Source organism: Equus asinus, chromosome 14 (genome assembly GCF_041296235.1).
Source record: "Equus asinus isolate D_3611 breed Donkey chromosome 14, EquAss-T2T_v2, whole genome shotgun sequence".
Classification (NCBI taxonomy): Eukaryota; Metazoa; Chordata; class Mammalia; order Perissodactyla; family Equidae; genus Equus; species Equus asinus.
The window spans coordinates 27,343,186-27,487,364 of NC_091803.1; the positions used below are offsets into that span (position 1 = coordinate 27,343,186).

General features: G+C 42.4%; 1 pseudogene; it reads left to right on the top strand.

Annotated features, from left to right (window-relative positions):
- Positions 1-47,220: 47,220 nt before the first annotated feature.
- LOC106823068 (ER degradation-enhancing alpha-mannosidase-like protein 1 pseudogene) lies at positions 47,221-111,168 on the top strand (annotated as a pseudogene).
- The last annotated feature ends 33,011 nt before the right edge of the window (positions 111,169-144,179 follow it).

The following is a 144,179-nucleotide window of genomic DNA, read 5'->3' on the forward strand; positions in this document are numbered from 1 at the left end:
CATTTAAACTTTCTGTCTCTCATTTTCCTCATCCTTAAAATGGGGGAAATAATAGTTGTGATATTCAGAGTCATTGTAAGGATTACATGGCAGGGTGTGTGGCACTTTATCAAGCATAGGGTATGGCAGGTAGTTATAAATCAGTAAACATTAGAGATGACAATAATTATTAGTTATAAAATATAATACAATATTATAATTATATAATTATATAATATAATGATATATAGTAATATATATCTGCCCTTGAAAATTCATAGTCTATTCCAAGAGAAAGAGTTGCCATTCTTAAACGTTTTATACTCTAGAAAATTTGTGTGTAAGAGTTGGAGAGTGACAAAGATGCACAGAAAGATGGTTCTCAATAGGTTTCTTGAGGGCAATGAACTTGACTGTCTTGTTTGCTGCTGCACCCTCAGTTCCTAAGCATGTCTTTCATGAAGGAGGTGCAACATAAATATTACATATTTAATCAGTCAACTGACTTACGAATCAATGGATGAAAATGCCAGACCAGATCTGATCTATGTTTAAGAACCATGGATCCATCATACCTGTGCCGGTGTTCAGAAAAGGGAGAGAAAATCTTTGAGCCATTTTGCAGTCTGGATCTTAAAGGGCTATAAGATTGCATAGATGGAAAGTAAGGTGGTGGGCATGTCTGGCATAAGTGACCAGCAAGACATTAAACAGTTTGGGATGCATTTAGAGGACAGAGACACATCAGTCTGGCTGAGACAGAGTATGTCATTTAGGTTAATAGTAGAATGAGACTGCAGACAAGGCATGGAGCTCAGTTCTGAAGGGCTAGGAAGGAGTTTTGACTTTATCCAGTCATCATTGAAACATTTCTACTGGTTGTGACATAACTAAATAAACCTGGAAACTAGCTAGATTGGAAGGGGCATGACTGGGGCCTCAGATATTCAACAGAGACATTTGTAATAATCCAAGTGAGAGGCAATGACTCTTTGGACATGAAAGCGTTGGCAAATGGTTGAGAGAACACACCGCAGCTTTTGAGAAACATCTAGAAGAACACTCATTGGGCTGCGGTACATACCAATGTCCAATCCAGGGCCATCTCATATGTTTGTGACCTACAGACCTATTAAAGTTATGATTTTTCAGCAACAAGACCGGATATACTTGACAAAACAAATGCTAAGTGAACATCACCTGATTTCGCTCTGGAAGAGAGATTTTCTCTGGGTTTTTATAAAGCTGCAGCATGACAGGTACCAACATGTTCTGGAGGAAAAAAAAAGAGCTCCAATTCCTTTTTTATTGCAGATGTCTGCTTCAAAGGAGCAGTTTTCCCCCAACTTTCTTTCTGCCTCTTTTTCCCAGAATCAATCACAGGTTATTTTGGTATCTCTGTATCTTTATCTTGCAATCACTGCCCCAAATATAGATGCAAATATTGTTTTCTTCATCAAAAGCACCTCCTACGCTCACACAGTGACTTAGCAGCTCCCTGCCTCCCCAGTGCTTGTGGCAAGCCTCCCATATTCTTTCATAGGGTGGTCTTCTCTTGACCCAGTTCCCTGCATAGACGAGGCTGGGCAAGAAGGCTGCTGTCCCTGGTGCTGAAAAGAGATCAGCCCTGCTCTTCCTACCCACCCTCCTAGGAAGTGACACAAAATATACAGAAGGAGGAATAGCCCTGACCCACTTAGATATTCCCCAATATTCCCTGGAAAGCCCTGTATTCCCCAGAACGTTCACTCTGATCTACTGAGGGGGCACTCATCTGCCCCATAGGTTCAGGCTTGAGTCAGACCTGATCTGAGCTTTAGCTAAATATTAGAGTGAAATGGTGCAGCAAATCAGAACAAGGAAGCTATAGGAAACCATAGACTTCAACACAAGGCTCTCCTTAACCCTCATTTGGACATCAAATGCAGAACTGGAACTTTCATTCCATGTTTTTCCACGTTTCTCTCCCTTGAACGTTGCTTCCCTTCGTCTCTTCCTTCATTTATTCAACAGGCACTGTTCCTTGCTGGGTCACTGTTAATGTGAAGAGGGTAAATACATCAGGCACAATCCCTTCATCTGGGAGATCATACTGTAGCATTACTGTATGGGAGACAGATACATACACTGACAATAATTTCATGGCCACATAGCAGGACGTGTGTGTATGTAAAATTTTGAATAAAGCTATGCTCAATAAAAAGCTGAGTATAAGCTGAGGCAGCTAGTAACTTTGCTAGAGGCGGTAATCAGAGAAGTCTTCCTGGAGCCTTAACATTGGAGTTGGGCTTTGAAGGAAGAGTAGGAGATCAACATGTAGGCCAGGCTGGGAAGAAGCAACAAAATATGAAAGAGACAGACAGAGAGGCATAAAGGCATATAGGTCATCTAGGAAGTAGCGAGTACTCCTAGGTCGCTAGACTGAGCAAGAGTCCACCAAGTTGATGATAATAGCAAGGAGATTCTGGTAACTGAATAAGCATTGTAAGAGTGGAGACTACAGAGGGGATCTGGGATCAGATCGTGGAGGGTTATGTCCACAGGCTAAGCTCCTGGGAGCCCATGGAAAGCCTTTGTTCAGTGGACATGTGTATACCAACCATTTTGGTACATTGTGTTCACCGGTACAAGAGCTTGTTCCAATAGTTATGGAGAACCTGGAGGTCAAAGAAGGGCATATGAAGATGTTTCACCAAGTTTTGGAAGATAAACAGCAATCTTCTATGCATTTTATTATATATAAATTATTTATTATTCCTCAATAAAATTTATTTCAAAACTAAGTAACATTTCCCTTAGGAATGAGTTTATGCATTCTTTCCATTTTTTGGAAACATTAGAATTTTCTCTACTGTGAGCTCTCTATTCATATCCTTGGCCCCCCCCCTTTTATTTTGGTGAGGAAGATTGGCCCTGAGCTAATATCTGTTGCCAATCTCCCTCTTTTTGCTTGAGGAGGATGGTTGCTGAGCTAACATTCATGCCAATCTTCCTCTATGTTGTGTGTGACCGCTGCCACAGAATGGTTTGATGAGCGGTGTGTAAGTCTATGCCTGGGATCTGAATCTGCGAACGCTGGGCCGCCAAAGCAGAGCACACAAACCTAACCACTGTGCCACCAGGCAGCCCCCTTAGCCCATTTTCTTGCCTATGGAAATGTAGGTCCTTTTTTCTTATTGATATATAGAGGCTCTTGATAGATTTACAACTTTTTTGTGTTGTGTGCTATATTTTTGTTGCTGTTGTTTCCTAGATTTGTCATTAATCTTTTACTTAACATAGTGATTTTTAAAACAATTTTAGATCATGTCATGCTTCTGATTCAAAATAGCCAATGGCTCTCCTTTTCCCACAGGGAAATTATGGAAAACAGTACATCATAACAGTTATGAGCTTAAGTTTGATATTAGAGATCTGAGTTCAAACCTCAGTACTCCCACTTTCTAGTACTTTCTCCTTAGGAAGTTTTTATGACTTTTTAAGAACTCCCTTTTATCATTTGTGTATTGAGGATAACACTTCATGGGTGCTCTTTCGAAATAATGTAGATTGATTCGTAAGAAATTTTTATGTTGGTATTTCAAAACAATGAAATATTGGCAATTACACATGATGTAATGTGTGTTGGGCCATATATATATGTATATGTGTATGTGAGTATATATATATACACTTTCTCTCTTCTTAATTTCTGAACGACAGCTTTGCATTTATTATGCCTTCTTAAATTTCTTTCAGTAATGTTTTGTAATTTTCAGTGTATAAGTCTTTCACCTTATTGGTTAAATTTATTCCTGGGTATTTTATTCTTCCTGATGCTATTGTAACTGGAATTGTTTTCTTTTTTTGAGGAAGATTAGCCCTGAGCTAACTACTGCCAATCCTCCTCTTTTTGCTGAGGAAGACTGGCCCTGAGCTAACATCCATGCCTATCTTCCTCTACTTTATATGTGGGACGCCTACCACAGCATGGCTTGCCAAGCAGTGCCATGTCCACACCTGGGATCCGAACCGGCGAACCCCGGGACGCTGAAAAGAGGAACGTGCGCGCTTAACCGCTGCGCTACGGGGCCGGCCCCTGGAATAGTTTTCTTACTTTCCTTTTTGGATTGCTTGTTGCTGAGGTACAGAAACACGCGTGTTTTTTGTGCATTGATATTGTACCCTGCAGCTTTGGTAAATGCACTTATTACTTCTAGTAGCTGTGTCCACGCGTATGTATTCTTTGGATTTTTCTACACATGGGATCACGTCATCTGTGAATAGAGATAGTTTGACTTCTTTCTTTCTAATTTCGATGCTTTTTATTTCTTCTTCTTGCTTATTTTCTCTAGCTAGAACTTCCAGTACACTTTGTAATAACAGTGGTGAAAGCAGACATCCTGGTCTTTTTCCTGATCTTAGGAGGTAAGCTTATTGTCTTTCACCATTGAGTATGATGTAGTTTATTTCCTTTTAACACTCAATAATATTCTATTGCCTGATTTTTAAAGTTAAAATATTTGCTTTGCCTGGAATATATTTGTTAGAAGGAATGAAGTAGGGATCTAGGTTATTTCTGTATGGCTTCTAATTCTCTCAATAAGATTCATCAAATAATTCATCTTCTTTCTTACGAATAAGCATTTCCTTTATCATTTGTTAAATCTCCCTCTGTATTCGCTTCAGCTTTTACATTCTCTATTTTCCTCCTGATCTGTTTTTATTTCTGTGCTGGAACCACACTAGTTTAATTATTGTAGCTCTACAATATTTCTGTATATCTGATAACATTAATCCTCATCAAAACTCTTATATTTTTCTTATTTTTCTTTGATATTTTTATCTTTTGGTAAGCTTTAATGCAGTTTCTTTGGTTCAAAAACAAGCCTGTTGGTACATTTTAACAAAATCCTATTGAATGTACAGATTAATTCAGAGAGAATTAACAATTTATGATTTTAGTCTTATATCCAAGAAAAGAATATGTCTTTCATTTTTTTATGTAATATTTGGTGTCCTCTACTATCTTTTAAAGATTCCTTTCATGTATGTCATGTGCACAATTTTTAAAAATGTATTTCTAGGCAAATTGAATCATTTCCCACAGGAAAGCTTTCATCTTTATTTGATTTTGTGGTTTGGAATATCCCCACAAGCACCCAGTAAATCCGGTGTTATTATCCTAATCCTGGACAGAGCATCTCAGAGCCGACACTCACACCCAAGTCTGTCTGGCACCAACAGCTGTGTTCTTAGTCACAACGTTATGTCACATGGTGGAGGGGGATGGATAGGGTTACATATAACAGGTCAGTCTTTCCCAAAGAAGATTGGAATGTACACCCACTGTCTGTGCATAGAACTGGAGCTTTGAAATTTAACTAATAAAAATTAAAATACAAGTAGCCATTCTGACTCCATTTGTTTAAGAGCCGTCTTCAAAACAAGCCAGTCAAGCCCCTCTCCTTTCCAAACTCCACTCCCCTCAGTGACTCATGTATCTATTTCAGTGCTGAAAGCCTAGGAGAAGAAAACACAGCCTACTTGTACTGGTGAAGGAAGTGTTGATGGAGATGATCTTTGAGTCGAGGCTCCAGGATGCCAGACGGCAGAGCGGTATAGCCTGGGACATACTGTGTTCTAAGGCTTTTAGTAAAGTTAGATTTTGCTCGTCAAATGATACTATTTGTACTATCAGGACAATGAGTTCAGTATGAAGGAGGTGGGGAGCTATGAAGTAAAAATGGTAAAATTTCTTGGATGGTCAATTTTACTGGAAATACGTGAAAAAACTTTTTTCATATTAATAGCCATGTATTTATGGGGCCTGAGTTCTGAAATTTTTGCAACAACAACACAGCAAAGAAACTTTGCCTGCATAGTGAATCTGGTGAGTTACTGCTCTTTAATGCAGTGGTACTTTAAAGAAAATATGATAAAAAAAGAAATTTCTCCATGTGGTAGGACACTTCAGGCTATGGTTTCTTATTGTTTGAGGACATAAGTTTAGTCTCTAAGCATTTAGGGAATTTTCAATGTATGAAGCCCCTACTGAGGAATAACTAATGTTAATACCTTGGTACATTTCCTCTTCTATCTATTATTAATGTTTGTGTGTGTGTGTTTCTGTATTAAGATCATTCTGCAGCTCACTTTAATTTTTTGTATAACAATACACCTCATATTATCAAACATTTTTCAAGATATTATTATAGAGGGGGCCAGCCCCGTGGGGTAGTGGTTAAGTTTGGCACATTCCACTTCAGCAGCCCAGGTTTGTGGGTTTGGATCCCAGGCGTGAACGTATACCACTCATTAGCCATGCTGTGGCAGCAACCCACATATAAAGTAGAGGAAGATTGGCACAGGTGTTAGCTCAGTGCTAATCTTCCTCAGCAAAAAAAAAAAAAAATATATATATATATATACACACACTTGTACGTATGTATGTAGCATTCCATATTATTGTCATGATTTCAAAAGAACGAATGAACTCAGTGAGAACATCAACAGTGAATTGGAGAATATAAGAAAAGAACCAATTAGAAATGAAGAATACAATACTGGAAATGAAATTTCACTAGAGGGACTCAATAGCAGAGTAGAGGACGCAGAAGAACGAATCAGCCAGCTAGATGAAAGACTAGAGGAAATCTCCCAAGCTGAACAGATAAAAGAAAAGGCAATTAAAACAAATAAGAACCGTCTAAGGGACCTCTGGAATAACATCAAGCATACTAACATTCATATTATAGGTGTCCCAGAAGAAGAGAGAGACAAAGGGGCAGAGAATCTATTTGAAGAAATAATAGCTGAAAACTTACCTAACCTAAGAAAGGAAACAGACATCCAGGTACAGGAAGCACAGAGAGCACCAAACAAGCTAAACCCAAAGAGGCCCACACCACAACATATTATAATTAAAATTTCAAGGATTAAATATAGAGAGAGAATCCTAAAACTCACAGAGAAAGGCAACAAGTTACACACAAAGGACACCCCATAAGGCTATCAGCTGACTTTTTAGCAGAAACCTTACACACTAGAAGGGAGTGGCAGAATATATTTAAAGTAGTGAAAGGAAAAAACCTACAGCCAAGAAAACTCTACCCAGCAAGGTTATCATTCCGAATGGAAGGAGAGATAAAGAGTTTCCCAGACAAGCAAAAGTTAAAGGAATTTGCCACCAAGAAACCAGTTTTACAAAAAATACTAAAGGGACTTATTTAAGCAGGAAAGAGAAGACCACAAATAAGAATAAGAGAATTATTTTTTAAAAAACCAATAAAATCACTGGTAAAGGGAAAAATACAGTAGAGGTAGCAGATAAACTACCTATGAAGATAATATGAAGGTCAAAAGACAAAAATACTAAAATTACCTGTTGCCATAAGAGGGTAATGGATACACACACACACAAAAAGAGGTTAGATATGGTATCAAAAATTTAAAATGTGGGAAGAGGGGAGTAAAAGAGTACAATTTTTAGATATAGGTCAAACTAAAGAGACCATCAACTTAATATAGATTGCTATATACATAGGTTATTATATATGAACCTCATGGTAATCACAAACCAGAAACCTATAATAAATACACAAAAAATTAATAGACAGTAACCCAAACATAATATTAAAGAAAACCATCAAACCACAAGGAAAGAGAGCAAGAGAAGAAGAAAGGAATAGAGAAGAACTACTCAAACATCCAGAAAAAAAAGTAATAAAATAGCAGTAAGTACACACTTATCAATAGCTACTTTAAATGTCAATGGATTGAATGCTCCAATCAAAAGACATAGCGTGGCTGATTGGATAAAAAAACAAGAGCCATATATATGCTGCATATAGGAAACACACTCTAGACCTAAAGACACTCACAAACTGAAAGTGAAAGGATCAAAAAAGGTACTCCACGAAAATGGCAAAGAAAAGAAAGCAGGGGTAACAATACTTATATCAGATGAAATAGATTTTAAAACAAAAACTGGGGGCTGGCCTGGTGGCGCAGCGGTGAAGTTCACACGTTCTGCTTTGGCAGCCCAGGGTTCATCTGTTCAGATCCCGGGTGTGGACATGGCACCACTTGGCAAGCCATGCTGTAACAGGCGTCTCACATATAAAGTAGAGGAAGATGGGCCTGGATGTTAGCTCAGGGCCAGTCTTCCTCAGCAAAAAGAGGAGGATTGGCAGTAGTTGGCTCAGGGCTGATCTTCCTCAAAAAAAAAAAAACTGCAACAAGAAACAAAGAAAAGCACTACATAGTGATAAAGGGAACAATCCAACAAGAGGATATAACACATGTAAATATCTATGCACCCAACATAGGAGCGCCTAAATATAATAAAGCAATTATTAACAGATTTAAAAGGAGAAATAAAGAGTAACACAATAGTAGTAGGGGACTTCAACACTCCACTTACATCAATGGATAGATCATCCAAACAAAAGATCAATAAGGAAAGATCAGCCTTAAATGACCAGATGGACTTAGTAGATACACACAGAACATCCCATCCAAAAACTGTAGACTATGCATTTTTTCAAATGCACATGGAACATTCTCCAGGATTGATCACATATTAGGCCACAAAACAAGTCTCAATAAATTGAAGAAGACTGAAATAATACCAAGCATCTTTTCTGACCACAAAGGTATGAAACTGGAGATCAACTACAGGAAGAAAATCAGAAAAGCCACAAATATGTGGAGATTAAGCAAAATGCTACTGAACAACGATTGGGTCAATGAAGAAATCAGAGGAGAAATTTAAAAAATACCTGGATACAAATGAAAATGAAAATACGACATATCAAAATTTGTGCAATACAGCAAAAGTAGTTCTAAGAGGGAAGCTAATGGTAATAGAGACAAACTGGAAAAATCTCAAATAAACAATCTAACAGTGCACCTAAAGGAACTGGAAAGAGAACAAACAAAGCCTAAAATCAGTAGAAGGAAGGAAATAATAAAAATCAGAGCAGAAATAAATAAAATAGAGACTAAAAGAAAACAAAAAGGAAAAATATAAATGAAACCAAGAGCTGGTTCTTTGAAAAGATAAACAAAATCAACAAGCCTTTACCTAGACTCACCAAGAAAAAGAAGAGAGAAGGCTCAAGTAAATAAAATCAGAAATGAAAGAGGAGAAATGACAATGGACGCCTCAGAAATAAAAAAGATTATAAGAGAATGCTACAAAAAGCTACATGCCAACAAATTGGGCAACCTAGAAGAAATGGATAAATTCTTAGAATCATATAACCTTCCAAAACAGAATCAAGCAGAAATAGAGAATTTGAATAGACCAATCATCCATAAAGAGATCAAAATAGTAATCAAAAACCTCCAAAAAATGAAAGTCCAGGACCAGACAGCTTCCTTGGTGAAGTCTATCAAACATTCAAAGAGGACTTAATACCTATCCTTCTCAAACTCTTCCAAAACATTGAAGAGGAGGGGAAGGTTCCTAACTCATTCTACAAAGCCAGTATTACCCCAATCTCAAATCCTGACCGGGACAACACAAAAAAAGAAAATTACAGGTCAATATCACTGATTACTATCAATGCAAAAATACTCAACAAAATACTAGCAAATAAAATACAACAATACATTAAAAAGATCATACACCATGATCAAGTGGGATTTATTCCAGGGATGCAGGAATGGTTCAACATCTGTAAATCAATGTGATACTTCACATTAACAAAATGAAGAATAAAAATCACATGATCATCTCAATAGATGCAGAGAAAGCATTTGACAAGATACGGCATCCATTTATGATAAAATCTCTGAATAAAATGGGTTTAGAAGGAAAGTACCTCAACATAATAATGGCCACATATGACAAACCCACAGCTAACATCATTCTCAATGGAGAAAAACTGAAAGCTATCCCTCTAAGGGATACCTCTAAGGGAAACCAGACAAGGATGCCCACTTTCACCACTCTTATTTAACATAGTATTGGAAGTCCTAGCCAGAGCAATCATGCAAGGAAAAGAAATAAAAGGGATCCAAGTTGGAAATGAAGAGGTGAAATTGTCACTATTTGCAGATGACTTGCTTTTATTTATAGAAAACCCTAAAGAATCTACCAAAAAACTTTTAGAAAAAATAAATGAATATGGTGAAGTTTCAGGATACAAAATCAACATACAAAAATCAGCTGTGTTTTTATACACTAACAATGAAGTAGCAGAAAGAGAAATTAAGAATATAATCTCATTTACAATTGCAACAAAAAGAATAAAATACCCAGGAATAAACTTAACCAAAGAGGTGAAAGATCTGTACACCGAAAACTATAAAACATTGTTCAAAGAAATTGAAGAAGACACAAAGAAATGGAAAGATATTCGGTGCTCTTGGATTGGAAGAATTAACATAGCTAAAATTTCTACACTTCCTCAAGTAATCTACAGATTCAACGCAATCCCTATCAAAGTTCCAACAACATTTTTCACAGAAATAGAACAAAGCATCCTAAAATTTATGTGGAACAACAAAAGACCCCAAATAGCCAAAGGAACCCTGAGAAAAAAAGAACAACGCTGGAGTTATACTTCCTGATTTCAAAATCTACTACAAAGCTATGGTAACCAAAACAGCATGGTACTGGCACAAAAACAGACACACAGATCAAGTGAACAGAATCAAGAGCCCAGAAATAAACACACACATCTATGGACAGCTAATTTTCAACAAGGGAGCCAAGAACATACAGTGGAGAAAGGAAAGTCTCTTCCATATTGGTGTTGGGAAAACTGGACAGCCACATGCAAAAGAATGAAAGTAGACCATTATCTTACATCATACACAAAAATCAACTCAAAATGGATTAAAGACTTGAATGTAAGACATGAAACTTCTAGAAGAAAACATAGGCAGTACAGTCTTTGACACTGGTCTTTGCAGCATGTTTTCAAGTACCATGTCTGACTGGGCAAGGGAAACAATGTAAAAAATAAACAAATGGGACTACATCAAACTAGAAAGCTTCTGTACAGCAAGGGAAACCACCAACAAAATGAAAAGTCAGTCTAATAATTGGGAGAAGATATTTGCAAACCATATATCTGTAAGGGATTAATATCTAAAATATATAAAGAACTCGTACATCTCAACAACAAAAACTAACAATCCAATTAAAAAATGGACAAAATATCTGAACACACATTTCTCCAAACAAGATATACAGATGGCCAACAGGCACATGAAAGGATTTTCAACATCATTCACTATCAGGGAAATGCAAATCAAAACTACAATGAGCTATCATCTCACTCCCGTGAGAACTGCTATAATTAACAAGACAGGAAACAACAAGTGTTGGAGAGGATGTGGAGAGAGGGGAACCCTCATACACTGCTGGTGGGAATGCAAACTGGCGCAGCCACTATGGAAAACAGTATGTAAATTCCTCAAAAAATTAAGAATAGAACTACCCTACAATCCAGCTATTCCACTGCTGGATATTTATCCAAAGAACATGAAAACATGAATGCGTAAAAATACACGCACCCCTATGTTCACAATAGCCAAGACTTGGAAGCAACCTAAGTCCCCATCAAGGGACGAATAATAAAGAAGATAAGGTATTTATATACAATGGAATACTACTCAGCCATAAGAAACGATGAAATCTGGGCATTTGTGACAATGTGGATGGACCTTGAGGGTATTATGCTAAGTGAAATAAGTCATGGGGAAAAGGTCAAATACCACATGCTCTCACATGAGTAGAAGATAAAAACAACAACAAACAATCACATAGAGACAGAGATTGGATTGGTGGTTACCAGAGGGGAAGGGGGGAGGTAGGAGGGTGAAAGGGGTGATTAGGCTCACATGTGTGGGGATGGATTATAATTAGTCTTTGGCTGGTGAACATGATGTAATCTACACAGGAATTGAAATATAACGTTGTACACCTGAAATTTATATAATGTTATAAACCAATGTTACCGCAATATAAAAAACAACAATAATAATAATAATGCTAACAAGTAACACTTATAAAGCACAAACCACATGCCAGGCATTATCCTAAACACTTTCCATGTTGACTGATTTAATCATGACAACAATCCTGTGAGATATATTCTATCGTCATCACTTAATAGGTAGTGAAATGAAAACACAAAGAGTTTTAGTGACTTGGCCAAGGTTGCACAGCAAGTAAAATGGCAGAACCAAGGCTCACATCCAAGTGGTCTGGCTCCAGAGTTTGTGCTCTAACGGCTGCACCAAACTCTCTGATGAGACCATAAAATCAGATACAAATGGCTAATAAGGAAGACAGAAAGGAGGAGAGAAAGAAGCTGAATGATAGGAGCGACGGTGGAAGCTACAAAGATGTACTGGCACTGTGCTGGTCACTTTCACACATCCTATTCAAGCCTCCAAATAACAATGAGTGGTAGAAATACTTATCCCAATTTATAGATGGAGAAATTGAAGCTCAAAAGGTTTGATTTACTTGCCTGAAGAGACTGAGCTCACTTTGGACAGAGCCTGCATTCTCTCTAGGAGAGCCCCCGCAAGAGCTACAAAAGGAGCCCTCATGGTTCACACTTGGTTTTCATTTGGGTGCATCTTTAAGTCGCTTCAAGCCTTTTGCATGCACAGCCACGTAGCATCTCCCAGGCTTGCACTCTAAGGAGACATTTATCAAAAATGGCTCTCTGGCCACCCAGCCTATCTGTTGAAGACCAAACATGCTGAAGAATTGCTTACCACCTGATTTTATTGACTGTAACCCCAAATCATCTTTCTTTAAACAGGCTGTTTTCAAAGGGTGAGTGGAGAGATGTGACATTCTATTGCACAACAGCCAAGACAAATCGTCAAAGAGCTTGGCAGCCTGGAAGAAAACCCTTCCTGAAGTTACAGATGTGGAATTAACCTTTACATCCATCCTACAAAGCGGGAAGACACACGCAAGTGAGATGTAACTGGGGAAATGAAAAGAAGATTCTTACCCAATGTTCAGACAGAAAGCAGAAAATGCCAGAGGAATCTATTACAGTCTTGGGCGGGCATCTTGAAATGTTACAATAGCCACAGGCTTGGCTTCATCTAGCACCTTTCATTGCTGAGCTCTTTACAACATATAAATATGCTGAGCTCTCTTCACTTAGTGCTGTGAAGTTGCCACCTCTGAGAGAAAATGTAATGGTCATTTAGCACCAGCTCCGCTACCTCCAGCATCTAAAATTCCCTCTTGTAAAATACCCTCAGACAAGATGCCTTCTTCAGGAAGCCACATGACTCCTCCATAATCGGTCAAACCTTTGACCATGCTACATTCGTCTTGCATGATCTGATGTCTGCTCGCTGCTCTGACGTCATCCTTTACCACCTGCCCCTTTTATCTCTACACTTCAGCCACCTTGTCCAGTCCTCCATGTCCCCAAAACCTTTTCTGCCTCAGGACTTTGGATCATTTCTCCCTTCTACTTTTCACAAGAATGCCCTTCTCTCATCCTTCAGATCTCAAAATATCACCAAGCCCCTAGAGACCTACTCTGTCTATCTACGTCATGTAAATTGGAGTCCTTGCCCCTCTCAATTCCAGTTACCCTCCAGCACCTCGCTTGCTTGGTGTCTTCATAGAACTTACTGAAATGCACCCTCTTCATTTGTTTTCTTGCTTATTGTCTGCCTCCCCCATCAGACCAGAAGCTCCATAGGAGCAAGGGTCTTGTCTCTCTGGCTTCTTGTATCCTAACACCTGGCAGAGTGTTTCATTTGTAGGAGACACTCAACACAACAACACATATTTCAATGAATGAATGACTCTGTAAATGCATTAAAAATATTAAGTAGTCCCAACAGTTAGGTGAGCTCTCCATCCTCTTGCCATGGCTTAAGCCCATTGGCTCTGTTTCAGTTCCCAGTAGAAGTGGAAAATATCCACTGAAAAGAGTGTAGGCCACAGGAAAGATCACTAGAACTGGAAGGAAAAGAAAAGATTCTAAGTCTTATCTCTGTCACTTAACTGCTGAGGATTTTAGAGAAATTCAAACTCTCAGAGTATCAGTTTCCTAACTTTTTTATAAGGGAGTTAATGGGGGCTTCTGGACAAAGGCAGCAGGCTCAAGCTGAATCGAACATCCAAATTTCCCCAATACTCATGAAATTAATAAAAATAGTAAAAGCCACCAAAAACTGGTAGCAGCAAGCATACAGTGAAAGGAGTTCAACTTAATGTTAAAAACCTTGAAAAATGAGAATGAGAAAAAGAAACGGAATATTCTGTGACTGTAGCAGAGCTCCTAACCCAGCCTGCATTCACCATAACAGTACTGGGGCTTCGGGGAAGGGGGTGAGGCAATAAAATGCTTATCAATACTTAGTTTAAGGAGATATGGCTTGAGGAGCTGCCCATTAAAATTTATAGAGCTTTCAATCTTGGCTACTTATAAGAAAATTCTTTTTGCTGAGACAGGTGGAACCATTAAGGTCTATCTTTTTTTTTTTTTTTTGAGCCCTCTAGACCTAATTAGGCATAATATCCAAAGTGTGAATTAATCTTCTCAAGTCATTGAAATAACACCTTCAACGAAGGGAAGAAAACCTATATCTCAGGCATTTAAGAAGAGAGAGACAGAGAGGGAGAGGAAGAGAGAAACAGAGAAAGAGAGAGAGGGAGAAAGAAAGATGGAGAGAGAGAGAATCAGCCTTGATGATGTAACAATTTCTACAGCTAAGCTTCCTCCTCGCCCCCACCTCATATTCTTTTCGTGTATGTGTGTGTGTGTGTATGCAACAGTGCACGTAAGCAATAGACAGACTCAAGCTCCTGCTCATCAGAAAGAGAAGCAGTTTTCAGATAATGACCAAAAAGGGCAAAATAAACTCACTAATTTTTTTTTACCTCAAACAAAAGCTGTGGAAAGAGCACTCATGGTTAGTACAGACAAGAAGCTTATAAAAGCTTTGAAATACTGAAAATCTACTAATGCAATTAAAAGACAAGAAATAGAGAAACATGCAACATAGATCACAAAAGACAGATGAAGAAAGCTGTTGGAAAAAAGACAATAGCTCACAGAATTGCATGAGGAGTACTTTAAGCAATAGAAAACAATACCAGTTAGAACAAGATTTTAATCATACGAAAGCTCAAAGTTGAGATAATAAAACAACAGAATGGGATGAAAGGGGATATTGCAGATTTTGAGAAACAAATTGAGAACTCAAACAACATCATTATAAAATTAACTAATTAAATAGAAATTCCAAGAATAAAATAGGCACAGCTACAAGTAAAATAATTGTACAGAAAAATGGCTTCAGATAACCACATTAAAGAAGGGGGAAATATACAAAAGGTTAAAAGGTTAAAAAGAAAATCGTAAGTATGTTTTTTCTTATTTTGCCACCACGTGGGGAAAGTCTATTTCAGTATAAGACCAACAGATAATAAACAGGGGCCAAGAGATAAAGACAGATTCCAGACAACATCACTTAATCACCTGGTTCAACTGTGCCTGAAGCTAGAAATTCCCCCTTTGGACTTTCTAGTTACCTGAGCAATAAATCCTCCACTTCTTTGCATAACACAGTTTTAGTTATATTTTTTCACTTGCACCTAAAAGCAACCTTCTTAATAAAATATTTAGAGCTGAATGGTCTAAAGCGGCATTGCAAGCTTTCAGCATCTTATTTCCTTACCCGCAGCAGGGAGAAAATAATTACATCTACCCCTAAGGCTGTTGTAGGCATACATGTACAGTAGCTAGCACAATGTCTGGTACCTATTGAGTGGTGTTCATGCAAGCTGTTATTATTGAGATCAGTGTGATGTCTACTATGCTAATCTACCTAAAGTGGAGAGATAAATTGTTTCCATATTATTTTGTCTTGAAAGATTTTATTGACTAACTCTTATATGGCACTTAATATATGACAGGTATTTTTTAAAGCATTTTTGCATACATTAATTCATTTAACCCTTACAAAACTATGGATTAGGTATGTTATTATTCCCATTTATTCTCATTTTACAGAGGCACAAAGAGCTTAAGTAATCTTCCCAAGGTTACGCAGTTAGTTAGTGATGGAGGGGGATGGCTCCAGAAGCCATGCTCTTTGCCAGAACTTCATGCTGTCACAAAGACAGAGCTGTAAGAGCTTGTTGCAGTAGGAAAGAATTGTCAAAGGTTTCTGAGCTAAGAAATGACATTATAGGAGTGAGGTATGAATTCCAGGTAGCATAATTCAAAAACTTCAAAAAGAGGTGCTATTGTAGCAGTATCTGTCAAGCATGTCTGTGAATGAGTATCTCCTGTCCACCCTCTCAAAGGGAATAAAGCAAAGACACCCTGTGAGTTCACATTTCAGCACCTCGGAGAGAACTTTAGTCATGAGCCGAGCTCTGTCTGAAGACTTCCAAGCAATCCTGCCTCTAGCATCTAAAATAATCCTTTAACAAAGATAATTAAAATGTTCACAGAGCAAATATGCCTTTATTGAGAAAATTTCTGAAATTCATGAAATGTGACTCTTTTCTCTTGTGATATATAGTCAATCATCTTAACAATATAACAAGTTACCATTATGCATCTCAAATGAAGAAGGAAGAATAAAAATTCAAGGAAGGGCTGTTAGTGGTTTGAATGAAGGCAGCTGCCTCTCTAAGCTGTGGGGGTGAAGAAGGTGCTGATATAAACCTGACAGCAAAAAGGTGGGGGTGGAAGGCAGAGGGCGGGTGCCAAGGAGCTATCTAAGTAAGGAAACAGGGTGAAAAAAGAAGAGGACAGAGTCAAAGGAACAAGAAAAAGGAAGAACATCTTCTGTATGTTAACAGCCTACTCTGTCCAGGTAATGTTAGCAGTCTTAAATGTATTTGTCTAAACCTTAAAACGGTCATGATGATACAGTTATTTTTCCTTACTTTACAGATGTAGGGATAGGAAGAAAGAAAGGGTAAGATGTGGAGAGAAGGAATGTGTAAAACAAGGTGGTGGGGGAGAAAGAAACGGAAGAGAAAAGAGAAGCAAAGGATCAACATACGCATGGAGAGGTTAAAAAAGAGGGGGGGGAGATATTATCTCTTAGAGAGGTAAGAAAAATAAAGAGAAAAATAGAAAAACACAAATCTAAACCCTAGTGATCTTAAAGATCAGATAAGCCGAGCTCTCTTTTCCAAGACAGCTTCCATGGAAAGAGAGAGATTGTTTCAGTTCTTGTCTGTGCAGACAACACAAGAAGAAGAGACACCACACCAGTTGGAAGGGGACAAAGATTTGGAAGATGCTACCAGGAAAAATCTATCAGTGGGTCTGCTACTATGGCCTGGATGCTTGGTGACTAGGGAACCAGTTTTCTGGAGTGACCTCCTCTTTTGAAGGAGACTATCAAGGCAATCTTGAGGACCAATTATCCCACCCAACTCTCACAACAAACAACCTTAGGGGATAGATACTGTTGTTAACACCATCACAAAGCTAATAAGCAGCTGAGGCGGGGTTCAAATATGGTGTATTCAACTATAAATCTAAAGTTGTAAACACTACTGTTTTTATTGTTGAATGAATAGAAAGAAAATTATCATAATTTACTCATCCTTTGAGGATCACTGGATAAAAACGTTCACTCTTCCTCTTTATTTTCCCTACTCAAACTCTGGATGAATAGTTCACAGGGCTGGTCTGGAGGCATGCCTTGCTGAAAAGTTTATGCGAGTTTATTACAAAGATATCACTCACTGCTTGCAACCACTGTGTAGATATGTTTTGTTTGGATCACATAGCGTTTCTTTTTAAAAATTGAATTAGTTACAAATGTTAAACTATTGGGAGATTTCACATAAAAACCCAAATAAGCCCTCTTCACATGGTGGACCCTGGAAGCTATAGGAGACCCTTAAACAGAATCCTTCTCTTTTATAATAGGACCAAAGTCTGACAGACATTGGCTCTCAACCCATCAGTGCTTCCTTGTGGGTTAAATGCTTTGACTTAAAGTTTCTGAATCACCTGTATATAAACATTAACCATTTATTTGCAATGTCTCAAATTTACATTTTCCTCAAGCTATTATTTGTCCTTTGATTTTATGCAGTGCCTTTTTCCTTCATTTATTTTTTCAATAGTGGTTTTTGAATGTTCTGTATCATTTAAGAAGTTTTCTTTCAACCTGAGGTTTTAATGATCTTTTTCTTAAATGTGTATTCATATTTTTTGTGAATTATTTTCATTTTTACATCTCTCATCCAGCTGGAGTTTATTTCTATACATTGTGTACTGTAGGGGATAAGCTTTGCATCTTCCCAGACAGAGGCCTGTTATGCCAGAACCTCTTATTAAGTGAGCCTTTATTTTCTCATGTGAATTAAAATATCATCTATATCAGATATTAAATTTATGTATATATCAGGATCTATTCTGTATTTTCTATTGCTTCCTACTACAATATCATTCATTATGCTTTCTACTACAATATCAGTTATTATGCTTTCTACTACAATATCAGTTATTATCATGCTGGCTTGATTAGAGCATCTTTAGAGTATGTTTTTATACAGGTGGTAGGGTAATTCTCTCTCCACCATTCTTCCTTTTCAAAAACTCCAAATTTGTTCTTTAACTTATTTTGTCCCACTCCCCTAAAAAGTAATCCAAAAAATAAGCAAAAAGGAAAAAATTTAAAAATAAAACATGAGAATTCAAAGAGAAAATTTGGTAAACTGGTTTTTTTTTTAATTTGGAAAGAGTGAATATTTTATGATACAAAGTCATCCCATTCAGGAGCATGCTAATGTTTTTCCATTAATTCAGATCATGTTTTATGCTCTTCAATAAAATTTTATAGTTTTATTCAGATAAGTACCATGCTTGCTAAATTTATTCATAGATATTTTATAGTTTTTACGACTATTGTGAATGGGCCTCCCCTCCTCCTGCTTTCATTTCTAACTGGATATTTTTAGTATTGAATGATCTTTGATTTGTTCCTTCTGTCACTCACACTCCGTTAGAAAGTCCTCCCCATGGTTATTGCCATAGAGAATGTAGAGGATTGAAAGCTTCCAGTGTTTCCTTTATTCTGACAAAATCCAGAGCTTCAAAAACTATGCATTCTAGCTGGGATATCCTGGGAACCAGATTTTAAAACTGATGGACTACAAGTTTCTTGGGAATGGGTGAATGATCAATTTATGGGGAGAAGTTGAGCTAAACCAACTTCTCTGTGACAGCTGAGCTTGTCTTTCTTGGAAGGGCATGGTAAATCTCTTGGGTAGGAGTCACACCTAGGAGTATATAATGGAGTGGTCAGAGCAAGTTCCAAATGATGAGCTCAGGATGAGCTGGGCACTCACGACGAGGACATAAAAAATGGGACCAAGAACACCATGCAAGGGGCCAGTGAGGAGGATGGGACTAAGGCAAGTAATAAAAATACTCAAGTGATCAAGAGAATAATTGAGCAGAACAAGGAAGAGACCAGTGGAGAACCCAGACAGACAGACTGGTTCAAAGTACTGTTATAAAGGTGGAGGATACAAGTCCAATTGTATTTCTACGTAGTAGCAGTGAACAATTAGAAATTTTTTTAAAAATGAAATATATAGGGATAATTTTGATGAAAGATGTTTACTACCTGTACATTAAAAATCATTAAAAAATCGACAAGAGAAATTTTAAAAGACCTGAAAAGTGAAAAAGTGAAGAGATATATTGTGTTCGTGGATCAGAAAACTCAATGTTGTTAGATCCCTATTCTCCTTGAATCTCGATAAAAATGTCAGCAGGCTATTTTCTTGTAGTGAATGACAAGCTGATTCTAAAATTTATATGGAAATGTGAAATATGTAGAACAGCCAAAACAACTTTGAGGAACAGAGTTGGAGAACTTATACTATCTGATTTTAGGACTTATTATGAAGCTAGAGAAACCAAGATGGTGTGGCATTGGCATAAAGACAGATGAATAGAGATCAGTGGAACAGAATAGAGTCCAGAAGTCCAGGAATAGACCCACACATATATGGTCAACTGGTTTTCCACAAAAAGGCAATTCACTGAGGGAGAGAATAATCTTTTCAGTAATAATCAATTATCCATATATAAAAGAAAGAACCTCAACACTTGTCTCACACCCAGATTTTAATTCAAATGGATTATGCATCTAAATGTAAGAGCAAAAATATAAAAATTCTAGAAAAAAACACAGGAGAAAATCTTAGTGTCCTTAAGTTTGACAAATATTTCCTAAACAGAATACACAAAAAACCCCAGTAGTTTTAAAAGAAACTATATCAATAAATTAGATTTTATTTAAATTAAAAATTTTTGTTCTTCAAAAGACTTACAGAAGTCAAAAGCCAAATTGCAAACTGGGAGAAAATATTTTCAAAATATGTATTTGACAAAAATCTTGCATCTAGAATATAGAAGGAACTCTTACAATGATACTAAAAAAAATTAATAATCTAGTAAAACAACGGGCATGAGATTTGACATACACTTCATCCAAGAAGACATATGGATAGCAAATAAGCACACCAAATATGCTCATCATTAGTCATTATGGAAATTAAAATAAAACTATAATGATATACAACCACTGGAATGGCTAAAATTGAAAAGACTGTCTATACCGACTATTGGCAACAATATGGAGCAAGAAGAATTCTAGTGCACTGATGGTGGGAACATAAAGTGATATGAAGTACAACCACTTTGCAGAATAGTTTGTCAATTCATTTAAAAGGTAAACATTCACTTATCATATGACCAGATATTCCATCCCTAGGAATTTCCCCAAGAAAAATGAAGGCAAATGATACAAAAAGACTTTCGCATGAATATTCATAGCAGCTTTATTAATAATAGACCTAGATGGGAAACAATCCAAATGCCACCCTCAAGAGATGAGTGGATAAAATACTGTGGTATATCCATACGATGGAATACTATTCAGCAATAAAAAGGCAGGAACAACTAAAACACACAACAATGTGGATGAAAATTAATTATTCTGAGTTAAAGGAGCCAGAGCAAAAGATAGAGTACACACTCTATGATTCTGTTTATGTAAAATTATGGAAAGTGCAAATTAATCTATAGTGACAGAGCAGACTGCTTGGGAATGGACTGGAGGGATTATGAAATGGCTCAAGGAAAGTCTTGGGCATGATGTTTGTGTTCATCAACTTGATTTTGGTGATGGTTTCACTGGTATATGCATCTATAAAAACTCATTGAGCCAGCCCTGACGGCCTAGTGGTTAAAGTTCAGCACACTCTGCTTCAGCAGGCTGGGTTTTGTTCCTGGGCACAGAACCACACCACTCCTCTGTCAGCAGCCATGCTGTGGTGGCAGCTCACATAGAATAACTAGAAGGACTTACAACTACAATATACAACTATATAGTGGGGCTTTGGGAAGGAAAAAAGAAAGGAAAAAGAGAGGAAGATTGGCAATAAATGTTAGCTCAGGGTGAATCTTTTCCAGCAAAAACAAAACAAAGCAAAATCATCAAATTGTACACTTTACATAATACAGCTATAATATGTCAATTATGCCTTAATAAAGCTGTAAAAAAGTACAAAGTTTCAAACAGTGCCACTCTGTTCACCTATTGCCTGTGCCTTCCTCTCAAGCAGGCTCTTCTCATGAGCTGGAAGGTTTGATCCAGGAATTCCAAGTTTCCATGCTACCTGTTTAATAACAACCCCAGTGGAGAATGTCTTTCTCAGTAGCTCCAACAAAAGCCTGCATGGCATTGGGCCACTTGGTCACACATCCATCTCTGAAACATGTTCTGTGACTCAAGTAGTCCAAGATTGTGTCATGGGTGCACATCTGGAACAAGAGAGTGGGGTCAACATGATACTAACTATAAGGACTGAAGGTTGGAGGGTTCACAAAGGAAAACTGGGATACTGTTATGAGAAATATGGCGCGAATAGCTTCAAAACACATTCAGTCAAGAGGTGTCTACTGACATTGCTCATCACAGGATTCCATGCAGATTTGATGATAAAACAGCACCAAGCCCCACTGTGGAGTAACTTCTGCTACCCTACCTGTTCATAGAAGGACTGGCTCAGGAGCTAGTGATGGTTTCAGCCTGTAGATGTGGCTTTTGAGAGGAACCACTCCTAGATAAGAGTACATGCACAGTTGGTAACTGACGTTGAAACCACCAACTTCAAAATGACTTTAATTCCTCCAATGTTGAAGGTCCTGAAACAACTGAAGCTAGTGAGAGAGGTGAAAGTACTTGGGCTCTACAATAAATATTCTGCACATGTGGCATCTGCCTAGGGCCATAACAGCCCCAAGATGAGTAAATTAGAGCACCAAATACTAATAAAACATGGAGCCAAATTCAAAAAGAGTGAAGTACCAAATGTTGGTGAGACCATGAGCAAGTGGAACTCTGTACATTTCTGGTGGGGGTATTAAATGGTGCGACCGCTCTGGGCAGACAGAGTTGATCAGCAGATTGTGGTCAAGCCATTGCACTACAAAGCTAGTCAGCAGTAAAAAGGAAGCAACCACAGAGACACAAAATTATAAACATGATTGTAGCCCAACATTCACTAATCGCAGAAAAATTATGTTGAGGAAAAGAAGGAAAATACACACTCAAAAAACACATTTTACGATTCTATTTCTATAGCTTTCAAGAGGAGAGAAAACTAATCTATGATGACAAAAGTCAGAAAGCGATTGCTTCTTGGGGAGGGAACACTGACGGGAAAGGGGCATGAGGGAAATGTCTAGGCTGTGGGAATGTTCTGTGTGTTGTTTCAGTGGCGGTTCTCTGGGTGACATCACACTGAACACTTGGAATCTGTGCATTGTATTGCATATAAATCATACCTCAATAAAAATTGTAAAACATGTGAATAGTGATAACAAAGTAATTTTTATTACTATAGTAGCTAATATTTATTTACTTCTTACCTGAATTATCTCCATTGAATCATTGTCTCAACTCTGAAAAGTAAATATTCATATTATCCTATTTTTCAGTTGAGGAAATTGAGGCTCAGAGAGTATGGGGCCATGTCCAAGGTCACACACTAGTAAGTGGCAGAGCTGGGATCCAAAACCTGACTTTAGAGTCTCAGATCTTAGCTACCTCTTCATACCATCAAGCACATTGGATTTCAGTCAGAGGCGCAGTGCCTTTGGGGTGCCTCCAGGGTGAAAGAGGCTGCAGTGAGTGAACGCTGAGATCCCAGAGCCTATGGCCCTGGTGAGCTCAGATGGAGAGGGATGACAGATGAAAGCTTCACTTGGCACTAGCATGGTAGCCTCTCATCCATGGAACTGATCTGCTCCTGGGCGATTTTGTTAGGCCGGAACATGCAGTTTAAAAGACAGGGTGAATTCTCTAGGACTTCTGAGGGACTGGGTTTTTTTGGGTTTTTTTGTCCTATGGCATCTCTTGAAAGCTCCTCTTCATCTTTCAAGACACGTGCTTGTCTAGGGTAAGTTAGAGGGAGACCATGTCTAGAATATCAGCCCCTTGAATGTAGGGATCTTTCCTGTCTTCTTCATTGCTATCCCTCCAAGGTCTAGAATAGACTTCAATAACTATTAAATAAACCCATCCACACCTTCTTCCGTAATTTCATCAACCCCACGCCCACTGACAACTGTCTGCCTTGTTGAACCTTATCACAAAGTTAGACCTGGAATGTACTATTGCTCGTGGCCTTGTTAAACCTTCCAGAAGGCATCTCTCAGACTCCAGGTATTTGCTAGGACAAAGGCCTTTCTTCTGCAGAATATGGAGAGTGGATCGCTGTGGCCCCTGCACAAGCCAGTTGGACCAGGACCCCCAATCTCTCCTCACCTCGTCCTATGCCTGCTCCTGGAAGCTCACTGAACCAGCGTTTGACAGGATTAAGATTTGATTTGACACTCCACCGGGGCACCATGCAGGAAGTCAATTGTGCCAAGCAGTCAAGTAGCACTTATTGGTTTCAGAGGGGATGGGAAACAATTTAAGCAACCTCTGCTCTCTTCAGCACAGACACACACCATTGCCTGCTGACTGAGGAGCAGCTGCTGATGGTGAGCAGAGACAGGAGCTCTCTATGAAACCCCATCCTCATCTGTCTCCAGAACATCAAGGAAAACCGGTGTGCACAGATCAGTCAAAATCCTTTCTTTGGACCATCCTTCTCATTCAAGTCCTCACTGCTTTCCTCAGGGAAGGCAGGGCAAGGCTAGGCGATGTCAGGAGGCCTTGAGTCTGGCAAGGATGAAAGGCAGTGATACTATAAGAGTTTTTTCTTTAAAGGTATGGCTTAGGCTGCAGGGAAAGCTGAAGAACTCTGGACAGGCAAAGGGAGCGAAGAGGTGACCCACGAATTGTAACTGAGACCGAGTGGGTGGATGGCCTCATTACGGGCAGGGAGAGGCACTGGCACGAACTTATTTTCCAAAGTTCAAAGGGCAGAAGACAACAAAAAACAAAGAAACAAAAACAGTTGCATGCAGGTCGGAGTAATATCCAGGATGTTACACTTAACCGTATTTGACTTGACTGAACTGAGAGATGCTCAGACACACCCATTATTTCCGTGTCAGTGAGCGTGTTTCCAGAGGAGATTAGCATTCGAACCAGTAGACTGAGTAAAGAAGAGCACCCTTCCCAATGTGGGTGGGCATGATCGAATCCATTGGGGGCCCGAATGGAGCGAAAAGGTGGAGGAAGTGTGAATTTGCTCTTTTTTGTCTTGAGCTGGGACATCACCTTCTCCTGCCCTTGGACATTGGTGCTCCTGGTTTTGGGGCCTTTGGACTTAGAGCAAATGATACCTCCAGCTTTCCTGGTTCTTCAGCTTGCAGACGGCAGGTCAGGGCACTTCTTGACCACTGTACTCACATGAACCAATTCTTATAACAAATCTCCCAATTTATGTATCTCCTTTTTGTTTTGTTTCTCTGGACAACCCTGACTAAAGCAGGGGATCTGGACTTCCAAGGTTTCTGGGTAACAGAGATTTTCGGAATCAAGTAGAAATGCAGATTCTGGCTTGTAGAAACTGCGATAACAAACAGAACACCTAAAATCTTGAGTCAGTCCAAGTTGGGATATGGTGATTGCAGGAAATAAGAGATGTAAGGACAGCCATCAGAAGTCCCTTGATTTTAGGGTTAGAATTTAGGTTCGTTATGAATCTGGCCTAGTCCCTATCTTCAGGAAGTTCATAGTCTAATGGAATGGACACACAGATCTGCCAACAACAGCGAGTTGTGGAACGTGCAGTGCTTAAGAAGCACAGAAGTGGGTCAAGTGGAGGTCAGTTGAGTTTCCTTGAGGATGTGAGCAGGCATTATCATAGCAAAGGTGTGTGTGTGTGTGTGTGTGTGGTGTTTGCAAACATCCTAGGAAAGGATGACAATTGGAACAAGAGCGTGGAAGCAATGCACGTGAAGATCCAGGTGAGAAACTATAACAGCCCCTGGAGGTAGAGTTTAGGGCAGTGGTTTCAAACCTGGCAGCAAATTGGGATCTCCAAGAAGGCTGTAAAAAATACTGATGCTCAGGTGCCACCCCTAGAGATACCGATTTAATTGGCTTTGGGTAGAATTTTAGAATCTGAATATTTGTAAAGCCCATCAGGTGACTCTAAGGTGCAATCTGAGTTGAGAGCTACCGGTTGAGAATAGCTGGTAGACATAAGTGGATTTCTTTTTTTGGCCACTCAGCATACACCCTCACTTCTTGAGTGACAGTCCTTAATTCTAGTTTGAGGAATTACTTCTCGCCATCTGTGAGTAATACTGACTAAGTGGCCACATGTGGTTATGAAGGTTGTGCACTGCAAAAGTGTGCCTGGTCAAGGCTGAATTGGGGGCTGAAATTAAGCCCTGGTTCTGTTCACCACCATGCACAATGGTGGAGGGCTCTACCTATCTCAAAGGAGGGCGTTTCCCCTAAACTTGTGCCAAGATGCCATATGGGCTGGCAGCCACCCAGGTTGTCAATCAAGATGCCCTGCTCTCCTGTAGCCAAGAATGAGGTACATGACCAAATGTACGCCAACAGGAATCTATCTCTCCTTGACTTTGCATCACGGATGGAAAACTTGTGGCAATTGATTCGTGGCAGCGACCTGAAGCAGTCAATCCCAGCAATTTCTGCTACAAGAACCTCCCCAAACTCTGTGGGCCCTGCCCTTGTCAAACCTTTTCTCCCACCTTCCCATTGATTTAGCACTTTGGAGAAAACTGGTGGGGTCTTAGGGGACAACATGGGACAGCAGGAGAGGTGCTGGTTTGGATAGGATGGCCAGAGCAAGCCTCTTGGTGGAGTTCTGATGGAAGCATGCTCCAAGCAGTGGGAATAGCAGGAGAAAAGGCCCTGAGGTTGGAATAAATATGGCAAGATGGAAGAACAGCAATAAGATTAGTGAGACTGGAGCAGGGTGAATGAGGAGGACATTGTTAGGAGACCACAGACAGCATTTGGTGCATTGTAATGGAGGAAATCTTGCTCCGGAGCCAGTCTGGAGTCCCTCTCAAATTCACTGCCTTCAAGCTGTGTGCCATTGGTCAAGTTATTTGACCTCTCTGTTCCACAGTGTCCCCATGTGTTAATGGCACTAAGGAAAGAACCTACCCCGCAAGATCGTTGTGACATGTTAACACACGTCAAGTGCTTAGAACAGTTCCTGGTATATAAGTGCTCAATAAAGGTTACTTATTGTTGCAAATCATGGTGAAGATCTGACTTTTCTTCTCAAAGAAATGGGCAGGCCTTCGAAAGTTTTAAGCAGGGGAGAGACCTGGACCGATTCCCAGTGAGAACAAACATTCTGGCTGTTATACTGAGAACAGCCTGAATCGGGCAAGTGGAAGAGCAGAGATCCAGGCAAGTGACAGTGGTGGCTTGGAGTTGGGTGACAGCAGTCTCTTGTTCCTACTCTGCTTCAGTTAGTCAGAACCACTTCTTGCTGCTTCCAAACAAATATCCCTAACTGTTAAAGAATGAGGCTCAAGGTGGTGGGAGACGAGGCAGGAGAGACAGGCGATGGTCAGATCACACAGGGCCTTAAATGGGATTCTAAGGGAGCTGACTTTTTGTGGGAAGGCAGGGGGAATCTTTGGAGGGCCGAAGAATGAAAAAATCAGATTCGCGTTTTCCAAGGGTCCCACCGGTGCTATGTGGAAGATGACAGGAAAGGAGACATTTAGAGATCAGAGATCCAGAAATGAGCATCACTAAGCAGGAGGCTGGAGGGAGAATGCTGTGATGGTGACGCTAAGGTCTTGGGAATAATGACTAAGACCACTTCTTGCCCCTCTCAGTGGCGGGTTGGGACTTCTAGTAGGAACTTCAGGTTCCAGGGTTACAATGGGCCGAGTCTGCTAGAACATGGAGAAATCCTGTGACAGACTGACTGGTTTGAAGACAGTGCTGGGAGAATTCTCTAAGGCAAAGGCGGCAGGACTTAATCAAAGCTACTGGACATAACCTCAGCCTCCAGCCTCCGGGCCAGAGGCCGTAACAAGGCAGCAGATGGGCCCAAAATGACACAGGCAGGCTGTGTTTGACCCTCTCACTATTTAAAAAGGCAAATTAGTTGCTATGCACATTTCATATTAAAATTGGAATTTTCTATGCAAAAAATCTGGCTGACCAGGGCGGGGACGCACTCCCATGGGTGGTAATGAATTGGAGACAGGAAATGGTGGTGCTTGATCTCCAGTTTGCCAGATCCCCCATCTAGCCCATCTACGGATTTACCCTATGACCCAGTCCCTGTAAGCCTTTGAGTTTGCGACCCCTGCAAAGATGCGCTCCGCTTCTTTAGTCCTCTGGGCTGAAGAGAACAATTGAAGCTGTGAGGAAACTCAGTGCCACCTGTACATGAAAAGGCCTGCGGTGCGTTACCTGTTCACCCCGCCAAATGTGCCCAGCCCCCATTGACACCCCATGCTTTGCACCCGACAGTGTGCTGGCAGTTGTCCCAGGGCGCATGCCCACTGTCAGCCTCACTCCCTCCCTTCACTCTACGCACCACTTGTGCCTGGCTTCCAGGCCCTCAGAGTAATTGGGTCTGAGCAAGCATTCCCTCCATAAATATTAATTTGGATATGCTTGGAATACTCTGCTTCTTTTAGATGAATTGTTAACTAGCTTTCTAATCTGGAGCTTCTTGATGAGCAAAGGCAGCTCTCTCTGCCGGCTGCTTCCTTTATTGGGAGTACGGGAAAAGGGAACTCGCTAGAAGTTGCAAGTTTTCATTTAGGAGAAGCAGGCAATGTACGGTCAGGCTCCCTGAAGCTGCAAGCACTCAGAGGCTTCTGAACCATTTCGAGAGGACCACCCTTGGCAGGAAATCAGTACTGGTTAGGAGACGGGCTTTAGCAACTGACAGATCATAATTAGAACCTCAGCTCTGCCACTATGAGGCTGAATTGGGGAAAGCTACTTCACCTCTCTGGGGCTCGATTTTCTCATCTGTAAAATGGGGATGATAATGTGGGTCTACTGTGGCTATAATGGGGATTCAGTTAGGTAGTGTCTGTGTTAGATAGTGAATAACTGCTTCTCAGGAAAAAAGAAATATTATTAATGAAAAAGAGAGGATTTTAGAGCAACTTCAGAGAAATCAATGCCTTTAGACACTTCTGGCCACCTGTACCAACTTCACGGCTGCAGTTGAAGGGTTCCTAGTTAGAGCGTAGAAGTGGTCCCACCCCACGGTTGGCATGTCTAAGTCATGATTGTGCCTTGAGGTAGCGAATCCACCCACCCACTATTCATTCAATGAGCAATTACTGAGTTCCTACTATGTGCCTTGTATGTTGACAGCCCTGAGGATGCAGGGGAAAGTGAGCAGTGAATGGGGCCTGACAACGGGAAAGCGTTTGTTGCTCGGAGCCGGAGGGTCTGATGGTTAACAGCACAGACCTTGGACCAGAGAGACTATTGGCTTTACCACTATGTGGCTGTGTGACCTTGAGCTCACAAACGCCCCAGCTCACCGAAGTTTCACTTTCTTCATCTATAGCTTGAGAACAACATCTCCCACCAGAATTGAAGATACTTGTTTCTGTTTTTCTTGCCTACCAGAACTTACTTTTTTAAGGTTCCAATTCAATAAGCCAATGAATGTGAACTTGCTTTGCATGCTGCAAAGTACAAATGAATGTGCAGTGTTCCCTTTGGGAAGGGAAATTCACCAGGTCTGGCTTTCTCAGCGTTTACACCAGGCTCACATCATTGTCGCAGGCAGCCCTCTTGGATTGACCAGCTGGCCGGGAATCAGTCCTCTCTGCGCCAGCTGCCAGTCACTCTCATTTCCTGGGGGATTGGGGAGGCAAGGAAGGTGGTTCAGACCACCAAGCTTCCTTTGTAAGTAATCATGTCTGTGTGTTTTCCCTAAAGGAATGTAGAGCCCAGGAATCCTCCAGAAACCCAGAAGACCCTCCCCGTCTACGCAGTGTGGACTTTCTCTTCTCAATGGAATTCCAGGCCTGGCCGCAGCACTGCCTTCCTGCACAAAATGGCAGTGGCTTGTTAACCCTTCTGGAGAAACTTCTAGACTAGTACGTCCCTGGCAGTATAGCATAGTGTTTAGCTGCAGAGGCTCTGAAGCCAGGCTGCTGGGTCAATACCTGCTCTGCTTTGTCCTTGGCTGTGTGATCTGTGGCTGTTACTTAACCCTTCTGGACATTATTACTTTGCACAATGGAGATACGGATGGTACCTAAGAAACAGGTGTGTTGAAAAGTCAGGTGAGCTAAGGCAGTTAGCATGGTGCCTGACACACAGCAAGAGCTCCATTAATCCTGGGTATTGCTCCTTGAGGTCCTCATTCCCGGAGCTCCATGATGCCAACAGCTCAGAACGGGCCATTGCTAAGCATGAGATTAAAGGCGATAATATAAAGTGACTGGTGATAGAAGGACCTCAATTAATGGTTTTTATTTCTATCTTTAACTATTTATCACTACTATTATTATTTATAGTGGAGTGAAAACAAAGCTGGCACCAAATATGGATGGGGTAGCCTCTGGTTCTCACCCATAGGGCTCTGAGTACTGGTGAGACTGTGCACCAGACAGCTCGGGGAGGAAATGCTGAAGAGAAAACCAGCCAGGCCCAGAGGGTTGTCATCATTTCCATTTGTTTATTGTTCCAGGAGCAGTTTCCGCATGAGCTGAAAACTGTTTCTGTTGAGGACAGCTGCCCCTTCCTTGACCTGGGCTCAGATGGACGTTGCAGAGGCATCTCACACAAGCAGAGCAAGCCGGCAGATGCAATACAATGTTGGGGTGTGACTATCCTTAAGGCATTTGGGGAAAACCCAGGCAGGAGCAGCCCCTCAGGCTATGACCTTGCCCTCTGGCTGAGCTGCTCCACTGTCTCCTCCTGCTGAGGTTAAACATGCTTCTTCCTCTACTTACTCAGGGCAACCTGGGCTGGCTGTGCCAAAAGAGTCTCCAAGGTGGGTTTTCAGCCCAAAGGAAGCAGCAAGATGTTTATTCCTCTCTATGAAGAGTTGACCAGAGAATAATGTGTTAGGCACCACCCCATCGCACTAGCCTTTGAGCACCAGGAAGACAGAACCCATGTCTGTTTATTTGTCCTCTGCATCCACAATGCTTAGCACAAGGCAGGTGCTGGGAAGTATTGGATGGATGGATGGATGGATGGACCACTGAGATTCTGTACATCTCCTAGTTGCAGCATCCCCGCAGCTGTGTCGCCCAATGTCCACAGACAATTATAGCCTAACTCCCAGACTTTTCTCCTAAAGGCAGAGGTTTTACAGCCCAGTCATTCCTTGGTGCTTCCACCAGATGCGCTCAGTCCCATCTGTCTCCACCCCATTGGTTGACTCCATCCCAGGCTCCTCAGAGCTGACTGGACCTTAGAATCCCAGCACAAACTCTCTGACATCCGTGCCCTCCTCTACTTATATTCTGAACACAGATGTGTGGGTCAGGGTGATTCAATCCGGTTGTTGCAACAACCCCTGTATCTCACAGACTTAGCACAGTGGTGTATTTCCTGTTCATGTCACAACCCAATCAGCTATTGAGCCAGCAGTCTTACACACCATAATTTAGCAATCTGGTTTCCTTCCACCTTCAGGTTCTGCCTTCCACATAGGGGTTTGCGTCCTAAGCTGGATTCTTATGCTCGAAATAAAGAGAATGAACCAAGGATCTCCTGAGAGATTAGGGGCCAGGCCTGGAAATGGTATACATCTCACTCGCTCATATTCCTCTGGCCAGAACCAGCACATCCCCTCAGCTTAATAGCAAAAAAGCCAGTGACCAGTTTTTCCTCAGGCTTTTTATATGGTGGAGGCCACGCCATGTTCTTACATGTTGCCCTCACCAGAGTCTGTAGCTCTGTCCTCTGAACGCCAGACTAGAGTCTGAGGTTCTGCTCCCCAAGGGCCATGGGCCTGGCTTCCTTATTACTGTGCCTGCCCATCTGCTGAGAGGCCTGGGTGTTTCCTTCACCATAGACCTCAGTGTCCGCCATTTACTTATAAATGACAAACGATGACCAGGATCCTTGGGTAACACTCCTTGCCCACCGGGATATCAAGCACGCCAATTTGTGAAGCCATCCACCCAGTTGCTCAAGCCAGAAACCCAAGAGTAATACTTGATTCATCTCTTTACTTCTTGTCCCACATCAAATCTATCAGTACGGTCTATCGGATGTTTAGACCAACCTCTAAAACATGTCCTTACTAAACCATTTGTGTTAAGTTTGTCGTTTAGATATAATTTACACACAAAATTATGTACAAATCTTAAAAATCAAGTTCCATTCATTTTTACATATGAATGCACCTGTGCTACCATCTATAAGATACATATTTCCAGCATCCCAGAAGGTTCCTCCATGTCTCATTCCAGTGAATATCCCTCTAAAGGTAACCACTATTCTGACCTCTGTCATCTTTCCTTGCCTTGCATCTTGACGGACCCATACACTGTATACTCTTTTGCAATTGGCTTCTTTTGTTCGATAGGATCTATGTGAGTTTCATGCATGTTTTTGGGTAATTCAGTAGTTTGTTTACTTATCTAGTCTCTTGTGGATGGACATTTGGTATCCAGTTTGGGGCTTCCGTGAATACAGCTGTTAGAAATTCTTTTACGCTTTTTGGTGAACATGAGCACTCATTTCTGTTGGGTGTATTCCCAGGAGTTGACTTCCTGGGTCTCAGGAAAGAGGTTTCCTGAGCTTTAGAAGGTCCTGTCATCAATTTTAAAACTGTTTATACCAATTCATACTCCCAGCAGCAGTGTATGAGAGTCCCATTGTTCCACCTCTTTGCCATCACTCAGTATCATTAGTCTAAAACTTTAGCCGTTCTGGGGGTTGTAGAGACAACCATATCTTATCATCTCCACTACTACCGTCCTGCTCCAGGGCACCATTGTCTGTTGCCTGGACACCTGCAGCAGGCTCCTAACTGGTCCCTTTGCTTTTTCTCTGGCCAAACACCCTTCAATCCATTTTCCACTCAGTATCCAGATTCTATCACTTCCTTACTACACCCTTCAATGGCTCCTGGTTGCACTTAGAAGTAAATCTATGCTCCTATGGTGACCTTCAAGCTTCCACATCTCTCTTCTCATCATTTAGATTTCAGCCCAAATAATGTCTCTCCAGTGGGCTTTTCCTAATCAAACAACGTCCCCTGCAAATCACCACCTATCAAATCCATTGCTGTACTTTCTACGCATCTCTTATCACTACCTACATCATCCAGTTCATTGGCTCACCTCTTAACTATCTTTTCCCACTTACCTGAAGCTCCTTGAGAGTGGGACCTGGTGTGCCAACTGTTCCCTGCTGTGCCCCAGCATGCAGCCCAGTGCCCAGCGTGTCGTAAACCATCCATAGGTGTTTGTTGAGTTCACTTGCCTTCATCTAGGGATGGGGTCTTGTGAGGCCCCCAGTGCATGTTCTTTCAGCTTTTTCTGTTGCCATCAAGCACTATTTCTCAAGTAAAGCCCAGACTGTGGTAAGTGATATTAAAAGCATGAGAACTGGATGCTCGATTTTTCAGCCAGATTGGTCTAATTGGAATTCAACTCCACAAGGAGATTCTGACCAAGAGCAGACCAAATCCACAACTTGGCAGCTCAGCTACCCTCACTCGAGGCTTTTTACCCGCGCTTCCTTGAAACACACACTGACTCCTCAGTCTAAACATCTCCCCCTCCCTGAACATGCTCTCCCCGGCTCCCCTCCACAGCTCTTATAAAACCTGCCTTCCAGGGAACTCCTGGAGAGTAGAGATTTACTCTCCCCTTCCAGACTCACTTGTGAGGGCAAGAAAGGTATTGCTATTATTTTCTCCATTTTCCACTTGGTCAACCTGGGGCACGATCTAATGGAATCTCTCTCCCCTCCCCCCGAACCCCTCCTCTGCAGGATAACCTGGAGGCCTTCCCACCTCGCCAGAGACCTGAGACAGACCACCAAGAGCCCATCTACCTCTCTGAGACCACATTTGAAAGAAAGCGGAAACAGAAGAGCTGCTTTTAGCGGTTTGGGAAAAAAATGAAGTCTTTTCCTAAGCAATTTCTAGTCATGTAGAGGACTGACATACCATCAAACAGGCAGGACAATCACAGCTTGCGGGGATTAAAGCCACTCTAGGATAGAGAGATGCTCCGGGCAGATAGCGGGGGCCAAGAGCTGCAGACATCCTCTGTGCTGGGCAGTGGCTCCTTTCTCTGACTCAATTTCTCTTTCTCTGTCTGTCTCTTTCTCTCTCCCTTCTCCTGACCCTGACCACCACAGCCCATATGGACCTAAACTCCAAAATGTTGCAAATAATGTCTCTATCCCTCCTTCCCTGAAATGCATAGGCAGCCCTGAAATGAGAATCCTCAGAGGTACCTCTCAAAATGTTTCTCTCACTTACACACACACACAAATAAAAACACAAATAAACACAAATGCACACAACCACCGTGCACACTTACAGAAAAAAAAACAGGCAAGCATACCCACCCACATACACACATAGTCATATACCCCCTCTGCCCACATGGAGCAACTCTCATGTGTCATTCATTCACTCCCTTTCTGTCCCTGATTCTCTTCATTGCTTAATACAGACCCAGACCTGTGAAATGACCAAACTTGGAATCTTCTTTCTGAATACCTTGGTTTCCCTCTGTCTCTAGATGTAGATATGCCTGTGTTCACACAAGGACCTATCTGGTCATCTTCCTGCTCACAGAACCTTCGTCACACACCTGTGGAATGGCAGCCCCTGCGTTCCTGCCCCACTTTGCTCCAGAGTGGAGCTTCAGTGCATTGTTTCCGCAGTGTAGCGGATCCCTTGGTGGACAATGCACAGTGGCGACTTCCATCAGCCTATTTTGAAGATGTCATCATAATTGATGGCAGTAACAGATGGCCCTGGCTTCTCTGCTTATTGGGAAAGGGTCAACAACAGCATGACAACAGCCGCATGGAGTAGAGCAAGGACTCCTGCAACTGAGGTCAGCAGAGTGGGGTTCTAGTTCTGCTCCCAGGCTCCCCTGCCTGTATTTCCACTGGCCAGCCGTTTTCCCCTGAGGACCCAAGTCTCTTCGTCTGCAACTTGAGGGTGGCACAGGATTCTTTCTTCATATACAACAATGGCCTATTGCCTATCATTTTTCACTTGCTGTGTTGACAGAGAAAATCTTAGTCAATGAGCTTCTTACAGAAAATCAATATCTCTCTGAGTTCAAGCAGCAGGAAATCAAGAACAAAGGGCACACACTGTGTATGCCCTGTCATTCAATTACGCATCCATTCATCCATCCATCCATCCGTCCAACCATTCATCCATCCACCTCCTTCTACCTCCGCTTCCATCATCCTAGTCAAAGACAACATCATCTCCATCCTGTACCACTGCAATGTCTTTCCAGCTGGTCCCCTGCCTCCCTTCGTTCTCACCTTTCCTACAATCTATTCTCCACCAACCAGTTCAAGTGAGCTTTTAAAAATATAAACTGATTCATGTCACTCCTTGTCTGAAACCCTCCAATAACATCTCCTTGACCTTAGGATAAAATCCAAACTCTTTACCCAACTCGAGGTTCTGAGGCATCTGTCGTTCCCCTCCCTATCCGGCTGTCCTTAGACAACAATCCCTCTGTCCCACTATACTTCAGCTACTTGAGTCTTCTTTCAGGTCCTTTAACACATCAAGACCTCTCTCACCCAAATGTTTCCATTGTCACCTAGATTTCTGTTTCTTACAAGCAACATGGTCTTGTTGGACTCTACAATGACAATACTTGACTAATTAAGTCAGAGTTGATCACAGTCCCTGGGATGGCCTAGTGGGCCATGTCACAGCTGGGCAACATTCTTAATTCTGATCATACACAAATCCTTACTATTTTCTGCTCCCATTGAACCAAATTAATGAACTTCTATCTGACATCATTAATTTAGATTATGACACTATTTGATTCAAAGTCAAGTTACACTAAATATTTTTGGGCTCAGAGCTCAGTAGATGAGATCTATCTATAGGATATGACATTGGTAGACTTTCCAAACGTGAACAATAATGTGCTCTGTAACTAGTCTCCAAGGAGGACAGCAGGATCTTCTATACAAAAGGCAACTAACTGGCTTTTCTTCTAAGAGTGATAGATTTGACCTTGACCGGGCCACCGGCAGGAGCTTGAACTCCATGTCCTCGAAATACATCTCCTCCACTTGTTGATGTCAGAATTCCATTGCAATTTCTCAGCTGCATGCTGGGCTTTTCATATCACTGCCTTGGATGTAACAAGCATTCTCAACTCCTCCTAATCTTATTAAACTGCTGTTCCTGCAAAGTAACTGGGTGATTTTCAATCCACGCATGTTGGGATTTAGTGCAGCCCCCAAGCAGCTGAGCTGATGTCAACTTCTGAACCCTGAGCAGCCATATGCACCCAACCTCCTCTGCCACCACCTTTGATGGCTGAGGGCTGGGGGACACCCTGCCTCTCTGGCTCTTGGGAATGAGGCAAACAAGGTCAGAGGTGGCTGAAGGGAGGCAGAGGGGAAAGATTGTCTCCTGGTCCTCTCCATCATGTGGAAAAAGAAGAAGGCTGGAAATTAGGAGCCCTGTGTCCTGCCTGCAGCTCTGCCCCTCCCTTCCTGGGTGATATTAGCCAAGTCACTGTCTGTATTTGGGCCTCAATGTGGGCCCCAGTTTCCTCATTTATGAGAAGAGAAGTTACACGGATAGTTGTGAGTCTACTGCACTCAAACGGGGATCAAGTTCTCTAGGTTATGACCTGCCGATTGTCCGAACCAGAGGCTGTGACAAGTCTGACAGACTGGCTGAATAGTTGATTTCTCCATATATATATATACACGAAATTTTAGAAGTATAACTCAGAGAGGAACACAATTGGTCTCTCTAAAATATTGTCTGCAGGATATTAGGATCTAAAAAAATTTTTAAAAACATTTATTGGGGCCGGCCCAGTGGCCGAGTGGTTAAGTTCGTGCATTCCGCTTCCGCAGCCCAGGGTTTCATTGGTTTGGATCCTGGGCGCGGACATGGCACCGCTCATCAGGCCACGCTGAGGCGGCGTCCCACATGTCACAACTAGAAAGACCCACAACTAAAATATACAACTATGTATTGGGGGGATTTAGGGAGAAAAAGCAGGAAAAATAAAAGAAGATTGGCAACAGTTGTTAGCTCAGGTGCCAATCTTTAAAAAAAAAAAATGGTTTATTTCCTTCTTCCCTCTGTCTTTTCCTCCCTCCCCTCTCCTTCTATCTCCTTCCTGTCCTCTTTCCTTCCTCCTTCCTTCTTTTTCTTTGTCTTCTTTTTCTGTCTTCTTTTTTTCCTTCCTTCCTCATTTTCTTCTTTTCTCTTCCTGTTATTTGATAACTATGAGCCAGACTAATTTTTCTCCTGGAGTCCACTTGCCTTAGACACCTCAGTGTTTCCGGGAGGTTGGAGAATATCAGTATCCATTAGGGTTCTCCAGAGAAAGAGAATGTGTGTGTGTGTGTGTGTGTGTGTATGTATATGTAAAGGAAGTGGCTCACAGGACTGTGGGGCTGCCACTCTGAAGTGTGTAGGGCAGGCCAGCAGGCTGGAGCTCAGGCAGGAGCTAATAGTGCTCTCTTGAGGCAGAATTTCTTCTCTGGGAAATCGAGATGTTTGCTCTTAAAACCTTAAAATGCAGTCCACCTATATGATTGAAGATAATCTCCTTTACCTTAAGTCAATTGACTGTAGGAGTTAAGCACATTTGTAAAATAACTTCACAGCAATACCTAGATTAGTGTTTGATTAAATAACTGGGTACTGTAGGCTAGCCAAGTTGACACACAAAACTAACCATCACAGCATCTAACCACTGGGCGTGTCTAAGACCTCCAGGCCTTTTCATCAAAATCCCATAGGTTCACCCTGACGTGGCACTTCATTCCCCTTTCTCTCCAGGACAGGGGACTGGAAGGCAGTGGCTGCAGTTGCAGCACTCAGCCTCCAGCTCGGGGAAACTCAGGGAGCCTTTGGGGGGCCAGCAATGTAATGGCGCTGTAAAGGCAGGCCTGGAGAGTTGAGGGAGGCTGAGCATGGACACACAGCCCTGTCCCCCATGTTGGGCTCCGGGGCCAGCAGGGCAGGAACTGCTGCAAAGGGGGTCTTTTCTTCCTAAGCCAAATTCATGTTGAAACTCTGATCTCCCCAGCAAGAAGGCAAAGAAGAAATGGCTGGTGCTCATGATTTGAGATAAAGATGACACAAGAGGACGGGGATGGTATGGGTTTCATCAAGAGGGTACTTCATCATCATAAGCATAATCAGAGAAAATGGATAGCCTTGGGTTTGGGGAGGCTGAGAACTCAGTAGAGAGAGTTTGAAATGAGGACTGGTTGGGAAGAAGCCTCTAGAACCATGAAGCAGCCCATCTCTACTTCACAGTAATGGCGGTAGTGATTGAAGCATAGTGGTCACAGGAGCAGTAACAGCGAACACTTGTTCATCTCATACTATGTGCTAGCACTGTTTAAGCACTTTATGTGTATAACTCGTTTGATCTTTGCAGTAATATTATGAAGTACTTGCTATTATCTTTCACATTTTATATATGGGGAAACTGAAGCACAGAGAAGTTAAGTAACTTGCTCAAGGTCACAAAGTTAGCAAGTGTCAGAGCTAGGATTCAAACCCAGGAAGTCTGACTGCAGACTCTGTGCCTATAACCACCACACTATACCGCCAGAGGGCAGGGTCCAAGAGATGAGGCAAATTCGGAGACCATATTCAACAACAATTTTTTACTGAGCAGTAATTAGGCTCCTGGTGTTTCTATAGGCACTAGCAATGTAATGGTGAAGAGAATGGGGCAAGGGCGTCCAGTCACAATGGGTGGAACATGGCAATCACAGGACCTGGTAGGTACTTCCAGTTTATTGGTTATTAGCCATATACAGATCCAAGTATATCTGGATATCCTGGCAGTACATATACAGATCTAAGTAAATCTTAGTCCCTAAAATAAGAAGGTGGGGGAAGAAAAGGAGTCATTTTCTTTTGTCAAATTTGAGAAATACAGGATAATGTGCTCAAGGTCCATCTATGTTGTCGTAAATGCCTACCATTTGCAACATGGATGGACCTTGAGGGTATTGGTGCTAAGTGAGGTAAGTCAAACAGAGAGAGAGAAGTACTGTATGATATCACTTATATGTAGAATCTAAAAATGTCAAACCTGTAAAAAAACAGGGTAAAGCGATGGTTACCAGGGAATGGGGGGTGGGGGGTAAGATTGGTGGGGTTTAAGGGTACAAACTTGTAAAGAGTGGTAAGTAAGCCATAGAGATCTAATTCACAGTGTAATGAATCTAGTCAATAATACTGTACTATAATGATGTGCTAAATATTGCTTCAATGACAATCATGTTACAATATATAAATGTATCAAAGTACACGCCACACACCTTAAATTTACAAATTGCAACATGTCAAATTGATCAAATAAAAAGGTAAAAAAAAAAATATTACCAAAGGAAAAAAAAAAAGGAAATATGGGAGACTCAGTCATTTGTAGATCATTGTTTTGATATTGACATTCACAACGACAATGTCGTAACTTAGTCATCTGAAGAATGAACTCTGGAGCCAAAATTCCGGGTTCAGTCCAGGCTCCGATGTTCATTAGCTGTGTGACATCGAGCAGGCTGTTAAACTTTGTGTGCCTCAGTTCTGTCGTCTGCAAAACAAGGATAATAATAGGAAACCTCCCTCCTGGGATTATGAGTATTTAATGTGTCAATATTTGAAAATACTTAGAATTGGACCTGGTCGACTGTAAATGCTGTTTGAGCGCTAGGAAAATAAATTCTATCTTTTATTTCAGTATGTTGAAAACCGAGTGGATCATCTCTTTATAAATATTTCTTTTTTGTCTTCCCTACTTCACCAATGACATCACATTTGCTCCAGTCTTTTGGTTCACACGGAGCCCGTGACAAGCGTCTCCCAGCACTGCCCTGATGGGGCTTTGATGAGACAGAGCTGTGGAAATCTAGTTCTTAGGTGACACCCTCAAATTCCCCAAGGCTCACCTCTGAAATGAATCAACTCCTTTCCACGACTTGCAGGTTGAAAACATCTAACGGCTCCTTAACAACAATTCTTCAGTTTAGCATTTTACATGTGTTATGGTCTAGCTATCTAGTCAACCCTCCGTCCCACACCTCTTTGAGAGGTTCCCAAAGTTCTAACCTTCCTGAGCTACATAATTCCTCCTTTTCCTGTCTCCAGACCTTTGCTTACATTATCATTTATATCTAGGGTGCATCCTCTTTTCTCTCTCTATCTGACCAAATGTACCCCTTCCATCAAGGGCCAACGCATGGTCACCTCCAATATGACACCTTCCCTGATTTGCCACCCTTCATGGTGGTTTGCTCCCTCCTCTCAGCCTCCCAGGTGAGATATTTGCACCACATCCAGTGAAGCTCACATCTGCCTTCGACTCTGATTATCAGGAAGACAGTGGGTCACAGGGTTAATGGCAGAGATTCTGGAGTCGGAACATTCTGGCTCTGTCCTCATTTTTCCACTTACTAGGGTCGAAACCAAGGACGAGATTCAGTTTCAGGCCTCAGCTTTTCTTATCTACACAACCGCAATGGTAGTGCCTGTCCCTTAGGACCTCCAACTGGTCCCCTGTTTCTACTGCTGTCCCCGCAGCGCATTCCCCACACTGCAGCCACAGTAACTCTTTGAAAACTTAAATCAGTTAATGCTACTTCTCCGCTTTGAAGCCTCCAAAAAAATTCCATTGTCCTCAAAATTAAGTCCAAAGTCCTTCCGTTGGCCTATAAGGCTTCTTGATCTTGATCTCATTTCCCACCATCCTCCCTCTCTCACTCTGCTTCAGCCCGCTGGCCTCTTGGCTGTGTCCTGTGGACAATCCAAACATGCCTCAGGGCCTTTTCACTTGCTGTGTCCTCAACCTGGAAGGTTCTTCCTCCAGATTTCCCTGTGACTCACTCTTTTATTTTGCTCACTGGAGTCGCTTTCTCAGAGCTGCTCACCATAACATGGCACTACTGTCCCTCTCCACTTTGCATTTTAAGTTGTTACCTCCAGGAATATCCTATAAGTCTTTGTTTATTTATTTCCTGTAAATCTCTCTCCTCAGCACCACCATAGGGTATATTAACTTCATGAAGGTAGAAGACCATTGTGTTTTTCACTATTTTATTCCAGGCACCAGAAACAAAAAGTTCTTGGCACATACTTGGCACTGAGTAATAATGATTAAATGAATGAGGGAGGCTTAGCATCGTGCCAGGCTCCAGGTGGGCACCCAGTGTGCACGAGGCACTATTATTGCACTCTTCTTGCTGGAGCTCACATCTGTCTTCCCCGCTGGTTTGTGACCTCTTCAAGGGCAGAGGCTGGGCCTTCTTCATCTCTGCGTCCCCCACAGAACCAAGCACAGAGCGGGAGCCAACCCGCGCGTGTTAACGTCAAAGACCTCTGCAGACATCGGAGGGCAAAACAAAAAAAAACGGAGCAAAAGCAGCCCCTTGGCTGGCTGTGCGGGCACTTGATGGATTGGGGACATTTCAGCACCCTGTTATCTCTGGCAGCGAGGACACAGAGCCCTGACAGAATGGAGAAAGAAGAGCTCCAAGAACTGCCGTGGGGCCCAGGCCGTGCCCGTGGGGCTGTCCGCCTCCAGGAGGAGCACACGGAGGAGCGTCCCTGGGCCCTGCCCTGCCTCCTCCTCCTGGCCTTTCACTGCTTCCTCAGGAGCTCTGTCTAGCAAAGCTCAGCCCCCGCTCCAAGACCTCAGCCCCCAGCGGAGCAGAGACACAAACTCCTTCCTACATAAGCATCAGTCACTCTCCAGGAGTGAGCTGTGACAAGACCCCATCTGAGCAGTGCCCGGGGAATCCGGCACCTGGGGAGCCATGTGTATTTTCTCCCAACTCTTTGTCATGCTGTGAATGTTATTAAAATGCCCTATTTATCAGAGTGAAAAAAAAAAAATCCCAGCTTAAGCCAAACAATATACAGGCTTTAAAATACAGGCTGTGAATTTAATTTCCACAGAAGCAGTGGTGAGCAAGTAAAGGGAGGTAATTTATGATTCTCCTGAGGGAAAGCCGAAGGCAAGCCAGACACTCAGAGGTGGTTCTTTTCTCTCCTCCTGCCCCGCTCACACCCCCGCCTCCCCAGGCCTCTGGCTGGGCCCTGTTGTCCTGGAAGCAGTGCCTTCCCTGGGTACAGCGGAAGCGCAGAGCCCAGCTGGTGGTGCTGTTGATGGGAGCCATGGGTGAGCGTGCCAGCTGCAAACATCTGGAACGCCCCCAGGTGTGTTTACCTAAAGAGAGAGGGAGCATCACGTATTAGGGAAGTGAAGGATGGTGGTTTAAAGAGGAAGTAAAAAGATAGGTAATATTTGTCCCCTAAACTTGGTATCCATGCAAGTGAACTGAGCAAAACTCAGCTTGATAATAGTGGCTCGCCTCTAGGATTGTTTACGATGGACCACGTGTCAGGCTCTGTCCCAAGGGCTTCTCTTATGTTACTTTATTTCATCCTCACAACCACCCTGAGGCAGGTACTCCTCTTATTCTCCTTTTATAGATAAGAAAACTGAGGCTCAGAGAGGTTAAGAACTTACTCAAGGCCACAGCCTGTGGGTGGCAGGCGGACTGGAATGCAGACTGTCTGCTCAGCCAGACCCCGTGTTGGAGGGGAGTACTGGATCCTGCCACCACTGTAAACCTCACCTCGAACTGTAGTTTCTTCTAATGTTCAGAATAACAATAACTAATATTTATTGGCACTTAGCACATGCTGCACTGAGCACTTCTCAGGTTTTGCCTCGTTTATTTCTGACAACAACCTCAGGAGGTAAGTTCTGTCATTATCCCCACATTTCAGATACGAATGCTGAGGATCAGGAATGTGCAGGGAGGTGCCCAGCACTGCGCCACAGATAAGGGGTACAACCAGAAGGCAAAGCCGGGCAGCCTGGCTCCAGAGGCCACCCTAACATAACAGCCTGTGCCCTCACGGTCACTTCAGGTGCAAGAAGAGACTTATGCGAAAGCCTGAGCTTGCTCCTTAACGTGACACCAGAGTTTCTCCAGGAGTGACGTATGTAATGCATTAGGTGGCACGTGGGAGGACCATCTTAATTTTCCCAAGTGTGTATTACTTTTACTGTGTAATCAGGGAAAAGACGTAGGCTCAGTCAGTCACATACTAGCTGCGTGAACATGTGCAGATCACTTATTTTCTCCAAGCTGCAGCCTCTTCAGTTTCACCTGTGAAATGGGAAAATAAGGCCTACCCTGTACAGGTGTCTGAGCAAGCGCCTGAGGCATAGGAGGCCCTCCGAGTATGGGAAGGGAGAGAGGACCGAGGGAGGAAGGAAGGAAGGAAGAAAGATGGGAAGAAAGGAAGGGACAGAGGGAAGGACAGAGGAGGGAAAGGAGGATGGAGGAAGGAAGGAGAGTCGGAGAGGACAGGAGGAGGGGAAGCAAAGATGGACCACAAACTGATGTGTATCGTGGGCATTTAAAAATATCTCTAAAGCCTTAACAACACTTCAACTGGCACTTTCTCTGTACCAGGCCATGTTCGAAGTGTGTGCCTGTCTTCCAGTCCTTGTGATGACCTTATGATGTAGCTAACATTCCCTCCACCTTGCAGATGAAGAAACCGAGGCACAGAGGGGTGAGAGGTCTGCCGAGGATTGCTCCGATAGCAGCTGCCACAGCCGACGCTTGAGCCCAAGCCGTCCATGCCACTAGCCTGGAGCTGCTGCAGTGAGGGGAGAGAGGGAGGGGAACGGGTGGCCTTCGCCCACACAGAGCTCTTTCTGTTCCCTCGTGGTGGCTGGGCTGGCCCGCCCACCCCTCAGTGGGCACTTTGTAGGCCCCCTCAATCAATTTCGCCCTGTGAGGATCTCCCTTACCTGTGAGCCTGGCATTAGGAAAAGAGGAGGATGAGACAAGTGCGTATCGATATCTCCTATGTCCTGTGCTGTGTTGTGGCCTTACCCTCTTCCATGCAGATGGTCCCCAAGTGCAGCCCACATACCACTGAGGTAGCACACGGAGAAATCATTCAGTTTTTGAAGTTATCTACTATTTTTGTTGGCTGAGGACGATTGGCCCTGAACTAACATCTGTTGCCAATCTTCCTCTTTTTGCTTGAGGAAGATTGGCCCTGAGCTAACATCTGTGCCAATATTACTCTAGTTTGTATGTGGGTCACCACCACAGCATGGCTGACAAGTTGTGTCAGTCCATGCCCAGGAACCAAACTCAGGCTGCTGAAGCAGAGTGCACCAAGCTTATTCACTAGGCCACAGGGCTGGCCCCAAGTTATCTACTATTTTAATGTATGTTAGAAAGAGACAATGTTATTGAGATTTACAGGATGCTCTTAATAAGATCATGGGTAAATAATATGCAGGTTAAAAACAGAAGTAGGTCAATTTAAAGGGTAAAAATTAAGCAAACTGTAACCCTGGAGGTACAATTAGGTGAAAACAAAACAAGGATAATAGAAGTTTAGGAAATAGCATTGTTTCATCTAATTCTCTCTATAACCCTACGTATGAATCAGTTATTCCCATTTTAAAGATGAGGAATGACAAGGTTTAGATCAATCAAGCTTGCCCAAGGTCTCAAAACTTGAAGTCAGCAAAGTGGAGCTTTGAATGCAGGTGCCTGAGCAATGCAGGGTTTTCCTCCCACTGTTTCAAGGGTTTGCTCCTCCTCCTACACTTGACCTTGAGATCCAGAGCAGACCCAACCCCGCTACCCTGACTTCCCTTTCTGTCAAGGTACTCATTGAAATCTGGAGGAGTTGCTAAAGCCAGTGCAAGTGTATTTATTTAAATTGTCAAGATAAATTAACTTTTAGAGCCCCACTGGAGGAGTCCTGCAAGTCTGGGCCGTGGGTTGGGAGCCATGAATATGCAAGCGCACGCAGCCGTTGAATTAGGCGGCTGCAAACATATTTGGAGGCAGCTGCTCATTTAATAATCTGGGACAACCACAGGAATAGACAACCGGTCGCTCTGGCCCATTTGCATGGGTAAAGTGATAATTTTATAACACAATTGCAGCAATTAGGTTTCCCCAGACAAAGCCAGGGGAACACCATTTGGGAGCAATCTTGGGTGTTGTCAGCTGAAGCCTACTGCAGCCTCGCCCCAGCTGTCAGACATAGCAACCTGTTTTCTGTAGATGCAGCCTTGTGAGGCGGAGGGGAGGGTGGCTCTGGGAGTCAGGCAGACTCAGGTTTGAATCTCAGCATCGTTCCCTATGAGCTACGGAACCCCCAGCTGATTGCTCAATCTCTCCAAACCTCAGTTCCTTCCTCTGTGGATGGGGATACCATTGCTACCTTCCTTTAGTGGGTGGCTATGAGGGTTAAAAGTGATCATGCATCTATAAAGCTTTTGGAACACTGGCTGGTCCAATGGTTCTCAAACTTCTCTGAGCATCAGAATCACTGAGGATCCTCTAAAAATTTTTGATGTCTGGACCCCACTTCTAGAGATTCTAGCTAGAACGTGAACATTGGAATCTTTTCAAACACTACAAGTGGTTTCAATGTGTTGTCAAAGCTGAAAACCGCTGTTCGAGTACAAAAGATCTGCTTGATAGACAGAAACTGGAGTTATGATTTTCTCGTTATTATACCTGCGTTCGTGGAGCCATGAAAAACTCCTTTCTCACTTATAAGGGGCTTGAGATTCATCAGCAATTCAACCTTGGTCCTCATCCCTGGTCTAGTCAGAGTCCACTCTTCTTAGAAAGGAGGAAAGTGGGATGTGGTCGGGTGAGGGAGCATATCTTTGAGGGGAACCGGTGATGATGGGTCATTACCTCTGAGCACATTTTCCAAAACTGGAGGCTTTTAAATGGCCACTAAAAGTAATATATAGATAGAAGGTTAAGACTATGGTGAATAGACACTGGAGAAAGCAGTGTTCAAGCAAGGCTATGAAATACCTAGACAAAGCAGTCAAAGTGTGTTATCTCTTAAAATGCTCACCCCCCTTCCCCACTACCAAGGGATGCTGCTGAACCAGTTACTTTGACCTTGATGCCCTTCCGGCAGTCCTCTCCCAATGCTATAACTTGTTCTTCCTGGAGAGGCATGAGGCATGAACCTACCCCCTGGGCATCCATGCGAGACACAAGCTGTAGCTTCCTTATCTAACTACTTGTGGCCTTGGTTCTAGTCCTCTGCTCGTCCTGCTGCATTTCCCTGCTAGGACTGAAATCCATCCCAAATCCTGGCCTTCTCGACTGGGTCATTCACCCATGCCCAGCCTCATCTCGTCCTGCTTCTGACATCCTCCTTTTCACCTGGGCTAGAACACTAAGTCTAAGTCATGTTAGAATATATGTTCTAAGTCATGGACACGTGTCGGTGGAACAACCAAGAGTCATTCTCTGCTCTTTTTGCTGGCAGAACCCACTTCTCATTTTAGAGAACAAAATGCCAGATACTCACTCATTCTCCCAGACTTCCTTGCAGTTAGTGGTAGCCCAGGGCTGGCCAATGCGATATTGACAAAAAATCTTCCAGAGGGCTTTGGAAAAAGATGCTTCTCTCTGATAAAATGAGAGAAATATATGAGGAGAGGCCTGTGATCCTGCCTTTGGTCCTGGTCTGGAATGCTCTTGTGTGAGGATATGGTACTTGGAAATTGTAGGAGGGCCTGCAGTGCTCCCTAATATCTGAGTTTCTTTCTGTCCATGTAACACACCTATGCAACATTTTCCAGCTTCCTTTGGAAAAGGAAGTTTCCCTGACTAAGTTCTAGATTGTCAACAGAAGTGATGCTCTCCACCTCCAGGCTTGGCACATCCCATTATGATTCTTGCTCTTTCATTCTCTCTCCACTGGCTGGAGACAACTCTGAGGACTCAGAGGAGAGCACAGACACAAGATGGAAGGAGCCTGGGCCCTTGAGTGACAGAGAGGAAAAGAGTTCCCTCTTCAACTTTCTTCCATCAACCCTCATTGAACTATGATATACGAGGGAGAAATAGTCTCTTTCTCAGGATAACTGTTATTGCCACCAAAATTTTAGGGTCATCTGTTATAGCAACTACACTACTGTAACTAAGAGAGAACAACTGTGGTCATTTTGCCACCAGATGGGAGAGAAAGAAATCTGACTCACTGAGAATGACAGACTGGAAGATAGAAGGAACTTGTAATCTGACACATTCTCTGAGCAGCTACACCAGCCTGAAGACTCCTGCTTCCAGACTTCTTGTTTTATAAGGTAATAATAAGCCTTCCTGATCCGCACCCAAGCTCCCATGAGACTAGGCAAGGGCCAGGGGTGGGCCTGGCCAACTCGACCTGGGGGCTTGTGGCTGAGGGACTATAGGCCAGTTGCTGGCGCCACACAAGGGAGTTTATTAAAGAGGAAGTGAGCAGGGCTTTGTGGTAGTTTGAGGATGTGATGGTAAGTGGGGGAAGTTCCTCTTTCTTTAAAATGGAGCCCAAGCAATCATGCATTGATGATCCTTCATCCTGGGACTGATGCTCATTAGGCTCAGCCCCCATGGATGTTGTGGCTCACGTGTAGGCTGGCACCCAGCATGCGCTCTACCAGAACCTTCCCCTCAACTCAGTTTCCATTTGTTGCCTGCCTTGGTGCTCCCAGGCCAACAGAGGAGGCAGAGGAGTACGGCTGCTCTCAGGGCTGCAGCGCCCCAGCCCCAGGGCTGTAGATGATGCTCTCACCCCCACTGCTGTGGCCGAGGTCTGACAGTTGTGCTTCAGCTCAGAACCTCAGTAACGTCCTAGGAAACTATTCATTGACTCTTGTTGACGCATTGGATACACTTTCAGTAACGGGGAATTCATCTGAGTTCCAGAAAGCAGCGAAGTTAGTGATAAGCACAGCTTTATTTCACACAGAATCAGCCTTACAAGTCTTTGAAGCTACAATAAGGGTCCTGGGAAGTCTTGTCTAACTATAAAATGCTAGTAGACTCTGAGAAGCCCACTGGTGATAGGACAGTTAAGGATTATGATAATGAATTATTGCACATGGCCCATGACCTGGCCATGTTACAACTCCGTGCCTTTGAAAACACTAAGAAAGGAGTCCTGTATTTTCTGACCCAAAGACAGCAATAGTGCACAGCAGGAAGTGGCTCCCTGTTGGTGGAATTTGGGATTCTTAGCTGATGACTAGAGGAGGCTACATGGACATGATGCCCAAAGGAGCAATGAATGCTCTTTGGAACCTCTGAAGCAGCGATACATGATTACTAAGGAATGCTGTGAACATCCAGAGGGGCTGTTGGGTTGGAAAGCACAGAGGCTTGGATGCTGGGCTGGATTACTTCTAAGAGTATCTCTTGAAATATTTCTCTTTGAAGAAAAAGAAGATCTACAGATTTTAGTGCTACTGCTATGGACTGAATTGTGTGGCCCCAGAATTCACATATTGAAGCCCTATCCCCCAGTGTGACTGGATTTTGTGACAGGGCCTGTAGGGAGGTAATTAAGGTTAAATGAGGTCATAGGGTGGGGCCTTGATCCCATAGCATTAGTGTCCTTATAAGAGACACTAGAGAGCTGTCTCTCTCTCCCTACCATGTGAGGACGAAGCAACAAGGCAGCCATCTATAAGCCAGGAAGAGGGCTCTCAGTGGGAACAGAATGCACTGGGATCTTGATCTGAGACTTCCAGCCTCCAGAACTGTAAGAAAATAAATTTCTGTTGTAAGCTCCCTAGTCTATGGTATTTGTTATGGCAGCTCAAGCTAACTAAGACAGCTACACATCAGAGGATTCAGAATTTCTTAAGCAGAGGTCGAGAGGCCTCAAACAGAGGAGACGCCCTTCTCTATTCAAGTGAACGTGTCCAGTGGGCAGCCAGTAAACCCCGGGCTGACTCTGAAGGCCTGCTTCCCTGGGGGAGGTTCTAATAAGGGTCGCCATCTGCCTCCACACTTTTTACTATGCCGTGTAGAAAAGATACAGAGCCATCGCTTCCTGAGAAGTTTAAGTGGTATCTATGGTTCTCTGATGTTCTCTTCCACCTGCTGACACCAGAATTAGTGGAGTCTTCATATCTCCTCTCTCAGGCAGCCAAGACTCTCCTCTACATTTATACGTGAATCGATGTCCTACAGAGCCTGGAAAATGCACAGAAGTCCAATGTGGGTACAATCCACGGCACTGTGGTAAAAGCAAATCAAAAGAGAACTGGATTTTACATGCAAGGAAAAGAAACTCAGAGAAGTTATTTAACTCATCCAGGTAACTAGAGAACTAAGACATAACTCTAAGCCCATGGTCATAACCGCTACACGGTATTAGAAACAAGGTGTCGTATAAACGAGAAAATCAAAACCACTCTTCATCCCATGACCCAAAGATCATAATTGTTAAAATTTAGATTATTTTTCTCCAGTTTTTAGAACTTGGGATTGTATTATATATATTCTGCATTCATCTTTCATTTTATCTAATATCATAAATATTTCCCATGACATTAAATATTTTTTCTAATACATGAAAAATATAAAAGAGGACTGAATGGAAGTTTCTTTTTCAGGAATATGTGTAAATACTTTTATCTTCCATTTCTTGAAGAGCATCCAGTACACAAATCTGAAAACAGATGTATGTTGATAATCGAAGGCCATATTATATCTGTGGACAAGCATCTTGGGAAATCACCATGTAAGGAATCCTTTTCTGAAGGAGAGCAGGACCCAGGGGAAAATCTGTGCACGGACCTAAACCTCATTAATGAAAAGCCATCACTCCCAACTATGCTTGGCGTCGTTTCTGATGAGAAGAGGGAGTCCCTGCCTCAGAAAGCAGCTGAGACACACTGTTTGCTGCTCTGTCATTTGAAACCAGACACCGACATTTTAAAACAAACATCAACCGAACCCAAACTACACCAAAATTCAGTCTGAAGTGGAAGTAAGTGGGCAGAAGTCTGTCATCCATGATGGTGTAGAAATTTCTGTCCAGGTGCATACCCACCATATCATACAGTCTTGCACACTTCAGTGTTTTATGGTCAATAAAATATCTGTGTTCTTAAGGAACAGAGGAGTAATAAACATTCTTCTTATCAGTGGGGTTTTCTATTATTTATAGACAAATACTGCATAGCCCCAATTAATGTAGGCAATAAAGACCTTTCCTGTTCTCTCAGATGAGATTCCATGTCCACTCAACCAATCCCAGCTACTCCTGATTTTCTCCATCACGGATTTCTAGGCTCCCTGGAATATAAACCTGCTTGACTAGAATAAGCACTCTGTGAGGAAAGGGGCTCTGTCTGTCTTCCTACCATCATATCCATGACGTGCCAAATAAGCCTGGCACACAGCAGGTGCACACTAGTGTTTATTGAATGAAAATGTTCCTGGACGTCTTCCACCAGAGTTACTGTTTCCTTCATTGGGAGCCGCCTATTCCTTTATCATGTCCCTCATCCTCCTCCATCCTTACTTGGACTCCTGAGAGAAACAAAGGGAGGCTGAGGCAGTAGGCACGGAAGAGAAAGAACACTGACCTGGCAATCAGAGGAACTGATGGATGGTCCACTTACCGGCCATGTGGCCTTGGGTAAGTGTTTAATTCTTTTGACCCTCTTCTGCTAAATTATAATGACGATGATGATCATTGATAATCAATGAACTGATTAATTAATTCAGTGATAATCATTGAATTGATTATTCATTAATGAATAGTGTGATAGTCCACCTAGCTCCCCTTTTCAAGGCTAACACTCATCCCCCAGATACTGGGAATATTAATTGTTGACAGCACTGCTCTCATGGCCTTGACCAAACTTATGCCCCCTCTATGGGGTGGCCCCAACCTATGAGTGGCTGATGGGCAAACACAAAGGATCAGCCCCATGATGCCAGTTTGGGATCACTCTGAAGGCCATCCCACTCCTGAGTTCCCTGTGGGAGCTTCTGAGTCTTCAGCTGCAGCCACGCAGCAGGTCAGCTTCTTTCTCTGCCCAGTCCTGCCATCCCAGCTTCCTTACAGGTGTATCTCCAGAGAGAAATCCCAAGTAAACCTGCAAGCAATTCTCCATTTCAGAGTCTGTTTCTAGGAAACCTTATCTACAGCAATGCTGATGATGTTGGGGATAAGGGTGATAGCTTGTCCAATGGGGCTATGGGCATCTGGGATGGGGTAATGAGCACTGAGAGCGCTCGGAGTCGGCTGTCCAATGTGTGTCAGTTAAATCTGAATCTGAAGCCTTTCTTCGGCAGAGGAAAAAAAATTGATCCCCTCGAGAGACATTTGATGTGATTTATTCCTCCTTATGATGTCGTCCCAAGAGGAGATCCATTAGTCTTTCTGTTCTGGTTGTTGCTGTTCTGGCTCCCCAGGGGGAAGTTACTCCCCAGGGTGGGGCTGTACCCTCTAATGTGCTCCCTGAGCCCTTGGCGTTCTGTATGCTGTGAAAGTCTCACTCCCTCTGGGCTCTTCCATCAGAATCCATCCCCACAAGCTAAAAACAGCCCCAATCACCTCCTTTCTTGGATTCCAAGAGAACTAATCCTCTGTCTAGTGCTTTATCAGGCTATTGAGAAACACCCAGAGAACCCTGCCAGTCTAAACAGAACATAGCATGGGAAATCACATTAGACCTCCCTGTTACTCACCCAACACTGCAGGCCTTAAAATTCTAACACCACCCCGATCCTCTTACTGTAATGAGAGTAGAAATTGATGCCATGTCATTCTATTCTTATTGCAGTATTAAGATTCTCCTAAATAGTACATTGAACTCAAACTCTGGGGAAATTCTCTGCTAACCTACTTGAAACTGCCCTAGAATCAGCCTTAGATTGTTCAGGATTTCTAGTCTGATGATATCAAGGGAGGATTGTGCCTCTTTAAAAAACTCATTCCCGCTGGGATCTTGAAATAGAGGCTTTGAGGAAATTCACTAACAGAAGAGGGCCTGATGGGATGGAAATGCAGGAGGATGACTTGAGACAAGGTGCATGTGAGTGAATGTTGGTCCATATTTATTATTATCGCCTGACAGCTTCTTCAGGCCCACCTGTTGAAGAAGGACTCAATCATAGCTCCTGAAAAAAGTACATAATTAGAGATAGAACCTGGGTGGAGGGCAGGTAGATGGTGACAGGAAGAAGATCACACTTCCAGGCAAGGCAGAGTAAGTGGAGAGACTTCCAGGTGGGTGGCTGTCATGGGATGCCACACAAATTCACATTTCATAGAAGAACCTGAGCTTATAATCGGGAGGAGGTGGCCGAGTGTGACGGTGGCCACTGGATACCATTTCGGTTTCTTCATTGTTTCCAGAAGCCTGATTTTGATCAAGTAGCAATGTCCCCAGATCAGGGAACAAATCACATCTCTAAGCCAGTCAAGTCAATCTGTGGTTGGTGGATTGTTTCAGGGTAGGCTTGTGACAAGTCAATTACATGAAAGAGAGAGGCTGCTGGGGGCTTGTGGGAAAGACATTCCTCCAGGGAAAAAGAGTCAATCCTTATGACCCTGCCCTTGCACTCCTAGGTTATCCCAACACACATGCAGATGACATACATTCACCAGAATATACCTATGGGGCGTCATAGCAGCACTATCCATGATCTACAACACTTGGAAGCAACTCACATAACCATAAACAATAGGGTAAATAAATTCTGGTATATTCATGCAATGGAACATGACACAGCAATGACAATTAACAAACTATAGGTCCTCTCAGCTATGTAGATGAATTTCACAAAGCAAAAAAAGAGAGTCACCTAAAGGACATGCTGTGCAATTCCATTTATATAAAGTTAAAAAAAAAAAGGCAAACCTGGAGCCAGCCCAGTTAGATAGTGGTTAAGTTTGCATGCTCCGTTTTGGCAGCCTGGGGTTCATGGGTTTGTATCCCAGACATGGACCTACACAACGCTTATCAAGCCATGCTGTGGTGGCATCCCACGTACAAAATAGAGGAAGATTGGCACAGATGTTAGCTCAGGGCCAATCTTCCTCACCAAAAAAAAAGGAGGGGGGCAAACCTGATCTATGTTGTTTGAAGTCGGGTTAGTAATTTCCCTTGGGGGCCAAGGGTTCTTCCGGGGTGCTGGTAATATTCTGTATCCTGGTTTGTGTGTCTTTTTCATGGCCTGGGTTTACTTTATGAAAAGTCATCCAATGTACACTGTTGATTTATGTACTATTTTTATGTAGGTTACACTTTGCTGAACATTATATTTAAAGTTAAAAGAGAGGGGACCTGTCAGGAGAAAGCTCTGTTACTGCTACCCATTCCTTTGCTTCCTGCTTTGATGCTGTTGTGTGAAGAGGCAGTGGCTTGAGGACTGACAGCCACTTTGCAACCTTAAAGAAACACTCAGAAGGATGAAAATTCAATTTTCCAAGGAGGGTGGAGCAGAAGGATTAGTAGCTCCAACCCTTGATGGCATGTCTGAGCTGCGGAATCATCCTTGGCAATGCTTACCTCTGAACTTGGATTTAAGATGAGAATAAACATCTTTATGGTTCAAGCCACATTGTTGAGTTTTCTGTTACTTGCAGCCCAAGGAAGCCTAATTGATTCTGAGAGTGGAAGGTTTATGGTACAGACCCTTGTAGGATAAAGAGGTTTGGAAGCATCAGAGAGGTTGTTGGGGCAGTAACTTTGTAACCTGGGTTCTAAATCCAATTGATATGGGCTTGGAGGAAGGTGGAGGGCATGCTGAGATTCAGCAGTAAGACCTCTATCAGACTGAGTGTTAGTTCTCTAGCAGAATTCCTCATTCCAGACCAACCTCTTTGTAGAGCTGAGGCTATGGCTGGACTTCTTGTCTTTGTCAGAATTGGTTCAGGAACTGGATAACCCCTCCAAGGCGGGGGATGGACATCAGTGACAATGGCTGGGCAGGACTTAGACAGGACCTAAACACAAAGCCACGTTTTTTCTTGCTTTTAATGTTATGTTTTATTCCCCTTTCCCATAGAAGTGATACTGTGTTTTGGGAAAATCCAAAGTCTCTTTAGTCTTTGGGCTCTAGAAAACCCTAGCCACCACTTGTGAGTTCATTGCTTGGCAGAAGTTCCCCTCTGAATATCTCATCGGAAAAGCTTACAAATGCAGGTTGCCTTCTCTCCCGGGGCCTTTCAGCAAATGATGTTCCTTTCCCTGCTGATCTGATAATTAAGCTTCCAGAGCATCAGAAAGGAGGGGAACCTGCAGACATGGCTGAATCCTGATGTCACAGCCCCAGTGAGCTACAGAGACTTTCTCCTCCCACCTCCCTTGGAGAGAACAGGTGGGCCAAGATGTCACAAAGAACCCCACAAGTTCCTGTGTAAATCCCACGTGACAATGACCCATGACCCATGGTTCATGTTGGGTTCTGACAACAGCCCAGGTGCAGAATTTGTAAAGAAGCCTGATGGTTGTTGTCCTTGGGAAGATAGAGGCTACAAGGTCACCTGATGTCAGCTCCCCTCCACCTTGCTCACCCTCTCCTGAACATAAGCTTTCTGCAACCCAGAGCTGGGCTCACACACAGCACCGGGGCACCAGACTTGGAGACCTTAAGGAATCAGAAGCTCCCTCCTCCCTCCCAGGATGGCCTTGGCACCCATCGCAAGGCACGACATTGATGATCACATCAATTACAATAGCACACACTATGTGTCAGCTATTGTGAGAAGCCTTCCCATTACAGTATTCATTTGTCATGATCATCCTTTTATTATCTCCGTTTTGTAGATGACAACATTCAGTGTCACAGCCTAACTGACCCAAAGTCACATAATTAGTGCAGAGCTAGAGTAGCAGACTTTTCCTCTCTACTCTGTATTTGTAGGGTGCAAGCTAGGAAAACAAAACTGGTGGCAGCAACAACACCGGGGGTGTTGACCTAATTCTGGACCATTTATCTGTGAGGAATTGAGCAAATTCCTTCCTCTCTTAACCACTCAGTCTCCACCTGGAAAATAAGGGCTTTACACAAGACCCTTATTTGGAAGATTTTAAGTTCAATCTTTTGGAAACCAACGATTTGATAATAAAGAGTGTGCTCAGGACCACACAGAGGGGAATATAGGGTTTTAAAACAGGGAGCCAGAAAGTTAATAGGAAGTTTAAGGTCAAGAAAGAAACTTGGATCCATTAGGTGTGTTACGGCCTGAGTTGTGTCCCCCCAAAATTCCTGTACTGGAGTCTTAATCCCCAGTACGTCAAATGTGACTGTATTTGGAGGCAAGCCATTAATTAGATAGTTAAGGTAAAATGAGGTCACATGGGCAGACCCTAACCAATATAATAAGAGGGCTTATAAGAAGAGGCCATTAGCACGTCGACAGCACAGACCAAGAGAAGACCACGTGATGACTCAGTGAGAAGGCCACCATCAGCAAGCCAAGGAGAGAGGCCTCCGGAGAAACCTAACCTGCCGACACTTGGATCTTAGACTTCCAGCCTCCAGAACTGTGAAAAAATAAATTACTATTGTTCAAGCCACCCAATGTGTGGTATTTTGTTATGGCATTTGGAGCAGACTCAATCAAAATGCTGCCAGACATTGGGCAATGTGAAGCACCTTAGGCACGTCATCTTCCCCGTTAGACCTGTTTGGTTGTTCTACACCTTTATCACGCAGGAGAGTCCCCTGGGCATTACAGATGCGTGTGTTTAAGCCCTTCTCCCCAGGGGTACCATTTCAGCTGCTCTGGGGGTGATTCTCTTGGGCATCTAGGACTGAGAACCTTCTTTCCAGATCGTCGAGTCTTTGGGTTTCCTACCACTCAGATCTGGACTCAAGGGTCATGTCCAAAGGGAGGCTCCCCTGAGCCCCTCATCCAGGGCAGTCCTTCTCTCTCCAATCACAGTTTTACTTTCTTCAGAGCATTCATGACTCTGTTAAATGATCTTTGACCTATATGTTTGTTTGTTTGTTTCTCTCTAGAAAAATAAGCTTCATGAAGTCCAAGACCTGGACTGCCGTCTCCTTTAATTCTGACAACAGTTCCGTGAGTCACAATTCTGATTCCTGTGCGTGGATGGGGACGCCAGGGTGCAGAGAAGTTAGTGACTCACCTCCCCACTCCACCACACACATCACAAGTGGTAGAATCTGGGTTTGACCCCAGGTTTGACTGAATTCAAAGCCGCCCTTCTGGGCTACTTACACATGGATTATTTCCTTGCCACATTATAATTTATAAACCATTTTATTTCATCACAGAAGCTCATTTACTCTCACAATGGAACTCCAATGTAGGAACTATCATTAACCCCATTTTACAGATGAGAAAACTGGGGTCTTAAGAGGGGTTAAGTGATTTACTCACGATCACAGAAGCCCAAGGCGGGCGAAGACGTTTCCTTTGTCCACAAATCCCCTTCTTTTCCCCAGTCTGTTATTCTGTTTTCTGTTTCCTCCCCTCGTCTACCTGTCAACAATCCTCTTCTTTCTGCTAAGAGGGGAGGGGGGCCTGGCTGGTCTTCTTGGTGAAGCAGCAGTAATCCTAGTCAGGATTAGGATGAGGAGGAGGGGCGGCCCACCAAGGCACATCCCAGCAGAAGTGCTCCTGGCAGCAAGCTGTGCCTGGCTTCTCGCGGGCAGCCCTGCCAAGCCAAGGCTGCCTGTTGGCACTTCAGTGCTGAATTAGAAAATGATCAGGTTAGAACATTCTAGGAGAAAGTTAAAAAGGATTAGAGCCCCATCCCTCCACGGCTGTGAGACAATCAGTGGGAATGAAATGACAAAGAGCTTATGGAAACAGAGGGACAAGAATTGGCATTTATTGGGCACCTACGGTGTGCCAGATGCTTGTCACACATGAGTTCATTTAATCCTGAAGTGGCCTTGTGAGGGATGAGCAGGAAATAGAGGAGTCGTTATTGACAGCTTCCTGTCCTCACTGCCCAAATTCTGCTCAACGCATCACGTAATACCGCCTCTCACTGTGTCCTCTGCCCCCACCCTAGGACGCGCTTCCATCAATTCTACACAAATTTCCTTTGAACCAGTCTCTTAACATCTTCTCTGTTTCCCTTCCTATTTTTACCCATGCTACAGTCAGAGCGGTCCTTTCAAAATGCCAGTATGAGCAAGGCTTTCCTCCGCTTACAAACTTTGGCAGCTCTCTGCCTTTCTTAAGATACAGGCCAACTCTCAAACAAGGTGTCCTGGCAAAAATTCCTGGAGGACTCAAATTCCGCCTACCTTTCCGCCCTTCTTTAGAGGCGTGGCAGTTCCTGCAACACGCCGTGTCCACTCCCATTATCAGGGCTTTACACAAGCTGTTCCCTCTGCCTGGTATACTACCCCCCCTGCCCCACCCCCCACGGCCCTTTAGCAATTAACACCTGCTCTTCCCTCAGCTCTCAACTCACTGTCCCTCCCTCAGAGCCCCTTGACAAGGACACGGCCCCTTGTCATCTGATCCTGCTTCTTGCCTTCCCAGCCTGGATGGTGCATTCATTAGAGTGATCCACTGAGTTTTTATCAACGTTCTTGAGAACAAAGACTTTACCTGATTCTGCCCCATCCTAACCTGCAAACCAGCACAGTGCTGAGCACACAGTTGGTCCTCAGTTAATGTCCAATTGCATGAAATGTATGTCTTCATTTTACAAGAGAGGAAATTGGGACTCAGAAAGGTCAGGCCAATGCCTAAGGTTGCCCAGCAGAGCTGAGACGAACTCCTCAACTGCTTGAGACAGAGCCTTGCTCAACCTGCAAATATGTCAGCCGACCGGGGTGTTGGGGGGGAGAAGAAGAGAGTGGCTGCTGAGCATTTCGGCTCCTAGGGAAATAAATGGATTGTGCTGCAGTCGGGCCCATCTCCACTCCATCACCAGCCACTTAAGAGGCCAGGCTCCTCAGAGCCGCCCTCAGCTGTGGGAGAGAGACTGACGGTCCCTAAAGACCCATCTCATTATCCCAGGGGCCAAATTGGGACCCTGCGAAAGGATAACTGGCCCATAAATAAACCCCAGACTAATTCTGCAACTACACAGGGCAGAGACATTGACCAAGGGCCCACTAATGCGGCCTCTTGGCACCCTCCCCTCCGGGGCTAATGGTGATTCTCAGAAAGTAAATACAGCGCTTCCTGAGCCCTAGAAGCCATTTGCTGTAATGTGGCGGAACCGTCTTAAGCGAGTGCCTGATGAATTAATGGGCCTGTTAAGCACAGTTCATGTGCCTCTCCATTCACAGGCTGTGTGCACTGGTCATCAGTGGGAGGTGTTTGGAAGACCGGTGGCAGATAAGACCAGACAGAAGCGACGGGAGGCTGCCTGTGCATGCACATCTGTGCATGCCCCCGCATCTGCAGCTGGTCTGGGCCTCTGCAGACACGTGTGTGTGAGCGTGTCAGAGCACATGTAGGCAGGTGGTGCAGGAATGCGTGTGAAGATTTGTTGCTTGTGGATTTGCACCCCTGTACAATTATTCCAGTGCCTGCAGACCTGTCTTATTATCCAGCGTGTAACGCATGGTCCATGGGAGTTACTCAATAAATGCTTGTTGTTCTGATACATAGTAAAGGCTGCCTACTCCTACCACTACTACTGCAGAGAGAACAAAGTCTTTCTAGACAGCACGAAAAGGTGGAACATTCTCACAGCCGTTAGCCAGCTAAAGGGGCTTGGGGAGAGCATTTTCCTTCTCTGATCCTCACTTTCTCACCTGTCAAAGGAAGACTGCAATTAGCACGGCAAGTAGGAAGTTGAGAGAATTTGATCCCACAGGTCACTCTTTTCTTGTAAGAGACCAAGCCATTCCTTGAGAAAGGGGTTGGCCGGAGGATCACGTAAGAGGATCTGAGGACAGGTGGCTAAATCTTGGAGGATTCTTGTTTCCCGAGATGAATAAGAAGGAGAGAGGGCCAAGGTCAATAATAGGATTACTGAGATGCCCTGAGCGCCCAGGTGAGCTTTGGGGTGGGGGCAGGGCACCATCCTGCATTCTCTGATGTGTTTGTAGGTCTATGAAACAAGGAACGTGGGGGACTGAAGATGCCAGCAGTAGGGCAGTTACAGCGTCCAGACTGAATGAAGTGGGAAGTCCGGTCAGGAGGACGAAAGGAGGACCAGAAGAGAGAAAGAGAGGAGGGGCCTAGAAGCTTTCAACCAGCTGGTAGAGCAGAATTAGCAGGAAGAAGGGAGAAAGCTGTTTGGCCCAAAGTTTGTGGTCAGGAAAGTCAGAGGCGACTATTTTGGGGGCAGAGCAGGTGGGGAGGATGACAAGAAGTCCGTGATGAAAGTCAAGTGGAGATGAACGTCACTGAAGAAAGGGAAGAGGGTTAGGGCCTGAGGCCTAGGGCAACAAGTGGGTGTTTTTAGGGGAGATAGGGCTGTTACAAATCCTTGATAATCTTATAAAGATTACAGACCCTGTCCTTGCAGAAACGCCTCATTCACACTCTTTCACATAAGAAGGAAAGAACTCAGAAGCTCCTGGCCCCACTGGCCCCCTGGCCTGGAGGATAGTGGATAGCTGGCTAGTCCCCCCACGGTGAAGGTGGGCCTGGGAGTGGAGAGGGATCCTGGGAAGCAGGATCCCAAGTCCTGGCTGGAGGGAAGGCAGTGATGGGGAGGTAAAGTGACAGGGAGGCAGAGGGCGCTGCAGCAGGGCCCAGGGCTGGGATGCTGGCTACTAAACCGTCCTCATGGTTCCGAGTGGAACTCTGGCAGCAAGATTTCCTGGTGGAATTGTGAGGAACACAAGGCACTCTTGGGCCTGATTCATTTACAGCTGCCATCTCATGGTCGGTGGGTATTGGACAGAAAGATGAGAGTCACGAAGATGGTCCCACAGCTGCTGCCTTCTCATTTTTTTGAGCATGACTTATTTCCATTTTTTATTCCTGTTACTTCTATTCCAGGATCTGCCTCCAGCTGTCTGTCTGCCACCTCAGAGTGCTTTGGTGTCCTTCTCCAGCTCCCACTGGAGGGCCCCTGGCCTGCCCCTCTTCCCTGCTGTCTCTGAGCACCCTCTCTCCAGGGCTCCACTTCACTCACCTCCTACCTGAGGTCCTAGGTGCCTTTTTCCCAGAGGGACCCTGCGCAAGCACCCACAGCTTCCCATCCCTCTGTCCTCCCTGCCCACCGGGTTTCTGTTTACCTCTCCACTTTCCAGAGCACATCCGGACACACCTCCAAATCTGTAGAAACTGATGGCGGCTCATGATTTCTCTCTCTGCCTCCAGCAGAGCCAAGCTGCTCAGTGGGGCCTGACCAGTGGCTCAGAAAAACAAAACGCTGGCTACTCACCAGTTACTCACAGGAGCGAACGCAGGGCCTGCCTTACCACCTGCCTGGCCGTGGAAAGCAGGCGAGCAGGGCTTTGCCACTGAATGGCAGCTTCAGTGTCCATTGGGCATCAGCCTGAATTTCCCCGCTGCACTGGTAAGAGACCCTCCATCTTGCAGTAGCCAAGGGCTGAAGCAGATAAGAAGGACAGGCCAGGAATCTGTGGGCACCCCTGAGCCAGGACTGGAGAGCATTTTTGGAAGAGTCTGAAAAACTTGTTTTCAGCCAAAAAGTGAAGATGAGGAAGCCCTTGGGTTTCTTGTCCTTGTCCCAAGAGAATGTTGAGGATCCAAGATCAGTCAGGAACCTGTGCAAGTGGTTCGGGCACTCTCCTGGAAGCCCTTCTCCTTGCCTCCACTACTTTGCACTCTCCTCGCACCAAGGATGTAGTGTTCTGTGTTATAATGTCCTGCTGACCAGATAGTTTGCTTGTCAGACCCTGATTTCCCTATGGGAATGTATCTTGCTCAGTTGTATCTCCATTGTCCAACATAGGGCCCAGTGTGTGGCAGGCTCTCAGTAAGTGTTTGTTGAGTGAATAATGAATGGAACAAATGATGGATGCTATCATGCATAATTCATATCCCGAAAATGCATTCAGGAAGAATTCAATGTTACAGACCACTTCATTTAAAATCTGCAAATGCCTGGAATTTAGTTGTAAGAGAATGGTCAACATTGTTCCTAATTAGAGTTTATTTATTCAGTATCTATTCTACGCCAGGTTCAAAGTGCTGAATTGCACAATGAGCAGACTAAAGTTTGGAGTATATAAAGGCTGTGCATGGGGAAAAGGTCGAACACTTGAAGGTTTATCTCAAGAACTTCCAGGGAAGTCTGAATTTCAAGTATTCTTCCACAGCTCGTATCAAACCAAACGCTGGATTACGGGCCTGCTTTGGGGGTCATGAGCGATAGAACACTAAAACAGTTAGATTAAAATTACGCCGAGGTCTCCCACCAGATTTGAAGCCTTAGGCCTTTTTCTTCATGGAGAAATGTTTATTTTTATTTTTCCCACTTTTCCTTGAATGCAGAAGTCAACAGTAAGTGGAGTTGAAAGCCAGGTTTACAAGAATAGTAGGGCCACTTCCGCCACCGTGCTGGGCAGAGTAATTCAGTATGAGGATAGAGTAATAAGGGTGGTAGGACCAGGGGGATCACGGCCACTTTTTCAAGTTACATAGCAAGAAGCAGTGCAAGGATCAGGAGGAGGTGCTCTTCTCTGCAATGCCCTTTTGTCACTCCCTGCTGAGGGTCATCAGGAGCTGCTGGCAAAGAGGCTGGAATTAACAGACCTGAGGGGTGAATGCTCTGTAGCACACACAGCAGCAAATAGGGGATTAACCCAAGATCACCAGCTAGGGAGGCGCGGGGAGCAAGAGGATCCAGGACAATCGACCCCAGTGCAAGGCCGAGATGCACCGTGGAGACTGGTGACAATAGAGGCCAGGAAAGTGGGCTTGATGTAATAGGAGAGTGCCTGAAATTCGGAGTCGGCTAGACCTAGGATGAAACCTCTGCTCCGTGTCATTCTTGCTGTGAAAACCCCCGGTAATTTTCTCAATATCACTGATAAAATGGATATAATCACATTTGCCGTGACAAGTAAATGTAATCTATATGGGAAAACACCTGGTTTGTTCATTCATTCATTAAACACATTTGTGATCGATGATAATATCTAACATTTGTTGGGTGCTTACTATGCACTAGATGCTATTTAAAGCACCTCCATTTGTATTAACTCTTTCAATCCTTAGAGTAACCCTATGGGGTAAGAATTACTATTATTATCACCATTTCACACAGGAGAAAACTGAGGCACAGAGAGGTTCAGCAACAGGACAAAGATCACACAGCAAGTGAGCTGCAGACCTAGGATTTGAACCCAGGACAGCTGGCTGTGGAGGACATGTTCTTAGCACATATGCTTACTAAGGACTAGAATGGCTCTAGGCATAGGAGATACAGTGGTGAATAAGACTCTCAAGACCCCTGTTCTTATGGTGCTTACATTACGGTGGGGGTGAGAGAGAGTAAACAATAAACAAAGGGAATAATTGCAGGTAGTGGGGACGACCATAAAGAAACTAAAACAGGCTGATGTGATTAGTGACAGGAACGGTTACTTCTGATGGGGCGGTCGGGTCAGCTTCTCTGAGTAAATAAAATTTGAGCTGAGTTGAGATTCCAATGACTAGAAGTCAGATGATGACTTACGGGAAAAGCATCCCAGACAAAAGGAACAGCAGACCAAGGCCCTGAGGTGGGAACAAGCTGGGAAAGGTCAAGAAACAGAAAGAATAAGAGGCGTCCTATAGATACGGCTTGTGGTTTTGGTTTTCATTTCCTTGACGATTAGTGATGTTGAGCATCTTTTCATGCACCTCTTGGCCGTTTTATATCTTCTTTGGGAAAATGTCTATTCAAGTCCCATTGGTGAAGATACGGAGAAATTGGAACCCTTGTACCCTGTTGGTGGGAATGTGAAATGATGCAGTCACTATGGAAAAGAGTATGGAGTTTCCTCAAAAGGTTAAAAAAAGAGTTACCATATGATCCAGCAATGCCACTTGTAGGTATTTGCACAAAAGAATTAAATCAGGCTTTTAAAGAGAAAGTAGCATTTCCGTGTTCATTGCAGCATTACTCATCATAGCCAAGAAGTGGAAACAATCTGAACGTCCATTAGCAGAGGAATGAATGAAGAAAATGTGGTATATACATACAACGGAATATTAGCCTTTAAGAAGGAGGAAATCCTGGCATATGCAACAACAGGGATGAATCTTGAGGACATTATGCTAAGTGGAATAAACCAGTCACAGAAGGACAAATACTGCATGATTCTACTTTTATGAGATCTCTAAAATAGTCAAACTCATAGAAGTAGAGAGAATAGTGATTGCTGGGGGCTGGGGCAAAGAGAAATGGTGAGATGCTAACCAACGGGTATAAAGTTACAGCCATGCAAGATGAATAAGTTCCAGAGATCGGTTGAAGAACATTGTGCCTATATCAACAATACTGAATTGTACACTTAAAAATTTGTTAATGGGTAGACCTCATACTAAGTTTCGCTATCACCCTGTATATATATATATACATGAAAGAAGAAAGAAAGAAGAAAGAAACTGGACAGCAGGGAGCAAAGGGAGCTGTGGTAAGTTACAAAACAGGTGAGAAAACAGTCGTCAGATCAAGTAGGCCAGGATAAGAAGCTGCATAGCGAGGATAAGAAGCTGGATGGCCAGGATAAGAAGCTGGATTTTTCCGAATGCCAAGGAGTTACCACTTGCATAGTCTTTAAAGGAGAATAGAATGATCTAATTTTACTTTTAAAAGATCACTCTGTCAGCTGTGTCAAGAACAGATCAAATTCCTGCCTGGCAGAGATTAAACACTCAGGAAACACAAGCTCCCCCCACGCGCCGGGAGACGCCTGGAGAAAAGACGGGGAAGCTGAAGTCAGTGGGATTAGTGCACCTCTCAAAGTCCTTTCTCCTCCAAGAATCATGGATGCTGTAGGCTCCTGCAGGGAAAAAGGACTTTGAGCCTGTTTTGTTAGGCTCTCTACTTCAGGAAGATACCTTGCTGAGAAATGAGGTGTTTTCTATTTGCCAGGTTCTACCCTCTTTCTAGAAGCCTTCCTTGTGCATCTTGACTTTGTGTGGTACGTGTCTTATGTCACCTGAACTAGCAAGTTCTTTCGGAACAGTATTCATACATTAATAGCCCAAGTAGACCAATCAATTTAGCAGAGGGCAAAGGCAGTCACTTTATGCCCACTGACCCTTCAAGGCATCTCTAATCAAAAGAGTCTCTCCTTGGGCTGGCTGCTGAGATGTTAGTCCCTGATTCTGCTGTCTGATACTGTTTTCTTCCCACTCTGGACCAAGAGGACTGACTCATTCTTTTGGCTGCCAAAAACAATGATGACAAAAAACCAAACTTATCGTCTTTAAAGAAAGAGAGGCATTGGATTTACCAGGAAGCAGTGCACTACAGCAGGAGTGCAATGCATGTTAGCCACGGTCAACCCAAAGATGCTGGACATTCCATCCATGTACCACCTCCCCCTGCTCTTCTGTTCTCTGCTTTTGAGCAGCTGCCACAGGACTGGAACCAGACCTGATAAAGGTCAGAGCTCAATTATGTGCTCATAAGCCACACACAGATCTTGCTTCTCCAAACAAGAGTCCCTCGAAATACCTTTGGGTCTCTCAGTTTCATGACATCCGTGTGCTATGGGGTTGAAGTTCATGATTGGCGGGAGTCCTGACTTGTAAGACAGTCCATAAAGGGCTACAGGTTTAAGCCTGGATGATGGCACAGCTTAAAAGTGATAACACGAAGCTGCAGGAAGCAGGTGCTGAAAGTCAGTGCAGGTGTCCAGGTGAACAAGGTTAAACAAAGATGTTGTGCAAAACTCCTTTTCCATGCTCAAAACCATGACATTCCTAGATAAAATCATTTCAAATAAGTAGAATACAATCTGATGCCAAAGTCAGGAAGGGTAATCCTCAGGGAATCTGGAGGTGGTGAGGGACATTACAGCTTCAGTGGAGAGCAGGACCTGAACCTCTGGGCTGAGATGTTAGTGCTCTCAGAGAAAATGTAGTCAAGGCTCTATGGGCTGCAAGGAGCAGGAATGAGGACTCCTGAATAAACTAGGGTGCCAGGAAAGATATGCTAAGTATATATTGTAAACAAGAAAGATAAACCACATTCCAGCCCCAGGACAGGGTCCAGAAGTGAATGTCTGCCCAGGTGGCTGATGGAAAGTAGTTATTTATTTATTTATTTTGGTGAGGAAGATTTGCCCTGCCCTAACATCTTTGCCAATCTTCCTCTGTTTTGTATGTGGGTCTTCACCCCAGCATGGCCACCCAAGAGTGGTGTAGGTCCATGCCTGGGACCTGAAGCCGTGAACCTGGACCACCAAGGGGGAACAGGCTGAACTAAACCACAGAGCTCTCCATAAAGTATCAGAACCCTGGATGTGCATAGGGCGTGGATGATAAGCCTGAGTTCTAACTCCTCACACAGAGTAGGAATTCCAAGCCACGAAATTAACATAAAAGCCAGCCAGGAACTGGGGAATCTCTGGAAGAAGTAACTGTAAAACCAGACTGTGGCATTCCTCCTAAATCCAGGCACGCACACGACTCCTGCAGACGACAGCTCCTGCTGAAGTGAGCTCACAGGCAAAAATTACAAAGTAAACTAAGCTGAAAACTGCGTAAGGACTAAGAGAATTTGCCACCAGAGAGACATTTGCTGAAGGAAATAACCTAGCAAGAAGAAAATCAGATGCAGGTGGAAAGAGAAGGATGCAAGAGGCTAAGCAGAGCAAAGAAATAGAAGCAAAGTCCGTCTGCCTGAGTTCACTCAGCTCTACCACTTGCTAGTCGTATGTCTGAGTTTTAACAACTGATATGGAGAAATCTCAGTGTTTACCTCAAAGATTGTAAAAGAAAAGAGTAAAGTAAATACGGCCCTTCTTGGCCAGACAATTGACATGTTAGCCAGTGAACAGAGCTCTGGCTAGAGATGCTCCCACATGGACAGGGCTGTACCACAAGAAGCAGAGGGAGCTACCTGTCCAGCTCCAGCTCCTCCCTCACCTCAGACAGCTGGCTGCCCTCCGTCTTTGGAGCCAGAAGCTGTTCCTGGTTTCCTTGGCTACAAAGTCTGTTTACTCACAGCTTCAAGGTGTTTGCACCAGAGTGAGTGAACAGGAGGAGAACGCTGGCTTTAAACATCAATGCAGCATGCCGATGCATGGCCTGACCCACCCACCTGCTCCACAAAATACACTGAAGTATATCATTGTGTTTAGTGCATTAAGAAGTTTAGGGAAGTCAAGAGCTTTTCCCCTTTATTCTTCTTGTTTTTCACTACAACATCTGCTGACCCAAGCATGGCCTCTATAGAGCACGCATGAGCCAGAGATGGCAATGGTAGACAAGTCCCATGATGTCAGCAGTAACCTATGCATTTGGATGTGAACCTGTTGGCAAATTATAGCCTGTCACTCTTGAATGAGTGAGCTGAGATGGGAATGTCAATTTGAGCAGGCGCCTTTTTTCTCTTTTTGCACTACAATTTAGGGAGGTGGCACCAATATCATAAAGCGCATGCCTAATGTATTCGTTTTAAATTCAATAGTGAGAGAGGAAAGATGTAGACAAAGAAAGGGGGTGACAAAAGGATTTCTATGGTTTACTGAGCAGCAAATATGGGCGATGTAAGAGGAATAACTTGGACTGGAGAGATCAGCTCTTCTTCATTCAGGGAAGATGCGATGAAAATGATTGGGGCTTCGTTTCAAAAGCAGCAAGTGAGCATAGAAAAGAGAAGAGAAGTTCGCAACAATAACAGGAAACTCAGCCTGAGTTCATCATTTAGTATCAAGGCTGCTAAGGATGCTCTGGGAATCTTGAGTGCAGAAGGAAGTCTCTAACATGGAGGACAAGAAACTGGCAAAGTGTCTGTGGAGGGGACTATGACACTATGTGAGAATAAAGCCCTTTTGGGTCCCTTTCGAGTCCGATGATATTAAGACTTGAGGGAAAGCAATTTCTGTGCTTTAAGCTCCCCAAAGTAAAGAAAACAGGTTACAATAACAGTTTCTAGCAAGCAAAGCATAGGATAAGAATGTTGTTTACATTAGGAAAGTGTTCTTTCTCCCTGCCATAGGCCCCAGGCATGTGGAGCAAAATGTAAGCATTGAAAGAGAGCACAATAAGGCAGCACTGTGTTAAGGTCCTTGATCCTTCCTGATTCTAGTCCAGGAGGTGGGAGGCCCCGGGCGGAGGGTGCTGAGAACCTTAGAGGGAAGGTCTCAGACTTCATCACGTTTGTGCACAGGAAAGCACAAGGTTAGGGTGAAGTTTACAGGAGATTATTAAAGGGATTTGGGGTGTGCTATTTTGGGCACCCAGATAATGGGTGGAGGATATTTCAAGCCATTTTGACCTATATTTCTCCCCTTGTTTTCCTCTGGGCAGTGTTTCCACAGTTCCCAAGCATCCTATCTTAGCTTCTCTTTTACGTACTTTCACAGCCCAGAAATAATTTGAGCTGGAAGCTTTCATCTTTCCCCTATTTGATGTGAGCATTGAGTAAGACATATAAATAATAAAAACAGCAGTTCACACTTACCGAACACCTACAAGGAATCAGGGATTAGCTTATTTAATCCTCACGGCAATCTTTGAGGTAAACACTGAGATTTCTCCATATCAGTTGTTAAAACTCAGACATACGACTAGCAAGTGGTAAAGCTGAGTGAACTCAGGCAGACTGACTTCAGATACGCAGGCTTGACCGCTTCTCCATCAGGTAGCCCATCTAAATGGCTTACTGACTGCCAAAGGGATCGGAATGACAATTACATCTTGTTCACACCAGGTGACAAAAGTCAGGAAAAGATGATTCAATCACCAGATGAAACCCCTGAGAAGAAATACTGATGAATTTGAAGGAAGGTTGCCATTTCCGAGGTAGCTTTGCCCCCATGTGCTGATGGCATCCTGTTAGGAATAAGGTATAGATCACCTCCTGGCAGACTTTAAAAAATAATTAATAGGTTTCATCTGTCAGTACAGTTTTAGTTTTACAGAAAAATTGAGCTGATAGTAAAGAGAATTTCACATTCACACCCCACCCCCACCTCTGCACCCCATTTATCTTGTTATGACCCATCTTGCATTTGTGTGGCACATTTGTTACAACTCTTTTACATTGTTATTAACCAAAGTCCTTAGTTTACATTAAGATTCTTTTTTTGTATTGTACACGTCTATGAGTTTTGACAAATGCATAATGACATGTGCCCACTATTATGGTATCCTACAGAATAGTTTCACCACCCCAAAATTCCCTGTGCTTGACCTGTTCATGCCTCCCCTCCTTCCCCCAAACCCCTAGCAACCCCCAATCTTTTTACTGTTTCTCTAGCTTTGTCTTTTTCCAAAATGTCATATAGCTAGAATCATATAGCATGTAGATTTTTCAAACTGGCTTCCTCCACTGAGCAAAATACATTTAAGATTCCCCCATGTCTTTTCATGGTTTGACACCTTATTTCTTTTTACTGCTGAATAATATTCTATATACAGCTATATCACAGATTATTCATTCGCTTATTGAAGAGTGTTGCTTCCAGATTTGGGCTATTGTACGTAAAGCTGCTATAAACATTTGTGTGCAGGTTTTTGCGTGTGCATAAGTTTTCAGCTATTTCAGGTCAATCCCCAGGAGCATAACTGCTGCATCGTATGGTAAGGCTATGTTTAGCTTTGCAGGAAACTGCCCTTCTGTCTTCAAAAGTGGCTGTACCATTTAGCACTCCTGCCAGCAAGGAAGAAGCATTCCTATTGCTCTGTATCCTTGTCAGCGTTTGATGTTGTCAGGTTGTTTTTGGATTGGAGTCACTCGAACAGGTACGTAACAATATCTCATTGTTGTCTTAATTTGCAATTCCCTGAGGATATATGATGTTGAATATCTTTTCGTATGCCTATTTTCCATCTGTATATCTTTTGTGGAGAGGTGTGTGTCAGCTCTTTTGCCTATTTTTTAATTGGATTGATAGTTTTCATCACATTGACTTCTAAGAGTTCTTTGTATATTTTGGAAATATACAAACTTACAAGTATGTTCTTCCAGCCTGTGGCTTGTCTCTTCGTTCTCTTAAGAATGTCTTTTTCAGAAAGAAGTCTTTAACGTTAATTAAGTCCAACGTATCAATTTTTTTCTTTTATAGAGTATGCCTTGGTGTTGTATCTAAAAACTCATAAATAAACCCAAGGTCACCCAGATTTTCTCCCATTTTTATCTTCTAGACGTTTTGTAGTTTTGCAATTTACATTTAAGATCTATTTTGAATAAGTTTTGTGAAAGATTCTTTTTTTTGACATACAGATTCCAAATGTTTCAGCACCATTTTTTCAAAAGGCTATCCTTTCTCCGTTGAATTATCCTGCTCCTTTGTCAAAGATCAGTTGACTATATTTGTGTGGCTTTATTTCTGAGTTCTCTGTTCTGTTCCATTGATCACCTGCATACTCTTTCACCAATACCAAGCTGTTGTGATTACCATAGCTTTATAGTAAGTCTTAAAGTCAGATAGCATCAGTCCTCTCCCTTTGTTCTTCTTCAATATTATGCCGGCTAGTCTGTGTCTTTTGCCTTTCCATATAAACTTTAGAATCAGTATGTCACTATCTACAAAATAACTTGCTGAGATTTTGATGGTCATTGCATTGAATCTGTAGATTAAATTGGGAAGAATTGATATCTTAACGATATTGTCTTCCTACCTATGAATATGGGCTATCTCTTCATTTATTTAGATCTTGATTTCTTTCATCATAGTTTTATAGTTTTCCTCATGCAGATCCTATACATATTTGGTTAGAATTATGCCTAAGTCTTTATTTTTTGGGTGCAGTGAAAATGGTGTTTTGTTTTTAATTTCAAATTCCAATTGTTCATTACTGGTATACAGGAAGAAATTGACTTTTGTATGTTAACCTTATGTCCTATGATCTTGCTATAACTGCTTAATAGTTCCAGAAGGGTTTTTTTTGTTGATTCTTTGGGATTTTCTACATGGACAACCATGTCATCTGCAAAGAGAAATAGTTTTATTTCTTGCTCCGTATACCTTTTATTTCCTTTTCTTGTGTTATTGCATTTGCTAGAACTTCCAGTACAATGTTGAATAGGAGTTGGTGAGAGGGGACATCATTGCCTCATTCCTGATCTGAGGGAGACAGCATCACCATTAAGAATAATGCTGGCTGTAGGTTTTTAGCAAATAATTTTTTCAGCAAGTTGTGGAAGTTTCTCTCTTTTCCTAGTTTTCTGAGATTTTTTATTATGAGTGGGTGTTGGATTTTGTTAAACGTCTTTTCTCCACTTATTGATGTGATCATATGATTTTTCTTCTTTAACCTGTTGATGCTATGGATTACATTACTTGGTTTTCAATGTTGAACCACTCTTTCAAGCCTGTAATAGATTCTACTTGGTATGGTGTATAACTATTTTCATACATCATTGGATTCTCTTTTCTAATTTGTTGTTGAGGATGTTTGCTTCTATATTCACGAGAGATATTGGTGTGTCACTTTCTTTTCTTATAATACCTTTATCTAGTTTTGGTATTAAAATATGTTGGCCTCATAGAATGAATTAGGAGGTGTTCTCTCTGCTTCTATTTTCTGGAATACATTATAGAGAATTGGTATTATTTCTTCCATTAAATACTTGGTGGAATTCACCACTGAAATCACCTGTGCCTGGTTTTTTCTTGTTTTGAAGGTTATTCACAATAAATTCAATTGATTTATTAGATATAGGACAATTTAGATTATCTATTTCTCCTTGTGTGAGCTTTGGTAGTTTGTGTCTTTCAAGGAATTGATTTATTTCATCAAATTTGGGAGCATAGGGATGTTCACAGCATTCATTTACCATCTTTTAAATGTCCATGGGATCAGTAGTAAAGTCCTGTCCTCATTTCTGACAGTAATTTGTGTCTTCTCTATTTTTTCTGGGTTTGCCTGACTGTATCTGTCTTTCTGTCTTCGCAAGTTTGCCTATTCTGAATATTTCATGCTGAATGGTATATTTTTTATAAAGCTAAATTCAATCCTAACGTGTAAGTGTACCTAGTTTTATCTTTTAACTTACTAATGTGCTTCAAGTGGTCTTCCATATACTCATGGTAATCATCACGTTAAGTGCTGCATGATATTTTATTAAGAAAGTGTCATAACTGACTTAATCGTTTCTATTTTGGGTTTATTGGAAAATTTCTTTGTGATTTTGCTTGGTTTTGCTGCTATGGCTAACACCGTAGTGAACACCTTCATATGTTCAAGTAGCTTCTTTCCAGGTTGTAGTTGTGTCCTTGGATCTGATTCCCAGATGTGGAATTCCTGGAGGGAAGTATGAAGCGTCATAGCAATCTTTAAGCTCTCTTTTAACATCTCCAAATTACTTTTTCAATAGGGTTATGTTAATTTTCAACATTGCTGGCCATACGTGAGGTACGTGTTCCACCATCTTCTTGCCAGGAAGGGCCATAATTTTTCTTTTAATCTCCCTGGCTTCTGACAGAAGACTTTGAAGACAAAGATGTTTTTAGCTCCTCTATTTCCTCACCACTGGCAGAGCGATTTTCTCAGAAAAACTGGCATATCGAGCCAGATAACATTTCCAATTTATCGCTCCCATGAAAGTGGCTGCAGGATAAGAACAAATACAGTCTGTGTTCAATCTATTCAATTAGAACAGAACAAGGAATTTATTTCAACACATACAAATCAGCAAATCCCATTCTGCTTGAATCCCATTTAGCATTTATGTAGGCTTAATTAAATCACCGATGGGGTTTCTTACAAGGAGAACAGCCTTCAGAAAATATGCTTGCTAAATACTCTTCAACAATGGTCGGGGGGTAATAAATAAGTGATACGGGCTGCTTCTCAGAGTCCCTCGCACCAAGTGTCAGATCTCAGCTAGAGCTCTGAGCTTGTAAACACACAGAGTTGATGCTGGGGTGTGGGGCAGCGGAGCATTGTGTCACCAGATTCATAATCGTGAGGCTCTCTGTGCTGACCTTTTAGGAGTAAGTATGCCTTCTAACACAGGGCTAGGATTTTTCTACATAAACAACACGGCCCTCATCAAAGTGGAGGGTCAGGCAGGAGGCAGAGAGAAGGAAGCAATTACCAACAATTCTTGTGAAAATCAGTGGCTTGCTCAGTGCTCACTGCCTGGCTGGATAGCCAACAAAGCACAGTTTCCAAAAGTTCCCATTTATTTATCTCTCTCTTTCTCTCTCTCTCCAGTTGTAAAGAATCTAAGACAAAGTGGTAAATGACTCTAGTTGTGAATAACAAGGTCCCTGGGCTTCCACTGCCCAAGCCAGTATGTTAACGTTCTGAGGAGCTTGGGCATATGGCCCTGTGGGCTTCACTCTTGATTGGTTGAGCATCTCACTACCTTCCTGCTATGGGTCTAAGCCTTACACGGACTCATTGGATCACACCCAAAGAGGAAAGTACTGTAATTATCTCCATTTTACAGAGAAAAGAATAGGGTAAGAGAAGTTAAGGGATGGGAGTTAAACACAGACGTTTCCTGTCTGGTTGCTGAGTTCAAGCTTTTAACTACTGTCCTATACCCAGATTGTGGAGAAGAGAACGCTAAGGATGACTTTCCCAGGTATATGTGTCTCTAGGATAGAGCCCCAGAAATGTGCCAACATAATCGCCCAAGAATGTTCTCTCCTGAGAAAGCTTGAGTTTCTGTATTTTGAAGCCTCTAGGAGAATCTTACAGCTAATTAGGCCTGAGGGTGAGATCCAGCATATTAACAGATTGGCAAAATAAGAGGAGTTTTTAAAAATTATGCTTCAATGAGTCAAATCTTGTCTCCCTAATTTCTTTTCATTCAACTCCCACTCTCCAAGAATTTTGGTCTTTTGGGGAGAGACAACTGCCCATAGGTCCCTTCCCAAGAAGGCTGAAAGGACCTTGGAACCAGTTCATCCATTCCCCTCAATTTACAGATGAGGACTCAAGGAGGGAAGTCCTCTTGACAGTATCACACAGAGCCAGAGCCAGCCTCTCAGTCATTATAGCCTCAGCTCCGTGTTCCCTACAGGAGAGCAATGTCATTTGTCTTCTCTTTGAAAGACAGAGGATGGCATTTCCCTGGGACTCATGAGTTCCAACTCCAGCGGTCCTTATTTACAGAGATGCTAACTCCATTTGCTTTGCAGGCCTCAGGTGGTGGTGATGTGGTAGGTTAATAACCTCTTTGAATATGAAGACATGTGAATTGGGAAGCAGCTGAGTGTAACAGAAAAATAAATTTGAGAGCTGAAGACTAGGGCTGGGACCTGGTTCTGCCGCTTGCTGCTTTGATCTCAAGGAGCTGTATATTTTCTCTAAGGCTGTACTTCACTATGGTATCCCAGGTGTCTATGGTAGAACCTGACACATATTAGGTGACACCTGCATACATTCAAATATAACTTATTCTTTCAAAAAAGGTCATTGAGGGGCTGGCCCCGTGGCCGAGTGGTTAAGTTCGCGAGCTCCGCTGCAGGCGGCCCAGTGTTTCGTTGGTTCGAATCCTGGGCGTGGACATGGCACTGCTCATCAAACCACGCTGAGGCAGCGTCCCACATGCCACAACTAGAAGGACCCACAACAAAGAATATACAACTATGTACCGGGGGGCTTTGGAGAGAAAAAATAAAATCTTAAAAAAAAAAAGTCATTGAATAATCACCATTATGGTCACTGTTATCAGGCTGCCTGGTTCAACTGTGTGCTAAATCTGTGACCCTAGGAAATAACTTAATAATGCTAAGCATCAGTTTTATTATCTAGAAAATAAGAGTAATAATAGGACCTACTCCAAAGGGCTATTGAGAAGACTAAATGAGAGTGCAGGCATAGAACCTGGTACTTAGTGTACATTCAATAAACTTCTTCTGTTATTATCTTTTCATACAGATGTGAGAAGAGGTGGCAGGAGATGGAGAGAGAAAGTTCAGAAGGGACCATATTTTGAATGACCTTGAATGCTACACTGTGGAACTGAGCATATTTTTATGAACATCAAATTTTAGGGAACTAATTCCAAATTGTGCAAGACTTGGGAAGCCTGTTTCTACCATGCTAGAAAGGTGTCCATGACAAGCATATCAGAAAGGCTAATGGGTCTTCCTTTCCTCCTTCTTTCCTTTTTTCATTCTCCTTCCTTCCTTCTTCAGCCTGGGCATCAGATGGCAGATCTCATTTGCAAACTTTTCCCTTTTGGTTGCCAAATTCCCAATTGGTTGCCCCCTCCCAGAAGCAATTCGCCAAACCCCAAGTAGGTGGTGAACACAGGGAGAAGTTTAAACCCATCGCACTTGGCAGAAAAGCAAAACCCCCAAATCTTATTATAATCTCCTGTTCTTTCTCTCCTCTGTTCCTTGTCACCAAGGTAGTTGGAGCCTCTGTCTTCAACCTCCTCCTCCTCCTCCTCTCATCCTGTCTGATTCATGTGTTGATGTCTCGATTCTGAGCCAGCTGCTGCAATGAACTGTGATATCACAAGCAGGATTTATTAGCATCAAAAGCATCTGTCAGGAGAGAGTGGGAGAGGCTGGGGAATGCTCCACAGGGAGAGAGAAAGACCGAGCTCAGGCTGGGATGATGAGTGAGGCCATTGCTGTGCTGGTATCTATTAACATCAAAAAAATAATAATAATTAATAACATGTACTGAGTGCTTTTAAACGCATTAGCTTCAATTTTCTTAATAACAAGACACACATTATTATTTCTATTTTATAGATGAGGAAACCAAGATTCAGAAGCATTTGTAGCTTGCCCAACTTGGTGTATCTAGTCTTTGGCAAAGCTAGGGTTTAAACTTAGGTCTGAGGGAGTATAAAGTCTGTGCCTTTGACCTGAACTTTCTCCCACTCAAAGACCCTCCCCCAACAGAAAAGGAAATGAGGGACTATTTCTTGCACATCCTCAGAGGTGAGAACAGGGATAAAAATATCAAGACAAGTGGGGAGAGGTGTGAGGATTGGCACTTGGTTATGCAGCGAGCAGTGCATAAGACTGGCTGGGATCAGGCAGAAGACTTACCCTTTAGATCAGACCAGTTACTGAGAAATTCATTCTGGCTGCAGATACTGACCTCTGCTGCAAGTAAGTAACTGAAGGCTGTTGTTAAAGCATAAACTTACTTCCAACAGTCTGAGATTATAGCAGACCCTAGTAATATAAGGGTTAAATGAGAAGGTAGCCCTATTTAGGCACTGGGAATGGAAACAGCGGATCGGACTCTAGCCCTGGTGAGGAAGGCTGGCTGGAGGCAGGCAAGGCAAGGTGGCCAGCACCTTGGACAGTGACAGAGGGCAGGAGAAATCTGTGGCGTAAACCAGGCAAAACCTAGGAGCAGAGCTCAATCACATTCACGGTGATTCTTGTACTGAGCATAAAGGAATCAAAGATGCTGTCCATGTACTGAGCTGTTAGTCCACAGTCTACTAGCAGACAATTGATATGCAGCATGACAAAATCTAGCTATCGTGGGGAAGCATGTAGCCCCATGAAGGGGGCTTGAAGTGGTGGTGTCAAAGAAGGCTTCATGGAGTAAGCGTATGCTGCCATCTCAAGAAGAGGAAGAAAGGGGTAGGAGGTAGAGGGAAGTCTGAGCAGAAGGAGCACAGATGCAAAGACTTGAAGGTGGGAAACTGCTTGATGCCTATTGAAAATCACAGTTAGATTACCATGACTGGAGGGTGAAATGCAGATAGTGGTGAGGGGAGAGAAGAGTTTGGAAAGACATAAAGAGAAGCAAAACCTAAAAGAGCTTTGAAAACCCTGATGAGAAGGTCAGTATCTGGACAGGGTTCTGAGGTTCTCTAGCATTTACAGGTCAAGCAGAGGAGTATGAGTGCAGAAAAGATTCTGAAAAGAGGCAGCCAGTGAGATTGGAGGAAACCCAGCAAAATGTGGTATTACGTCAGTTCAGAGAGGAAAATGTCTCAAGAAGGAAGCAAACTGTGTCAAATTCTCCTGAAAAGCAAAGTAAGATGGGGACCCAAGTGCTCCCTGGATTTGGCAACATGGTGGGGGCAGTGACGATTTTGAATCATGTTAATGAAGTTGTGAAAAAGAAACTAGATTGGAATAAAATGAAAAGAAAATGAGATATAGGGAGGTTGATCTATCAAGAATAAGCAATGTTATCAAGAAGTTTTGCTGTGAAATAAAGAAATAAAATATTATAGGAAGCAGTCATGGATTTATAACTAACTATATTTGTTGAAGTACAACATACAGAAGAGAGCATAAGTCATAGGTATGCAAATCAAATATTTTATGCAAAGTGAACACACCTATGTCACCACCACTCAGATCTTAAAACGGTCTTACTAACATCTCAGGAGCCTTCTGTTATGGGCTGTGTGTTTGTGTCTGCCCAAAATTCAGATGCTGAAACCCTAATCCCCAGTGTGATGGTGCTTGAGATTAGGCCTTTGGGCAGCTATTAGGTCATGAGGATGGAGTCCTCGTGATAGGATTAGTACCCTTATAAGAAGAGACAGGAGAGAGCTTGCTTCTCAGTCTGCCATGTGAGGAAGCAATGAGAAGATGGCCATCTACAAGCCAGGAAGAGGGCCTTACCAGAATTCAAGCATGTCAGCACCTTGATCTTGGACTTCCCAGCTTCTAGAACTGTGAGAAATAAATTTCTGTGGTTGAAGCCACTCAGGCTGCAGTATTTTGTTATGGCAACCAGAGCAGAATAAGATGCCTTCCCTGTACATCCTACTGTCTCTGGTGTGATCTGCTCTAGAGACAAACTTTCAGCTTTTATTTTCTTGATATTGTCTTTATTTCATCTTGATTTTTGAAGGATGATAATTCTTTTCCCAAGGATTATAACTCTTTTCTTTCAGTACTCAGAATAAACCATTAAATTTTCTTCTGGATTCCATCATTTCAATTGTGAATTGGGCCATCAATCTTATTGTTATTTCTTTTAAGGTAACATACCCCTCACGTTCTATTCCAGCTGCTTTTACAATGTTCACTTTGTATTTGGGTTTTAGTTTTCTATAATGTGCTTACATGTGTTGGGGCTTTTTGTTTATTGTCCTGTTTGGAGTTTGTAGTGATTCTTGAATCTGTGGCTTTTACCTGTTTTGGAAAAATGTATTTTTACTCCATTCTCTGTGTGTGTCTCTGTCTCTCTACATCTCTATCTTTATCTCTCTCTTTCCTCTCTTTTTGAGATTCCAGTTATGCAAATATTAAATAATTTTCATTTTGTCCAATGTGTCTCTTAAACTCCTTTCTTTATTTGGAGTCTTTTTCTCTTTTTATGATGCGGTCTGTATTATATTTTATAAAGTACTATTTTCCAGTTCAATTATTTTCTCTTCAGTAGGTTCTAATCTGTTGTTAATCCCATCCATTGAGTTTTAAATTTGATTTATTTTCTTTTTTATTTTCCAATTTTTGATTTCATACTTTTTAAGTACATATTTCAGTTCTCTGGTAAAATTCTCCACTTTGTCTTTCATGCAATTAAACCTATTATTCAGAGTTATTTCAAAATATATACCTCATAAGTCCAATATCTGAATCATCAGTGAGTCTGTCTCTATTGCAGTTCTTCTGGCTCCATTTCCTTATATGCCTAGTAATTTTTGACTGAATGCTGGACATGACACATGGAAAACTGTGAGTCTATGGATGATGTTATTTTCCCCGAGAGTATTTATTTTAGGTTCTAGAAGGCAGTTAGACTGAGGTATATTACCTTAATCCAATCAAGTATTGAGTGAATTTAAGGCTGGGTTTCAGAATATGTAAGATCCTATCTCTAATTTACCTTCAACACTAGGGTATAGCCCGTTAGGAGTCCCTACTAGGATACTGAGTATTTTGGAGGCTTTGAAAACAAAGTTCTTCTTATATTCTAAGCCTCTTAACAGAAATTTATGCTTAGTTTCTTCTCCTGTGATGCTTACAAATTGGCAAATGCCTCTGAGGGGAAAGTGTCACAGAGTTTCAGGCTTACTTTTCACTGGCATCTTGGCCTCTCAATTCCTGGCTGTTTTGGTAACTTAGAACCCCAAGTTTCATTTTTCTAGCCCCAAGAGAACGCAGGAAGTCTGTTTATCTGTCACTTTCTGCTCTGGTTCCTCGCTTCTTGTCCTGTGCTGCTTAAAAACTTCAAATTCCTCCAGGGGTGACTGCGGGTAGAAGATTAGCCTTCCTTCAAAGAGTTCCCATCTCTCCAGGACCTTAGCTTGTCAGATTCTGGCTGTCCTGATGGCTCGTCTCTGTCTTCAGATAAATGAGGTGTTATTTGTGTGTTTGTTTGTTTTTTGTTTTGTATTTTGTTCCTCTTTTTCGACTGTTCTAGTGGAGCATTTGTTCTATAGGAATTTCATCCATCATATCCAGAAGTAGAGCCCTGGGAAGTTTCTGTTTTAAATTTTTATTGTTAATGGATATTATTATAATACGTTTATATGATGTGAGGAATGATTCTATGGAGCTTACAATAATGATGATTAAAAATGGGGGAAATATCCTTTAGAGTTCTGGCAAGAAACACTTGGCATACCCAAAGGGTAACAGTAAGAACTACTTATGAAGGGGAGGGTAGGTGAAACACTCACAGACTAGCAATGAAGGGATAGCATGACCACATACGGGCCTTAAAGAGGGAAGGAAGGGGACGGTAAAAGCTGGAGTCACAAAAGTAGGGGCTGCTCAACAGATATTGTGCCTATAGAGGAAAATTTCTATTACCAGATCTGTGAGCAGGCAATTCGGAACATAATCTAGTCATCTAGAGGATAGGAGGTAGTCTTACTGAAGACACACTGTAGGACAGTAGAGCAGTATTGAGCATGTGAGGTCTGTGGTCATGAATTTTAAGTGAAACTAGTTGGTTTGCCTGTTTGATTTTTCCTCAGTAATCAGCTAGTGAGGGAAAATTTAGCCCTCTGAACAGGATAAAAGAAGAGAGAGAAAGGGAGTTAAGATCTTTTCAAGGGACTAATTATAAAAATGGGTCACAAAATCTAAGCTGGATAAGGAGACAAGTGAACACAGGTAACGACTGATGAACAGCGGAAAGGTGATGTGGCCAACGGAGCAGAGGATTGTAAAGATGGAAAAACTGCTACGTTGAGGGTTCTGGAATAGGTGAGCAGGAATATTAAGTGACAGTCTAAGACAGAGTTGTTCAAAATATATTTTAAATGTGGAGAAGGGGTAAAATTAGTGGTGGTGCAAAGTTCAGGGTGTGAACACTGGAAGGGGTGACAGGGGTGGGGTAAAGGAGGAGAGTAGGTCAAAGAACCAAATGACTAGTCATATGAATTTTTTGGCTACCAAGAATGATGAGAAGATTTGGGGTGGGAACAAAATTTGTGAGCCAGGAGCTAACATATTGAGTTAATAAAGAAATCCAAGGGGTCTCTGCCTCCACTTTCACACACACACACACACACACACACACACACTCACAGCTCAGGTGTGTCAGAAGGCATCCAGACAATCAAACCTCCTGCCCTTTAAAGTAGCTTTGTGCCAGCATGAGATAACCTTCAGGCGTTCATCTGGATTTCCACGTGCCTCACTATGAGAGGGATTCTGAGATACTGGCAAAGCCAATATTAAACTACTTTTGGAATCTAGCTTGTACCTACACACGTTCTCTCTAATCAAAAAAAAAAAAAACCTATTAAGGCCTCGACAGAAAGTAACTATACAGGAAATGTTGGCTTCCTCCCCGATATCCATTTATCTTATTGAGAAGCAGCTATGTGGTTTGGGTGGAATTGACTCTGCTCCCGGGTGAATCAGTACAATGTCCCTGCCCTTGGACATGATCGCCTTAGTGTTAGGCAGGCAAACTCGGTCACACCAAGCAAAGGAAGCCTGGGGCTTTTATGGTTGGGAAGAGACAAGCTCTCTCAGGCTCTGGGCTCTGATATGAAGACTAGACTTGCTTCAGCTATTTGCCTGCCATGAGGACAAAGTCAGGAGGGAAGCCTGAAGAATGACAGGATTTGAAGAACTCTGATCAAACGCTGCCTGAAACCTCATGATTCTAGATTTCTTTTTTTATATGAACTTACAAACCCTGTCTATATTTAATCCATTTTGTTTAGGTATTCAGTAAATTGCACCTGAGAACATCCTACTAATACAAAAATATTTGACATGCCCCCTTCTGTGCCTAAATTAAATAGAGGCAGAGCCAGAGCGTCTTCAACATGGATGATGATATTTAACGAAGGCTGAAGTGTGACCGAAGCACACACTGATAAGCTAATGTTCTGTTTCCTGCCACGCTTTGGCAAAAATTCTCCTATGGGAGTTCTCCAGTAAAATAACTGAATGCTGAGTGACCCGAGGATTTAATTTGAATTTAGATGCACCTGTTCTCACGAACATCTGCTCTGGCACTGTCGATGCAGGCTCTGGTCTGGTTTAAGGCGAGGAGCAGATTTTGTGCAAACACGCTCACCATCATCAAAAAGATTCTTCTCTGCATATACAAGCTTCCTCCAACATTATTTTTTCTTCAGGCCTCTGCTCCTTGAGATCGGAGCTGATTTAAGCCGTTAGATTGTGAAATATAGCTTGCTCTGATGCCCCGAGGGAACTCAGTGGAGAGACTGCTGGCAGCTGATTAGGTCAGAAATGCAGCGGTATCAAACATGCCCATTGACAATCTAGCTTGAAAGCCGGAGCTTCCCTTGCCTATTAGGAGGCTTGAGTGGCTTCATCGTTGTGTGCAACTAATGAGGAAAAGGACTCAGGAAGAGCTCATGGAAGGACAGTACCTCCCTCCAAACCCGAAGCTACACTTGCTGTTGCATAAAGTGCCATCTGATTTACCTACGGGAGGAAGAGCTGGTGTTGAAACAGCTGTAGGATCTAGAGAAAGAAGCAGCCTAACTAGGCTTTCCTTTAGAAACCTGGGCTTATTAGACTAAGGAACAGGCAGGACCCAGGATAGAAAGGGCAATCCTTTTCGCTAGAGTTTTACTTAATAAAAAATGAGTTTCCACTCCTGATTTCCTTCACTCTTTTTGGCTGCAGGTGTTTTTTAACTTCAACATGCAGAACAGCCCTTCCCAGAAACTAAGACGCAAGGTAAGAAGTACATCAGGAGCTCCATTTGCCTAGAAATAGCATTTTAAATACATGTCTATTTTACAGATTAGGAGGCTAAAAAGTCGAGTTAAATAACTTATCCAAAGTCATAGAGCCAACAAAGGTTGCAGCTGAAATTCAACCTGAGCTCAACTGATGACAGACTCTTTCTCCTACGACAATGGTTCTCACCCCTGGCTGCACATTGGAATCACCTTGGGACATTTGTTATGTTACTGATAAAGAGGTCCTACTGAGGGCCCCACCCAACTCATCAGAATATTCTCGAGTGGGGCTTGGACATCAATCGTTTATAGGATCTCCAAAGATGGGCTTAAGTTGCTGCTGGAGATGAGAAAAATGAGTCTATAGAAGAGGTTCTTGAACTCTAACATGCATACAAATGATTAAGGAATTATTGTTAAAATGCAGATCCTGATTCAATAGGTCTGGGCTGGGGCCTGAGACGCTTCATTTCTGAGAAGCTCCCAGGTAATGTTGATATTAGTTGGGGCCACACTTTGCGTAGCGAGTCTCTACAATGTTTCTCCACTTTGGTGTGTATAAGAATCACTTAGATTCTGCTAATAAAGAACACAGAAGCTCAGGTCTGTTAAGGAGAATAGGACCCCAGCTTCCGTCTTTCTATCAAGATCTCCAGAGCGACTGCATTAGTACAATGCATTGGTTCTCAAACTTGGCTACATATTGGAATCATCTGGAAACTTAACACAAAAGTGATGCCCAGGACCCACACCCAGAGGTTCTGATTTAATTGATCTGGGTTGAAAAAACCACTGGCATATGCAGCATTCTCCAAACTTACCCAAAAATAAGAATGGCGGGTTCCTTGGCCGTCCCCCAGGCATTTGCTGTGAATTATCATCAATGGGAGGTTTACCTGAGAATCTGGAATTTTAGCAAGCACCACAGGTCGCTTTTGGGTCATGTATGGTTTAAAAATAAAGATAAACCCTGGATATGAAACAAAGTGACACCAGGAACATATAAAGAAAGCATTTTCCCCTTTTCTTTGGTTCTGGAATGATTTTAATCTCTCATGTTGAATCTTGGAGATTTGAGTCCATCTTGTAAAACTTGAAAGCTAAACTTTGGTTATTGTTTGGTCCCTGCCACTAACTGTGGTCGTTGCTTTGTCTCAGCACTCTTGGGACCTGTTCCTTCATTTATAAAATGAGGATCGTCCCACTGTCCAGCCTCTAAGGACTTTTCTGTAACTATACTATAGGAAGAAGTTTAGAGAAATAGACTGCTGTTTGCCTCCCCAGAGCTATTCCACGTGCTTCCAGTAGCAGTCCTTGTTTCCATCTGAGGGTTTTCTCCTCTCCCATTCTCTGAGGCAGCTTCAGGAATTGGTACGTGTATTAGTCAGAGTTCTCCAGAGAAACAGAAGCAATAGGAGATAAATATACGGAGAGAGAGAGACTTATTATGAGGAATTGGCCCACAGGATTGTGGAGGCTGAGAAGTCCCACGATCTGCCGTCTGTGAGCTGGAGACCCGGGAAGCCAGTGGTGTGATTCAGTCCAAGTCTGAAGGCCTGAGATCCAGGGAAGCCAAGTGGGAATCCCAGTCTGAGGACAGGAGAAGACGAGATGAGATGTCCCAGCTCCAGCAGAGACACAGAAAAAAGAGGAGTGAATTCCTCCTTCCTCTACTTCTTCTTCCATTCAGGCCTCGAGGCATTGGACGATGCCGCTCACATTAGAGAGGGCATTCTACCTCACTGAGTCTACCGACTCAAATGCTCATCTCATCGGGAAACACCCTCGTAGACACATCCAAAACAATATTTAATCTGGACAACCCATGGCCAGTCCAGGTGACACATAAAATTAACCATCACAGCAGAGCATGTAAACTAGAACTAAATTAAATGATGTAACCCACGCTCTGGCCCACCACTTGGTTCAAGAATTGGCATGTGAATAAGCTTGTGACCCACATAGAGTAAAACAAAACAAAACGAAGAGTTTTTTCTTCTTGGAGACAAGCAAGTCCTCCTTTCCTATTGGGACTGAACCTGATAGCATGTGAAGAGGAGCAGCTGCATTCATCTTGCTTTCTGAGGGAGAGCTTGGGCCATTGAGCCTGAGAATGAAACCAACATCATAGTAAAACTGAAGGATGGAGACAAACTAAATCCTGGATACATTGCTTAGCCCCTGGATCCGGCTATGCCTGAAGACAACACTATTGCTTTTTCTATAATGTGAGCTAATTCGAATTTTGCACAAGCCGGTTTGGATTGAGTGCCCTTCCACCTGGAATCAAGCAAGACTTCATTGAAGTAGTTTGTATTTGGAAGGTGACTCAGGTATACTCCACAAGAATATGGAAACTGACCTAAAACCCAAAAAGAATATAAAAACTGATATGTTAGCAGAAAAATCTACCTCCTTTGGATATTTTTCACCACTTAATAAGGCATTGGGAGACAGATAAGAGTGTGGTTCGCAGTGGTAGCTGTCTTACATAATGATAAGAGACAATTTTCTTTAAAATATTTCATTAAAATATTTGAAAAGTTCAGAATACTCTCCCTAGAGCTGTACCTCCTCATTGTACATCATCAGCCCCTTTACTGGTCATCCAGTGACTGCAAAGACTACGAGTTTGGGGTCTTTCTTTTAAAGATTCACCATAATTTTCTCAAATAATAAAATTAGCATATAACATTTTATCAGTTATTAATAAGGACAAAAACGTTCATTCTCACTAGAGCAGTGGCTCTCAATCAGGGGCTATTTTGCCCCCAGGGGATATTTGACAATATCTGGAGACATTTTTGGCCGTCACACTGGGGCAGGGCGTGCTGCTGGCAAAGAGTGGAGCAGGATCACCAACATCCTATCCTGTGCAGGAAATTCTCCTGAGAACCAACTAACCCCAAATTACAAGAGTGCCAATGTTGGGAACCCTCAGCTTGAGGTGTGACTGTGTTTGCACTCCTTCACCTAGATTAATCATAGGGGAATCAGCATGGGTGAGATTCGATATCCAAAATTATATAACTCTACCAAATTAGAGGACCCCAGTGCACTATTATAGAAGGCTAAAAATAATACGAAAAATTTAGTAGCTCCGTCATGTAGCAAGGAGATGTGTCAAGAGTAAGTAGACATTGAAAGCTATTCAGGAACTAAAGTAAATCAGGAGACTACTTTCTCTGATTCTTTTGTCTTTGTTGGCTGTCTTTCATGGTACTTCTCTCTTCTCTTCATCTGCGCCAATCCCGTCTCCTGCTGGCTGGCCAATCTCTACCATATTTGTCAGGCCAATTGTTGTGAGCACTGGCCAGGCCAACGGTGCAGGTGACAGAGCCAGCCTTAAGTCCTCAAAGATCTCAAAAACAACTCATCAATTGACATAACTTAGTAATAATCCCTTCAATTTGAGTAGTTCTTTAAGATCATCAAAATGTGTTCACATACATGGTCTCAGCTGGTCTGTGGGGTAGCCGTGTGAGGAAGACAAGATGGATGCCGTTAGACTGAATCACATCTAGAGGTACGGAGATAAAGGCTCAGAATGTTTAATTTACTTTCCTGATGTCACATAGCTATTTATCGGAAGAACCCAGAATAGAGCCTGGTCTCTGTGACTGCTATTCTCATCCTACTTTTTAAAAGATATTTGCTTATTTTGTTTTAAATCACAAAAGAGTTTTTATGTTCTCATTAACTAGTGAAGCAATAAAAGTACATGAAGAAACACTTAAAACTCTCTCCCTTCATTTCCAGTTTCGGAAGCAATGGTTGTATATTAGAACCATCTAGGGCAGTTTTAGAAATGTAATGCTAGGACCCGCCCTCAAGGATATTGGAACGGTCTGGATTAGGCCACAGGCATCCAGGTTTCTTAAAAGTTCTCCAGGAACTAAAAAAAAGAAACTTAGGGGCTGGCCCCGTGGCCGAGTGGTTGGGTTTGCGCCCTCCGCTGCAGGCGGCCCAGTGTTTCGTTGGTTCGAATCCTGGGCGCGGACATGGCACTGCTCATCAAACCACGCTGAGGTGCTGTCCCACGTGCCACAACTAGAAGGACCCACAACGAAGAATATACAACTATGTACTGGAGGGCTTTGGGAAGAAATAGGAAAAAAATAAAATCTTAAAAAAAAAAAAAAAAGAAACTTACTTTAGTAACTATGGAAAACAGTCCTTTGACCAGAAACTGTAAGGCTAACAGACAAAGAACCTTACATTAACACTGAACTCACCTGCTTTTCATAGGCCTATCGGTTACCAGTTCTCAGTACTTTACATCCACACTAGGGTTGGACAAATAAGTGAATGAATGTGGATAATGGGAGCCAAATATCTCACCGTCAGCAAAAGAAATTACAATAAGCAAGGAGAGCAGGGGAGAATGAATCCTGAGATACTAGAGTCAGAGACATTAGTATGAACTTGTGTTTACTTTCTAAAAATTATATATATAACTATATTATATATTATCTATATAGAGAGAGGAAAAGAGAAATAATTATAGACATATGTGTATACATGGGTTATATATACATTTTTCTTTTTTTTTAACTTTTTTTTTTGCAAGGGAAGATTTGACCTAAGCTAACATCTGTTGTCAATCTTCCTCCCTTTTTCTTCTCCAACCCCTCCCCAAAGCCCCAGTACTTAGTTGTGTATAGTTGAACATTCTTGTAGGTCTTCTGTGTGAGCCACCACCACAGCACGGCTACTGACAGACAAGTGGTGTGGTTCCATGTCTGGCAACCCAACCCAGGCTGCTGAAGTGGAGTGTGCTGAGTTTTAACCACTAGGCCATCAGGGCCAGCTCTACGTATATTTCTTAGCTTTGTCTGCTGAGAGGTCCCAGAAACAGCGACACTCCTATAGCAATGAGAACTTCTCTGCCCACATCTTTGTTTCCAAATATCATTCTCCTCAGAGAAGTGATGGATTCTAAGCCTCAGGCAGGAACTATACAAGATGAGACTGGAATATCTTCTAGTTCCAGAAAGTAAGGAAGTACTTTAACAACAAGGATAGAGATATGCCAGAGGGACACAGGAGCCCACCTGAAAGAGCTCCCAAGGCCGAGGCTGGAACAATCTAAATAACAAAATAATGTGCTATTGGATTATGATCTAAGGTATAAAATAAATGTACACAAGTCCATATTGATATAAATAAGTGATTGAATACATAAATAAATGGGAGATAAGAGACAAATCTTCCTCACAGAGGAATTCTAAATAATACACAGTCATGTGCCCCATAAGGATGTTTCAGTCAACAATGGACCGCATATACCATAGTGGTCCCATAAGATTAGTACCATGTAGCCTAGGTGTGCAGAAGACTATTCTAGCTAGGTTTGTGTAAGTGCACTCTATGGTGTTCACACAACGATTAAATCACCTGACGACACATTTCTCAGAATGTATCACTTTCATTAAGCGACGCGTGACTGTGTGCATATACCCCTCCTCAGCCAGGAGGTGGAGCTTAAGCCTCTCCCCTTACTGTGGCCTGGCCTTAGGGACTCACTTACAAAGAACAGAGTATATAAACGGAGAAACAGTAACTTCATGGTGGAGAGACCTGGCAGACACCATCTTAACCAAGTGATCAAGGTTCACATCAACAGTGACTGTTGGTAGCAGTGACTGTGGTAGCACATACTCCCAATATGACGTGATGAGAAGGGCACATCAGCCCTGCCATTAATCCCCAAAACCCATGGCCTCAGTCTAACCATAGAAAAGCATGAGAAAACCCAAACTGAGGCACATCTAACAAAAAACCTGACCAATATGCCTTCAAATTATCAAAGTCAGGAAAAATAAGGAAAGAAAGAGAAACTGACATAGACCAGAGGCGACCAAGGAGACGTGATGACTAGAAGCAACATGGTACCTTGAATTGGATCCTGGAACAGAAAAAGAACATTATGGGAAAAAATACAACAACTAGTGAAACACGGATAAAGTCTGGAGCTAGTTAATAGTAATGTACTATTAGTACATGCAATAGCAATGTAGATAATAGTAACGTTGGTTCCTTCGTTTTGACAAATCTACCACGGTTATTAACCACAGAGAAACTGTAAAGGATATGCAAGGTTGTATGTATATCTTTGCAGAAACCTTTCTGTAAAATTATTCCAAAATAAAAAGTTTATTGAAAATATGTAATTTGCCAGTTTTAAACTTCATGGTAGCTATGGGGGAAAAATTTTTCCCAGTTGATTCTAATATTCAGCCAGAGCTGAGAACGAACTTCCCAACAACATTTAAGAAGGTAATCTTCCACACCGGTCTCCATGAGTATATATATATGCAAACACATAAACACATACTTACTTTTTAAATCATCAATGTTTGCTTTAAATGGATCATACTAAACACATTACTTTACAACTTGTTTTTCTCATTTAGCTACATAATACCCCACAAAAATACACGTATGCCACCATTTAGTCGACCATTCTTTTCTTTTCTTTTTTTTTTTTTCAAGATTGGTACTTGAGCTAACAAGGTTGCCAATCCTTTTTTTTTTTTCTGCTTTTTCTCCCAAAATCCCCCCAGTATATAGTTGTATTTTTTTTATTTAGTTGTGAGTCCTTCTACTTGTGGCATGTGGGATGCCTCCTCAGCATGGCCTGATGAGCAGTGCCACGTCCGTGCCCAGGATCCAAACTGGTGAAACCCTGGGCCGCCAAAGCGGAATGCGAGAACTTAACCACTGGGCCATGGGGCCGGTCCCTCGACCATTCTTTTCTTGATAGACATTCAGTTTGCCGCATTCTGTTTTCAGTATGTCCCACTGTCTTGTTCCATCAAACATGTCTGTAATGTTGATTTTAATGCTTTGGGCTAATATTTTCATGGATGGTTGTGTGATCCCGCCCTGACAAAAGGTATATCTTCTCTTTTTGTCTGTTGCAAATCCTTTTCTGCTCCAAACTGAACAATGGCACATTCTGAAGGGTTGCTCACATTTCTGGTTTTGGATTCAGTCTTTGCCCTTCTCAAGCTTTAGACTGAAAAAGCATTGTTCCCTGTGCACTGAGGCGAGAGGCAATGTGGGTTGCTCAGCAACATAGGGGCAGTGAGAATGAAGATCAAGAGACATAGCAGAGACTGCTCAGAAACAGGCTCCCAGAGCAGGGGAAATCAAGATTGGGCCCAGAGAAGGCAGTGGACGGTCCAGACACTATGGCCTGGGAGAAGCACTCTTGCTCTTTTCTCTACCTGGCTGCCAGACGGATTGTTAGAAGATGTAAATCAGATCTTGCCCTTCCCTCCTCCTTGCTATGCCAACTCTTCTGTGATTTTCGTTTCACTTTGAATAAAATGCAACCTCCATGCTGTGACCTCAGGAACGTGTGTTTTCTGCTTTTTCTTCTCCTCCTCTGACTGCACGTCATGCCATTCTCACTGGCCTTACTCCACTCCAGGCATGCTGGCCACCTGGCAGCTCATGGAAGGCTTTGAGCTCCATCCCACCTCAGTGCCTTTGTACTCAGCTTTCCTCGAGTGTTTGAATGACTGGCACCATCGCATCTTGCACCACCCTACCCTAGTTTACCTATTAGTGCCTATTGCACATTATGTATTTCCCTCCTAGCACATTTAACAATCCTTAAATGCTTCCACTTTACATGCCTTCTTCACTAAATTGAAGCTTGTGAAGGCAAGGTCTGACTATTCGGTTCATCTCTGTATCCTTAGTGTCTGACACATGGTAGATAATCAATAAATATTTTATTGAATGGATAAATAAGTGTGTCAATAACTGTGAAATATCTGAGATGTTTCCCTGTGTACAAACTAGTAAGTTAGCCGTCCATGGTTTCATAGACGCTGGTGGAAGACACAAGACACCTGGGCCAGAAACGAAGGAAAGTCTATTACTCACAGCAATAGCACTAGCCCGAGTATCAGCATGTGCAATGGTTCCCTGAGCCCCAGTTTCCACAGGATGATGCAGAGAGAGCAAGATGACATCTGCATATGCAGTAGGGTGCATTACAGGAAAGGAACGCTGAGCTTAGGGAACCTGAATCTTTTATAACAAGCAGTAAGCATGCCTGCTGAGAGCAGACCTACTCTGTACTCCAGCAGGAGACATGATCTCTATCTTCCAAGGCTAATCACTGTACAAACATCCTTGAAACGATGATCCAGAACAAAGTCAGTCAGTCCCTTCACTCTCAAGACATGCAGAGATGCAAGAGACCCATGGAGACTCGTCTCCTCTGACTATTTCCCATTTCCCTCTCCACTCAGCCACCGGCAACCACCATTCTACTCTCTGCTTCTATGACTTTGACTCTTTTAGACTGATCACATAAGTGGTATCATGCAGTATTTGCCCTTCTGTGTCTGGCTTAGCTCACTTAGCATAATGTCCTTCAGGTTCACCCTGTCGTCCCAAATGGCAAGATTCCTCGACGAAGTGATTTAAAAAGCAAGAATTGGCTCTTAACAGAAAGGGTGGATATTTTATTTCAGAGTTTAGGACCCGTGGAGGCAGTATGCACCCCTCATAGATGGGAACTGGGTGCTTTGCAAAGCAGCAGGGTTCCAAACACATGGGATTCAAGATGAAGTTCTTGAGATCAATGTGCAACAGTTATAAAATGGAGAAGACCAGACTGGCTGTTTGATTCTATGTTCTGGACAAGCACAGGTATATAAAGCTCATGAGCATGGGGAGAGCATTCTTCTTGCTCATCCTCACGTCCTCAGCACCCTGCATTTAAAAAACAACAAATATTGGATCTGGCCCCGTGGCCGAGTGGTTGAGTTCGCGCACTCCACTGCAGGCGGCCCAGTGTTTCGTTGGTTCGAATCCTGGGCGCGGACATGGCACTGCTCGTCGAGCCACGCTGAGGTGGCGTCCCACATGCCACAACTAGAAGGACCCACAATGAAGAATATACAACTATGCGCCGGGGGACTTTGGGGAGAAAAAGGAAAAAATTAAAATCTTTAAAAAAAAACAAAAAACAAAAAACAACAAATATTAATTATTTGTAGAATTAAAAACTGGGTATTGGAATGAATGACTAAACCAAAGAGGGGGAGGTTTTGGTTTTGCTTCTAAACGAGCACGTAGTTGTCGTCTGGCAAGGTCTCATATCCTAGAAATCTCAACAGCTACACCTTGGCTCCTGATTCCCAGGGCTCAAAGTGGAGAACAAAAGTTAATGTTCTATTTTGGCCACATTTTCCTGAAAACAAAGTAAAACCTAAACGTGGCCTTTAGTAGGCTCAGCTGGGTGGAGCTGAAGACTGCAGACACAAAGGCAGAGCAATGGAGGCGCTTACTGTGCCAGCAGGGAGAGAGAAGCACTCATATTTTCACCTGCAGGTTAGCAAGCACTTTTTTTAAAAGTTTAATTTTGAAAAGTAATGGTGAGACTCTGAAGAAACAGTGAATTTCAGATACAGCTGCAAAGAATGTAAGTTGGCGATATCGATTAAAACCAGAAATGACTAAGTGGTTCCGTTATTGCTAACTGCCCTAGAGACACACCTACAGATGTATGTGGCATCGCTTACTTTAATGAAAAATTAGGAACAACCTAACCTACTGGGAAGATCCGTCAGGAGGAAAATAAGTAAATAAAATAGAATGAAATATTATAGAGCTGTGAAATGGAATATTTTTGGATGAAAAAACAGTTTCACGAATGATAACATTGATTTAAGACACACAGAGATTCTATTTATTTCATACCTGCAACAAATACTTCCCAAGCTGATGATATCTGCTAACTTTGGGTATGGAGAGAAGAGATAGGGACTGGATTGGTGATCGAAGGAAACATTAGTTTTATATGAAAAAACTTTAATTTTATGGGAGAACGAATATATGTGCAGTGCAGCATAGCGGTTAGGTAGGGGCATAATCTTTAGAGGCAGACACCTAAATTTAAATCCTGTTTTTGCCTTTTACTAGCTGTTGACCGTCAGCACATTGCCTAACCTCTCTGTGCCCACTTTCCTCATCTGTAACACGGGATAATAATATCTGCCTCATACAGCATTAAGGAGATTTAAAGAGTTAACGAAAGGAAAATACTTAGAAAGGTGCCCAGCACATAGTCAGCCTTCAATAAATGTCAGCTATTAATATTGTCTGTTACTTGTATAATTAAAATCAATTTAAAATACCATTCAGGAAATAAAGGAAAGGAAGAAGAAAAGAAGGAAGAAGAGTTTATGTCTCTCTTTTCAAAGTAAGGACAGGCTTTGATGGGAAGAGTGTGTTTACAAAACAAAATGTCCTCTTGAATCATCCCGAAATGTCATCTTCTTCCTCCCACAATGGGGGCAATTATCGCGGCTGGGAGCTGTTTCTCGAACACACACCCAATCACGCCGTGGCAGCCCAAGGGTTCAGAGACAGGGAAATGTCTTTCTTTCTCTCTCTCTCTCTCTCTTTCTTTTTAACATAATCTAAATTTAACAAGCCCATTAAAGCAAATGTTTCAACAGGCGACACTGAACTGATTACAATATTTAATAAATCCTACTCCCAAATGAGGGCTTTTAAATGCCAGCAAGGAACCACAGTTGTACCATATTCACCCTTTTGTGCCAAGATCTCGTGGGAGTATTAGATGGGGAACCCCCTTTGTGCTCCATCAAAGAGAGGGAAATAATTATGATCACCTTTAGAAGTGCCATTTATAGTTCCCAATTCACTTCATAATGCTTGATAAAGTTAAGATGCACATTTTTTTCCCCACAGCAGAGTAAGATACTCTTTCAAGGGAGAGGCAAAATCCCACTGTTATGAGACTCTAAAACATGGCCAAAGATGTCTAGTTCCAGCCTGGCCTCTGTACTGGAGATGTGACACTGGGTGAGCCACCTGGCCTTTCTGGACTTTGCTCAGCTTCAAAACAAAGGAGTCTGACAAAATGAGGATTTTGCTTGCCTTGTTTACGCCTCTGTGATGGCAGTTCTGAAGTCACCTCCCTTTGCTAAGTGACTGGGGGGGAAGGACAAATTTCCCATGAAAGTCGATTCTGTGAATACACAGCCTTCTGGTCCCTGTGTGCAGCTCCTCTCCTGGATACTTACTGAGGTCCTTGGGGCTTAGTGAAGAGTTTCCCTGCGGGGGTCTGCAAGTGACTCATCAGCATGGCAGGTAGCACCTCTCATTGTGGAAAGTCTTTCCTGGAACGAGGAAGAAGTGAATCTGTAGACTGGAAATAAGAACAGTGGGAGTGGACCTCCTGGGTATCTGGCCCTGTCCTTGAGAAGGACTGCATCTCCCACGCTGTCTACCTCTCAGAGCACCTGAGGATAGCAGTGGCGCTGAGCCTCTGTGTGTCTGGGTTTCTGGCTCTTGCGCCCCTCCTTTGCTGACAATATCCAGTCCTCTCGGGTGTGTATGTCTCTACACCTCCAGCATTTTTGTCTCTCAGGCACAGCTCTCTTCCTGTTCCGTGGAAGCGTGTGTCTCTTGGGTGTTAGCATCTCCGTCCGTCTCTGTACATTTCCTTCTCATTCCTCTGCACTTTTTTTTCTTTTGGGCCTGAAATTTACTGACCTTTGTGTCTTATGGCTTGTGTGGGTGTTTGAAATACTTGGGGCTTTTAAAGATTCAAAATTTGCAGCCAGATAAAAGAAAGAGAAAGTCAGCCTCTGAAAATCTCAGCACAGGGTACCAGCCCAAGGGTAAATGCCCTCGACAGGCAGCATTCACAGCCTTTGGGGAATCCTCCTTCCCTCAGAGGCCCTCGGCCAGGGGCCTGATGGAAGGCACCACAGTGAATCAGCCAGGCCCCAGTTCCCCAGAGGAAGGGGAAGAAAGCGGGAGAGCTATGCATCATCTGTGTTTTCCTGCCTTGTGGTTGTGGGCTGCTTAGAAAGCAGCCCAGGGAGGTCTCTATATCAGCGGGCTGACGGCCTTGCGCCCTTCTGGTTCCCAGGGAAATCATGCTTTGGTTGATCATAGGATTTTCACGGAAAACTAGCCCAGGCATAAATACACAGCAGAAAGGCGGGTACCCTCCTGGAAGACGTACAGTATGTTCCTGAGGCAGCAGCCAGCAGGCCTCTCCTTCCCCATCCGTCTTCCAGCACCCGGATGCACAGGGAGCGGTTCTTCCCAGCTGAGATGCAGAGGGGACCGTGCCTGCTAAGGCCACGCATCCTCCTGATTAGCCATTGCTGCATTCTTACTGCTCACTTCCCCCAGGTCCGAGGCCACATGAGGGCACAACCTGGTTTGTACCCCAGGATCTAACGTGATGCTTGGCACAGTCAGGAAAAATATCAATTTGCTGGGTGTGTAAGGTTTAGATCCCCAAAGAGACACAGAAGGAAGTCTCAGTCCAGGCAGAAGACTTCGTGGCACTCCCCCACCGTTCCCACCCAGGGCGACGTCCTTTCCCCTCCCCCCATTTTTCTTCTTCCAAAAAAGCAGAATGTACACAAAAAATAAGGAAAATGACTACTTCCAAGCAGGACCTGGGACTCGCGAGGGGTGGACAGGAGGCTTAATTTAATCTGTATAAAAACAAACTCTGATTTTTAAAAAACCATATATAGGAATTGTCCTATCACATAAATATAACTTTAAAATTTGATTAAGTTATATAATACTACACACTGTGAAGCACTTTAAAAGTACAACTATGTCCAGTGACAGTGAAGTTGCCCATCTACCCTTGTGGTCAGCAGAATCATGGTCTGAAGAGATGTCTGCGTTCTACTCCCCACAACCTGTGTGTAGGTTACCTTACACGACAAAAGGGACTTTGCTGGTGTGATTAAGCTCAGGATTTTGAGAAGGGAAGATTGTCCTGTGTTATCCAGATGGGTGCAGTGTAATCACAAGCATCTTTTTAAGAGAGAAGAAGGAGGGTGACTGTCAGAGTCAAAGAAGGAGACGTGACGATGGAAATAGGGGTGGCGATGCAGGGCCACAAGCCAAGGAATGCAGCAGCCGCTCAAAGCCGGACAAGGCAGGGGAACGGGCTCTCCCCTAAGGCCTCTAGAAGGAATGTGGCCCTACCAACCCATTTTTACCACTTCTGACACCCAGAACTGTAAGATAATGTGTGCTGTTTTTAACCACTAAGTGAGAGGTAGTTCGTTAAATCACCACTGGGAAATTAATACAAGTTCTGAATTCTCAGTTCCCCTTCCCAGAGGCAATTACTCCTCCCTGTTCTTTTGTCTCCTTCCAGAAACAGTAGAGTCGTGTGCAGCATAATGACAATTCAGTCAGCAATGAACGATATATTCAATGGGGGTCCCATGAGATTGGTACCACACCTTAGCCTAGGTGTGTAGTAGGCTACATCATCTAGTTTGTGCCAGTCCACTCTGTGATGTTTGCATCACCTAATGATGCGTGTCTCAGAGCCTGTCCCCATCGTTAAGCGACACATGACTGTGTGTTTGTGATAAATACCTAGATGCATAGTTGCAGACAGAGAGATGGATATATAGACACATAGGTAACATAGATAATGCATATGCCATGTATAAAACATAAAAGATAACAAAGTACGTGTGCATAGATACATGTGTGTATTTGCTTTGTTTTACACAAATAACATGTACTGCACATCTTTCTTCACCATTCTTTTTTCCCCCAACAGTATATCTTGGAGACTTTTCAATATCAGTGCACATATATATGCTTTGTTCCTCAAAATAAATGTTTTAATAAAAAATATGAAAAAAATCAGCAAGGAATTCCTTGAGACTCAGTGTGCTTGATTTCTTGTTTCTAGCTACACTGGCCTGTGAGGGTCACCTTCTTTTATGCCCCTTCTTCAGCTTCCTGAAGGATGTCTAGATAATTCAGTGGGCAGTGACCAAGGGGAAGAATGCTCTTTGTTTATGACACTTTGTCTTCTTCTCTCTGCCCCTCTCTCATATCTAGTGTCTCCTTCTAACAGGAAGAAAACACAATCAGGCCAGAGGCGGTGACGTAAGTAGTGCCTGGACACAGTGCACTGTCCCATGTGTGTACTTGGTCATTTGGAAATTACCACCCCAAGCAACACTCATTTCTCCAAAACCAGGCGGCCCCGGGTTCAAACTCTGGATGAATACTCGCCCGCTGTGAGAACCTGCCCGACTGCCTCATCTTGGAAGACAGCCTCTGAGTCTATCAGTTTCATTGCTTGGTGGTGTTGAAGATTAGATTGAAGGAGACGTCGTGAATAAATCGCCTTGCACAGTGCCCGTGTTGGAGGTCCCCAAGACCACCCTCAGGCTTCAGGATTCTCTCGAAGAACTCAGAAAAGCTGTTATACTCGTGTTCCAGTTTATGACAGTGAAAGGATACATATTCTAATTAGCAAAAGAAATAGTCACAGAGGACGGAATCCTTCCAGTTGTGCTCTCCCAATGGAGAGTGCTTAACTCTCCCAGCACTGAAATGTGGCAGCACGTGTAAAGTATCACCAACCAGGAAAGCTTGCCCAAGGCTTGGTGTCCAGGGTTTTTATCAGGGATTGGTCACAGGTACGGAGTGCACCCCCAACTCAATGTCAAAGGGATACGGATGTCCCAAAGCCCCAGGCATACAAAAACGATCATTTGCCATAATCACATTTCTAGTGTAAATGAACTGTCGTGACTCAAAATCTGATACGCAAAGACACTCTTATCAAGCAGGATATTCCAAGGATATTCACAAGTCACCTCCTGGGTGCTGGTCAAGGGCCAGTCCTGACAATCTTTGGAATATGAAGGCTTTGGGCAAACCAGGCCTGCTGAGTTAACCCTTTCTGCACAATACCTATTAGAGTGGGTAAACAAAGGCTTGTTTCTCTCCTCTCTTCTCCTGACTCAAACAAGCTACCAACACGGAGTTCTGTCCTTGGTGCTGAGCACTGTGTTCAGTGTCATCCTATTTAATCACCACGATAATTCTCAATGGTGTCGTTTGTTTGTTATTTTACAGAAGATGAAACCAAGCCCAGAGAGGCTGAGTAATTTACTATCACACTGCTACTGTGTTCAGCGTAAGGATTCAAGTCAAGCCTTTGACATGAGAACCTACACTGTAACCACCTCTACTTCCCTCTCATTTACTAAAACGGACACCAAACAGAGACAACTGGCATGGTACTTTCGCATGGATGCACAGCAAAGTAATGAAGTTTCTCATCTTTTTTTTAAATGCCACTTCCCCAAGGAAGACATCTGTGGATCCTCAAACTTAATTCAATCGACCTGTCAGCACAGTCACAAGCAATTTGTGCTAAGGACAATCTGGGAGAAATGAAGACTTAAGTCATGAGACGTGGATAAAGACAGGATGTCTCATTTGCTGCCAAGAGTCAGTGGACACACTGTCTGTAGCCAGGAGGGTGGGCACAACCCCCTCCACCACTGTCCAGGAGGCTCATCCTGGAGCAGCACCTGACTGCTCCTGTGGCTGGGCGTGTAACAGAGTTAGAAGTCATGACGATGCATTCGCTGAGGGAGAAAGGGCATGACATTTGTGCAATCTTTTAAGTCATTACTTTAAATGTTAAATGTTTAAATGTCTTGGACCCTGGGCCAAAGTCCAAATCATCCTATTATTTAAAGCTCGCATAGTAGTACATTTTATTGCTTCTTTCAAGTACACAAGAAAACTGTAATAACAATTATTTAAAATTCAGAATAGCTATTTTCCTAATATATATTATAAGTTGCTTGAAAGCAAGAATAATTTCTGACTTATGCATCATTATATCACCAATGACTAAAAGTGTGCCTGGCACTTAGCAGACATTCAGTAAATATCTGATGAATAAATAAGTGGATAAATTAATACAGTGTAATAAGAGGTATGTTCTCCTTAGGATAGTTTCTTACATCCTCCGGGAGGGCTGCCCACTTAAGGATGAAATGTTGCTCTATCAGGATAGACAGAAAGGTAATATGGACTGAATTGTGACCCTCTCCCCTTCATGAATTGAAGCCCTAATCCACAATGTGACTGTATTCAGAGATAGGGCCTTTAGAGAGGCAGTTAAGGTTAAATGAGGTCATAAGGGTGGCACCCTGATCCCATAGGATTAGTGTTCTAATAGGAAGAGACACCAGAGAGCTCACTCTCTCTACCATGTGAGGACACAGTGAGGAGGCAGCCATCTACAAGCCAGGAAGAGAGCCCTCACCAGAAACCAAGTTGACCACACCTTGATCTTGGACTTCTCAGCCTCTACAATGTTGAGAAAATTAATTTGTGTTGTTGGAGCTCCCCAGTCTGTGTCATTTCCTTATGGCAGCCAAGGGAAACTATTACAGAGGCTGTGGAGGTTAAGCGCACAAGGTCACACACCAGATTTGCCTGAGTTCAATCTCCATCTCTGCAACTTACTAACTCTGGAAGCTTCATCATGTTAATTATCCTCTCTGCCACCATTTCCTCCGGGGTATGATGAAGATGACATTAATCTATCTCACAGGGTTTTGAGTGTTAAGTGATTTATCACCATGTGGAAATGCTTAGAGCGGAGCCTGGAACATGGTATGGGCAACAAGAATGAGGCAGACCGTGTTTCCAGAGGTGGCCACATCCAGGTCTCATCCCCACACTCTTTTGCACCTGCGGACCCACAAAGTCTTGAAAATAATAAATTATTGTTGTTTTAGGATATAAAATTTAGGGTGGATTTTACACGGCAAGAGATAACTCAAACAGAAATTAGTACCAGAAGTCGTGTTCTGTGTGACAAAATCCTAAAACACATGGCACTAGCTTTGGGCTTGGGAGACAGCATAGGGTGAAGGGCAGCGAGGAGACTGTTAACAGAGGCTGGACAGGCAGTGACACAACAGTTACTGAACGCTTGTGAGAAGCAGACCTGTGTGATGTAATGCCACAACATTTGGCAACACTGTACCTATGGTAAGGTGAAAGAGAAAAAGCATACCTAATAAATTTATGGATCTGATTAAGGAGATTTCCAGAATAACGTTGAAAAATGGCTTCTTTTCTTTAGCTGCCCGTGGTGAAGTATGGGGAGACCAAGATGGTCTAAAGGAGGAAATGTTCAACATTCAAGCAGAAAATATGGAATATGTTCTCAACTTGCAGGTTTAGAAATTAAAATCGTTTCTCAGCTTCTCTATGGCATAAAAGTCTCAAAGTAAATACAAACTGGAGCGAAGATCAAATCTAAAGTGTTGTCACTAAAACGTAGCCTCAGGTCAAGACCAAGTAAAGGGTATGGCTGTAACATTCTTTGTTGACGCCTCAGAAAAATGTGAAGAGGTGTCTCCTAAACCCCATCACTATTAGACAAAGGACTTCAAAGAATGTTAAAAGTATTGTGTTACAGGCTCTTGACCACACCCCAAAGTAGAGAGACATCTGTGGGCGTGTCTTTTGTCTAGTAGTGTGAACTTCAAGAAGACTCATAAAAATCGACAGCGTTTCGAAGAGAATTGTGCAAATGGGAGTGACACCAGCTTGAATTAAAAGAGACAGAGACATTTCAAAATGAAAAAAGACCTCTGAACCCCCTAATTTCTATGAATAGGGAGCAGGCCAAGAGCAACTCCACTGTAAAAATAGGCCATTTCTAACGGAAAAGAAAAAAATTACTCAGAAGGGACATTCCAGAGACCAGAAAGCAGAGCTAAAAGCTGCTGAGAATGATTCCCACAAGCAGAAATAGACCCTAACCAATATAATTTCTCTGCCTGCAGAGCAGGGAGAATTGGCAACATGTGCACTGGATTTCAGAATTGCTATGGGCCAGTGACTAGCGTGGGCATCTAGTCATGCTGTCCTGTGGCTCTATTTTACGCTGAGGATGTGGAGGCAGATGGATTGTCTTTTCGGCTCACAAGTGTCTTCATCTGAGGAACCACATCCGGGAACTGCACCCAAGGATCCTGGTTTAGATTTACATGACAAAGTCTTGAACCTTGAGGCTAAGCCTGATGCTATAACGAGATGGGAATATTAAAGCCTTGGGAGGAAATGACTATGGTTTGCATGCCAGAGGAACTTAAATTGTGACCACAGGGCAGACCATGCTGGATCTTGCATCCAATGAGAGCAAAGGCAATGCCTCCCATCCCACATGCCCTTTTGCAATGTGATCCTGAAGGATATTTGTGACAGTGACAAATCAGAAACAACCTAAATGTCCAAGAGGCTGGGTAAATTGTGGTACGGGGCATTGCAATAATGTAATAGTTGAATATTTAATGGCATAGAGCAAATGATGCTCATGACAAAATTTTGTGTGTGTGTGGTTTTATACACATCACTTTGTTTTTTATTTTTTATTTTATTTTACTTTTTATTAAGATTATGATAGTTTACAACCTTGTGATTCAGTTGTACATTATTGTCAGTCATGTTGCAGGTGCACCACTTCACACTTTGTGCCCTCTCCCCCAACCCCCGTTTCCCCTGGTAACCACCAATCAGTTCTCTTTGTCTATATGTTTAACTTCCACCTATGAATGGAGTCATACAGAGTCCGTCTTTCTCTGTCTGGCTTATTTCACTTAACATAATACCCTCAAGATCCATCCATGTTGTTGTGAATGGGACGACTTTGTCCTTTTTTACGCTTGAGTAGTATTCCATTGTAGATATATACCACATCTTCTTTATCCAATCATCAGTTGATGGGCACTTAGGTTGCTTCCACCTCTTGGCTATTGTAAATAATGCTGTGATGAACATAGAGGTGCATGGGACTTTTGGAATTGCTGATTTCAAGTTCTTTGGATAGATACCCAGTCGTGGGATGTCTGGGTCATAAGGTATTTCTATTTTTTATTTTTTGAGAAATCTCCGTACTGTTTTCCATAGTGGCTGCACCAGTTTGCATTCCCACCAACAGTGTATGAGGGTTCCTTTTTCTCCACAACCTCTCCAACATTTGTCACTTTTTGTTTTGGTTATTTTTGCCATTCTAACAGGTGGAAGGTGATATCTTAGTGTATTTTGATTTGTATTTCTCTGATGATTAGTGATGATGAGCATCTTTTCATGTGTCTATTGGCCATCCGTCTATCTTCTTGGGAGAAATGTCTATTCATGTCCCCTGCCCATTTTTTGACCAGGTTGTTTGATTTTTTGTTGTTGAACTGTGTGAGTTCTTTATATATTATGGAGATTAACCCTTTGTCGGATATATAACTTCTAAACATTTTTTTCCCAATTAGTGGGTTGTTTTTTTCTTTCAATCCTGTTTTCCCTTGCCTTGAAGAAGCTCTTTAGTCTGATGAAGTCCCATTTGTTTATTCTTTCATGACAAAATTTTTAAAAGAAAAAAGGCAGAGTACAAAACAAGTCTGTTTTACACGTATTTATATATATATGCAAAGCATAAAAGAAAGCATAAACATAGGAAAACAACTGAAAAGGTAAAACCCCAAATGTGAAGAACATTATCTCTAAAGTGGGATTACGGGTCATTTTGGCTTGCTCTTATTTGCATTTTCTAAAAATGAACATCTGTACCTTTGGGGGTATATTTTTATTACTTTTTAATAATAATATATACACATACACACAGAGCACCCCGATATTGTCATGCCTCCCAGATTCTCAGATCTCAGAGCTCATCCCCTTTCTAATGAAAGGTCTGAGGGGCCAGCTTTGCAAATTCCTGTCACTGAGCCTCTGTTTCCTCATCTGCCGGCCTGTGACCTTTTATAGCCAATGGAGCGTGGTGGGAAGGAGTCATGCAACTTCCAAGGCTGGCCCTGAAGAGGGCTGCAGCCTCTGCCCCTATCTCTTGGAACACCGACCTTGGCACCCAGGTTCCACACTGTGAAGAAGCCAAGAGGCCGTGTGAAGAGGCCGTGTGAAGAGCCCGACGTGGCGGAGAACAGAGGCCTCCATCCTAAGCTCGGGTGAGCTCCCAGACAGCATCCAACACCAACTGCTCCCCACAGGAATAAGGCCGTTTTAGAACATTTAACTTTCCTCTGCTGCCCTCACCAACATCACATGAAGCAGAGGAAGCTTCTAATCAGATCACAGAATTATGAGAAATCATAAGTTGTTTATGCAACTATGTTTCGATGTGATTTATTACACAGAAACAGATTAACAAAAATAAATAAATAAATGTTTGTTTTTACTGTGATTTTTTAAAAATCTATTTTCATGGTGTTTCATTCGTCCTTGCCTTGGCTCCAGCCCGCAGTGGATTCAGTGGAGAAATGGGGGCTCAATGTGTTCAGTTACCACTCAACCTTTCTTTGCAGGGAAGCAAGTCTGCAAATCACCTCTTACACAGTATGCTGGAACCCAAATAAAGTCACAGACTGGGAGATGCAAAGATGACACAAATCCCTGCCAGGGGATATGATGGAGTTTAACAAGGATGAATGCAAGGCCCGGAATTTGTATTAAAAAGCCAGCTGCCCAAGGACATGCGGCTTAGCAGAAACACACATTTAAAAACTCAGCCTTTTCTCTTTTTTTTGCATTAAGCATATAAGTATTGCTAGAGTGATGAGATTGCCCAAAAATCTGATGTGGTTATACACTCTCTTAATAGAAGTAAACAACACAGAATAAGGAAGGCTATATGCTTACTGTAATGAGGTCAGAACACACTTAGAAGATTCCGTTTGGCCCAAAGCACTTAAAAAGTGAAAGGTACAAACTGGAGCAAATTCCGGGGACAGTGGCAAGACAGTTTGCAGTACTCAAGAATTCACATACTACTTTCATTAAAAAGAATACTTTGAATTAATGAGTGTATGAATGCATAAGTAAATGACCAAGGGAATAAGTTTTAAAAATTTGAAAATAGCAATGCTACATCTTGATTTCACCCATGCTTTGGACAAATATTTACTGAATAGATACTGGATTCCCAGCATTCTTCTAGTTATTAGAAAGAGAGCAATGAGTTCCCCACCTTCCTGTGGCTTGTATTTTAGATAAAACCAAGTGAACCTATGAGATAATTTGGGAGAGTTCTGTGTTAGGAAGCAAGTAAATAGGGTCGATTGGGTAGGAAGCCTCTGTGGGTTTCAAAATTCTCTACTTTGGTTACTCAAAGAAAGCCTTTCCAAGGAAATGACATGTGAAATGAGATTTAACTATTAAGAAGAAAGTTATGCAAAAGAATTGGGAGGTATCCTTCTAGGCAGTAGGGGCAAAAAGCGGAAATATCTCCCAGTAGGGACAAGTTGGCCTGACAAAAAGCAAAAAGAAAAACAGAGAAAAAGCCGGTGTGGCTGGAGCGTAATGACGAGGAGAGTGGTCTGAGCTAAGATTCACCAGGTGGGCATGTCTACCCTGAATCTAAATGCTGTCCTGCTGTCCCCAAAGTGTTGTTGTCCCTGCCGTGTTTTGGGTCTTGAAGCCGGGTTTGGGGTGTGACTAATTCTTGACAGATTCTTGTACGTAGAAGATATAAGGAAAGGGACGTGAGGAACAGCCGTAGGAATATTCTAGTTTCCGCAGGAGCATCTTCAGCTCTCTGGAAGGCTGGCATGCAGAATTTGGGTAAGGGGAGAGTCAGGGTTTGTGTGTCCCAAGTGGTAGCTCTATGATCTCAGTTGGTGGAAACTACAGCAGGTTGTTCAGCTCAGCAAAAGGCGGAGTTTTCTAATTTATATCTGTATCCAATGACAGACTCCATCCTGGTAGGTAATGAGTTTCTCATCCCAAGAAAAGTCCAAGTTAAAATCTGGATACTGCCTTGAGGTTACAGTAGATGGAGATTCAAAACTGGTGTTAGACTGGAGTTAGTGTTTCCCGACGGGTGGGGCAACACCACAGTCAGATGGGAGATGTTACACAGATGTGCCATTAAATAGCATCAAATCAAGCAGGAAAAAGTTATTCCTTTCAATTTCCTTTCAATTATTCCAATTTTGTCCAGGAGAACATCTCATTTGTCTTTAATACCTAACTAACCCTTGCTTTGTATCCATTTTTTTAAAAGGGAAATAAATCTTTAGGTGAAGACTCTTTTGCAGGTAATACTATCTTGCAAGATTTTAAAACATTATTTCTCTCTCGTTGTATTTATTTATGTATATGTTTCTATATTTAAGGTAAGTGATGTGGGGTTTATGTTTACGGCAGTAATATAAAGATTACTTTTAGAAATAAATTACCTTACTAAAGAATCATACTCTTTTAAAGAAAAATATCACACGCATAGGCGTGGATATTGTATGCTGTGGACCATATCGATGGGGAAAAATCCTTCTAGTACTAGTTCAATAATTGACATTTAGATAACTCTGGTTAGACATTAGCCTTTCCCAGTCCTGAGCTCCTTAGATTCCATAGAACAAAATTAAGTGTAAATTGCTTTGCTGATTTCCTTGAGCAAAGTCAACCCTTTCTAAGAAAGCAGACAGCCAGGATTCAGTTCTGTATGTTCAGCTGAGCGCCAGAGTCATCTCTAAGGATTTTTAGCCATCTCCTGTCTCTTTCTATCTTTTCAGTTGCAAGATTCAGAAAACCTAACTATGCCAGTTAATTTTGTGTGTCAACATGACTAGATTACGATAGCCGGTTGTTTGGTCAAACACTAGTCTAGATGTTGCAATGTTGCCTAAAGGTCTTTTTTAGACATGATTAACATTTACACTCAGTTGACTTTAAAGCAGAGTAGCCTCCATGATGGGGGTGGGCCTCATCCAATCGTGTGAAGGTCTTATGAGCAAAGACTGAGGTTTCTCAGAAAAGGAACAATTCTTCCTCCAGATTGCAATACAGAAATTCTGCCTGAGTTTTCAGCCTTTGGACTCAAGACTGCAACATCAACTTTTACTTGGATGTCCAGGCTGCCAGTTTGCCCTGTGGATTTCGGACTTACCAGCCCCCACATCATGTGAGCTAATTCCTTTAAATAAATGTAAGTCAACCTCTCTCTCTCCCTCTCTCTCTCCATATATATATGAAACAGTAACAAAAACCTTAAAGGAATTTGTTCTTTCATGCTAGTAACAATATAGATGTGGACTTCAGGCAATAGTTGATCCAGGGGCTCAAATGATAGCACGAAGGTTTATTTTTACTCATTTTTGACTCTGATTTTTGATTGCAGATTCATCATCAGCCTCTACAAGGAGGCTCTTGGAAGCTCCAGGCTCCCATCCTTCCAAGTCTGAAAACAAAAGTGAAGATAGTATCTCATGCCCCAGCAGTTCAAACAATTGTTATGGGCCTGAATGCCTCTGGCCCCAATTAATCACATCCTCATCCTCGAACTAAGCCCTGAGGTCAGAAAATGGGACACACTGACTCCTTCACCATGGGCCTAAGGGTGGAGTGATTTGGCTCCCCCAAAGGAATGAATTGAGTGTATTATTATCAGAAGTAGGGTGAGAGGATTGGAGATGGGAATAACAGATCCATTGAACCAGTGATGAGGATCAAGGTTGCCCCAGGGAGAGCCCAAGGCGTCCTGCCCTACATACCGATCTATATCATCCTCCTGGAAGCATAGGACATCCTGACCTGATCCCACCTGATTCCTATCCAAAGTTATAGGACCACCCATAGCCAGACCCCACCTGCACTGATACCATTTTAATGACTTTTTCACATGATCTTTCCTTTGTCTTGTAAAGAATAACTAACATATCTATGCCTTATAAATTTAGCCCTGCCCTCAACCCATTGCAGCTCTTCACTGCCCAGGGGTCTTGTCCCCATGCTATTCTCTGAATAAAAGAGCACTACTGCCAGACCTTGAGAGTCCAAGAAATCTTTCGACTCCTCGGCTCGCCGAGTTTGCATCACCAGTACTTCTCAAACATTAATGTGCACAAAAATCACCTGGGGATTGGTTAAAATGAGGATTCTGATTCATCAGATCTGTGATGAGGCTTGAAATTCTGCATCTCTAATAAACTCCAGATAATTCCGATACTGCTGGTCCATGGGCCACACTTTGAGTACCAAGCCATATGCCACATATCCCTGAGAGTGGCTGACAATCATTTCTAATTACATCCGTGGTCAAACCAAGAAGGGAGGGAGGTTCTGCCTCAACACAGTGTTTTACCAGCCTCTACCCATTGCTGCAATAAGGCCTTGGCGTTCTCATCCGGAGGGAGGCTGTCTCTTCCTTGCCTGCTGGAGGCATGGACAGAAAGGTGGTCAGGTACATACATCACGTAGCACGAGCCCCTGGGGCTGCTCAGTCATGCTCAGGGTAGGTGAGGACAGAAAAAGATGTCCCTGTTCCCCAGATGCCTTTGTATGGAAGTCTGCATTGCTCAACATTACGCAATTCACCAGCTAGATCAGAGAAACAGCCCAGAGCTGGTGTTTGTATTCTAAGGGTGAGATTCACTGGAGAAAACCAGAGGGCAAGGTAGAGTCATATAATTTCATGGTTGAAGACTTCAGCCCATACTGCATACTTCTCAGATAAGGTGTTTATTGCTGTAGGGGAAATTTGAACTTTGTTGGACAAAGGAGACGAAAGTCTTTTACTTTTTAAATACCATGTTAGTCTTTCAGCCAAAGGCTTACAGTCAGGCTTCTGTGTCTGGGTTTTAAATAGTGGAGGATTTGGGAGGTATCTGACATGAGAGAATCATTGAGCCTTATAGAAAATGTCTACAATTGGGCCGAATGTTCCAATTTCTATACCGGACAATCAATAGCTCACTCAATCAGGATTTCAGCTAGAACAAGGAATAGTAATATGTTTGTCATTGGGGGAATTTGATTAGTCTTTTCTTGGTTGATCCAATTCTCAGATATTGACCACAACGATTGTCAAACAAATAAATAAGATAAACACACACACAAAAATCCAGTATTTTTAAAGGAGTGGTGATTTATGTCACAGGATCCTGGTATGACTTAGAATAGTACTTTCTAGCCACATTTTACAGAGAGACAAAATGTTACTCAGCCAGGTAAGGAGGGCTTGAGTTCATGGTAAGGGGTAGGGTTGAGAGGTCAAGCCGCATACCCCTGCTTCTTTGTCCATCAACGTAAGTCTGAAATCAATCTCCCTTGGTAAAATAAATTTGAAATGATGGGGGTTTATTTCTAACATATCTTACTTAATTTCATTTAATCGTTTGATTTTGAAGTTCATCCATGTGTTCACGTACTGCTTCCCAAGATGAAAACAAATCTATTATGGAAAAAGTTATTAATCAGGAATATTTGAGTATTTTCTTTGATTGAATCTACTTCCCATGAGGGCAGAGAAAGTCAGTCTTGTCCAACACGTATGTCTGCCACCTAGCACAGTGCCTGGCACATAGGAGGCATTCAACTGTGCTAGCAAATGAGTGATATAATAGACAACTGGATTAAAATATCTAGAAAGACATTTTTCCTCTAAGAGAGCTGGATTTCCACTGGGAAAGATAAAATTGTATAAGGAAATAAAAATGCGTGTGCAAAAGAACAGAAGCATAAAGCTGCCTGGTCTGTCTCTGAACAGGCAAAGGTTTTGATACAAATAAAGCGATGAATTGCACAGTGAGGAACGGTGAGAGGTAAGTATGAAAAGAAAGAATAGGACTAGGTTGTGACATGCGTTTGTCAAGCCCTTTCAGCTGCAAGTGACAAAATACAATTAAAATTGGTTTAGGCATAAGAGAAATTATACTGGCACATGTAACTGAAAAGTCCAGAATATTTGGATTCAGGCATGGCTAGATCTAGGTGCTCCAATGATGTCATCTGGAATCTGTCTGCCCATATATCTTAGTTCAGTTTCTTTTTCACTTTCAAATAGGCACTCTCCCAGAGGTGAAAGAAAGGGTCAGCATCAGCAGCCCAGGCTTACATCCTCCTAGTTGAGGAATCCCACTGGGAGCAAACAACTTTTACCCACGGTTTGAACAAGACACTAGGGTCTGATGCTTCTTAGCTTTGATCTGTAGCCCGTTAGGTCATATGACCATTCTTTACCCAATCAGTGGAACCCAGGGAATATGCTATTCTCATTGGCCATCCTGGTTCATGCTCTTATCCCTGCATCCTGGAAGTGTGATTGGTCCTTACCCAAATGGCATGGATCGAATTTGGGAGAAGTAGGAATTCCTAAAGGAAAACTAGATCAAGTGGCAAGAGATGTAGAAAAGAAGAATTACAAGAGGGCAAGAGAAAATGTTTGAGGTGATGCATATAGTCATTATCTTGACAGTTTCTTGGGTATATCCACATGCCAAAATTTATCAAATTATATACTTTAAATATGTGCAGTTTATTGTATGTCATTTATACTTCAATAAAGCTGTAAAATATTGTAAAAAGAGGGAAAGGATGATGGTCAGGCAAACAGTTGCCCAGGACAGTATGACACAAAGCAATAAGGAGTTGGTACAAATTTTTAATCAGAAGAGTAACATGATTAGGAGTTTGAAGCTCATTACAGAAACTATATGAGAAAGTATTAGAGTGACAATGGTTAGGGTAGAAACAAGGAGACTCATTAAGGCATATCTTTAAGAGGTATATTGAAGGTTTCTTGTGCCCCACCTTACATCTCTCAGCCTACCTTGTGCTTGTATGCTTTGGCGTGGCTGCTTTTGCGCAGCTGTAGCCTGACAGCACCTCACCTCAGCTCTCCCACATTTCTCACTTTCTGCCCTATACCTTTTATGTAGTCAAAGCTGGGAAGCCTGCAGCATCCTGCCTGGGCTTCAGGCATGCCCACTGACAAATAGAAATGGCAAGCAATAGGATACACTGGAGTATATGAGGAAGCCATTTGGTGTAAAACTAATTCGGCCTGACTTTTTTTTTTCCAAAAGGGCCTGACTGTGGCCATTGAGCATGCATTATATATCTGCTTTAAACATTTCCTATGGCAAGAACAAATGCCCTTAAGATAAAGGTGCAACTTCCCCCCACATCGGCATTTCCTTAGGGATAAGCATCTTTTCTTAGGCTAGGAACTGATTGCTGTGCTCCCCTTTGACCACCCAGCTCACCTGTGACCACCCAGCTTGAGACAACAGACCCGCCACGCTGCTGTGTCCACTGAGACAGCAGACCTACCTGCTGTGTCCATCAATCGCTGTGCCGACAGAGCAGTCTCATGACTATTGTAAAAGGGACATTTCAATCCTATGTGAAACACTCTGTTTGGGGGTATATAACCACTCTGTGCACCCCACTTCTTTGGTGCCCTTTCTTCCTTCGGGAAGGAAGGCCCCAGGCCATGGTCCTCACATTTTAGCTCAGAATAAACTCACCCAAATTTTCATTTATAGATTGGTTATGGATTATTTTCGTCGACATCACCCAGGGAGTAAATGGGAGCTAATGCCCCACAAAAGATGCAAGCCAAAGGATAAACGCTCCCTCTTCCATCCCTTGGGTGGATAGTTCCTTGTCATGCTCTAATCACTCCTCAGAAGATTCTAGCTGCATCTAGCCCCAGTCACCCACAGCGATGGCCAGCTCAATAGTACCCTCTTCTGTTGGTTTCTCTTCTTGTCTATTTCACAATTCCGTCACTAAACTGCCTACAATGAAAGCTGTGGGCTCTGCTTTCCAGGGCATGGGGGAACCTGGGGAGGATGACAGGTGAATGTGGTCCTCTAAGTGAGTAGTGCTCAGTGCTGACAGCCTGAACTGAGGCAATGGTGGTTTGAATGGAGAAGCCGGGAAAGATTTATCAATGGAGAAAAGCTAGGACATTGATGATTGGACTTGTGGAGAGTGGGAGAGATCATAAACGTCTCATTCATCCAGGAGGTCAGTAGAACCCATAGGAAACCAATGACAAGAATGATTATTTTACAAAGAAAAATATGGTGTCAGAATTATCTAGGACCCGTGATTCTGAGAAGGAGTTAATATTTCTGTTTGCTGGACATTTAAATTGTGGACAATTTAATGTAGATTTTTTTAATGCCACAGTGATGCTTACGAATGGCTAAATCTTCAAAACTCGTTGTGTATTCTGTACTTACAGTATATCTTCATCTGGATTGGTGGCAATCAGATTGTGTATCTACAGACAGTATTCTGTTTGAAGCTATTCTGATGGTAACTTCTAAAACTCTAAGTAGTAGGCTGACATCACATATACAATCAGATGTTAAAACCCTCCACTCCTGGAGACATTTTCTAATTTTAGAGATTGTTTCTCTAGCTTCTGTCTGGGGGTCCACTTTTCTGCTGGATCCGTTGAGTAGGGTTAAGGGTATACTAGAGGGGAAAGTTAGCTGTTCTGGGCTGACTCAGCAAAGAGGCCTGAATCATTCACTTTCAGTTTGGCATTCTCCCCATTTCTCCTCTCTGTAGTAGCCAAGTGTATTGGGAATAGGTAATTGGGCTAGAGGACAGTGGCTTAGTTCTGAAAAATAAAATTCCACTGCTGCTTTCTCCCTCTGGTGCTGGCGCTGTGTCGATCCCCAAAGGGCAGGCCCTCAGCAGGTTGGGAGATGGAAAAGGCTTACCTTCAGTATCCTTTGCCCCTCTTATCAGCTTCCCCACTGCTCCAGGGGTCCTTGAACAATGTCAACAAGACTAATCCTGTCCCAGGGAAAGATGAGTTGAGGATGGTCAAGTCCCTTTCCACACTTACAGCACAGAACATATTCCCTTCCCCTGCAAGTTCTTCCTATTTTAGCTGCTTAGAAAACCGTCACCCATCCTTCTTGACCTGACACAAAAGTTTATTCCCCTTGAGAACCCTCTTCCAACACCACTAATCTCCCTCTTTTTTTCATTCCAAATTGCCTTGTAGATCTTCCTTCTATCAGAGCTCTTAACACTTTTTGTTATGATGGTTTATTCATTTTTCTGCCACCTCAATATATTGTTACATTTTCCAAGAAAAAGACCATGCCATTCATCTCTTCACTCCCTGCGATTATCACAAGGCTTTTCCCATAGTAGGTACTCAGTCATGGGGCTCCTTTGGCTCATTGAATAGAGGAAAGCTAATTGGCCCATATTGGGGAATGAATGTGTGACCTTGGCTTTATCTCCATGAGCTTAGAGACAAGATTTGCATGCTTTTGTTGTCTTGGGTCAAGGGAGCCACATGGAGTTCAAAGTATTAAGGGTTGAATGTAGGGATATTGGACAATATACCTCTTTAGTTAAATAAAGGGGACCTATTCATATACTGTGGAAAGGGAATCAATGAAGTTCCTGGCCCCTTTGCCTTTGACAATAGTCTTTCTGAGCAGCAGAAAGAGAGAGCTTCTAAGAAGGCGATTAATGTGAGCTCCTGCTGAGGACTTCAAATTGATCTTGGCAAAGAAAATGTCATTTCTCTGCCTGTCCCTTGGTTTCAGAGAGAAAATATGGAAAGGAGAGTTTCAAACAGACTGAAGAGGATACACAAGATATTTTTAAGGAAGACAGAGGATATAGTAAGGCTGTCTGGGGTAAAAACAAGAGGGTTCATCAACTTCATAATAAAAGTTCATTTCCATAGTTCATTGCCTCCACCCTGAGTTGTCTTGTTAGGTCTTATCAACTCTAACAATGACACACCTGATCCTTCATGTGACACCCTGATCTCACAGGCTCCTGATCCCACAACTCCAGTGGCTTTCATTCATTTTTTTCAGGTGTGTAAGGAGTACATACTATTTGCCTGACACTGTCCTCAGCTCTGAGGAAGAGGAAATAAATCAGACATGGTCCCAGCCCTGAAGAAGCTAATATTCTGGTGGAGAAACAGATACAAAAATATGAAATTATAATCCACTGTCATAAATACGGTATTAGAGATGGCTATGAAACGTATTGGTGACACAGAAAAGAGAGTATTTACTTTGTCACTGTTGATTCATTCAATACATATATCTAAATATAGCTAGCAATGACCATGTGGCGCTCCAGGCTCTGGGGTTATAGGAGTGGAAAGAACGGTCAAAGTTGCTTTTTTGAAAGATCACTGGGCGGATAACGCTTGGATTGCTTGGAGAGCTGAAGAGATAACAGTGTGGCTAGAGCTTAGTTGTGAAAGGGCAGAGTGGCATAAAATAAGGTTGCAGAGCTGGGCCACATCACGAAGGGCTTTGTAGGCTATGCTAAAGTCAAGACTGGAAGCAGAGAGCTCAGTTGGGAAATTGCTGTAGTAGTTTAGGTGAGAAATTATGATGCATTCGACTCAGAAATGACAGTAAAGATGGAGAGAAGAAAATGCGTGGAAAGGCATTCTCAAGACATTACAGGGGTTGACCCAGTGGCGCAGTGGTTAAGTTCGCCCCTTCTGCTTCGGGTGCCCAGGGTTCACCAGTTCAGATCCCGGGTGTGGACCTACACACCACTTGTCAAGCCATGCTGTGGCAGGCGTCCCACATATAAAGTAGAGGAAGATGGGCACAGATCTTAGCTCAGGGCAAGTCTTCCTCAGCAAAAAGAGGAGAGTTGGAGGCAGATGTCAGCTCAGGGCTAATCTTCCTCAAAAAAGAAAAAAAAGAAGACATACAATAAGGCAGTGATGAGCAAGAAGAATCCAAGAAGATATAAAATATATGGAGGCAAGAAACAGTTGAGGGAAATTTATCTTCTCCCTAGTCACCAAGAAGAGCATAATTGTACCAGAAACATCACAGCCACCACCACCATCTTCACCCCCACCACCATCATCATCATCATCACTACCATCACCACCATTATCACCATCATCATCTCCACTACCATCATCATCACTATCACTACTGTCGTCACCATCTTCTCCATCATCTTCATTCTGAATATGATCATAATGGATAATGATTTGTAATGCATATAGTTCTATATACAGTAAATTTTATTTAGCATTAACTCATGGGAATTTCTCAAGGTGGCTCATTAATTTTGAGTACAACTTTCTTATTTGAAACGTCTTTTCCCACCACTCCATTTGTTGTTGGATGTCCAATCCTTAGATCTCTCCATTGTCATAATGCTTTTTTATCTCCTCCATCTTTACATGTCTTCCTTTCTAGTTTTATCACTTGGCCAGATATCCCCAAACTGTCCATTACAGCCTTGTAGATTTAGTCATTCCTTTAATATCCCTTTACATTCTAACCACTCCTGAACTTGGATCACTTGGAGCGTTCAGTTTTTCTGACGATGAGCATCACAAAATGTTGAAGAAGGTAACACTGTGATTTCACTTTCCTTACTTAATCTCATTAAGAAATGTCTTTCACTTGTCAAATCATCCCCGCACCATCAAGCCTAGTGTCCTCTTATGCCCGCTCTATTCAGCGTCAGCTCCGTGGAGAACTTCACCCCCTATCTCAAAGAAAAGATGAAGCAAACCTCCACATAGGTCCCTCTACCTTCTCTACTCCGCAGCTTAAAATCTTTCTTCAGATCATTCTTTTTATGATTTCAACTTATCTTGGTATCCAACCATGTCTTTTCTCAGTGTGATCAATAATGGAATAGCAAACTAGTTACCTGATTTCGTTACTTTGATTCAAACTTCTAGCAGCTTATCAGAAAGAGCTGCCTTTTGAAGTCTTTAAATTCTATTTTGACTGATTCTGGTACCTAGAGACCATCTGCCTTAACGATATTTAAGGTCATCACTATTTTATCATCTCTATGCAGAGTAAAATTTGGGGACTTGATCACCCATTTCTAATACATTTCTGGACAAAGCCACATCTCTAGATTGCTGGGGACCTAGACGATGTTGTACAGATTCCTGAAAAATTATTTCTTCAGAATTATGCATCGATGCGATAACTTCAAACTGGTGACAATCATTATTAAAAACAAACAAATAAACACAAAAGTGTTGTTGGGTACACTGCTCTTCATATCACAAACATCCTCTTTATAAGGGTCTCAGGGACACATTCCAACCAGATCTTTGTGCCAAGAAGATTTTACTCCCCCTGGAAAACTGGCTTGTTTTTATTTCATGGGTTTCATGGGCATGGCGAGTAATGGAAAAACAGTCAAAATTCCCTTAGGAAGCTCAAAGTCAAATATTGGCCTCATTCTTTTCCGCAATGCAGACCACGATAGTCCACACTTTAACCTCATACCAAGTTCTATTGCCCACTCTCTGTCTTATTCATCTATTAACTTTCACTCTACTTTTAATCAGTACCACTTTGTGGTGTTGTGTGTACAGTTGGAAGCCATTGGGAATCCTTTCCTAAAAAGGTGGAAGCATAAATAAATAACCATGTTCTTAGTTTCTAGTGCCACTGAATTGTTGCATAACTTTTTATGCTTTTAAAGAACTTCAGTAAAAGGTAGAGGAGGCTATGAGAACCACTTTGTTTTTGACTAGAACTCTAAACTGATTTTTAGCATTTTGTTGGACTAAGTATATTGATGCTCTCTAACTTTGAGATGAGAAAGACAAAGCAAGTTCATGGGACTCTTCCCCTGGAGATGTTTATTGTTTCTTTGGAAATGACTTGAGCTATGCTCATACTAACAGGCAGTGTTTAGTTATTGAGTATGTTTTAGCCAAAACGATATCGTGAATCAAAGAATGGCTTTGTACTGGTGAGCAGGACTCAGCCAGAGGGAAATAAAGTTCTGAATTATTAAACCTGTTCCCAAAGCAAGATAGAGGAGTAGAACAAAAACAATTGGACAGCTGCTCCTCTGTTTGGGTCTCAGAGGCTGATAAGCATCCCCACATCTGAAGAAACCGTTTGAGAGGCAGGGAGCCAAAAGGAAGCTAATTTTATTCTGATGGAGTGGGACGGTCAGGACAGAAGTCATGAACCCACTTCAGGATCTGTGAATGCCGTGATTGGCATTATGGATAATACTTTGACGCACAACAATATTCCTTTTGCTCTCCCTACACAACCTATCCATGACCTAGAGGAATGTACGTCAACCACATCCATCTGAAGAGAGACACACCAAGCTCCATCAGACTATTGGTGATATTTCTTTATGTATATCTCTGAAGTTTAAAGGGTGCTGGCTGAGTGAACAGTGAACAAAAATAAGCTGTAATAATTGCAGTTGGTCCACAGAAGTCATTCTGCATGACTAACTCAAATTTCCCTTGGAAAGGGAAGAAAGAGTTTAAGCACAGAAGAGGCACCAAACCTCAATCCTACACATTACAGACAGAGGCTCTGGGGGAGGACAGTCTGGGTTTGAATTCTCGTTTAGCCACTTCCTAACTTTGTGACTTTGGCTTAGTTGATTTGACTCTCTTCTCCAATGTCATTTCTGAAATGGGACTAATCACAATACCCGCCTCATTGGGTTTACACAGAGGTTAAAATGTATGTGAAGGTAGAAAAGGTTTGTAAATGTGCAATGGAAGAGTTCTTGCCGCGTACTCAGCACATAATAAGCATGTTGCTTGAATATTGAGACATAGTCTTTAATTCCTTTTCACAAACGAGGAACTGAAGCTCAGAAAGCTGATACAATTTGTCCGAGTTTTCCCCACACCCGTGATATTGCAGCTTTGCAGGCATGTGTGGTGTACAGACACACTCATTCCTTGTGGATGCCCTTAATCCTTTGCCTGAACAACAGTGATAGCTTCTGTGTTCTTATTATACAAAACTCTGAGCACTTGAAGGTTCTCCTTAGACCTGAAGAGCTTTCAGTAATGTGCCTCCAAGAGCGCTAATAAGCGGAAGTTGCTGGGAACCAGCTTTAGAAGAACAGAAGCTGGAGGAGTTAGCGTTTCTAAGACTAGCTCTTCCCGGTTGCGGCTTCTGGTCTCTAGTGCTCAAATAGGAAATCATCTAGAAGTGACAGAGGATAGGAAGTACAGATCCAGAAGCGTGCCGTAAAAACCAGGGAGACTGAAGGGAATCGTTGGGAGATGAGGCACAAAGCTGAGCAGCCACCACAGGACCTGCAGAGTTGAGGGCAAAGAGCAGAGGACTATACGACTTTGCAGAAGTTATTTGAACTCTCTTAAACCCAGTAAACTGTAAATAAATAAAATAAAAGCACATGTAAGTTGGAGAGAATATGTCCAACTTACGCATTTAAAAAAAAAATGATTCCCATTTTACTTATTTTTATTCTTAGATTTTTGCCGTAGCCTCCAGGAACAGTCTCTTGACTGCTTCTTTTTTCTTTCTTTTAAATGACTTTATTGATGTAGGATTGACATGTGGAAAATGGTACATATTTAATGTATACAATTTGGTAAGTTTGGGGATAAATATACACCCATGAAACCATCAAAGCCATAGACATATCCATCTCCTCCCAAGGTTTCCTCCCACCTCTTTTGTTACTGTCATTATTATTATCGTTATTGTTACTTTTTTTGGTGATAAGAACACTTAGCGTAAGATCTAACCTCTTAGCAAATTTTCAGTATACAATACAGTATCGTTAGCTATAGGCGCTATGATGTATAGTCGATCTCCAGAACTTACTTATCTTGCGTAACTGAAACTCTGTACCCTTTGGCCATCACCTCCTCATTCCCCCATCCCCCCAAGCCCTGGCAGCCTCCGTTCCACTCCCTGCTACTTCAGGCTCCTCCCATCAGTGAGATCATGCAGAGTTTGCCTTTCTGAATCTGGCCTATTTCATTTAGCATCCTGTCCTCCAGGCCCACCCACGTTGCCGCAAATCCCCCTGCCTACTTCTTGGCGCCCCTTATTATCCTGCTTCTCTGCCTAAACTCCATTCACATGGTTTCCACATTTTCTTTGAAGATGTCAGCCCCTCCGTGCTTCAGGGCCTTTGCACGCGTATTCCTTCTGTCTTGAACTCTCTTTCTCCACATCTCCCTGACTGGCTCCTTCTCATGACTCAGGTCTCAGCTAAAGACTGTCCCTGATCATCCACGCTCCAGGTCCTAACCTAGCACATCTCCCCACTTACCTCCTTTTCTGCACTCTTGGCGGTCCTTTATCCCGTTACTTGCTTGGTCACTAAACACTCCTTTCGTATAGAATGTGAACTTGATGATGACAAAGTCATTTTACTTTTAGTTTCTCACAGCCTAGCTACCTCCTCTCATGGAATCTGGCATACAGTAGAATCTTAATGTACAGTAAAAATAAGAATAATTGACATTAATTGAGTCCTTGCACACTTACATGATGCTAAGTGGTCTTCACATACAGAACAATTTAATCCTCATCATCACCCAAAGAGTTGTTTGTTGTTGTTATTATTATTATCCCTATTTTATAGGTGAGGTAGTAGGCTCAGAAAAGTTAATTAACTTGCCCAAAGTCACACTGCGACTGAGTGGCAGAGCTGGAATTCTGCCTCCAGAAATTTGGTTCCAGAGCCCAAGCTCTTGTCCCACCATCCACATTCATACCCACAATCATCTTGATATTATAATGAATGAATGAATGAATAAATATCCCAGGGATGATTGAGTTTCCTAGGACCCAGATGATCTTTTTCTGATTTCCCAGCCACATTTGCTTGCGCTGGAAACTTTCATTAAAAACACTTGCCTGGGCAAAAATAACCAAAACGAAAAGTGACAAATGTTGGAGAGTTTGTGGAGAAAAAGGAACCCTCATACACTGTTGGTGGGAATGCAAACTGGTGCAGCCACTATGGAAAACAGTATGGAGATCTCTCAAAAAATTAAAAATAGAAATACCTTATGACCCAGCCATCCCACTACTGGGTACCTATCCAAAGAACTTGAAATCAGCAATTCCAAAAGTCCCATGCACCCCTATGTTCATCGCAGCATTATTTACAACAGCCCAGACGTGGAAGCAACCTAAATGCCCATCAACTGATGACTGGATAAAGAAGATATGGTATATATATATATATATATATATATATATATACACAATGGAATACTACTCAGCCATAAAAAAGGATAAAATCGTCCCATTCACAACAACATGGATGGACCTTGAGGGTATTATGTTAAGTGAAATAAGCCAGATAGAGAAAGACGAACTCTGTATAACTCCACTCATAGGTGGAAGTTAAACATAGAGACAAGGAGAACTGATTGGCAGTTAGCAGGGGAAAGGGGGGGTGGAGGGAGGGCACAAAGGGTGAAGTGGTGTACCTACAACATGACCAACAATAATGTACAACTGAAATTTCACAAGGTTGTAAACTACCACAACCTTAATAAAAAGTTAAAAAGAAAAAACACTGGCCTGGGGAGGCTCAGGCATCAAGTGGTCTCGAGACCTTGAGCCCATTAATTTTTCTAGGCTGGCATACTCACCACAGCAAGCTGACTCATTAGCGCCAATAAAGGCCTTGTGACAGGAGGGTTACAAATCCTGCAACTGCTGTTGCGTTATTAATGACTGGGGTGGTCCTTTGCCATTTGACTATTCACAAAGTGGTGATGAATTTCCCACATCCCTGATTCAGAGTTGCTCCAGGAAATTCTCTGAAATCACTCCTTACCCTCTGAAGAAGTGTGGAAGCAGGGTCAGAAGCTGCCCTCAGCCTTTCTTCCTGTTCCCTATGCCTCCTGGGTAGTCTCTGAACACAGGAGTCAAGAACCCTGTGAGTTTTGTGTTCATGTGGGGGAGGGTCCCCCTTAGCACCTTCTCACAATTCTTTCCTAAATGTCTCCAGAGTACCGGTCCGAACACTGTGAATGGGCCCCAGGGAAAATGATCTCTTTTCACTTCAGCTCGTGGCAGTTTTATTCCAACAGTGTCATCAGTATTGACTATCTGTCTACTCTATGCATAAGGATAATACTAATAACCTGCAGTTATACAATCCATGTAGACCCTTATGTTCGCCAGGAAGCTTGAAGGTCATCAATTCTAACTCGGCCGACACTACCCAGCCTCAGCGTCGACTGCATTTTTTCAATTCTCACAACCATGAGAGGTAAGTTTGACTATTGGTCCCCTTTTAAAGGTGGAAGGACGCAGCAGGAATGAGTTCCCCAAGGTCACTTGAGAATAAATGACAGAGCTGCTCAAACCGTTGTCCTTGTAAAATGACACGGTGTGATAGACATGACAACCTGCTGACTCTACCTCGTATGTATTAGTAAGCTTCTGCTATATGACACAGCTTTCTAAAGCAGTGGCGTAAAACAGCAGTCTTTGGTTACCATGGATTGGCAAATTAGACTGAGCTGAATGGGGTGGCTCTTTGCGTCTCTCCTGGGCTCACTTGGCCATCTGTGGTCAGCTACTGGGTCAGCTGGGAGCTGCTGGCCTGGCATGGGCTCAGCTGAGAGGGTGGGTCTCTAACGGTTTCGCATCCTCCGGCAGGCCAGCCTAGGCTTTCAGTGGCTCCTGGTAGAGTCCCAAATGGGAGGGAAGTTGCAAAGTCTCTTTTGGCCTAGGCTCAGAACTGGGACAATATTACTTCTGCCACATCCTATTGGTCAAAGCAAGTCACAAGACCAGCCCAGAATCAAGGGAAGGGAAATAAATTTTCAAGTCCTCCACTGAAAGTCTATGAACGCAGGGAAGGGAAGCGTTTGTGGCCTTTTGTTTTTAATCCACCACAGGGTGTTACAAAAAAACTTTTAATATATTTTACATTTTTTTATTGAGGTTATGATAGTTTACAACATTGTGAAATTTCAGTTGTACATTATTATTGGTCAGTCATCTTATAGGTGAGCCCCTTCACCTTTGTGCCCACCCCCCCACTCGCCTTTCCCCTGGTAGCCACTAATCTGTTCTCTTTGTCCGTGTGTTTGTTTGTCTTCCACACATGAGTGGAATCATACGGTATTTGTCTTTCTCTGTCTGGCTTATTTCACTTAACATAGTACCCTCAAGGTCCATCCATGTTGTTGTGAATGGGATGATTTTGTCATTTTTTATGACTGAATAGTATTCCATATATATATATATATATATATATATATACATGTATATATATACAATGTGTGTATATATATATATACAATGGAATACATATATGTATATAATGTATACATATGTATATATATACGTATACACCATATCTTCTTTATCCAATCTTCAGTTGATGGGCACTTAGGTTGTTTCCATGTCTTGGCTATTGTGAATAATGCTGCAATGAACATAGGGGTGCATGGGACTTTTGGAATTGGTGATTTCAGGTTCTTTGGATAGATACCCAGTAGTGGGATGGCTGGGTCATATGGTATTTCTATTACAAAAAAACTTTTAATTTTTAAAAGACGTAATCCATACACTCAGGACATTTATATTCCAAAGATTATATTTATATCCCAAAGATACCTCTTTAAGTACAAATATATGAAAATAACTCACATAGAAAAGTTGAATTTAATATATGTAAATTACACCCTAATAACAAATGAAAAAATAAGCCTTAGAGACTGATCACTCTCCTCTATAAATATGTTAATACTTATTTTACCAGAAAACTACTATTTCAAGGTATTTACCAACAGATATAAGTAACCCCAAATACAATTTACTCTTTTCAAAGTCCTCTCACCTCTCTTTTCTCCAGTAGTCAAAGAACAATCCTGCAGTAAGGCAGAGGAGTTATTGCCATGTTCTACTACATCTGAGAAAGCTGAGATTCAGAGAACGTCGGAGACCATCTAAAGCCACACAGTAGCTTGCGGCTCTGGCTATTGTCCATTTGCTACTGAGTTAAACGTGCTTTGTGATACACGCAACTGCCTCTTTCTACATGAAGGGTTTTTGACATCACAGTGATGGGGAAAGGATGTAGAAGTCCATTTATCCTGAACACACTCGTAAAATCCTAACTGCATCTTACCCAGTCACTGGTGACAGTGTGAGGTGTGAGCCCAGCTCCTCACCTGTTTAGTTACTTCAGCATAGCTGAGACACCTTCTGTCCCTGTCCTAAGGACTCCCAAGGATTTTCTCCACTATTTCAAATAGTTATCATTTTTTAAGATTTGTATAATGTTTTAGCTTTTGCAAATCAGCATGCATAGCTGTAATCCATTTAATCTTCATAATTAGGGATTATTATCCACAATTCATAGATCTGTAAATCAGGACGCTTGTGGTTGCCAGTGACAGAAATCTAATTCAAACTGGTTTAAGCAAAAGATCAACAACGACAACAAGAGAATTTATTGGTCTATGTCTTTGGAACACACCATAGGTCATGTGACTTCAGTTGTGCTTGGCGCTGCAAAGAAACTCCCGCCTCCTCATTTCAAGCCTGCTTTCCTGGGTATTGATTTTATTCACAGGTGGAGTCTTCCCTCACGATGGTAAGTACAGCCACCACAAGCTCCTGGCTTATCGTCTAGCAGTTTAGGAAAACCAGCAGAATGAAGCCTCTTATTCCTGATAGCTCTTAACAAAATTCCTGGAAGGATCCTCATTGGCCTGGCCTGGGTCACGTGTCCATGCACGAACCAATCACTGTGGTGAAAGGAATGCAGAGCTCTGATTGGCCAGGGCTGGGTCATGTGCCTGACACTGGAGCAGGGGCAAGACAGTCCTTCAGACCACATGAGGAATGGTTGTACAAAATCAGGTACCAGAAGAAGAGGACAAAGATGTTGGGCAGAAAGACAGCAACAGTTATCCACAATAGTAAACAAGAAAAGAAAGGTTCACATTAATGAGGTAGTTTTTCTAAGATGGCCCAAGTCTTGAGAGCAAAGTCCGAAACTCCAGCCTGTGGTCTGCACACCATCCCTCTGAGAAGGGAAAACACTGCTGGTTTCCTTCACACTGAACACCATACTCCAAACAGTTCTGTCCTCCAGATATGTGGTAGTGTTTTCCACAGCAAGCAATTCTCAGCGGACACTGACTGGGTGTCCTATAATTTAACTCAATTCTGACACTGTCTACTTGGAGTTAGCATCAGATCCCATGGGTTAAGGGCTCGTCCTACAAGACTTCCCCCATTTAGATGCTGATCACAAGTCCAGTTGTCACCTGTGCTTCTGATCAACCAACTGTGGATCTGAGGTTCCCATGAACCCCTCTTTGGGTTTGATTAGTTTTCTAGAGCAGCCCAGAGAACTCAGGAAAATAGTTTACTTACTAGATTACTGGTTTATTATAAAAGGATACAACTCAGGAACGGCCAGATGGAAGAGACGCACAGGGCAGGGCCTGCAGAAAGGGAGTGGGGCTTCCATGGTTGTACTGTGGGCACTGCCCTCCCAGCACCTCCACGTGTTCACCAACCTGGACACTCCCTGAATGCCCCCCACCCTGCCTTTTGGGGCTTATGGAGGCTTCATTACATAGTCAGAAGTAATGAAATCATTGGCCACTGGTGATTGAACTCAACCAGAGGCTGGGGGCAGGTGGGTGCTGAAGCTTCCAACCCTCTAATCACATGATTGGTTTCCCGGGCAACTAGCCCCCATCCTTAAGTGATTTCCAAAGTCACCTCATTAACATAAACTCAGGTGTGGTTGAAAGGGATTTGTTAGGAATATCAAAAGACACCTTAGTCACTCATTACTTAGGAAATTCCAAGAGTTTTTGGAGCTCTGTATCAGAAATGGAACAAAGACTAAATACAAATTTCTCATTATAAATCAGTATATCACCCGCTCAGTGCCATTTCCACAGAACTTGACGGTGTCCCAAGCATTTATTCAGCAAGACGAACAATAGTAGTAATAATTATCGTCAACATTATAGTAATCTCAAGATGATGGTTTTGCGCCTGGCACTGTTCTAAGCCCTTTACTACTTGTAGTAACTTATTTAATCTTCATATCAAGCCCATTAGGTGGAATGTTTATTATTATCCCCACTTTCCAGATGAGGAAACTGAACCACAGAGGATTTTTAAAACTTGCCCACAAAATACTTCTAAAGACAGAGAAGAGTGAGTGCTCAAACACCTCCCCAGTCAGCAATAAACATCTCTAACGTCTCCTGTCGTATGTTTTTTTAATCTATGAATCTATGCGTTATGTTGGGTGAAAACATACAAATTAAATGATTGCGTTTATATGATATTCAGGAAGCTGCAGGACTATAGAGACAGAAGATAGAGGGTGAGTGGCCAGGGGCCGAGGGGAGGGAGAGAGGCTGATTAGAAAGGGGCGCAGAGGAATTTGGGGGAGTGATGGAGGTTTGTGTCTTGTTGTGGTGCTCATTAGCGAAAGGTAGGTGTTTGTCAAAATTCACAAAACTATGCACCAGGAGATTGAATTTAATGTGTGTAAATTACACCTTAATAAAAAATGAAAGAACAAGCCTTAGAGACTGATAATTCGCCTCTGTAAATATATTAATATTTATTTTACTAGAAAACTAGTATTTTAATGTATTTACCAACAGATATAATTAGCCCTGTTGGAAAAATGGCTGTGGTTTCTTATTCTCTTCCCATAAGGAGTTAAAGCCATCAACTTTGGAATCCAAATGATCTTAGGTCAAACACAGGTCAGCCACCCATGAGTGCCAGCTGTGGGCAAGTCACTTAGCCTTGCCTCAGTGTTCTAGCTGCAAAAGGGGGACGCCAGTGGTTATATAACTAGGCAATTGTCTGGAAGAATTCTCTTCTTGGTCTTGGTACCAATTGTCCTTTCTGCAGTGTTAACGCATAGCTTATGACCAATAAAAGGTAGCGATTACTCTTGTGTTGCTGGTTTGGGGTTTGTTTGCCCTCAGGTTGGTTTCTCGCCCTCGCTCTGCTCTGCTCTGTAGTTCAGTGGGGCTTCCCCCAATGCAGCTGCGTTTCCTAGGTTTCTGAAGGGGAGCAGAATATGCCACTCCAAATCTGCCTTTGATATAAGGATTATCTTGAGCTGGTTATTTTATGAAATGGTAGACACAGGAAAAGCTCTTAAAACTGAGTGAAAGTGAGCCTTTCATAGGAGACATTTACATTTATAAGGGAAATCTCCATTTGTAAAGGTGTCTCCCTCTCTGAACCACGAAGAGGAAGATGACAAAATCTCTAGAAACTGTTATCAATGGAGAAAGTAGCAAATTAAATCTGTGTTACCACCTTACCTTGTTTTCTGTGCTTTTCCTGGTACCCTCTCATAACTGGCCTTCCTCTTGCCCCAACATCTTTTGTCTATAGCTGGAGACAGTATTTGAGGTGGTGGCTTGGGCCATTCGGAGGAGTTACTTAGTTTTCTTGGTTATCTCCCACGTATATAGGAAGTATATGTATTAATAAACTTCTGTTTGTTTTTCTTCTGTTAATCTGTCTTTTATTACAGGAAGTGTCTCAGTCAAGAACCTAGAAGGGTAGAGGGAAAATTATTTTTCCTCCCCTACACTTCTAAGGCAAGCTGGCTTCCTATGGGGTTTGGTCAAAGGCAGGCGGTGGCAGGACATGGGACAGCACGGGGAAAGAAGACACAGGCATTTGCCCCCTTCTACTCCACGCAGTGGTTTCTAGGGCACGGGCTGTGCATCTCTGTGGCGTCAGCTCTTCCCGGATAGATCCACCATGGTTCCAGCTTCCGCCAGGTGCCCCTGAGCTCTGGTAACACCGCCTCTTCTTTGGAGCTCTCCGGCCTAGAGTTGCCAGCAATTCTGCTGTAGCTCATCCCTGCATAACCTCTTTATCCTACGTCTCTGCTTAGCATCCCTCTCATCTGGGTAAATAGTTCCCTCTGTTACCTTCCTTCTGTTTAAAATACCTGAAGTCATTTCCATCTTCCTGATTAGCCTCATTAATATAGTCATCATCCCTGAGATATTTGTGGGCCTCAGTTCAAAAAGCACAGAGCTGACTTTTGATTCCTAGTTCATCACGAATTCACTGTGTAGATTTGGCCAAGGCAATAAACGGCACTGTTTTCCCAGCTGTAAAACAAAGGTGTTCAGAGTGGTGATCACTAAGGGCCGCTATTGTGCTGAGAAGCCTCTTTCCACCGCCTGGACCAATTTTTTCGTCATTAGTCTTAGTAACATATTTTTGCACCCTCTTCACCACTAGCTTCTGACTGTGTGGTTTGTCAAGGTTCCTGAGCCAGTTATGAAATAAACTGGGCTGGAGCCAGGTTGTGGAGGATGAGCGGAGTGGCTCAGCAAGGTGAAAGCGTCCCGTCCCTTGGGGAGGACCAGACAGCCAGAGCATCCTCAGACAACACACACGAGGCCTGCCCCATCCTGTAGCCGTGCGTCCCACAGTGGGAGGAGTCCCTGGCTCCTTCACTCAGCCACCCTAAGGCACACAGCCAGTGGCCCTGCTGGCTCCGTGAACATCACAAGCTGAAAAGCCTAGAAATGGGGACACTCCCCTGTCTGAGTTAATTAAGATTTCAGCCTCCAACAGATGCTACTGTGACTATGGAAAAACAAATAAAAAGCCCCAATTGTCTTCCTTTCCCAAGCTCTTCCTTCTCTTCATGTAGAGGTGTTACCTTGAGATGCTAGTAGAAGGACCACTGATTCTGACTCAGTTCTCACAGACCATCGTAACTCATAATCATAACCATAACAATAACAACAGTAATAATGATGATACCTTCACTTCCTAAATGTTTTCTGTGTTGCAGGCATCTGGTCAGGTATATTCAAATTTAGCACCTCACTCAATCCCCACTGCAACCTAAAAGCTGAATCCTATGTTCCATATTTTCAGCAGAAATCGATCTTAGGAGTAGTTAGATCACTGCTCGAATGCCTGCCACTCTATCAGAGGGTCTCCCTGGCCCCCCTGTCTAACAAAAGAGCCCTCACACACACACACACACACACACACACGCATCCACATGCTTTCACTCACCTAATCTGCTTTATTTGTTGTCATAATTCTTATCACCGCCTAACACATATGTTCACTTTTGATTGTCTTTCCCATTCAAATCTTCATTCTATGAGAATAGATTCTAGTTTCTTCACTCTGTATCCCCAGCACCTGGAACACCACCTGACGAGTGGCGGGGGCTCAGCAAATATCTATTGTGTGAATTCATTATATGAACCACGCATTTCCTTCATAGCATTTAGTATTATCTGGAGTTGTTCTGATTATTTATATGTCACCTCTTACCATCCTTCTCCCTGCGCCAAATGTTAGATCCAGGAGAACAGAAGCTGCGTCTCTTCAGCTCACTACTGGATTCCTTGTGCCTAGAACAGTTGCCTTGCACCCAGCAGGTGGTCAGTAAATGTTTATTTGGGAGCCAGAGCTGAGAAAGAACAGACCTGAAAGTGAGAACTGAAATGACCTCTCTTTGATTCCAGATGCTCCGCTTTGGTCTTCTAGCTTCAGGTTAGTCCTCAGGCTAGTTGCATCACCAACATCCCTGGAACATGAATGAGAAGGTGCCAGCTCAGTGTCCTTCCTGACAGAGAACTCCAGAAAGTGAGGCTGTTAAAACAGAGACAACAGGCCCAAAATGGAGTCGCTCGTGCTAAGCCCCATGTCAGCAAACCAAGACATAATACCTAACCTAACTTCAGTTTCAGCCTCTCCCAGGAATGCGAACTTTAACCAGTCCATCTAGAATTACCTGGTCAATACTAGTGAAGTAATCTGCCTGATAGACCCCCCTTTCCCACAAAGGAAGGTGACCCTGCCTGAAACAATCCATTCTTTGCTAGAAACTTCCTTTTTCCTCCCCCTTCTGCCTATAAAAGTCTTCCATTTTGTACAGCTCCTCAGAGCTCCTTTCTATCTGCTAAGATGGGATGCTGCCCAATTCATGAATCATTAAATAAAGCCAATTAGATCTTCAAATTTACTCAGTTGAATTTTGTTTTTCAACGGGCTTACTCGCATAGTGTTTTCCCTTCCACCTCCTCAGCATAGCCACGGCAACAGGGTCCAGCCAGGGAGCCTGGGAACGTGAATCACAGCCAACACCATCAACTCCCAGCTTTCTCTGATGAGAAGATCGGTGGAGGGACTGCCTGAGTATTAGGTGGAGAAGAATAGGTCCGGGCATATACTTGATGGGATAAATGAGGAATAGAGCTGTTAGTTTATTCACAAATGTTTACAGAGCACTGACTCAGTGGTAGGCCTTATTCCAGGTGCTAGAGATCAGCGGGCAAAAAGGAACATAACATTGTCCCTGCCTTCATGGAACTCAAATCTCCACAATGTGCCCAGGGTCCCAATGCCAAGACCTTAGTGCTAGTCCATCTGATCTCCCATCTGTGCATTTCTGTGTCATGTAGATGGGGGCACACATGTCCATCCTGTTGGAGCAATAATGAAACCTGAGGATCAGAAAGGCTCAAAGACTTATGCAACTTCACATAGCTAATCAGTGCCCAATCCAAGTTCATAGACAGCAGGTAGGGTCATACTGAGCTAACACCACAGACACAGGACGGAACAAGGCAAGTGTGGTCCCTCATGGAGGAAATAAATCATTTCCCCTCCTCCTTTGTACACATTGAACTAAAGCAATCCATTTAAGGAGTTCTGTCCTTCACAATTGGTTTTCTTCTCAACTGGAAATTGGAGCAGTCCATTAAGTGGGTCTTCACATTCGAAACTTCTTTCTTCCTGAAAATGCCTTGATCTTGACCTGTTCTCTCAGAACGATGCTGCTCTAGTCAATGTTGCTTCTCCCCATAAATCAGAGAGGCCAGGATGTTTCTCAGGAAGAGGGCTCTCTCCTGGGAACCTCTAAGCCCAGGCCTCCTGTTCTTAGGATAAAATCCACTTTCATGGCCCCTTAGGCCCCAGTTCAGATCAACCTTGAAGTCTGTTCAAGCCATGGCCTCCCCTTCATGCAGGTTCCAGGATTTACAGTCTACAAGGCCTGCGTTACTTCATCACACCCTAGAGTCCTCCTCTCGCTCAGGTTTGGTTCACTCTCCCCCTTTTCAAGGTGAGAAAGCTGAGGACCACTGCCGCTCCCAGCCGATCCCAAGTCAGGCATCCACGAAGCTGGACTGTGACCCCGACCCACGCTTATTTTGCCCTAAAAATGTTGGCTGTCCTCAAACCGTTTAACCTGAGCCAAATTAATGATGGGAAGCCCACTATACTCTTTTCTTTAATTAAACTTTTGAGATAATTGTAGAATCACATACCATCATAAGAAATTATACAAAGAAGACCCCCTATATCCTTAACTCAGTTTCTCCCAGTGATAACATCTTGCAAAACTACGGTACGATAATACAGCCAGGATGTTGACATAGCCACAGTCAAGACGCAGAACACTTCCATCACCACAGAAGTCCCTCCTGGTGCTTTTACAGCCACATCTTCTGCCCTCCTGCCTCCACTCCCTTCTTAACCTCCAGCAACCACTAATCTCTCCTCCGTTTTTATAAAGTTGTTGTTTCAAGTATGTTATATAAATAAAATCTTTTGTCTCATTGATTTTCTCTATTTTTTTTTCCAGTTTTTAATTTCATCAGTTTCTGCTCTTATCTTTATTATTTTCTTTTTTCTGCTCTCCTTAGGCTTATTTTACTTTTTCTAAATTTTTGACGTGGGACATTAGATGATTGATTTGAGTCTTTTCCTTTTTTTTCTAACGTATGCACTTAGTGCTATAAATTTCCCTCTTAGCACTGCCTTAGCTGTTTCCCAAAATTTTGATATGCTGTATTTTAATTTTCATTCCATTCAACTTATTTTTATTTCTCTTGAGACTTCCTCATTGAGTCATGGCTGATTTAGAATTGTACTGTTTACTTTCCAACTGTTTGGAAATTTTTTGTTATGTTTCTGTTGTGGATTTCCAGCTTATTCCATTGTAATAAGAAAATATTCTGTGGTTACTTGAGCATTTTTTTAAATTCCATTTTGATTTGTTTGTAGCGTTTTTTGAGAGTATCTCCTGTACAGCTTTTTTAGTGATTGCTCTAGATATTAGCTTTTATATACATAAATTATCACAGTCTACTTGCGGTGTTATTTTACCAATTCAAAGGAACTCTTACTCCTTTTATGTCCCTTTCCCTCACCACTTATAATATAATCATCTTAAATATTTCCTTTATGTACATTTAAAACACATCAGTGTTATAATTTTTTCTTCAGCCATCAAATATAATTTAGAAAACTCAAGAGGAGAAGGAAAATCTATTGTATTTATCCATATTTTTGCTTACCACATTCTTTCTTCCTCCCAAGGTTCTTTCTTTCATATTTCCTTTCTGTTTAGAGAACTTTCTGTAGCCACTTTTTTTTTTTTTTTTAGGTAGATCTGCTGGCAACAAATTTTCTTAGTTTTTCTTCATCTGAGAATACGTTGATTTCTCCTTCACTCCTGAACAATATTTTCATTCAATAGGATTCTGAGTTGACAGTCCTTTTTTTTCAGCTTGAAAGAAATTATTGTGTCACTTTTTCAATCTCCCTGTCTGATGAGAAATCCTTTGAGGTTCAAATTATTTTCCCCTATAGAATAAGAAGACATTTCTCTCTAGTTGCTTTCAAAATGTTTTCTTTGTTTTTATTGTTCAGAAGTTTGACTGTGATTTTTCTTGGTGTGAATTCCTTTGGCTTTGTCTTGTTTAGGATTCACTCAGTTTATTGAATCTATAGGTTTATGTCTTTAGCCAAATTTAGGAAGTTTTCAGCCATTATTTCTTCCAGTGCTTTTTCAGCCCCACCTTCTTTTTCCTTTCCTTCTGGGACTCTGATGACATATGTTAGATCCTTTCTTAAAGCTCCACGAGCCTTGGAGGATCTGTTCATTTTGTTCAGTCAATTTTCTTGTTACTCAATTTGGTATTTTCTCTTGTTCTGCCTTCCAGTTCACTGATTCTTTCTTCTGTCCTCTCCATTCTGATGTTGAGCCCATTCATTGGAGTTTTATTTCAATTACTGTATTTTTCAGTTCTAAAATCTACATGTAGTTCTTCTTTAGAGCTTCTATTTCTTTGCTGAGAGTTTTCTTTTTTTTTTTAAGATTGGCACCTGAGCTAACATCTGTTGCCAATCTTCTTTTTTTTTTTCTGCATTTTCTCCCAAAATCCCCCCAGTACATAGTTGTATATTCTAGTTGTGGGTCCTTCTGGTTGTGGCATGTGGGATGCCACCTCAGTGTGGCCTGATGAGCGGTGCCATGTCCGTGCCCAGGATCTGAACCAGCGAAACCCTGCCTGCCACAGCAGAGCACACGAACTTAACCACTTGGCCATGGGGCCAGCCCCCAGAGAGTTTCTTTTTTTTATGTGTTTTTAGCATGTTCATAATTGCTCATTGAAGCATTTTTGATGATGATTGCTTTAAAATTTTTGTCAGATAATTCTAACCTTTCTGTCATTTTCATTCTGGCATTGATTAATTATCTTTTTTCATTCTAATTGAAATTTTCTTGGTTCTTGGATTTGTGAGTGATTTCAGTTGAAACCTGGACTTTTTGGGTATTATGTTATGAGACTTGGAATCTTGTTTTGACTTTCTGCATTAGCTGGCTTTCTGTGACACTGCTCTGGTGGGGAAAGGGGCTCACCACCACGTCACTCTGGGTCAGGGCAGATGTCCAGGTTTCTCACTGAGTCTCTGTGGATATCCAAGTAGCAGGAGGAGTAGACTTCTGTTGGTATTTTCCTGGCTGGGAGAGGCAGGTGTGCATAATTGCTGCTTTCCACGCGGCCTCCACTGACACAAGGTGTGGCCTCCTTGCTGGGCAGTGGTGAAAGTCCTGATACCACCCCCGTGGGGAATGTGAGGGGCACTCCACTGCTGCTGGATGGGAATGGAATTCCGGGCTCCCCATATGGTCTCCCCTGACACCACAGCGGTGGAGGAGACTTCTCGACAGCCTGGCAAGGGCAGAAGTAGGCTCCCCACTCAGGCTTTGCTGGCTTAGATGGTCATGGGGCCATAGTTTCTCCTATGGAGTTTGGCTAGAGTAGAACAGTTATTGTCTACAAGTTGTCTGTTCTCCTATGTTGCCCCTTTCATGGCCCTCGACTAGAGAGAGGGCTTTCGTTGGGGCTTTTCTTTCTCTGCACCCCTTGATGTTTCCAGGTTGCTGGCTTCTTCAGCTCCGAATCTGGGATCTATAATCATAAAAACAAAAACTGGGACTTCGTCTAGTCAAGGTACCTAGCCAGTCTGTGTAGGTTTTTGATTGTATATAGTGGGAGGAATAGGAGAAATTACATCTACTCCACCTTCCCAGAAGTGTAAGTCCTTATAAGCTTTAAATGAATTACTAATTCAAGGCCTGGCTCCAAAATTCTTAAATGCTGTGGTCTCTACCTACCTTTTGCAATGTTATCTTCCACTCCCATTTACATATCCGCTCCACTGTACATTCAAACAAAACTACCGAACCAGTGGGAACTGGGGGACCAATAGAAGCAGGATTTCTAGGGGAGGATGCGGGAAGGATGAGATGTGAGGTGAGCCTGGCCCATCTGTCTCAGCAGGCAATTACCCTGACACCATCCAGTGTGCATACATCCACCTGATGTCCCATGAGAGTGTGAGCAAACCTACCCTGGCCAGATCACCCAAAACAGTGTGCGCTGGGGAAGAGAAGCATGGGAAGGATTCCTGCCAGGGCAACTCCGCGGGTATGCTGGTATGTGGAGACAGTCTCTGGGGCCTCGTATCATGGGGCAATGTCCCCAGTGGATCCAAGGAGAAGCCAGGAGTCTACACCAACATCTGCAGACATGGCCACTGGATCCGAAAAACCATCCAGGCCAACCGACCCTGACATGTGACACCCAACTCGACCTACGACCTTCACTTGCTGGCTCCAGAATATCTCTGACCAAGACCTTGCCTTCCCCCTACCTGCACAGACCTGACCCTTAACGCTTAATAAAGGCAGTGATGTGGCAGCACGAATCCTCCCTGATTTCAGCCCATCCTTGCATCACCGGCTGCGAGTGCGGACATGGGCTAAGGTCTTACCCCCTCCACTAGAGAACACAGGAAAATCCCTTCCAAGCGTCCCTCCCTCCCTGATCATCCCATGGGCTCAATTTCTTCCTGCAGAGGAGTGCTCACAAGTCTGGCAAAACCTGAGCTGGAATCCCAGCTCTGCCGCTGGCTTGCCTGCACCCTCAGGAGGTGCCTTCCTCCACTGTGTAGATTTTCTCATCTGTAAAATCAAGATAATAGTAATGCAGTTCCCATAAGGCGGTGGCTGTTATTGGGCAGATTCAAAGACGAACATGTGAAACATGTGACAGTGCCTGGCACACTTGTGTGAGCAATAAAGAGTGAATTTTATTATAAAACAAACATACAAACAAACAAAACCCAAGACAAACTACTTCCTTGTGGGTGGGGAGCTGGGTTTCAATTCCCATTCTATCGCTTCCTTTGGATAAGCTGCTGAGCTGTCTGTGCCTCAGTTTCCTCACCTATAATGTCGGGAAAATAATACTGTCTATATCTTAGGGCTGTTGTTTTGAAAAACAAGGTGTAGTTATCGTTATAAAGTAATTAACAGTGCCTGGCTTCCAATAACTTTCAACGTGTATAAGCTATTCTTGTTATCAGGCTTGCCTTCCTCCATGCCCTTTCTCCTCCAGCCCCTACTTCATCCCAGCCCCAAATGTGACACACCTTTACGTTCCAGGCCCAGTGACACCTCTTCCATGAAACCTTCCTGTATTCTCTCAGCTACAAGTGGTTTGCTTTCTTGTATAATTAACGGAATATTTTCTATCTTCTCCTCCATGGCTGGAGTTAATTTCATGTACAATATTCGTACAGGATTTCTTTAAGATAACGACTACACTATACTCAGCCCTAAATGTGCATATTTCTAGCTCATTATAAAGACTCGTGTTGAGTGAATGAATTATTACAGTAGTCCCCCCTTATCCACAGGGGGATACGTTCCAAGACTCCCTGTGAATACCTGAAACTGTGGATAGTACCAAATCCTATATACACTCTTTTTTTTCCTATACATACATACCTATGATAAAGTTTAATTTATAAATTAGGCATAGTAAGAGATCAACAGCAATAACTTCTATTTGGCATATTCGAATTGCCAGCATCACTACTCTTGTGCTTCAGGGCCCTTAGTAAGTAAAATAAGGGTTACTCGAACATAAGCACTGCAATACTGCAACAGTCAACCTGATAACTGAGGCAGCTTCTAAGCAACTAATAGGCGGGTAGTGTATACAGCGTGGATATGACAAAGGGATGATTCACTTCCCAGGTGGGATGGTGCAGAACTGTGTAAGATCTCATCACGCTACCCAGAACAGCATGCAATTTAAAACTTATGAGTTGTTCATTTCTGGAATTTTCTATTTAACGTTTTCAGACTACAGTTGATCACAAGTAACTGGAACTGCAGAAAGCCAAACTGCAGACAAGGGAGGACTGTTGTAATTAATTAAATAGATCAAAAGGGACCTATTAAGTCGTAGGTGCCTGTGATAGACAAAATCATGGCCCCATCCTAGTCCCTGGACCAGTCATGGCAAAAGGGATCTTGACTTTGCAGATGTGATTAAATTCAGGATTCCAAGGTGGTGAAATGATCCTGGATTATCTGGGTGGGCCCAGTGTAATTACAAGCGTCTTTATAAGTGAAAGAGGGAGGCAGGAGATCAGAGTCAGAGAAGGAGATGTGAGAGTGGAAGCACAGGTTGGAGTGAAGTGATTGCTGGCATGGAAGATGGAAGATGGAAGACGGAAGAGGTCCATCAGCCAAGGAATGCGACAGCCTCTAGAAGGTGCCAAGGTAAAGAAATGGGTCCTCTCCCAGGGCCTCCAGAAGGAACACAGCTCTGCCAACACCTTGATTTCAGCCCAGGGAGACCCACTTTGGAGTTCTGATCTCCAGAATTGAAGACCATGAATCTGTGTTGTTTTAAGCCAACACGTGTTTGGTCGTTTGCTACGGCAGCAACAGGAAACGAGTACAGTGCACGTTGTTGCCATCGAATAAGCAAGCTCTTTAACAGGATTATAATGAGGAACAAATGCATTCATTTATTTGTCCATTTATTCAACACTTATGGAGTACCTACTATGTGCCAAGCACGGTCCTAAGCGCAGGAAGGTGACAAGGTGGGTGGATTCAAACAATATCCAAAGCTGTCCCTGCCCTCAGGACGCTCACTGTAACGGGACATCGTACCCATGGGCAATGGTCACAGGATGCAACGACTGTCAGTGTGCACAGACTAGTGGAGGCTCCGAAGAGTCTTTTTATGCAAAGAGAGAATGCATCTTTGCCCAGCACTAACTTGCTCCTTTGCCGAATATTCTGCTTGCGGACTGAGGTAAAACAAAGACGAAGGACTTCGGTGTGCTAGAACAGGGGCCCAGAAACCTACAATGACGCATCACAACCATGGTCCATCCCCTGCCTGTGTTCAATCCTGGTTCCACCATTTACAGTCTAGCTGACCTCGAGCACTTTACATGAAGATAATGGGAGCACCTATCTTTTAGGATTGTTATGAAGATTAAATGAGTTAATTTGTGTAAGCACTCAGAGCAGTACATGATATACAGTAAATGGAATATCCCAGACTGTTAAATTTTAAAAAAATCCTGAGTCTGACCCCAGAGCAGAATATCTTGGAGCAGCGTTTGGAAATCTGTATGTTAATCTCATGCGTACTCAAGATGGGGAGCTGTGGCGCTAGCCTACCCCATTCTACCCTTCAGAATAAGGCAATCATTCAACCACTCCACATGCTTTCTTGTTTTCCTTTTTGTCGTGTTTTCTAGAGAAAGCCTTTATGAAAGTTACTCTGTCAACATTTTCCTTCCTGGACTCGAATTTTCTTGTAAGCTAGCTCAAATTTCATTTGTTGTAAATTTACTGTTTTTTACATACCTAAAGTTGGTGCTTTCTAGGGATAATCAATGAGAATTATCTGTTTCATTGTGTAACTCACTCATTCATTTGTTCACTCATCCGGCAGGTACTTATTGAGTCGTACCCTGTGCTAGATAACGTGTGTGTGTGCTGGAATTACATTCCTTTCTGGAACAGGCAAAACCTTGAACAGCAAATAGAAGTCAACCAATCAAATGTCCATGTGAGAGGTATTAAAAAAAAGAGATTCTAGGCAGTCAAAGATAGTCTTTCATTCAGAAATCTCTCCAGCCTCAACTGTTTCTGCTATGGGTGGAGAGAAAAACTGTGTCCCATCCCTCGATTCAGCAGCTGCAATGCAGGGCATAGCAAAGCTATACTCACAGATGCAGCAACAGCTGGAATCTGAGGAAACAGAAATTCTGTATCAATGTCCTTTCATGGTACAGGATGGAGCTGAGTGGAGGAGGGAAGAAGCAGCGGGAGGCAGTAGGACAGAGGCCAGGGAGTCACAGGGGTGGACCAGTGTGGCCAACATCCCAGGGCTGGGAGCTAGACGTACCTGGGTTCAGATCTTGACTCTGCTATCTACTGGCTGTGTGAACTTGGGTGATTCCTCAGTGACGTATAGACATATAGTCAACACAGTAAAATATAGTACAAGTAAATTGTACTTCCCTTAAGGATTCTGGGAGGATTCTTGATATAATGCTTGTAAACATTTAGCCCAATGCCTGGCACATTGTTCTTAAAAAAGGTAGTTATTGGTATTGGTGGGTTTGGGGCTGATAAGGAAGAGCTGGGTGTTTTAGTTTGTTTCCATGTTGTTTTTATTCTTTATTATCAAAGTAATAAATGTAATACAAATTCATTAACAGGTAAGGAAATACCAGGTGCCCATGTTTTTCCTTGGCCCTGTCCCCTGGCCACCTAAGTTACCTCTGCAGCACACCTAGCACTCCACTGACCCAGCTAAACACCAATCACGCAGACAAAGGAGGCCTTCACGATTGGCTCAAGGAGATCCTGAAGTCTCTTAAACCAGTGCCTCCCTCTCTCCTGGCCTATTAGTAGGATGGGGCAGTTTGACTAAGAACCCGTGATGGGACTTATTTAGGAGGTAATTGTCCTTCCACTCCAGCCCCTGACCCTGGCTCTTGGAGTTTCTATTGGGCAGAATGAGAAGATGCTGCTTGACCTGTCTCCACTGAGCCTTCAACAGAAGGCGAGCCTTTCCCTGTCTGATCCTGGAGGAGGCATAAGACCTTTTTAGAGCTCTATAAAACACCAGCAGTTTGTAAACTGTGGTCTCGGAGGCTGTTGAGGGCCATCATTTCCCACTCTCCACATCTGCTCCATTCTGCCTGCACCACACAACATGCCGAACATTAGGCCACATTAGGGCAGCAAAGTGCTCCGAATGAACTAATCATTGAGCACCTACCATGTTCCGCTTTCTTAATAAATAAGTAGTGATGGATATGAATTAACCAAAGGCACTAAAACTATCTAGAGAATAGCATGTAAATATCAGCGAGGAAAAATAACATGAAGGTTGAGGTCAAGGACCGACTGGAGCCAGAGCATTCGGGTCAAATTCTATCTTGGCCACCTGGGTGACCTTAGGATGATGACAACCTCCATGTGGCTCATTTTTCCTCACCTATAAACACGACCACATTATTATCATGAAATAATAGCGTGTATTTCACAAGGGTGTGGTCAAGACCAAATGAAGCTCCCTTTTGCACCTATGTGTTTGATTTTTATAAACTCTGCTTGGGAACGCCCTGACACAATCAGCAAGTTCCTGAGTCTCGGGCTTGGGGAGAAGGGGAAAGAGGGCAAAGAATTACAGAAGGTGAGAAGAAATAGCTCTCAGAGTCTATTAAGGAGTCCCCACATATAGCAAAGAAATAGGTATTTGGAAAAACAAGAAATCAATGTGCTGACTGAATCACTCGATCGGTTCATTCACTTAGTGCATAGCCTTGGCTCTTGGCATTTGGGCCAAGAATGGATTTTTATTGCTTAATTTCCTTTTAAGTGAAGGACTAGTGAATTGTAAAATCCTGTTGCTTAACATGTAACGTTAAGTATTGAACTAGCAAAAAAAAAATCAATTTCAGGTTTGGTTGCCAATTAGCTCTTCTCAGGGAATTGAGAGTAAAGTACCATTATTGCTCTTCTCTTTAATTCACAAAACGGCGTGTGAGACACCTTAGCAAACATGTTTGCCATCGTCGAGCACAGTTTCCGTTCAGTGACCAGAATTCTACAGACCCTCCATGGGCTCACTCATGACACGGTTCCAGTGGCTGCTTAGGGTGACTCAGAGTTTTGGAGAAGATGGGCTCCTCAGTGTGGATGTGCAGAGTCCACAACTCTAGAGTAATTCCAGCTTCTTGGGGGTATTCTTTGAGCATCAGCTCCTTGCCTTCCCCAGTTCCAGTTAACTGCATATCCAACCATCCTACTCAGGCGTTCAGAGCAAAAGGACCTTTATCTCCATCTGCAGGTAGTGTCTACAAGTAGTTTGCATCCATAAACCCTGCATTGTTATATTGGGAATAAGCATCTGACCCCTGCCTGCTCTTGGACCTGCAATCTTCTAGCCCCTGTGGCAACACAGTCTACTTGACTTGGCCAACTCTTGGTTTCTTATTCAGTGATCCATGTCAAGAGAAGGCAGAAATCAATACTTTTATGATATTGCTTATTTTCACTTGTTTACATTGTTGTTATAAACTCTGCCTTACAATTCATAATTGTTTGCAATGATTACTGACTTCTTTATGCGTTTATTTTATACAAAATACAGCAATGATTTGCTGCCAAACAAAATATACCAAAGGCCAAATTCAATCAGAATTTTGTCATCTCTGAGATAGGACTTCCTACGACCCAAGAGTTCTTTTCTTTCCACCACAGACTGTTCTCTTTTCCTGAAGCATATCTTCTATACGTTTACTGATTAATTTCCTCACTGAGAGACCCTACGTTTCCAGGTCTCTCTTTTTAAATTGCTTACACAGTTACGAGTTAGTATAGCCATATTGCTGCTTGAGCTAGTCTGTTCTAGAGAAGCCTTCTCTTTCCTCCTTCCCTTCCTTTTCCAAAAAATACTTATGTGCTGACTTTTTTTTTTTTAAGATTTTATTTTTTTCCTTTTTCTCCCCAAAGCCCCCCGGTACATAGTTGTATATTCTTCATTGTGGGTCCTTCTAGTTGTGGCATGTGGGACACTGCCTCAGCGTGGTTTGATGAGCAGTGCCATGTCCGCACCCAGGATTCGAACCAATGAAACACTGGGCCGCCTGCAGCGGAGCTCGTGAACTTAACCACTCGGCCACGGGGCCAGCCCCCAGAACACAAACTTTGATTGTGAAGGACTCACAGCCAAGTGGAGTAGATAGACAGACTATTAGGGCATTTTGATACAGCAAGATAAGCATCAGAGGATTGGAACTCAGAAAAGGAATATCAACTCTACCCTAGGGTGGGCAGAGAAGCCTTCTCAGAGGAGGCAACACTTTGGGTGAGTCTTGACAGATGAAAGGGAGGTGAAAAACAAAGCCTAAGAAGTCATTCGGGAAGGTCAGATACGTTCAAGAGATCCCAAGGAGCTCATCAAGAGAAATGACCCCGAAATTGACAGACAAGAGACAAGGGATGTTGGCAGGGCCCAGCTCAAGAAGGGCCTCATTCTCCACGTGAAATTGTTCTTGATCCTGCCAATAATAGGGACCATTTGTAGGTTGCTAAGCTGAGAATGAACACGTTTTGGTATGCTTTTAAGAAAGTTCCCTCTGGCAGAAAGGTAGAGAATGGATTGAAGGATAGGGAGAGCCTGGAGGCAGATAGGCAAGGTGACAGACAACAAGGACAAACCAGGACAAACCAGCAGGGATGGAGAGGGCGCCATAGATTTGAGATGAATGTAGGAGGGAGAGTATCTCTCAGTGTGCGGCAGCTGTCCTGATATGGGCTGTCCTCGTTTCTTACCTGGATCACCACAGCAGCCTCCTCAGTGGTCTCCCTGCCCACGGTCTCTCCCTCTCCAATCTGTCTTCTACTAGAAAGGCCATTCTAAGAATCAGCATGGATCAAGTTTACTCAACTGCTTAAAAAACTATTTCTTCCCTTTAAGCTATAGCAGTGGTTCTCAAGGGGAGCAGACGGAAGTATTTTACCCTCAAGGTGACATTTAACAATGACTGGAGATATATTTGGTTTTCACAACTGGAGGCCGGAGGGGTTGCTGCTGGCACCTAATGAATCGAGATCTGGGATGCTGCTAAACATCCTGCACTGCACAGGACGGCCCCCCACAACAAAGACCTACGTGGTCCAAAATGTCAGTGGTGCTGAGACTGAGATACCCTGACTGTAGTAGGAAATCCCAAGCTCCTCAGTAGGCCATGGTATAGACCCAAATGACTTCTTTCTCTCTAGTCTTAGCTAATTTTTAAGAAACTTTTTTATATCGTTGTGCCTTTGCACACGCTGCTTGCTCTCCCTAGAATGCATTTTTTTTTTCAAAGATTTTATTTTTTCCTTTTTCTCCCCAAAGCCCCACGGTACATAGTTGTATGTTCTTCGTTGTGGGTCCTTCTAGTCGTGGCATGTGGGATGCTGCCTCAGCATGGCTTGATGAGCAGCGCCATGTCCGCACCCAGGATTCGAACTAATGAAACACTGGGCCGCCTGCAGCGGAACACGCGATCTTAACCACTTGACCACAGGGCCAGCCTCCCTAGAATGCATTTTACTCTCTGCTCTGTCTGAGGAATTTTTCCTCTTCTCCCAAGTTCTGTTTCAGAGAGCCTCGTCTAAGAGACCTTCCCAGTTTCCCCCAGGCAATGTTAACATCTGCCTTCCTAAATCCCTTAGACATGATCCTATCATAGTACTTCTCCCCCCTTTTTCTTTTTCCTATTTTTTAAAAAAACATATTTTTCAGACTATAAAAGCACCTTGATTGAAATAATACATTATAAAAGTGCATGTATAGTCACTCGTAACTTAATGGGATACATTCTGAGAAATGCATTGTTAGGCAATTTCTTTGTTGTGCAAGCACCACACATTGTACTTACACAAACCTAGATGGTACAGCCTACTACACACCTAGGCCGAATGGTACTAATCTTATGGGACCACCATCCTATATGTGGTCTGATGTTGACCAAAATGTCGTTATGCAGCACATGACTGTCCGCTAATCCATCATTTCCCTTAGCTCGCCTCTCCCCTTGACCCTCCCATATGAATAATTTGGAATGTATTCTACTTTTCTTCTAAGTTATAAAACTATACATCAGCATATGTATATGTTAACATATACAGGGGTTTTCTTTGCTGTTTATTTGCACATTACTATGCAACTTGACCTTCATGCTCGACAACCTGTCTAGGACATCTTTACAAGTCAATAGGTATAGATATAGTCTTTTTTCTAATTTACTTATGCAAATATATGCATATATCGGTACCAAACCAAAAAAGGGATCATATCATAAGTGGGGAGTTTTATTTTTCTATTATAATGTTTTTCTTGCCCCACTCCCAAATCCCATAACCATGTAACCTGTGCTAACAAAACAGCTGTAAGTTCCTCTCTGCCTTTCTCCATCTTCATGTAACTATTTGCAAACTTATACACACACACACACACCTTGTCATTGTTAGCTTAATAAAAATAGTGTCATATAAAACACATTTCTTTACCTTTCTTTTTTTACTCCACAATACCTCATATAAATTCTTCTACCTGTTACAGCTGTAATTCACTCTTTTAAGTAGCTGCAAAATATTCTATTATATAGATTTTTCAACTCTTTCTTTGTCATTGGCATTTATTTTTGCTACTACAAGCAATGCTGCTATAAAGATTCTGGTATGTGTGTCCTAATGTATTGATGCTTTTATTACTATGGGTTACATTCCAAGAAGTGGAATTTCTGGGTTTAATAGCATATGTACTTTTAATTTTATGAGATATTTCCATCTTACTTTCCCAAAAGACTGTAAAAATTTATACTTCCTCCAGTAACTTTTGAGACAGCAATTTTCCCCTCATGCCTACCAGGAATAAGCATTATAATTTTAATTATTTTTTGCCAAACTCTTGAGGGTAAAGTGATTTTTTGTTGTTATATTGATTTTAGTTTTCTATGAATGAGCCTGAACCCCTACCTCACATCATATAAAAAATAAATTCCATATCCGCAGAAAGACTTGCACCGGAATATTCTTAGCAACATTATTCAAAATAGGCAAAAGTTCTCCATCACCTGGAGAATCAATAGTCTTATAAATAAAACCTAAATTAAGATATTAGAAAACAATCGAAGATCCTACATCTACAGATTCTTAGGATAATAAAGTCTTGTTAATTGGGAAGGTTACACAGAGACTACAGAAGGATACACAGATGATTTGAATATAATTTCACAATGTTTATATGTCAAACACACTGTAAAGAAAATCAAAAGCTAAATGATAGATTTGGGGGGCATTTATAATATAGATCCTATGCGATGGCTAAAAATCTGTTAATAGTCAATAAGTTCTTACATATTGACAATAAGAGGCCAATAACTCAGTAGAAAAACGGACGATGCCTATCAAATCCCAGAAGAGCAAATCCAAGTGGTCAGGGAAAAAATGTAAAAGGATTTTTAGTTACTTACAAAATAAATACAAGATCATCATGAAAAAGTGAAATCAACAACACTACGGAAACGTTTAGAGTGCAAAGTTAATCACCTCCCGTATGAGACATGCCTGCAGGAAGCAGATGACCCACTCAAGGGGTTTAAATGAAGAGAGTTAACGGAAGGTGCAATATGCAGAGACGTGGGGGCAGCGATGGGAATCGCCAGGGATGGTGAAGCACTAAGAATCAGAATCGGGAAGCTCTTGATACCCGAGGTTGAAAGTGGTCAGCAGAAGAGTTGATCAACAGCTGGACCCACGGAAGCAGGGCCATTTGACAGAAGCTGAGACCACAGAGGGATGCAGGCTATCCCAGAACCACTGCAAGGTAGGCAGGGAGTAGGGGAGAGGACATAAATACCCATGCCCTCTCTCCTCCTGCCCTCTGATCTATGGTTGCTGATGACCATTACCCAAAACCAACTGAAAAATAGAGGATAAGGGAGCCCTGATAATTCACTGCAAAGATGTCAGTCTCCCGAGGCACAGAGTAGGACAGGAAAGGCTGGAGAATGGATCAGGTTGGGGAGGCAAACCAAGAATAACTAGCACTTCCCTCTTGCCCTCTAGCCTAGTCCCCAGAGATAAAATAGCGATTATTCATGGATTGGGGTTTATTCCACCAGAACATTTTCTATGTACATTCTTAGCACCACTTTTTTTTCCCCAAAGCTAATATATTTGATATTTAAATAACTTTAGCGGATCAATTAAAAAAAGAAGAGGAGCATCCAATAGAAAAGAAGCAAGAGACATAAATTGACAGCTCCCAAATGAAGAAATACATATGGATAATATAAGGCTAAAAGAATCAGCCTATTTTGTAATCAAATGCATGCAAATTAAAGCAACAACAAAATGCCGTTATTCATCTATCAAGTTGACAAAGAATAAATTTATATATGGAATGCCTCCTGTTGTCAAGAGTGCGCTGAGATAATACATTCACTGATGGCAAGAGAATAAATTGTTTTATCCTTTCTTGAGGGTAATTTGGCAAGATATATCAAAAGGCTTTAAAAAGTTTTTATATCCTCTCTGTTAGTAATTCTACTTCTAGGAATTTATTCAAAGGAAATACTCAGAAATGCACGTGTGATATTGTCACAACATTATTTATAATAGCGATAAATTTTAAAAAATAAATATTCACAATAGGAGATTTGTGAAATAAATTATGGTACGGCCATACAATGAAATATTATGAAGCCATTAAAATCATGTTGCCAAGAATATTTAGTGGCATGAAATAACATGTATGGTATTCCATGAAGAAAAATAATCTGAATATAAGCCAGGATATACTGTATATTCTATCATCCCAGTTTTGGGGGTTTTTTTGTCTTTCTTTTTTTTAGGAAGAGTAGCCCCGAGCTAACTACTGCCAATCCTCCTCTTTTTGCTGAGGAAGACTGGCCCTGAGCTAACATCCATGCTTGTCTTCCTCTACTTTATATGTGGGACTCCTACCACAGCCTGACTTTTGCCAAGCAGTGCCATGTCTGCACCCGGGATCCGAACTGGCGAACCCCAGCCTGCCAAGAAGCCAAACGTGTGAAATTAACCATTGTGCCACCAGGCTGGCCCCCTGATCTTAGTTTTGTAAAAAGCAAAGTGTGTCTGTTTGTGTAAGTATACACATGTAATTTCAGTTTGTAAGTACACAAACTATCTGTATATAGATATCTATAAACGCTGGATTTGAAAAACAACACTGGATTTGAAAAACATTGGATTTGGTGTATAAAAATCTAAAATATCTATCTATACCTTTTTATAGTATCTAATCTCTCTGTATCTAGAGAGAGAGAGACAGAGAGAGGAAAGCTAGAAGGAAATATACTAAATGTTGACAGACGTTCTATCTATGGGGTAAGATTATAGATAATTTTCATATTCTGTATACTATTCTGTACTTTCCCCAGTGAACATATTTTGTCATCTCTATGCATTTTGTGGAAGCTGGCTAACGTATTCCACCAATCAGTTCATCTTCTGTTGGTCATATGCAGGGTTCATTTCTCCCTTACGCGTGCACTGAATTGGTACGTATGTTAAACTCCCAAATGAGATGAAAGGTTCCTGGAATGCAAAGGAGAAATGGCAGTACTCTTCCGAATACATTAGTATACTGAGCTTTATGAAGTAATTCCTTGGACAATTTTCCTATTGATGTAAAAATAAATCACTGGATTTTTCAGAGTGTCATGTAAATGGAGTTATATATGATGTAGCCTTCGATTTTGGCTCCTTTCTCTTGGCATAACAAATTTGAGATTCATCCATGCTGTTACATGTATCAGTAGTTCATTCCTTTTTCTTACTGAGTAGTATTCCATTGGGGGAACTGACTGTAGTTGATTTATCCATTCATCTGTTGAAGGATATCTGGGCTATTTCCAATTTGGAGAAATTACAAAGAAAGCTTCTATAAACATTCTCATAGACTTTTTGTGTGTGTGTGTGAACACAAGTTTTCATTTCACTTGGGAAATACCTAGGAGTGGGACTACTGAGCTGCATAGTAAGTTTATGATTAACATTATAAGAACCTTTCAAACTCTTTACATCATGGCTGTACTATTTTGCTTTCACACTAGAATATATGAGAGCTCCGTGTGCTGCTCACCTCACTAACACTGGCTATTTCAATGGGGGAGGGGGCATTTTATTAGGTATGTAGTGACATCTCATTGCATTTTGCTAATGACTAATGATTTCGAGAATTTTGTGTGTGTGCTTATATGCCATCTTTATATCTTTTTTGGTGAAGTGTATGTTCAAATATTTTGTCCATTTTTTATTTGATTGCTTTCTTATCATTGAGTTTTGAGAGTTTTAAAAACATATATATAGATATACTTTTTTAAAATCAGAATCTCTGGAGTTGGCACCAAAGAATCAGTGCTTTTTTCTTTTTTCTTTTTGGTGAGGAAGATTGGCCCTGAGCTAACATCTGTTGCCAATCCTCCCTCTTTTTGTTTCTGTTTTCTCCCCAAAGCCCCAGTGCATAGTTGTATATCCTAGTGGTAGCTCATTCTAGTTCGTCTATGTGGGCTGCCACCACAGCACGGCTTGATGAGCAGTGTGTAGGTCCATGGCCAGGGTCTGAACTGGTGAATGAACCCCGGGCCACAGAAATGGAGCATGCGAACATAACCACTTGGCCCTATGTATTTTAATATATATTCTGGATACACGTCTTTTACCAGATAAGACATCTGAAAGTATTTTCTTCTACTCTGTGTCTGGTTTTATCATTTTCTTCCCAATGTTTTTTGAAGAAACAGAAGTTTTAAATTTTGATTATCTTTTAATTATCTGTTGAGTCTACTGTAGATAAAGAAAAGATAATATAATAAGATAACAAAAATAAGATAAAGTTTCTCTGTATGATTCAAAAAATGCTTAAAACAATAATTATAAACATATGTTGAGAAGCACAAAACATATGAAGATGTAATTTGTGACCATAACCACATAAATGAAGTGAAGATATAAAGGAGCAGAATTTTTGTATACTATTGAAAGTAAGTTGGTATTAATTCAAACTTTATTATTATAAAGATATTAATTGTAATCTATAGGGTGACCACTCAGGAAAAAAAAATATATATATATATATATATATATGTACACACACAGGAAAAGAAATGAGAAAGGAATAAAAATGGTATACTGTTAAAAAAAATCACAAGAGAAGACAGAAATGGAAGACCTAAGAAACAAAAAAAATAGGATCTATAGAAAACAAAGAGCAAAATGGCAGAAACAAGTCCTTCCTTATCAGTAATTATATTAAAATCTCCAATTAAAGGGCAGAGATTGGCAGAATGGATAATTCAAAGAAATATGATCCAATTCAATGCTGACTCATTTTAGATCTGAAGACAAAAATGAGAGGAAACTGAAAGGATGAAAAAATCTATTTCATGCACATAGTAATCAAAAGAGAGCTGGAATGGCTATACTAATATCACACAAAATAGACTTCGAGACAAAAATTGTTACAAGAGACAAACAAGGACGTTATGTATTGATAAAAGGGTCAATCCATACAAAATATTTAACAATTATAAACATACATACACCTAACAACAGAGCCCAAAATATATTAAGCGAAAACCTTATTACTGTGGAAATATAAATTCATCAATTTGATTAAACCTAAATTTGCGTTTTTCATAATGTTACCCAATAACTAGAACCAATGCTAGCCTATGTAATCAATATAGGTATAAGCATAACATGTATAAGTTTCTGAGAAATATATCCCAATCTTTAAAATAATGATACTTATAATATATTTAACACTTGATAAACCAGAAAAGACATAGTTGTTTTTTATTAAACCCTAAAGATGAATCTTGTCTTATTTGCCAAAGATTTACATAAATTATGTGAATTTGAATTGGTGAAATGGTTCTGAGTTGGTTTCTTGGAGAACATGGGGTTTTTTGGTTTTTCCTGAGGAAAATTCACCCTGAGCCAACATCTTTTAGCAATCCTCCTCTTTTTTGC